Consider the following 126,962-nt stretch of genomic DNA (forward strand, 5'->3'; position numbering starts at 1 on the left):
AAAGTTCTCAGAGCAACGGTCTTGTGAGGGGACGCTGAGTAAGTGCTGCAGGGTGAATAAACGTGTGTGAATGAGCTGCATTCACAGACGAGTGTGCAGAAAGCTATGGGTGGGCACCTCAAAGCTGCAGCCACATGTGTAGGTGCAAACTCTCTCTCTCTCACACACACACACACACACACACACACACACACACACACACACACAGGAGAGCGTGTGGAGCTTTTGAGGTCTCCTTGGGTTACAGAAGCAAGATTCAAAAGTTTGAGAAGCTAAAACAAGGGGAGTAATGCAATAAGTTTAACAAGGGCAGGTGTTGGACTCAGAACATTTGTCCCCAACTACCCCACACAGGGAGGCGATGGTGGAGGAGGCTTAACGGCAACAAAGGCCAGGGAGCAGCGCTGGAGTCAGGCCTGCACCGGCCGCCAAACACGTTAATGAGCGCCTGAGCCTTTAACACAGTGGTTCTCAGCCTTGGCTGCACATGAGAATCAGCTGGGAATCTTGTTAAAATCCTGATTTCTGGGCCTCATCCTCCGGAAATTCTGTTTGTTACTAATGATGAGGCCCAGAAATCGGGATTTTAACAAGATTCCCAGCTGATTCTCATGTGCAGCCAAGGCTGAGAACCACTGCCTTAACATGAGCCGGAGCCGCACAGCGCTCAGCACGGAGACCCGGAGACCTGAGGCGCACATGAGTCAGACCACACCTGGCGCCTGGGGCTCAGCTCTGGGGAGAAACCGGGCAAATGGTGACCAAACCAAACGCCACGTCACGGCAAGGGAAGAGGGGAAAGTAGGGCAGAGAGTGGCCTACAAGAAGCCAGGAGGCTGGGAGCAGCCAGAGGGCCGGGACAGCGGGGGGCCGCGGTTCTGGGAGCAGCCAGAGGGCCGGGACAGTGGGGGGCCGCGGTACTGGGAGCAGCCAGAGGGCCGGGACAGCGGGGGGCCGCGGTTCTGGGAGCAGCCAGAGGGCCCGGACAGCGGGGGGCCGCGGTTCTGGGAGCAGCCAGAGGGCCCGGACAGCGGGGGGCCGCGGTTCTGGGAGCAGCCAGAGGGCCGGGACAGTGGGGGCCACGGTTCTCCCCGCACCCCGGACACAACCAGGTGACTATCTGCTGCATGAACAACATGGAGCATCCCAAATAGGAAGAGCTTTCCCAGAAAGGAGAGGGGCCCCACCCACGGGGGCATTTAAGCAAAATAGCCCCTTGCTGGAAGTTTCTAGTGTTACCGGGAAGGGAAGGGCCGAGCAGGGCTGCCTCGGGCGGCCTGGCCTGTCTGGGCTCTTGACTTCATGCGGGAAAGAGCTCACAGCAGAGTCCAGGTGACGAGGAGGGGTGCTTATGGAAGCTGGGACAGCGAAACAAGGGGGTGGGGGCGCAGACAGAAGCAGCAACAGGGGAGAGCGGGGCGGGCGGCTCTGGCCGCTAGAAACCTTATAGGAAGGAAGTGAGCCCAGGGGGGTGCTGCCAGCTCACGGGGGAGTCAGGGAAAGGGGGCTTGGGGGACAGGTCCAGGGGGTTAGCCCAGGACGATGTACAGCTGCCCAGTGCTCTCCTAGCTCCTTACTCTCCGGCCTCACAAGGAGAGATCCAAGCATCCAACGACGTTTTGGAAATAGGAGTGAAGTTCCACGTCCTGAGACTCTTATTCCGTAAGTCTGGAGAGCAATGCCCTCCCCATGCCTCCTCTCAGACGCTTCTTTTTCATTAGTGATTTCCCACGAGAAGGGAGGGGGGAGAAAGGATCACTGGCCAGTGGGAGGGCCTTGCCTCCCTGAGCAGCTTCCCCTCTCCCCACCCCCAAGGAGGAGGCCCCGCCTGGTGTGCCACCCCATTGGAGTGTCGCCGTGGCCAAGTCCACTGCCTCTGTGTGCCAGCCTCCCCTCCCTGGGGCCTGAGCCATCTGCCTCGGGCCGTTTTGTTCCCAACACTCACACAGTACCTGCTAGAAAACATTTCTCGAATGAGTGAGTGAACAAATGAATGAATCCCGCACTGTTTAAACTCTGTTAGGGACGATGTGTTCTCTACGCTGGTGTGTTTTTCATACAATATGCTGAGGTAGAGTTTGTGTATATGATTCCATTGGAGGAAAAGGCAGGCAGACGGGGTGGGGTGGGGTGGGATGGGGCTGGGGGGGACATTCCGGGGAAGAGAAAAAACGCCCCTTTGTGGGTTTCAGAAACACGCCCGAGGCGGAACATGGGGCTGTATTTACTTTTCCTTTTCTATAAACAGTTATAAGTTTCCTACGAAACCAACAACAAACAGCATAACCTCTTGTTACTTTTCGGAATGAAAACATATGGGCCCGTCTCTGAGATTCTTCGTCTTGATACTCCGCCTGGCTTGGTCTCGAAGGTTTAGAAAAAGTGTGTGTTGTCTTGTACCTTGGGTTTTTCAAAGGCCCCTAAGCGCGTGAAGAAATTTCAGCGAGGGCAGGGCTAGCCTCTTCCCTATACAGTGGGGCCTTGACTTACAAGTGTCCCGACTAACGAGTTTTTCGAGATGCGAGCTGTCTCTCTGCCGATTTTTTGCTTTGAGTTGCGAGCTAAAATTCAGGTTCTGAGCCAGCTTCAGATACCCCACCGCTAGTTGGCGCAGCGAACGTCACAGTGAACGCACATCAGCCCAGCATCACGTGTCTCACTCGTTCACTTTTGATTTGACATACGAGTAATTTGAGTTACGAGCTCCGTCACGGAACGAATTAAACTCGTAAGTCAAGGCCCCACTGTACTAGTTCCTGCAGCTAGAGCTGCCTGACTTACAGTAGGTGCTCAGTACATACTGAGAGGAGGGATAAGGTATCGCTGTCTGCCCGATGCCAGGTGTCACGTAATGAGCATATTACTAACCGTGCCATTCATCTACCAGCACATCAGTGGTTAAGTGTGACTCTGATCTTAAAGACAAAGAAATAAATGAGGACTAGTCAATGGTGGTCAGGATTCAAAACCAGCGGTGCCTGACACCAAACCCAGGGTTCCCCCTTTGTCCTCAGGGGATAGTGAAACTGACCAGGGCTCTCCCTGCTCCCTGCCTGGCCTGCTCCTCCCCTGCTGTGCTTGGGTCCAGATCTCTGGCCTTTGAAAACCAGGTGGAATATCCGTGTTGACAGGCTGGGTGGATAGCGAGTTAGCTGACGGATGGGTGAGGGACGGTGAAATCGATGGGTAGATAGCGAGCTACATGCAGAGGCTCCTCCTCCTGTCTGTACCCACAGGGGCAGCCCTACAATTTCAGTCTGACCGCACGTCCTCGCCAAACAGGCCTGCCCCTCCCTCTTCCCCGCCAGGATGGTAAACGCCCCGAGCCCTGAAGCTTTACCAAGAGGGAGCATACTTCTGTACTCCCGCTTTTGTCCAGACCTCATTCTTTTAGGAAGATGATACTTCAGCCAGTGGGAAGATATCGAATGTGTGCAAACACACCCTGATTACGGTGTCCTTTTGCTATCTGCCCCCCTCCCCCCGTAAGTTTAGAAACTTTCTATGTAAAGCATTTTCTTTGAATGGGGCCGTGGCATTTCCCTGCTCCAGCAGCTGGAGCAGAGGGGGGACGGGGAGAGCAGAGCAGAATGAGAGCTGCCTGGAGAATGCTCCGGCGAGGAGATGGTGCTGCGGCTGCATCTTCACTCTAATCTAAACCAAACTCCTCTGGGGATGCTGTGGGTAGTGTGAGCTTTGGGGAGGCTGATGGGAAAGGGAGCCCGGAGTTTGATGGGCGGGCAACAGAGTAACGGTGAGGCAGAAATCTCCACACCAGGAGTAACGCCAAGGGCAGAGGCTGTATAGGAAGCCTGGAGATGCCTGGGGTGGGGTTGAGTGGTTTGAATGAGGAGGCTGTGTGGGTGGGAGTGAGTGACTGGAGAAAAGGAGAAGAGGTTGATCAGCTGGCAAGGCAGGGGGAGGTCTGGCCAGGCCAGGAGCCTGAGAGAGGGCCCCTGAGCTCTGGTTTGGGGGTCACCTCTAGTCTCAAAGCCAGAGTTGCTACAGCTACTCCCCGTTCCCATCTGGCTGGCCACCAGACACTCCAACGTGACGATGGTCTTCATGGGAGGCCGTTCAGATTTTGCCACCTGGGTTCCACTCCCCTCTGTTACTTACTAGCTGTATAACCTTAGGCAAGGATCTTAACCATTCTGTGCCTTTATTTTTCATAACTATAAAGTGGCAATAAGATTACCTACCGCTTAGGATTGTGTGATTTACTATTCATAAGCATTTAAAATAGTGCTTGTAAGCTATCCATCTCATCATTGTTGTCATCATCTTCGTCGTCATCATCTTCATCACCCTCTACCTCTATTAATGACAACCAATCACCCAAGCACTTTCAGTTTATCTACTTGTAGGGAATGAGATGTTCTACTCCACTCTCATCTGCCATTTTCTAGAACCTATACTCCCCACGGTGAAGACAAGTAGAGGGACTACAACTCAAGGGGAGGAGGAGAAGGAGGAGACGCGGGGTAGAGAAGGAGGCAGCAGAGCTTGCACTGAAAGCTTGGATGGAACCCAATAACTGGCAGGACCCCAGGGCTTCCATAGACCAAGGAGTCAGAGAAGGAGGAAGGGAAGAAAAGAACAAAGGTCTGAGGGCATGCCAGAGGGTGCCATGGGCGCCTCAGGAACGGAGAGCTAGGCCCCGTGCTGGGCCGACGCTGGGCCGAGCAGCTGTCCTGCCTCTCCTCCCTTTGCAACCCCGTGTGGGCAGGAATGTGCCACCAGGACTTGCACACTCTCTGGGCTCTGTGGGAGACTTGCCTGATAAGAGCAAGTCTGTTTGGTGTTGGAGACGTTCACTCCTTCCTTCCACAACCAGGGGCACAGGCCGGGCTGGGCTCACTCGGAACCATGCCCTGTCATGGAGGCATCGAGCCTGTGAAAGCCCTTTGGGTATAATTAGGGATTTCTGTGAACTCAGTTAGTGCATTACTAGAATAAATTAGGCATTTCTAACGAAGTACTTTAAGGTGTATGGGGCATATTTGGTAACTGCTGAATGACCAACACACAGGCTCTTTGTTTAAAACCTCTTCCAGGTTACAGCCACTCAACTTTCAATCTATTTTTAAAACACAAACCTAACCCATCAGAGGCTACTTTTTTTTTGGAGGGGGCAGACAGCAAAAGGACACCGTAATCAGGGCGTGTTTGCACACATTCGATACTTTTTTTTTGGGGGGGGGGGGACTCAAAACTATTCCCACTGATGGTCACAGTGAGATTTTCGTGTTCAATTTTGCACTTCGAGCTGTAAGTTGCCTGCCTTTTTCATGAATAATTATTAAAAGCAGCGGCTGGCTTAAAAGCTTCCTAGAGGAACAAGGAGAAACTTGGCCTTTCTGAGAGGGGACGGGGAGAGCTCCAGCCACAGGCCGATTCCTGGTTATTGACAATGTTTGGAACCCGCTGTGCTGGCCTGCCCCATGCCTACCAAGCCGAGAGGTGGAGACAAGTAATCACGGAGACCTAAAAACACAGCAACCAGGATCAATGTGTTGCGAGGAAATTCCAAGCTTTATTAAATGCACTTTTGGTGAAAGAGGCCCTACAGAGCATTTCTTAATAAATTTCAAGGAGGGGAGGTGTGTGGTCGCTGGAGGAGCTCCATAGCCGTGGTGGCATCTGAGGAATGCCCAACCTGGACACGGCCAGAGGGAACTGCCAGCTGCTATCTGGGGTGGCGGTTTCCTCTGGCGGAGCCTCCTGGCCCTGAGTTGGAGGGTTCTGCCAGGATCACGGGCGCCCCGGTTAGGAAAGAGCTTGCGAGTGTTGCCATCCATGCACGCAGCCAGCGAGTGCTCCTACACGTAAAGACGCGTGGCCGGAAGAGACACTGTCCGCTATTGAACATCTTGGTGACTCATCCCAAAGTCCAACACCACAGCATCCAGGACCTTCTTCTACCGTGTAGCCTTGATCCTCCACGCAACAGTGTAAGCCCGGTTCCTCTCAGCGAGTCCAGAGCAGAACAGGGGACACTGCTCCCCACCCCCTGGTCCACGGGAGGGCCCTATTTCATCCACCTGAGTCTTGTCTCCAGAATCAATCCTCCTACTCCCAGGAACACTCTCGGAGACTGGCCCAAACCACGGCAGCCGATTACTGAGTGCTTCCTGTCATCCTGACACTCACCCAGGCCCTGTCTCCGCCTTCCTCGTGAGCCCCACGTTCCTGGGTGATGTGGGGACCAGAAGTAAAACGAGGCTCCTTCCCGTGTGTGAGGAAGACTCGCCACCGCCTCCAGCTGTGACGGGTAATCTGTTCCCGTCCTCGACACCCTCGGGGCCGTGGTTCCATTTGTAGGACCAGCTCAGCGCCAGAGCTGCTACACCTCTGCAGGTCCTCTCATGAACGCCCACGACAACCCTGCTGGGTGGATGTTTTTATCTTTAGTTCATGGATGAAGAAATACCTTCCAAAGGTCTCCCTCCTAATAAGTGACTGGGATTCCAACGCAGGGCTGTCCGACTTGGAGCCCCCCTGGCCCCCACGCCGGGCTAGGCCCTGGTTCCGCTCCAGCGTCCCGTCAAGGCTGGGGTGGCTGAAAGGGCTGGAAAGGACCACAAGAATCACCTTATTTCTGGGGTCAAGACCCCTTTCTAATTCATGGTCTTTTCCTATCTATGGAGAGTAGGTGGGTGATTCATAAAGTGGTTTTTTAATTTAATTCTTCAGGGACGTCTAAAAACGACAAACTCTGCTTGTGCACCTGTTGTGGTCCATTATAATGGTCTATGAATACATTTGTCTGCCCCGTTAGTCTTTGACCCGTTCCCAGGTGGAGACTTTAGGTCTGTTTTTATATTTTCAGTACCTAACACAGGGCCACGTACTGACAAAACGTGTTTGTAATATGAGTGAATGACTGACAATGGATGGATAGGTGAGTGAATGACTCACAATGGATGAGTGGATGGATGGGAGGAAGGATGGATGGGTGAATGGATGACACATACTCAAGTCCACACTTAATTACCCCAATTCTCAAATTCAAAAGTACTTACAGATTCATACGGATCCCTTTGTATGCATGTCACTCCCCCTACTCCACCCCACCCCCCAAAAAAACCTGGCTTGAGAGTATTGAACAGGTGGGAGATGAAGAATCTATTCTCATTTCCCCCCATGAACTCAAGGTGTGATCCTGGGCCAGCCACTTGCTTCCTCATCCGAAATACAAGGGTGTTGGATGTATGATATTTGAGGCCCTTTCCAATCCTAAATTTCCATAATTCTATGGTGATCCACCCACCTCAATCAGATTTATCTAAATAATCACACAAAAACACCACTTCATGCTGGAGAAACACAGTCATAATAAACTAAGCAAAACCAAATGCCCTTCAATATCCTGTTGTGAACTATAAAATGTCCCCTAAAATCACATTTTCCCCTTGAAACAGGATGTAGGAAAAATATTTTCCTATTAAATCCTTTTAAAGTGCAAAGGAAAGCATTTATTCTGTGATTTGCCATCCAACTCAATAAAAAGTCGCGGACTCGGTAGTCCTAATTCTGGGAGATACTGTCAGCAAGCAAAGGGGATAGGAGTCCAGGCTGGAAACCAAGATGCCAGGCCCTTCCTCCGTCGCCAAAGCCAGCGATGGCTGGACACGTTTCCTGGAGCAAGTGGCCAAGTGCGTCCCGAGCAGTTTATTTCTGCCATTATGTTGGGGAAACCAGTAAATGAGCTTTTACGAGGTGATTTATGAAACTCCTGGGGTGGACGAAGTGAGTGCTGGGAAGAAGTGGCACCACCTTCCAACCCTGTGGGGGTGAAGGGAGAGAGCGGACTTGAACTTTGGAAACTGTTAATTACGTTGTTACAAGCTGTGTCCTTTAAGATGGGCTAAGCAAAGTGGGACCGTTCCTCGGGAGAGGCAGGCAGCGCCAGAAGAGTTCAGAGGGACCCTTGTCCTTCCGGCGTGGGAAAGCCGCCTGTGGGAGAACCCTTTAGGGCAGTGCTCCTGTCTCCTTGATTTCTGTAGCCCCTCGGAGTGTTGCAAGGAGAGGCCCGGGACTGTTGCTAGAGAAATGGAAAAGCGTGGATCTCTTCTCTGTTCATCTGGGCAGACACGCCAGGAGCACAAGCCCAGCTCATGGTCATCCCACCTTTCTGTTGGGGGAGCCCCTGTGGTAGGCAGAAGGCGTTCAAATCCATACACCTGGCATGTGTGAATATGCTAATACATGGCCAGGGCTAATGGGGCGGCAGATGGAATGAAGGTTGGTCATCAGCTGGCCTCCAGAGTGGGAGGTTACCCTGGACCACCTGAGGGCCCCCCCCTCCCCCCCTCCCCCCCCCCCCCCCCCCCGTCATCACAAGGGTCCTTACATGCGGAAGAGAAAGGAGGTGTCAGGCTGATGGGTTGTAAGAAGGACTTGCCCCGCTATCGCTGGCTTTGGAGATGGAGGAAGGGGCCACGAGCCAAGAAAGGTGGACACCTTCTAGGAGCCAGAGAAGGCCAAGTGGATCCTCCCCTACAGTTTTCAGAGAGAGCGCAGCCCTGCCCACACCTTGGCTTCAGCCCAGTGATACCTATTTTGAGATTTTGACTTCAAGAACTAGAAGACAGCAAACTTGCATTGTTTTAAGCTACTATGTTTGTGCTAATTTGTTCCAGGAAACTAGCCCCAACCGTCAGAATATGTCCTGACAGTCTCGTTTGAACCTCATGACTCTGGATGCTGAGCCATAGCTGACTGGACCAGGGGCGGATGTCTGTCCCAAGCTGGGCCAATGTTCTCCTGCACGCTCAGAGTCTGGGCTTGGAACTGCTACAGCTGTGACGAGAAGCATATAAACTCAGGAGCTGACGGTGGCCCGTGTTCGGCCACGTGAACTGAGAACCAGGGAAGGCTGGTTTGCAGAGATAATCAAATTGAGGGAGAGAGAGATGGAGAGAGGTCTGGTAACGTTCTAGTGCCTAGCTCCCTCCCAAGGTGAAGTACAAGTATGCAGAACGGACCCCTTTCCCAATCCCTTCCTCCCGCTGACATGTGCAAAAGAGCCCATGTCCTCAGCTCAGAAACGTTGAGAGATCAGCTCTAACCAACTGAAAAAAATGCAGGCCGCTGGCTGTTGTCCAACAACCAGATGGCTCGCACTGGCTCTGGGGGGAGGTGGAAAGTGTATTTAGGAAGAAATTCCTGCTCATAGAAGCAGAAGTGGTGAATAGGTGTTTCTGTTTCTCAGACATTTTCAGACAAGGCTCGGAGAGGTAAAGTAACTCACTTAAAGTCACACAGCCAGTGAGCAGGGAAGCTGGAGTTCAAACCCAGATCGTTCAGTGTCCAAATCTCAAGTGTTTTTCGTTTGTTTGTTTGCTTTTCCTATTACTCATTCTTGGCTATTTCCTGGGATTCTTCTTCTTCTTTATTTTTTAAACTAGGAATATCTAGTGTCCAGAAGCTACAGGTCCAATTCGGATGAAGGTTAACACAACGGCCTCCCATTCCCTTCTGCAGCCTATTGCTCAGTGGTGTCCACTCTCTGTGGCTCCGGGGGAGTGCACACCAGCAGGCACTTGGTGCTCAGCGGCCCGTGGGCCTGTCTCTGCCTCATGTCCGGGCTTGCAGTTCCCAAGCAGGAATGATGGTGGGAGAAGAAGGCATCCAATCGTCTTGCTTTGGCAGGTATCTGGATATGGGTTTTATCAATCAAGATAGCCTAATTATGCTGCATAACAACCACCACGCATCTCCACGGACATCGAGAACAAAGGGTGCCTTCGCACGGCCAGCACACGTTCTCGGCTGGCTGTGCTCCATAGCATCTTCTCTCAGGGACCAGGCCGAGGAAACACAGGACTATTATGGGTTGTCATGGCAAAAGGTAAAGCCAGCAGTGGAGCACGTGGGATTTCTTAAATTTGCAACACATGCTGCTTTTTATGGCCAAGTCTGTCATCAACAGGTCTAGCAACTATCACCCTCTCCTGGGGAGAGGCCCCGCCGATGAGTGAACACAGAGACCACCGCAGAGGGTCTCCAGTTCCTATGTTATCATGGCACGTTCATGATTCCATGGGTCCAGAAAACTCACCTTTCCTGTGCTACCCCACGAGAATTCCCACTTCCGGGCACTGGGCACCTTCCATGCGGCAAAAGCCTGCCTTTCCCGAGGCAGCAGGGTCATCCAAGCAACCTTTCTAAGGGCTGTGACAGTGACTTCTGGGCAGCTGGCAGCTATTTCTCACCCACAGCACACGCCACTCATGGGTGGCAACAGATGCTCTTTCTGGCCGAGGCTGCACTGAAGGACGTCTATGAAAGTCCCCAAATGAGTCCACGCTGCCTGCATCCATCCCGATGGTGCAGAGGTGGGGCTGGAGGGGAACTCCCATGTGCCTTGCTCTCTTCCAGAGCAGAGCGCCTGGCCTAATGCATGAAATATTCTTACTTATGAAACCTCCGTTAGGTGCTACGTCCAACGGGGCCGTCCGCAGCATCCCTCCACCTGCTCTCCCTTTGCATCCATATCCCCTCAGCTTTACGGGGTTTCAAATAGTTATCAGCCCACTGTCAGCTGAAGGTCCCTGGCCCTCTGAGGTTAAGAGAATAAAATAGAAAGAAGGATGAAAGCGGAATCTCATAGCCCCAGTCTGTGGGGAGACGAATGGCCTCCCCGCTGACTTTTCTAGGGATAGCTTGCACTTCTGGTCACATGGGCCTTGGACAGCCTGATGTTTTGGTCTCACTTGTGTCTCATCTCCACAATCTTCTCTGCTCATGCAGATCCAGAGAAAACAGACCTTTGTTCCACCCTCCTGTTCCCAACCCTCCCCCCACCCCCAAAAAAAAAAAAACAAGCAAAAACTGCACCAAACACATACTCACATTGAAGGTTTGGTGTAGCTCAGCCCCCTCCCACTGAAAACCCTTCCCTATGCCCCGGCCTCCTTCCTGGGTCCTGGTCCCCCTCTTACCCTAGTTCACTCCTGTCCCTACAGTACCCAGAGCTAGTTACCGCTCTTCTGCTCTGCCCCAGCCTTACCTTCGCATAGGCAAAAACTCACTAGTGTCTCCATGACACAAGGGCCATTGATGCAATACAGAATCATTGGCAGGGATTTGTCATTTCTTTCTCACTTTCTCCATAGGCAGAAGGAAGCTGTATGGAGGAGAGAGGGGCGCGGGTGTGCGCATCTCGGGGTTCGGGCAGGCAGAGTGCGGAACCTATTTGCTTGCGTCGCCGTCGGCAGGCGGAGGCCGGAACCTTTGTGCTCGCGTCGCCGTTGGCGGGCGGAGGCGGGCGGTGCCGGACCGGTCCTCCAGCGGCCGGGTTCGCGCAGTGGTCGCCGGCTGCTGACGTGGGCCAGCCGGGTGCCGGGCTGTCAGTGCGGGGCGTGATGGCGGTAGACATCACACTCCTGTTCCGGGCCAGCGTCAAGACCGTGAAGACTCGGAACAAAGCGCTGGGAGTGGCGGTGGGCGGCGGAGTCGATGGCAGCCGCGACGAGTTGTTCCGCCGCAGCCCCCGGCCCAAGGGCGACTTCTCCAGCCGGGCGCGCGAAGTGGTGAGCTGGTTGCTATGGAAACGGCGGGCAGGCGGTGGGCTCGGGCCCGCGACGCGGACCCTAGAACCAGACCAGACCCTGTCCCACGAGCGAGTGTGATAGAAGCGCCTGGAGAACAGTGGTCCGAAGGGGGGACAGGAGGGTTCGCCCCCGGCAGCCGACAGCTGCCTCGGGAAGGGAACAGCCTCGATTCGAAGAATGGGGACGTGCATTGGGGAGCACATTTCCCTGGCGGGGGAGGGGTGGGAGTGGGGACGGGGGGAGACGCTTGGGAAGCTCAGTCCGCCAAGTTCTGGGGCGGCTTTGAGGGAGGGCGAGCTCGCTGTCGCCGCAGCCCTGAGCGCCGCCGGGGAAGCTTCCCCAGGTCCGCGCTTTCCTGTGGCTGCACTGACCACAGTGCCTCTGCCTCCAGGGTTTCCTCGTTTCCTGCTCCTCGCTCCCTCCCCGCCCCCGCGCTGAGGTCAAAGGTCACGTCCGCTGCCCTCTCCCTTCCCCTCGCCTCCCCGGGTAGATGAGAGCGCATCTAGGGATCACTTGGTCCGGAGGCTGGTGTGGGGTCATCTTCCCAAACACTCCACGCTGCAGCCATCGGAGCTGCTTTCTGTTCCCTGGACACGCGGGCGGAGAGCAGGGACCTTCCCCCGCAGGGCGGGGCCGGGCGGGCTTGGCCGAAGGACCCCGGGGTCCCACTCGGCGTGGCTCTGTGTACGGTTAGTATTGAGTGCAGATAGAAAGGAACAGATGGCCCCGGCCGGTTTGGCTCAGGGGGTAGAGCGTCGGCCTGCAGACTGAAGGGTCCCGGGTTCCATTCCGGTCACATGCCTGGGTTGCCGGGCTCAACCCTCAGTGGGGGGCGTGCAGGAGGCAGCCAATCAATGATTCGCTCTCATCATTGATGTCTCTCTCTCCCTCTCCCTTCCGCTCTGAAATCAATTTATATTTATACACACACACACACACACACACACACATATAAAATGAACAAATGGTTGTCGGTCTTCCCCACGAAACTCTGCAGGGGGAGAGGACGCTCTGCAAGGGGTGTCTGCCTTGGTCACCTCTGTATCCTTGGCACCAGGGGGATGTTTTTGGGTGGCCCCCCATATACACGGTTCGGTCTGGACTCTAAGAAATAAAAATGCAAAAAGGGATGTAGGGGCTCGGTGTGCGCTTGCGTCGGGGTCGTGTCTGCGCAGGCCCAGGATGCCCGATGAAACGTGGTTGTTATGGTTTAGAGCTGTCATCTGGAAAATGAATGGACTGTAACAAGAACAAGAAAACTTTCTGGGGTCCAGAGTAGTGATTTGCCATTCAGTGAGACCTAAATGGATCGTGTATTCCACAATCTCTCGTTAGTTTTGGGCCCTGTATAACCAGCCTGCTTCGAGATTGCTGGCGTCATTTCTAACCTATTCTTAAAAAAAATAAATTAATTAATTTTAAAAAAGAAATAAAAATGCAAAATGACAGAAGACGGTTCCGCGCTTTGGGAGGCGCAAGTGAAGCTTCCAATTCACTAATGTCAGGGTAAATCCACTTCTGTTAGGCACAGTCCGATACCTGGTACTCTGCAGACACTCATGTTTTTTAAATGAGTAGATGTGCATGAATGAAGGAGCGGCAGTTCGCAGGGGATAGTCAGGCATTGGCGGGGGCGGGGGTTGGCCAGATGTTTATTGATAGGTTTATAGCACAATTTAAAAGGACTGGTGGGGGAAACAAACGTATTCACCACGCAGTGCCATCAAGCCTAGCGGATGTGTCGGGCACAGAGGAAGTGTGTTCAGTTGTACCTGAGCGCCAGGAACAGCTGTTTAGGGGCGATGGTTCCTGAAACAAACCTTGAAAGAGGAGTAGTTGGTTCCGGGCCGACAGGGTGAAGAAGGGCGCCTCAGGCTGAGGAGAGTTATACACGAAGGTGTGGGGACAGGTGACCTTATGCTGGTTTATATATGCCCCGTGCATGTCTACCCATTATATTACGAACAGATTAGTAATGATATTTCAAATTTTGCTTTATAAGGGAGAAACTTACATCTGAACAACTGCAAACAATGATGAGCTTGGTTAGTTTAACTTACTTGGACTGTGGGACCGATGGGGACCCTGGGAGTGGAGAGAGGACTAGGACTTGGAGTTAGAAGACTTACATTTGAAACTGGGTCCTGCCACTTAGAAGTGGGTGACGTGGACAATCCTGTTACCTGAGCCTCGTTTTCCCTTCCTATAAAATGGGCATGGTAATACTGGAACTGATAATCAAATCTTTAGGCTCTTATGAGATTGCATGTATCATAAAGAACCATATCCAGTGAGACTGCGTGTATCATACAGAACCATATCCAATGAGACTGCGTGTATCATACAGAACCATATCCAATGAGACTGTGTGTATCATACAGAACCATATCCAGTGAGACTGCGTGTATCATAAAGAACCATATCCAGTGAGACTGCGTGTATCATACAGAACCATATCCAATGAGACTGTGTGTATCATACAGAACCATATCCAGTGAGACTGCGTGTATCATAAAGAACCATATCCAGTGAGACTGCGTGTATCATACAGAACCATATCCAGTGAGACTGTGTGTATCATACAGAACCATATCCAATGAGACTGCTTGTATCATACAGAACCATATCCAATGAGACTGTGTGTATCATACAGAACCATATCCAATGAGACTGTGTGTATCATACAGAACCATATCCAATGAGACTGCGTGTATCATAAAGAACCATATCCAATGAGACTGCGTGTATCATACAGAACCATATCCAATGAGACTGCGTGTATCATACAGAACCATATCCAATGAGACTGCGTGTATCATACAGAACCATATCCAATGAGACTGCGTGTATCATAAAGAACCATATCCAATGAGACTGCGTGTATCATAAAGAACCATATCCAATGAGACTGCGTGTATCATAAAGAACCATATCCAGTGAGACTGCGTGTATCATACAGAACCATATCCAATGAGACTGCGTGTATCATAAAGAACCATATCCAGTGAGACTGCGTGTATCATACAGAACCATATCCAGTGAGACTGCGTGTATCATAAAGAACCATATCCAGTGAGACTGCGTGTATCATACAGAACCATATCCAGTGAGACTGCGTGTATCATAAAGAACCATATCCAGTGAGACTGCGTGTATCATAAAGAACCATATCCAGTGAGACTGTGTGTATCATACAGAACCATATCCAATGAGACTGTGTGTATCATACAGAACCATATCCAATGAGACTGTGTGTATCATACAGAACCATATCCAATGATACTGTGTGTATCATACAGAACCATATCCATTGAGACTGTGTGTATCATACAGAACCATATCCAATGAGACTGCGTGTATCATACAGAACCATATCCAATGAGACTGTGTGTATCATAAAGAACCATATCCAGTGAGACTGCGTGTATCATAAAGAACCATATCCAGTGAGACTGCGTGTATCATACAGAACCATATCCAATGAGACTGAGTGTATCATACAGAACCATATCCAATGAGACTGTGTGTATCATACAGAACCATATCCAATGAGACTGCGTGTATCATACAGAACCATATCCAATGAGACTGCGTGTATCATACAGAACCATATCCAATGAGACTGTGTGTATCATACAGAACCATATCCAATGAGACTGTGTGTATCATACAGAACCATATCCAGTGAGACTGCGTGTATCATAAAGAACCATATCCAATGAGACTGTGTGTATCATACAGAACCATATCCAATGAGACTGCGTGTATCATACAGAACCATATCCAATGAGACTGCGTGTATCATACAGAACCATATCCAATGAGACTGTGTGTATCATACAGAACCATATCCAATGAGACTGTGTGTATCATACAGAACCATATCCAATGAGACTGTGTGTATCATACAGAACCATATCCAATGAGACTGTGTGTATCATAAAGAACCATATCCAATGAGACTGTGTGTATCATACAGAACCATATCCAATGAGACTGTGTGTATCATAAAGAACCATATCCAGTGAGACTGCGTGTATCATAAAGAACCATATCCAGTGAGACTGCGTGTATCATACAGAACCATATCCAGTGAGACTGCGTGTATCATACAGATCCATATCCAATGAGACTGCGTGTATCATACAGAACCATATCCAATGAGACTGTGTGTATCATACAGAACCATATCCAATGAGACTGTGTGTATCATACAGAACCATATCCAATGAGACTGTGTGTATCATACAGAACCATATCCAATGAGACTGTGTGTATCATACAGAACCATACCGATTCTTACTGTTCCCCTTCACTCCTCACCTCAGCTCCATGTCGGCCATCTAGACTATTTTCATCTTTGGGGTCAAGCTAGACCCCCTAAGGCACTTAGCGTTCTTGTACTTTCATTCCTATCTCGCAAAGGGGAACCAAGCAAGTTCGTGAAGGAATCAGTGAAACCCGGTGCGGTACTCATAGCATCAGTAGTGGAGACAGCAGCGTTCCTCTGTCAGGGTGAACGCTCGGTCAGTGACCGCAGGCGTGTGGCCAGCATGCAGCTGTCCTCTCTCCCCCTGTGGCCGTGGGAGCCCCGCTGATGTCCCAGCACATCTGTATAGCTCAGAACCCGCACAACGCTGTGCCCCGGACAACCATTGCCAATCCTTGGGCCTGACATTCAAGTTACAATCTGCTTGACATCTTACCTGACACAGAGTAGAAACAACCTGTATACCTAAAGCTGAACCACGTGTACTTCATGTTCTTTGTGTACTAAAGGGTCTTAAGTTCATGTTGTACAGGCTTCTCATTTGACACGTGGGAAAACTAATACCCAGGTAAGTGAAACGACTTGCCCAGAGTCCTAATATCTGCGCTCATGGCACAGGGTCAGAAGTAGAAGCCAGGTGCTTGCATGCTATTTATTATGCCCCCAACCGCCCTCCTCCTACCTTTAATTTCCACTATAATTTTAAACCAAAAATTCATTTTTGGGGCTTTAGAACAGCAGTGAGTCTTCTTCTAAAGTTAATACTGAATTCATAACTGGAGACTGAATGGTATTTAGAGCAGAAAGCCCTGAATTGGATGTCTCTTACTTTATGAATTGGAATGCCCCTTACTGTATGAACTTGGACAAGATCCTTAACCTCTGTTTCCTCACTTCTAAAATAAGGTTGTTATGCATATGGAATGAGAAAAGGTATGCAAGTGCCTGCATGAGTGTGCATTCTTTCGGTTGCAAATGACAATAATCGAATACTATAAATGAACCTGCGCAAATGGAGATGCCTTCGCCCAGACAGCTGGGAAGTGGCTGGAGCTTCTTTTTCTAGCTCTTCTCCATAAAACCCCAGGAAAGGACTCTCGTTGGTTCTGGGCGGATCCTGAGCTCTTATTTTGGCATCAGAGGATTACGATCCTTCAGATGGCCCAGGTCGTGTCTGCTCCAATGGGTGGGTGAATACTATGGTTGTTGCCCTGCCAGAACCTTGGAGGGGAGTGCTCCTTCGAGGAGTATGGAGGGAGGGATGTTGGGCAGGCAAATCCAACAAAAACAGCCTTCACAGTGTCTAGCACGGTGCCTGACTTGCTTCCACCCTGCCCAGTTGTCTTCAGTTCGGGGGGAGGGAATGAAAAACTGGAATATGGGAGTTTGTAGTGACAGGCTGTGGGCGTGGGGGTGTGCCTGGAGGTGCCTCATATGGCAGCTCTTCATTTTCTTCCTGACAAAAAAGTTACAGAGGCCAGGGAATGCATCACACGGGAAACCAGACGCCTCTAAGCAGCCAGACTGTCCAGGGAGCAGGGGCCAATGAAAAGCACAGGAAACCTGTGTTGTAGCTCAAGGCCAGCCACTAAGTGGGCAGGCCACGTAATCTCGTGGAGCCTCAGGTTCCACATTGGTAAGACTGAGAGCTTAGACTGTGTATGGCAGTGAGTTCTGTTAAACAAAGATGTTTTGATTACATATAAGGTAATAGTGGCCCTGAGTTGTTGGGAATTCTATTTTCAGAGTAAGTGTGCTGATAAGGTTCTCTTTATTATGCATTGCTTTCATGAAAGCTAAATGTAGTTTATTTTGTATTTTCTTAGAAATTGCTTATCTTGAATTCTTGGCTGAAATTCAAAGTGATCCACAGCCAGGTGACCTGGTCCCTACTTCTCCGACCTCACCTCCTCTTTCTCTTTTCACTCTACTCCCGCACCCTCACCTCTTGGCCTTTCTCACACCACCGGGCACATTCTACCTCAGGGCCTTTGCATTTGCTGTTCCCTCTACGTGAATACTTTTCTCCCAAATTCAACATGGTTTGATTTTCAGGTTTCTGCTCAAATGTTGCCTGAATGAGACCTTCCTCAACTGCCCTGTATAAAGCAGCTTCCTTTTTCTGTACTTTACTCTGCTTTATTCTTTCCATTACCTAACACATCGGGTATCCATTTATTTATCATTTATCTATAGAATATATGCTTCATGAAAACAAAGACCTTGTGCTTTTTAGCACTGAATCCGTAGGTCCTAAGGACATAGGTACTCAGTAATATTTCTTGAGTTAATGAAGGAGTGTTAATCCAGGGGGTCACTTTGCTTTCAGTTTTGCAGCTAGTTGACCTCTGTCCAGGGCTCCTTCCAGTTCTAGGAAGGAGTGATTCTAACATTCCACAATAGTGCACAGCATACATTTACACTTAGTGCAGCACCTGGAGTAAACATTAGGTAAAAGGTAGCTTTTATTTTATTAAATAAAATGTATTCTATTATGAAGATGGGTTCCTACCACAGTCTAATGGAGAAGCAGACACCTAAATAGTATAACAACTCAGGTATAAACGACAGCCGCAACTCTCAGCATGATTCCACAGGTCCTCCTTGGTTTGCTTCTGAGACGTTTTGTTGACGTATGTGCCAGATTTGGGACCTAAAGGTTGAACCGGGACCACCAGGTAGCTGGAAATAGATTTTATTCAAGGATTGAGCATAGTTCTACTTAAACAGGATTTCAGTCAAGGGAGCAGGGTTTGAAAAAGCCGTATTGGGCAGCAGGTGCCAGGGGTCAGTGAGAAGCCAGAATGACAGGTGATAGGGCCAAGCAGGACAGGAATAGATCAGGAAACCATAGGTCAAGGATGCAGGCTTCAAACAGAACATGAGCATGTTGAATCATATCTTTTTTATTGTTCTATTTAATGCAGAAGCCTTTTCGCAAATGAAATAGGAGCAGCTTTGGTTGAGGCTAGGTTAGGGTGTGGGGAGGGGTTAGGCAGCCTGCTCTCTACCACCCTTCTCCCTTCTTGAGGAGCCCTTATGAAACCAACCAAAGGGCTCAGGGACACAGAGGTTAAAAACCATTGTGTTAACATTCTCCAAGGCCTCTCTTAGCTGCACGATGCTATGTTTTTACGGATCGTAATAACCGAGTGAATATTGTAAGCAGAACTCAGTGCTGGAGACTTTTCGTGATAGTAATAGTGAGCCCTTGCCTGGCCAGTGTGGCTCAGTGGCTGAGCTGTATGGAGATTGGAGGTCTGCCTCATAAGTCCAGCCAGTACTGGGCTGGGCCTCCCTTCACATGGTGAGACATACAAGGCATGTTAGCCTCACCGGACTGCAGATGGGGACAGAGACTCACTGGGCCCTTCTGCATGCCAGTCTCTTAGCAGAGTCTGTCTTCTCAGTGTGCTTTCTTCATCCTGGAAGGAAATGCATCCTGGTGGCAATGATTGCATCACATGTCCTAGCAGCATGATTGTCAGGGATGGTCAGTCCATTTCTCCTTCGTGCCAAGAGAAATCTGCACTGGGTCAAAGAGTTCCCAGTTTCCTCGGTTTCTAGTTGGCAGTCACCAGCAGTTCATCGAGTCGCGTACTTGGGTGGGGCTGCTGAAACGGTCTCCTCGGGGTGATGCTGTGAATTAATTCTTCCTGCCCAGGGTCTGGTTCTGTCTTGCAAGCTGGAGAACCAGATCTGTCAACACGCTGAGGGGAGAATCATCTGTCAGGACAGCTGTCACTGAGCTCACACCGACTTGTGTTAAAGTCAGAATACAAGCGTATTTACTTTGAGCACTATGACTAATAGGAGGATACACATTTTAGAAAATCAGTTTATTTTTGAGCTTCTGCTGTAGGTCAGGAACTCTGTTAAGGACTTTACATACCTGATCTCATTTAATTTTTCTCTTTTGGGGGGTTAGGAAGAGAATGTGTGATTCTCCAGTATTGATTGTATTATGAATACTATTCTAGAATGCATACACACTTGATGTTTGAGGTTTCTTTTTACATGGAAATCCATATGGGCTCCCTCTGGTGGGTGAAGTGTCAGCAGAGTCTACGGTGGTTAATTACGGCATGTATTATGAAAAACCTAATGTGTTTAAGACATATTAGGGTGAGCGTTGACTTAGAAAGAGGCCCCTGGGGAACCTCTAATAGGGAGTAAGTGAACAGAGGAGTGAGGGTCAGGCGTGTTGAATGAACGCATGTCACGCAGATATGAAAAGCTGTGGCTCCGTTGTAACTCTAAACTCAATAGCACGTTTTTCTTCCCAACTTTCAGGCTCTCGAAGTCTGTAAATCCTGGAGTGTGCCAGCTCCTACTTGTCCCAGTGGAACACAGGCTGCTTGTCAGGACTTTGGTCCGGAGCCCTGAGCTGTATGCACGTCACTGTTCAAATGGCTGTGTACTAGTACTTTTAGACAGACGATGTGCAAACCCCGGTAAACGGAACGTTTGCCTTCTAGTCGAAGTAGAAGTGACAGCAGCGTATCTTGACTTAGAGACATTGAGAAAATAATGAAAAAGCATACGTTTTCATTACAAATACTTTTAGAGTTTGCCGTTAAGTAACTGATTTTGGAGACCTCACCTAAGCTCCTATTTGCTTTGGGTTCATTTTTTCATCTTGTTTGTTTAATGAGAGGCTTTGGCTCCATAATCCTTAAGGACCTTTCAATAGGGGCTCTGTGACTCAGTGCTCTTTTTCCAAGTGTTCTCCCCCAAGAATATGTTTTTATTGATTTTTAGAGAGAGAGGAAGGGGGAGGGAGAGAGGGGAAGAGAGAGAGAGAGAGAGAGAGATGTGAGAAACACCAATCAGTTGCTTCCTATACACACCCTGACCAGGAATTGAACTGGCAACCTTTTGGTGTACGGGATGATGCTCCAACCAAGTGAGCTACCCAGGACCAGGGTGCCAGATATATTTTTAAACTAGAGTCCTGGTGCACAAATTCGTGCACTGGTGGGGTCCCAAGGAGAGTGGGGCCGGGATGCAATCAGCCCTCCGGGCGGGCAGTGGGACGCCCTTGCCGGCCTGGGATCTGGATCCATCCCGCTGATGTTCATGCTGGTTGTCGGGAGCCATCTGGCAGCCACTTTTATATTGTTTCTTCCTTGCAGAGCATCTAGGGTGGGGAAGTGGCTGCGGTGCCCGAGGCTGACTTCTAGGAGGCCAGCAGCACTGTCAGGATCGTGCAGGCGGCACTGGTCTCTTGGTTCCTGGCCTGTTCTCCGGAGATTGGACCTGCAGGACTACTGAGGGAGGGAGTGTCTGACCACCCCCAGGGCTGGTGGGCTGCCGGGACCATGTGTGGCCACTTAGACTTTCATATATACAGATGATTTTTGCAATGACAACTACCCAGTCAATGCCTTGTGCTATTCTGCCTTCCTTTCCCACCCCAGGTTCCTATGTACTCAAAATTTTTCACCTAGATGAGAAAAATGAGTTTGTTTTTCAGAGTTCTCATTTGGTATGTTTCCACAAATTATTTGATTTAATAGTGGTTATATCCTATATACTAAAAGCCTAACATGCTAAGTGTCCGACCACTCGTTCGACCATTCGACCAGTCATGACATGCACTGACCACCTGGGGGCAGACACTCCAGCCGGTAGGTTAGCTTGCTCCTGGGGTTTAGCCGATTGGGACTGGGCAAGATGGGCCAGACAGGTGATTGAGCCCTCCCGCGGTCCCTCTGCAGCCCCATCGTGCACCGTTGGGGTCCCTCGGCCTGGCCTGCGCCCTCTTGCAATCTGGGACCCCTCGCGGGATGTCGGAGAGCCAGTTTCAGCCGCATCCCCACAGGCCAGGCCACGGGACCCCACCAGTGCACGAATCAGCACACTGGGTCTCTAAGTATTCTTATAATGGACTTTTATCAGTGGGGCATGTTTTTGAGGTTAACTAATTTAAAATCTGATTATAAAAGTCATAAGAGCTCGGCCCAGCTGAGCGTCCACCCATGAACCAAGAGGTCCGTGGTTCAATTCCCTACCGGCTGGAGTGTCTGCCCCCAGGTGGTCAGTGCATGTCATGACTGGTCGAATGGTCGAACGAATGGTCGGACACTTAGCATGTCAGGCCTGGGTGGTGAGCTCAATCCATAGTAGGGGGTGTGCAGGAGGCAGCCAATCAATGATGTTTCTTTCTCATCAATATTTCTATCTCTGTATTCTTCTCTCCCTTCCTCTCTAAAAATCAATAAAAACACTTTTTTAAAAAAAAGTAGGAAGAGCTCATTAAACAGAATAAAAAAGAAAATAAAGTTCATATATATTATTGACCAGAAATAGTATTGTTATCATTTTTATGTATATCTTCCCAGACATTTTTCCTATTAAATAAAAACAGCATTTTTTTTCTATGATGCTGTTATGTAGTCCCTCTTTTTTTCTTTTCTTGCCTTTTTTACTTACAGTGTAATATGGACATTTTCCACATCTTCATATATTATTCTGTGTCACCAATTTATTTGGCTGCATTACTTTTGGAATGAAAAGCAGAACAGAACGATTAAAACTCTAGAAAGACACAGTTTTTATTGAGATGCTGCGGTAGGAAATGAATTAATATCTTTCGATTAGAAAACTCATGAGTAAGCAATATCTAATTACATATTAAATGCACGATGGAGGGGTCTGTCCTTACAGGAAGATTGCAGTGAAACCTGTAAAGGGAGTAATTTTCCTGTAACTCAGCTGGATTTTTCACTTCAGGTTTTCTTAACTTATCCAAGAAAATCACCTACAAATGTTGCATTGATGTCTTAGCTTTCTGGCTGTCATTCTAAAAAATAACAAATGATAATAATAGCTACCACTTGTTGAACACCTACTCTACCTGGCACTGGCTGACAGCTTTGTAACTGAGTTGACTATCCTTGCAAGTGAGGTCCCTTTACTCACGAAGAAACCAACTTCAGAAGGTGAAGTGACCTGCCCAGGATGAAGTAGCGATGCTGGCCGTGTGTGTACCTCGGGTTGCCTGCGCCCTCCAGGCTCCCTGAGTGCAGGGTGTACACATGGTGAGTGCTGCCCCAGGACCTGGACTGCACTGTATTTGCAGTTCCACAGGGTAGGTCTCTGGCCGGTTCCTCCTTGGTGTGTCGTCAGAGCGTCTGCTCTCTTTAGGAGCATATTTTGAACCATAAGTCATACACATTTTAAAGTGCCTGACTAGTTTCGGGGGGAATACAATTGCTGCGAAACCAAACTTTAAAAAAAAAAATCAACGATTACCTTCTTCTACAGGTTTATTTATTTTTCTGTATTTTAATAGTTAATGTATTTTAATAGTTAATGTATGTTGAGGTATGCTTTGGAGGCAAAAGGGGGGAAAAGTTGTGGTTTTAGTAAAATTATAATAAGGAAGAAGGCCCAACATATAGTCATACAAAAAAGTGTAATTCCTTTTCGTCTTTGGGGCACTGTTTTATTATTTTGTTTACTTGTATATTCAACAGTCATCCTATGGAAAACTTGGGCTGAGATGACTTTCAGAATTGCCCAGAGAGGCATTGGCTGGCCATTGGATGTGGCCTTCCCCTAGGCAGGGCCATGCCGGTGGGCGAGGCAGCTTCCTTCTGCTGTGGGCCATCAGCTGGCAGTTCTGGAAGCGGAGGGAAATGAGGGCCTCACTCCTGAAGGCACAGGTCTGCCACACCACCTTTAGGGTTGTTGTGGGGATTGAATGCCATACTGCATGTAAAGCTGCTAGCATCTGTCTTGCACAATATAGATTCTCATTAAATGGCAACTTCCTTGTTGTCAGCTTATATTTGTTGAGTTCCTCTGTGTAAAGAAGGCACCTAGATTGCTGTTTGGAATAGAAAGATGAGTATGACTTTCACCAGGCCGTTAATATATTATAATCTGGAAAGGGCATTCGTTCATTCATTCATTCAATAAATATCCATTGAGCACCTGCTGTAGACTGTGCACTGTTTTTGCCACTGGGAATAGAGCAAAAATAAGACAGAGAAAAACCTCTGCTTTCATGAAGCTTATGTTCTAATGGGAAATTTACAGTAAATAAGGAAACATACATAAAAATGTGTACATCAGGTAGTGATAAGTAAACTCATAAGTATAAGACATACTCCTAAGTAATTAGAGAATTCATCAGAGGAACTTCAAGAATTCAGAGGACGGAGAGGTTAGTCGGGTGAGGTTGAGAGGAGACTTCCTGGGGAGGTGGCATTGAGGTGGGCCTCATCGATTTCCATGTGGAAACAGGAAGGAGAAGAGGCCAGGAACAGGACAGAGGCTCTGGGTGAGAAAGCTCAGTGTAGCTGGGAGGAGTAGAAGCAGGTAGTGGGTGTGCCCTGTCTTACCCCTTGGCCCTTCCTGATCCACCCCCATCTCTGCTCTCTGCTCTTGTCGGGATAAGTTTACTAGCTGTCCGACTTCTGACTGGGTTTAGCCAACGGGAGGTCCAGCAGGAGATGGGAGGGTTGGAAGAGGTGTCGGTTTGGGAACTGGGTAGAGGCTGTGCATCCACAGTCTGTGGCTCCGGTTAGGTGTCTGCCCAACAGCCCTCCAGTGTTTCCGTGTATGTGAAGCATCCTTGGGTCAGGATGGGTTTAACCAATAGGCTGGTCCCAGCCAGCAGTGGACGCGATTGCCTTGCAGCCCCAACCCTGAGAGTCAGGGCCACAGGGGCCTCCTCCTCACAGGCCGGACTTGGGACCATGCATCTCTGCCTTTATTTAAGGTGTTTGGTAGGCGATATACTTTTCCTTCTCTCCCTTTCTAGCTCAGCATTCCAACAGGCAAAAGTCAAGGATTTAGGCTCAAACAGATTTTCTCTTAGTGATGTGGCAGTTGATGCTTTTCTTCCAAATAAACCCTGAAAGGTGAGAGGTGGTAAATGGCTCCTGTGGCGTTTTTGACTCTCAATCTGAACTGGAATGGAATCTGTAACCCATTATCAGATTCTGAATCAAGCTGCCTTGTCTCTCTCCTGTTTTTGTTTCAGTGGAAATGTGTGTTTTTATTCTGTCAGTGGGCAGTTTACATACCTAATATACCTAATATTAAGAGGGAATTATATAATGAATACTTGATGTGAAGGGACTATTTAAATACTTCAACTCCAAGGGATTCCATTAAAGTAATAAGGAAATTACATTTAATTTTAAATGGTAGAGAGATTTTTTTTAATGTTATTGCTATTAAGCATGTATTACACACACTCAGCCCACTTTTTGCAAATGAATTCCCAGAGTACAATTCAGCTTTCTATAGTTGGAAAGGAAATATTCCTCCAAAATATGTAGCTTGATGTCTTCTTCTTAACTGCGGAGAGAAGCACACTTTTCCAAAGAAAAGAATGTGATGGTTGATTGGAAACTTTTGGAGTTACAGGCTTTTAGTTCTACCTCTTGAAATAAGAAAATATATATAAATGGGTCCCCAGATGAAGGCGTGGTGGGGTGCTTTAGAGTCCTAATTGACTCCAGACATAGAGGCCGTGATTTGTAAGCAAGCAGTGACAAGAGGAAGTTAAATCAAAATTAAATTAAGGGAAGGGAAAAAAAGATATCAAGGAGAGGTGATGAATTTTCTGAAAGCATCTAAATACCTATCTGTGGGCAGGTGGCACATGTGTGACTATATCTCAAAAGATGAAATCTGGAAGCATTTCTGCACTAAAAAAGACCTCGCTCATATCCATCACTCGGTACAGTTCAGTCAGCACAGGCACATTCGCTTCTATACTTTTCCATGACTCAACTGTCAGCAAAAATCAGTATCTCCCACGAGACACAGGAGGTGATGTTGTGGGAGATTGGTTTTTCTGTTTATGTTTTGGCATTCTGTTGTAGTTCCAGCTCATGTAAATAAAATCCTAGGAATCGGAGCCTCCCAGACACCCGGCCACACTGAGCGCCATTTGTGCCGTTTTTGTCTCCCTTTTCCAGACCCATGAGGACAGGGACTGCTCCACACCCCGGCACAGCACAGAGCAGAGTGAGCACACACCGTGAAATGAGTGGAGTGAATAAGCACCCGTGCCTCCTCTTCCTCACCTCCCCCACTGTGACCGTGTGGGTTCAGACCCTCGCCATCTTGAGCCCGAGCTTAACAACCCCGGAGCCACCTCCACAGCCAGGCCAAGCCACTGTGCAGAAATGCGCTTTCCTCCTGGTGCTCAAAAGCAAATGCGTTCAGTACTGCTCATTCCCCACGTGATGGACGTTTGGCTGGTGTTCAAAGGTCTTTATTCTTAGCCGTATAAAGACCTACCCACTTTTCCATTTTCCATCCCACACCTCCCCGATCCTCCCGCCACCTTCAAGCCCCTCTGTCCGGAGCCCCCTCTGCTTCCTTGCCTCCTCCTGTGTCTCCTGCTGTGTCACTTGCTTGGATGCCGGGCTTTCCTATACTTACTCACATTCTACCATCTTTAAAGGTACAGTGTGCCCTATACTGTCTCCTGAATTCTAATCATTTGCTGCTAGCATTACTCATTAAGCAAGGGACTGTGTGCGGCTGTGACGGCCTTCACATTGTGGTTTTGTGTTGCTGTTTAATGATTGCATTGTTGCTTGACTTTCAGAATGCTGTTATGATGTCCCCCAAACTATATTGTTTCCTTTTGAGCATGGGGCTGGGAAAGGAGAGGGTAGGACCCCGGTTTGTTGCTCGTCTGTATTTTCCTCAGTGGCTCTTGGAGCTAGTGTGGCAGCCTTTAGATATACTGTCACCACATCCTGAGCATTTCTGCATTTCCAGTGCCTAGCGCCATGCCCGCCCATAGTAGGCATTCGGTGCATGGTTTGTGAATACATGAATAAAGGACATTCTCAAGCATTTGTTTTCTAGTTTGACTAAAGAATCAACATAGGGGATTTTACGTCTTCTAAAAGCAATAAAAACCCAGGTTTTTCTCTGAGCTTTTTTCCTCCTTAAGAGTTCTCCCTAAAGCACTTCTTCCTTTTGCCTGCCTTCACTTCATACCTAAATGGAAATCAATTTCCTCTAATTGTTTTCCCTGTGAAATTGGAGAACAGCTGTTTAGTCACCTCCTTATTCATAACCTTTCAACAAGTTAAATAGCCTCTAGGACTTGCTTTCTCCAGATTCAATTATCCCCAAACCCTTTTTTTTGTCTTCATAAAGGCTTTTTTTTTTTTAAAAGCATTCATTATTTCTTTTTCTAGTTCTTTATAAAACTTAATTTTTTCATCAGTGTACCACAGGGTACCCCATGAGGGCCTGAAAGTACTGTCTGGATGAAAGGCATCTGAGTCTCGTTCTCAATATTTGTGTTTTGGACTACCCTGTTGACTTTTTGAAAAATTTTCACTGCCTGTCAGATGTAACTTGTCCACTCTCACCTGCTCCTTGTGTGTGTGTGTGTGTATGTGTGTGTGTGTGTGCATTTTAAATGTGTAGCTTGATATTCTTCCCACAAACACTAACATGCTGTATCAGGAGTCTTCTGGTTACAAGTTACAGAGAACCCAGTGTAAATTGCTTCATTGATCAAGGGAATGCATTGCTTTATACATAACACTGCAAAGTCTAGTGCAGGGGTCCTCAAACTTTTTAAATAGGGGGCCAGTTCACTGTCCCTCAGACCGTTGGAGGGCCGGACTATAGTTTTAAAAAAAACTATGAACAAATTCCTATGCACACTGCACATATCTTATTTTGAAGTAAAAAAACAAAATGGGAACAAATACAATATTTGTATGTGGCCCGCGGGCTGTAGTTTGAGGACCCCTGGCTAGTGGTACGACTTAACCTCCGGATGGCTGGATCCTGTGGACTACAAGCGTCTCCAGAGGCCCCTGTTCTGCAGTCTCGTTAGCGGAAGAGCTGCAACTCTGCAGGCCTGCTTTCCCACAAGGCCCCACCCAGAGGGGAGAGGCTCTGCTCTCCGGGTTCCCACCAGAACCTCGGACTCAGTCATTCTCACTGGCTCACACGGCAGCGTGTGCCTGTCCTAAAATCCACCCGTCTCAGCGGGGAAGGGTACCCTGCTTGGCTTACTGAGGACCATACACATGGGGAGACTCGGGGAGCTGCTCCTGGAAGGAGCGAGTGGTGGATGTGGGTGGCCAACAATAGGTATGCATTGCTCTCTAAATCAGCGGTCACCAGCCTTTCAGACCTCGCGGACCACTAGTGGTCCACAGCCCACCAGTTGGCGACCACTGCTCTAAATTGTGCCCTCACTCCGCCTTAGGTTATTAACATCGCTTTGAACTGAGGCGTTTCTGAGAATGAATTTTTCATTCACTTATTCACTCTTTATTGAGCACCCAGCATAGGCCAGGCATGCAACCAGGTGTTGGTGCACAAACACAAGTGCGATGATCCCTGACCAGGAGGAACTCATGGTCCAGTGGAAAGACAGACTAATAGGCACATAATCACAGCAGGATGTAGTAAGTGCTGCTGTAAGTGTCTGGATCCAGAGGGAGAAGTGAAGAACTCAGTGGAGGGGCTTCACAGGAGGGCTTCAGAGGACAGGTGAGTTTTGAGCTGAGCCTTGAAGGGGTGAAAGGGACTTTCTAGAATGGGAGAGAAGGGTCTTCTCCTGAAGGCCATAGTGAACCCTCAGAAGTTTTCAGGAGTCTGGCAGGATCGGGTGTGGGTTTTTGAAAGGCCATTCTGCTGGCCTTTGGTGGGCTCAGTGGAGGTGAGAAGGGCCAGCAAGAGGGAAGGCCAGGTGAGTTATTGCAGTTCTCAAGTCCAGTCAAGACACAGAGAGGCCTGAACTAAACCAGTGGCTACAGGGACAGAGGACAGGTTTCCAGGTGCCTTTGACAGGATTTGGGACTTGTTGGGCGTAGGAGATGAAAATCAACAGTTCTAGCCTTAGCTGGCTTCGCTCAGTGGATAGAGCATCCGCCTATGGACTAAAGGGTCACGGCTTTGATTCCGGTAAAGGGCACATGCCCAGGTTGCGGGCTCGATCCCTAGTAGGGGGGCCTGCAGTAGGCAGCTGATCAGTGAATCTCTCTCATCATTGATGTTTCTATCTCTCTCTCCCTCTCCATTCCTCTCTGAATTCAATTAATATATATATATATATTTACAACGGTTCTAGATTCCTTACCCAGTGTGGGTGACTAGGTGGTCAAGTTGAGTTCAGTTTTATGTTATTTGAGATGCTTGCTGAACACTGTGGACACATGTTTATGAGGCAGTTGTAAATACAGAAATAGACCTCAGGAAAGTTTCTGAGCTGGAGCTGCAGATCAAGAGACATGGAGGTGGAGGGTGAAGGCTTGAGGAAGGAGCGTTGGCCAGTAATTCCTGGGCAACAGCATTTGAGAGGCCGGCAGAGGCTCAGGTGTCGGAGAAAGGGGCTGTGGAGAAGTTAGTTATCTGGGTCCTTCCATATCAGCGACCTCTCTGACCTTGATAAAGGTAATGTCAGCTGGGATGGTTTGTGGTATGGACTCTGGGCTCTTCTACCTACCTGTGTGTGACTTGTGGGAAAATTACTTAACCTCATTTCCTGATCTGTGTAATGGGAATAAAGTAGCACCTAATTTTGGAGGATTCAATGAGTGAAGCACTTTGAAAGTGCTTGGCACATAGGAAGTGCTATAAAGTGTTTGCTAAATAAACCCAGAAACCAAGAAACACATCTGTGTGCCCTGCATCTGTGCATCTGTCTGTGTTTCTGGGTCACTGGCTAGTTAATCTTAAATCCACAGTTAGCTTATTTGACCTCTAATAATCTTCTGAAAACTCAGCTGGTTCCAGTGCAGCAACGCAAGTGCTGACTTCTGGAGGGTTTTCCAGAGTATTGATTGGATTATTTTTTTCTAATGGCTATTAATGGTACCTCTGACTTTGATGTGCTTTTCTTTGTTTCTTATACACTTCACATATTTTTAAATTGTTCATAATACCTCCTAGCATACAGCTTTCCCTTCTTTCTCCTTTTTATTTTTTAAAGTTTCCTTCCCCAGAATCATTCCTAAAGTTCTGGAATGCTATTAGTTGCTCCCCACATTTTGGCCAGTTCCTGGCATGTTACTTTTAATCAGGCTACTTTTCTCATCCATCTGGAGGAATTGGCAGTATTTTCAGCTCCTCCCCATTATGGTCAGGAATATGAACTTGCTGTCTTTTCTTCTTCTTCCATTTTCCCAAGTAACTGTCTTGAACCACTGATTAGATTTATTTGCCCACAATAACATAAGCAGGCACGGAGCTTAAATCTGATTTGAAGGACTATTGTACAGAGTCTGTTACTCCATTAAAGTTTGTTAAAGTCTAGATTACAGAATAACAGTGTGCAGGGTGCGAGTATATGAACTTCTAACATCATTGAACCAGACAGCGTGTGTGTTCATTTTTAAATAACTGGGTGGGTCACTTTTTTATTTATTACGAACACAAACACTGATACTAGCAACTGACATGTGAAAGGAAAACAGGCAATAGTGATGAAAACCATTTAATGATTAGTGAGGAAACAAATATTGTTTAATGAAAATAAAAACCATGTCTAAAAGGCCTAATGCTGACTTTTGGAAATATAACCATGTTGCGGTCTGTTGTGTACCCTCTGTCCTGTACAGTAGATATTGTTTAAAATTGCTTGGGAACTGGAGCTTGCAATTGTGAGCCTGGAATGTCCTGCAGATAATTAAGTTGTGGTCAGGCTTTGGAAAAATAAAAAGTTCTCGAACTATGATTTTATAAACATGCTACAATAACATTTCTTTATATTTAACAGTTTCTTATAGAAAGCTGATACTCTCATGAGGCATTGATTAAAGGTAAAACATCAAGAAAGAAAAAATATTAAATTAAAACTTCACTTAGGATGTTGACAGTTGGCTTGTAATATTAAACAGATGTTGTATGTTCCTGGGGATATTCTTCTTTCTGAACTGGATTGCTAAGTTGTATTTTTTTTTTAATGACAACTACAAATTTTTGATCAGTTAATAATTTTAAGTGCCCTTTCTACAGTCTTCTGTATTCTAACTTCATCTGGAGTCTGAGCTCTTTCAGTGATGTGATGCCTAGTGAAACCTTCGCTGCCTCTTCTAAAAGCCTCTCACTTTCTCTTTCTCCTTTCCCCCCTGATGCTCTTCTGATTTCATGATGCATTCTTGGGGCTTGATTCCTTGAAATAATTTTAGGATCATTGGGTGGAATCCTACCCTTTTAAATTCATGTCTCTAGTTTACCTCCATGTAAGTTTCGCGCTGGCCTGTGAATGCACACGCTGACCTGCATTGTGGTATTGTGTTTGTGTGGTCACTTGTAAAGGCTTCATGAACGTCTGTATCGCCAGCCCTGCAGATGGCCTGCGCCCCCATGCTGTGGGGCCAAAGAAAAGTCAGTGAGGGGACCTAAAGGAAACCAGGCGTGGGGCGAGAAGAGGTTCAGTATATTCTTCTTTTTGCTTATAAGGGTTTTGCCCTCGTAGGCAAATCACACAGAGTCCAGAAAAGGCGCCGGGGTGGGGTGGAAGGCGAATGGATGAGCGGACAGATTTTGGTCATCAGAGTCAGGTTGGATTTTGCAGAATGAGGTGAAGACATTTTGCATCTTCGAAGATTCTTCTAATCTATTTGCAAGAGATAAATTGTTCATTACTGTGTTTGGGCTAATGAAAATTTTTAAATGCTGAAGATCATTTTAATTGTAAGTCTTTGACATATGGACATCCTACATTTTCTGAAAGCTAGATTTCACTAGGAAAGGAGTCTTTGATTAACCTGGGAGAAGTTTCGTTGGTTTGGATAGATTTATTTATCTTGGAACTGTGTGTTGTTTGCACAGTCTTCTTTTTGGAATCAGTGTTTTTTCTCTGCAGATTCCACTTGGGAAGCTCTGATTTGGGGCCTAAGTATATGGAAGGCATTTCCAATAAACACAAACAAAGGCCCGCTAGACTGTCTGAACAAACACAGCGACATATTTTATTATATAAAACTTGAACTATGTGAATAATGAGTTCATTTTTAATAGCACACTATTTAAATGTGATTTATTTGTTCTTTATATCTAATAGTATCAATAGTTTTAAAGTGTCCTGTTTCTTAAAGTTTGTTTTAGAAGCAAAAATCTTTTTTATATGAAAAGTGCATTTTTATTTGAAAGAATTTTACAAGCATACATTCCAAGTGTTCGACGTTTGTTCTCTAGCTTACTGTTTTAGAATTAATCTTCTTTTCTACTGTGTGTGTGAAAGAAGGGAGAGGAAACTTCTGTGCACGATGCCTTAGCAGATTATTTGAATCACTGCCATATTCTCCTAGAAATTTGAGATGCTAATTAACGGTGCCCTTTTGGAAAGACTTGGGAACTTTATATGCAAAAATACTATGTAAGTTTAACATAATTTGTTACTCCAGAAAGAGCTATCCATATTAGTGTAAGAATCTGAAAAGCAGTAAAACATATCTGAGGTTTCCATCAGTTAACTTGTTTTGGGGCTTGCTATTATTTCGTTCCAATTCTCTTCCAGTGTTTTGCTATAAAGGAGGGCTGCAAATATTTTAAATAGTTCTCTCTAACCAGAATTAATAATAGCAGATTTAAGTAGAAAATGCTGTTCCATTTTACCATTATTACTGCATCATAAGATAACTCTCTGTCAATGATATTCTTTTAGAGGTATTTTGGCGTGGCTCACCGATCCTAATTTCAGTATTATGCCTGACTTAGCAATAAGCCACAGCGATCCTCTGCATGAATTGTATTAGGCAGGCTTTATTTTCTCTATCAGTGTGGGATTGCAGCTTCCCCCACCCCGGGTGAGAGAAGCATGGTTTTCATATTGTTTTCAGTTTTAATGTTTAACAACTCTAAGGGGAAGGAAGAAGTAGGAAGATTTTCAGAGCAGTGATGAATAAAGAATTATACCATTTGAACTACTTCATCTTTTAATGTTTTTATTTGATCATTCCTTTTTCTGTGCAATGTTGGAGGGTCTTCTCAGCTCTTTTATAGATAATGGATTTGGTTCTATTAGGGAGAAGGGAGGACGTTGCTAGAGTTTGCCGCATGTTAGTTGTATTAACTATTAAGTCTCTGACTTGGGGATGGAAGACACTTATTGGTCCCTAGTGGTCTGAAGTGGGAAATGCATCTCCTGAAAATGTCATTGGAACTTTCCACAAAGCTTAACATTTGATTAGAAACAAAAATGTTACCAATTTTTAGGTAGGCTGATGAGTTTATTTAAAGTGTTCTGTGAGTAACAGTTGAAGTTACTTATCTTCTTAATCCCTTATTGAAGATAGATAAACTACATATAAAACTTGGGTATAAGATTAGCACCTGGATTTCAAGCCACTTAGGAATGCAGGCAAATTCTGTAAATGCTTGTGTAAGTGCTTGGGAAAGTCTGTGAGGCGTTTTCCCCCTCATCTCTCTGTTAGCTTTATCGTGCTTAATTTTTTTGTGAAAATAATGTGTTTGTTACTGTGGTCACCCCGTGATTTGGCTTTGGCTTATGTATGATATTTTATTGTCCCTGTCCTAGGAAATTATAGCAGTTTTTATGAGGAGTGGTTTGTGGGTTCACACAACCCACTCTGAGTGCCATTTACTATAATTCTCTTCTAAAAGGACCATAAAACATCATGTAAATTGTTTAAACAGGGAGGGGCCTTTTTTGAGAAAGGCTAAGAGGAAATCTCTTCAGGTTTTCTTTTGTTTCTTATATTCATTTTCATGATTTTAAACTCAATTTATTTAAAACATTTATATTAAAAAATAAAGTGTGTGTGTCTGTAAATAAAGATGGTTGTGAGCTATAGCTAGGCAGAAACCGACGTTGATTCAGAATAATAGAGGTCAAATTCATTATAGTCTAATCTTTTAAAATGTGTTTTCTGTGACTTTGGAAATGAAATTAAGGAAGAAAGGAAGAGAGGGAGGGAGGAAGGAAGAACGGAATTAATTGATTGCATGTACATCTTTTTTAAAAAACCTTTCAGTTCTTTTAAGTTATGTGTCTATGAACAATATTAAGGTGAAGTGTTTGGTAACCAGTCTTAAGAAACTCATATTTAGATTCACCAATAATTTTACCTAAAGAAACTTCCCTCGTTGGCAGTTTTATCATTTTGGTTGGCCTGTTGCGCTCAATTGATACACACCCTCATGAAGAAAGCATACCAGTAAAACAGCCCCGTACCGGGCCAGAGCTCTGCCGTGGCTTCCTGCGCATGGTTTTCTTATTCGGATACTCTTTTGGTTTTGTGTATGAGCTCTGAGGAGAGCAAGGATGGAAGTTGTTTATAATTTCCTGTGGCATTTACGTAGTACTCGGAGCTTCTAGTCACTTAATAGAGATCTATCTTATGTTTAACAAAGAAAATCCACATATACGTGAAATATAAAGTAGAAGAAGCAGCTGTTCATTTCGCATAAAGATATAACATATATAATAGACTTAATGTTAAAAACCACTTAGTACATGTGAGATCATTATATTTGCAACATTTTATAGGAACGCTTATAAATGAAATGATTGCTGTGTTCGTGTAAATAGTGATATAAACATTTGTTTCCCCAAAATGTTCTCTTCTTTTCAAATTGGCATGTTTTTAAAAACACAAGAGTATCTGTGGTTTAGGAACTCCTTGGTTTTGTGACAAGAGCTGTAAGTAGATCACATTTCTGCATCTTGTAGAGCGTCAGTGAAACTGCTGTGTTCTTGAACGTGGCTGTCTTTGCGTATAAATACTTGCATGTATAATTGCCTGAAGAACATCAACTTAGGTTTTATATGACTCCAAATTCCCCTTTTCCATATGTGTTAAAACACACACAACCAACTTCCTAGAACATATAAAAAACTTTTCGACACTATTCCCTGTTCTACAGTCCTTTTTATTTTTCTGGTTTGGGGATGTTTCTGGGCCATCAGGATCACAGATTAGCTAACCAAAGTGAATTTGGGGCATAGAAATGAAGCTCTGTTGGGAAAGGAGATTTTTTAAAAATGGGAGAGTCTTGTGCCAGGCTGTGATGTCATGGGAAGTGAGAGTGAGATGGATGGACCGGAGCCTCGCCCGCTGATGCCCAGCAGCCTGGACTTGCCACAGCCTCCTCCGGGCTGTCGCACCCAGTCTGTAGCCTGGGAACCCGCTTTCTGTGGGTAAGGTACTAAGCAAAGAAGGCTTTTCCTGGCATTTTAACCCAAGCTGTTGAGTATGCCACAAGTTTTCATAATTAAAAATTTTGTGTCTAACTCTATTGAATAAATTATTTTAATAGGAGATGTTTGGAAATAGGATAGGCTCTACACTGAAGGGGCCAAATACCCAAATCTCCAAGTTACATATCATTTTCCCCTATAAATTTATAATACGTTGCTATATAATGACATCATTATTATTGTAAGTGATACAGAATGGTATTTTTAGGGATTTTCTTCTTTTAGATTAGAAAATAGTTTTTCTTTTTTGTGTGTCTGAGCACAGACAACATACTTCCTAGTCATTTATAGTAATTAAGCAAAAATGTATAGGATTTGAGTCAAGTATGTTTTATAAATTACTCAGTTGCAAGAATCTAAACTGACTTTACTTACAACTTTCATCCAAAATGTTGTTTTCCTATTTCTATTTTTCACTTGAGTTGGTTAGAAAATATTTTTCATGGACTTTAGATGACACTAAATCGTTTGTTATTAAGTAGCTAAGTTTTTTTCTCTTACCTGAAAATTTTTGTCTGTATGACCAATTCCTGTCATAAAAGGGGCACAGTTTTTTCAGTATTTTCCCCCCAAAACTGCAACTTCAGAAAATATGTAAGAGATGTAGCAATTAACCTACATGCACATTTATAATACTAGAAAATGGGCCGCTAGTTACATTCAAAGACAGGATCTGATAGGCCCAAATTGCTTAAAACATCACAGTTATTGAAGATATACCCCAGGGAATCTGAGAAACCATTTAACAGATGAAAGTACATTTTGAAAAGTCTGACCTTACAGGCAATCATAAAATGAATCAAAACAGTGCTTTTTCCCCCTGAAATGTACAGAGCCCATCTGTGTCTAATCCAGTAATTATAGACTGTGTTCAATTACCTTTTCAAACTTGGAGCAGACTGGAGACTAGGCAGTGAGCAAACATAGGGTTTTGTCTAGACCTCAATTGACCACAGTCTAAAACTTGAATTTATATCTAATTTTGTTTTTTGTTTAGCTCGATAGTTCTTAAAGTATTCATTTTTGCTACTTGGTGTTTTACCTTCTTAGATTTGAGATAGTGACTTTTCTCATCACAAGAGCTTTAGTATCAGCGATAGCTCATGCTGTAATCAGATGTTTGTTTTCTGAATACCTGCTTTTGTCTGCAAATCGATAATTTGCACTGCAGAAAAGACCGCATGGGCTGGGGGAGGGGATTATACCCGGGAGTAGTATTTTTTAGAAGTTGCCTTTAAAATGTTCCTGTTGCTGCTGACTAGAACTCTCGTCTATGTGCTAGGAAAAATAATCTATTTTCCTCTTAAACTCAGAAATTTTCAGTTCCTCTGTACAGTTAAGAATATGTTTTGTAAAATACGTGTAGACTACTAAAACAAATCTTTCTTATTACATATGTCTTACAGTTTTTTCTCTTTATACATTTTTTATTGCATTTGCTCATCAGGATGGTATCCATTAGATATTGTGGATAATATTCATAATCCACTTCAAACCATTTCTCAAAGTGTTTTTATGATTTGATGAGTCTTTGTGAGAATTGGAATGAACAGCCACAGCCAGTTCAAATATTTAAATTTTATCTAGGAATCTTGGCGATTGAAGTTTTTCTTAAAACACAAAACAAACCAAAGATGACCACAGTTTTCTAGAATGCGTATGCCATGGTCGAAGCTCTCCCCCTCCCCATTTTTTAGCATTCAAGTCATTCACATTCCAATTAGCATTGGAAACAAATGTTTTGAGGTATTTATTGGATGTAATCATTGCATATAGAATTTTTCTAGAAATTTTATGACCAGTATGCTATGTTATTTTTTAAAAGTTGTGTTCATTTAGGTCTCACCGTCCTAGGAAAGTTTTAAGGATTTTGTCATGGGGGAGAAAAGTAGATTTATTCAGTTGCATGAGTGTAACTTTCTGAGAAATTATATGGGGAAAATTAGACTTAAAAAGGATTACAAATACCTTATGCTTCATGTTTTCATAAGACTTTTGTTCGAGAACACTAGGGCAATATGATTTCTTTACTATCTTCCTATCCCCCATGCTTCTTAGACTCTTCATACAGAACGTGAAAGATAGTCTTCCTGAGTATGAACTTGAGAGACCCTTTAGGCCAGCGGTTCTCAACCTGTGGGTCGCGACCCCTTTGGCAGTCAAACAACCCTTTCACAGGGGTCGCCTAAGATCATCCTGCATATCAGATATTTACATTACGATTCATAACAATAGCAACATTACAGTTATGAAGTAGCAACGAAAATAATTTTATGGTTGGGTCACAACATGAGGAACTGTATTTAAAGGGCCAGAAGGTTGAGAACCACTGCTTTAGGCCCTGTCTCATTCACGCCCCTAACTAATCCTTTTCACAGACAGCACTCACTCCTAGCTTCTGCTTCTGTTACATTAGTAATCTCTGGCCCCTGAAGCTACTCCTCCTGGCACTTCGCATGGTTTAGATTTTTGTATGTGTTTCTTAACCTGTTTGTGCCACTCCCACAGAACTGTAAGCGCCTTCAGATCAAAGGCTGGCTGTGCGCTCTCCCATTGTGCTCCCGCACCACCACAATGCCTGGCTTGTGGCAGGCACTGACTGAATGATGAATGCCCAACTTTCATCCCAGGCTCCCCGGCTCAGTCACCATGTCTGGACGCTGTTCTCAAATCTCCAAGCCCCTCTTAGCCCAGTGCTGGTCTTCCTCTCCTTTTCCTCTGTACCATGTCATCGTCCACGTCACATTCCCCTCATCATTCTAGCCACGCTGTGCCTGCCCAGAATGCCCTCCACCGCTCTCCTTGGAGCCAGCCAGTTGCTCTTCCTTTAAAAATATGGCCCATTCCTTGCGAACCTTGCTGTTGCAAGCTGCGCCTTCTTTTTTGTAGCTTTTACTTGCCCGGTGTTTGCACTTCATTGGACATAGCCCTGGAGAAGTTGTGTCTTGTATTTGAGGACAGTTTTCTGATCTGTTGATATGGACCAGCATAGTCTATGGGGCTGGGACTCACGTGAGGCCTAAGTATGTAATTAATATCTAGTATCTCTTTAAAGCATTCCAGTGTGCCGTTTTCCCTTATTCTCACCATCCTCTTGGGGAGGCCTCCCTGTTTGAGAGAGATGAGGCAGCTTCGGGGAACCCAAGTTGACTCCACTGAGTCGTAAACCCCAAAGCGTCAGGACAAGAATTCAGATCAGAATTCACTCTAGACCCTGTGTTCTTTCTGGTACATCAAGATTCTTCGTAAATATCTTCTCAGCCTTATTTTTATCTGCATCTGGACACACTGGAGGTTGTGCTGTTTTGTGCAGTGGCTGTTGTGCTGCAGCCGAGAGCGCTGTCTGCTGTGTCTTATGAGCTATGCTGCAGTCGTTGACTGTTTCCCCACTTTCTCGTCTGGAGGGTACTGGCCATGTCCTGTCTGATTATCACTCCACAGAGCATGGTCCTGGTAGTAATGCAAAAAACATTTGTTGAAAGAGTGTAACAAATCAAGTGAAAGAAATAAAAGAAATGCAATCAAAGTAGAAATCCTTACTGGTCTGGATTATATACCCTGTTTTTTTCAGAGCACTCTGCGAGACCCTCGGAAAGCGGTTGGGAGGGAAATGATGCTCGCCTTTATGAGTGTATAATCTAAAAGAAAACAATGGGCAATGTAAAGGCAGTACGCTGTGGTGGCTACGGACAGAGATGCCGGGACTCCGTCAGCCTAGACTTCCAGCCCTGGCTTTGGCACTTTCTGTCGGTGCAATCCAGATAAGTTACTTTACCTCTGTGTGTATCAGTTTTCTCATCTGTGAAATAGGTATTGTAATAGTACCTGCCTCATGGGGTTGTTAACATATAGGGTGGGGCAAAAGTAGGCTTACAGGAGTTTTCTTGTATTATAACTTATTAATTACTGTGTTATTTTCCATGTGAACAGTTCTAAACCTACGTTTGTCCTGCCCTTTATATATTCTTAGAGTAGTGTTTGGCCCATAGTAAGTGCTCAATAAGTATTAACTTTTATTCACATAGAGCATATAAGGTCACTGGCCATAAAGGTAGGCATCCATAAGTAAACATAAATATAAATAATTATGTATAGCTATAAAATAGTAGAAAATACTCAGGAGTTGCTGTAATAATCAGATGGCCAAGGCGAAGTGAGGCGGTGTGAGCATGCCCAGTGGAGGAGTGAACACTGAACCCTGCGTGTGGGAGAAGAGCATTTCTAGGCCACGGTGCATTCACTCAGGAATGCACTCACTCAGCAAAACCTACCCAGCATGTCCTGTGGACTCTCCTCGTGGACCTACATGGATTCTACAGGTCAGGTTTACAGGAGAAAGGTGCTAAGAGGAGCTCTTTAGCCAGGAGCTAAGGACAGTTCCTGGGTGAGCCCTCGGAGATTAAAGACTCCAGGCCAGGATCCCAAGGAAGAGAGAATTTCGGTTAAATAATTGGATATCATGAGGCAGAGGAAAGACCAGGAGGCTTCACCAGGCTCATTGGTTATCACGCGGAGAATACTTTCAGTGAAGAGTTAGGAGAGAAGCCAGGTTGTAAGGGTTTGGGATTAAATAAACCATGTGTTGAACAATAGGGACAAAGTGGATCATTCATTTAGGGTTCTTAGTATTGAAAGGCATGAGAGAAGAATCTTAATAGAAATTATGGTACATCTAAATAAAATTTAAGCTCTCTCTTGCCATATCCAAATGGCTGGAAGATAGAACTTCATTTATTATTATTATTTTAATCCTCACCCAAGAATATGTTTTATTGATTTTTAAGAGAGAGAAACATCAATGTGAGAGAGAAGTATCCATCGGTATGTGTATGTGCCCTGACTGGGGCTCGAACCTGCAACCCTTTGGTGTATGGGATGATGCTCTAACCAACTGAGCCACCCAGCGAGGACAAAAAGAACTTTATTTTTGTTTCTTACAATAAGATCAGTGACAGTGAGTTTTATTCATGAAGCTGTCTATTTTCCATTGAGGCTGCACTATCTATTGCTGTGCTTAACCAGTGGTTGCTTCCTTATAACTGAATTTATGCAGCTGCTTTCCCCATCTGCAGGGAGAAGATCCATTGCTCTGATTTGTACATTTCCATGTCTCCCGAGTCATGGGAAGTCCTGCAAGAATAACCGCTCAATAAACAGCTACGGTGCGCTTCAGGGTGCCGCTTGGTGCTGCGTAGTTGCGGGTGCTCGGCTCAGGGAATTTGCAGTCTGAGGGTTGAAGTCAAGCTGGACTCTCTCCCTCAGTGGAAGGTGACTCCCTGCTCTCCCTCCAGTACTGACTCTTAGATATTTGCATGGTGTCCCCCCAGGCCTCGGGTTGAAATGGAAAGAAATCATGCATTTATAGAAGCAATGACTGAACATCAGTCTCTTATAAGAACAGATAGAAGTTTATGGTTATCTAATTGCAGCCAACTAGCACGTTACTATTGATCAGTAAGGCGACTTGCCCGACCTCTGGCTTTGCAGGGAAGATGTGAATGCTGGGGTGCTTCTTACCCCTCAGAGGATTAATAATCTTGTTGGTTGTTTCTTTTTGTCGGGTGCCTGTTTAAAATGTAGGAACGTGATTTTTACTAACATTGGGATTTTGGACATTTTTCAAGGTGTCACAGTAATCCATTGATGGATTTTGAAAATACTGCTATTCCTGTGTGTTTCTCACTGGGGAATGTAGCCCCTAAAAGCAACTATAACACAGTATACCCCAAGAACAGAACAGAGAGGGCTGTGACCATGAGCCCCGACTCCCAGGAAGCTGACTGAGATGCGCCTGCAGTTGAAATCCCTCACACTTCCCTCTACTGTTGCCAGCCTGTTTCTCTGCCCTCTCTTGGACTGTGGCTGGCTTCTGGCCAAGGAGAGGGGTGCTTCTTCTGAACGCAGGTTGTACTCAGGTGTGTGAGCCAACTTCTCTGGGGGTCACAGAGGAAGTGAAGCCCCTGTGAGCTCTGGCTTGCCTGAGGCAAAGCTGAGGTGGGGGCCCAGGCCAGAGCCCCCCTTCTTTCTGATTGCACTCTCCAGGTACAGGTGCTCCTCTGTGAACACAGACAGTTTCTGCCCTTTGCTAAGGAGAGAAATGGGAGGACTGCCTGTCTCCTCTCCTGTAGTCTTTGGGAAAGTCTAAATTTTTACCTTACACTGCTTCTGTCTTTAAATTCTGAGTTGGATGCTTTTGCGTCCGTTTGATGTGTATATTATCATATTCCTGGATTTTATTCCTGAGCTCAGTTGGAACGTTTCAAGGCAAACATTGGTTTTCTGTTAGCCCACAAATAGGGCAGTGGTTGTTCAATTATGGTCTTCTGTTGACTTAGGCAGGGTCGCATTTTAAAAGCATATTTTGTTAGTAGCCCACAAAGCATACCACTGTCAGCCCTTTGTCATGTCTGACTGTGGGCAGTAATATCACAGCAATAGTAATATTCCCAGATTTCATCTGTGGATACTTAACCGTTTCATCCAGAAATTCACTTTAAAATATATCAGTGGCAAATGGCCAAGCGGAGACACTGTGTGCTGTGCTGCCCAGTTACCCAAAGATTAATAACGGTCTCCCAGTGTTACCCAGATGCTCCCGGAATGCCTGACTCACAAGCATGCCTCACGTGGGGGGAAGTAAGTCTAGTTCACTCATGAAGAGCCATTAATGTCCTGCCTGCTTATGGGTCAGTACTACATGGGTTTGGGGGTTACCTATTATTTTTTTGTCCCAAACCACCCTCTGTCAACAGCAGCGCCTTCCTGCTTTGGGGAACATATCCTGCCTCAGACTAAGAACTTGTCACTTCAGCAGAAGCTGTTCTGTTCCCATGTAACATCCTCCTCCTCCAGGCTACAGAGCTGGGCGGTACAAGACTCAAGTCAGGCCAATCAGAATCCTCCCCTCGGATTGTTTACAAATTGGAATTTAAAAAAAAAAAAAGTCTTTTTTGTTGTTGTTGTTCAGAGGCCTGGATTTTAACAAAACTCAGGAGCTATTGGTGGCCACTTCCCCATTGTGGAGCTGCAATGAGAAAATTAAATGTAAAATGCAGAGGGAAAGGGGATTAGAAACGAAGGGAGCCATAGGGAAGTTATAAACGTCTGCTTCCAGTTGTTTGAGAGGCCCAGCTGTATCCTTGCCTTTCCCACGCTTTTAAAATAAACTTTTTAAAAAATTTATTTTTAGAGAGGAAAGGAGAGAGAGAAAGAGGGAAACTTCGATGTGAGAGTGAAACATCCATTGGCAGCCTCTTGCACACCCCCTACTAGGGATCAAGCCTGAAACCTGGGCATGTGCTCTGACCAGGAATTGAACCAACAACCTTTCGGTGCACAGGACCACGCCCAACCCAACCACACCAGCCAGGACAGCCCTTCCCATGTTTTAGTCCAGCCGTGGGCAAACTACGGCCCGCGGGCCGGATCCGGCCCATTTGAAATGAATAAAACTAAAAAAAAAAAAAGACCGTACCCTTTTATGTAATGATGTTTACTTTGAATTTATATTAGTTCACACAAACACTCCATCCATGCTTTTGTTCCGGCCCTCCGGTCCAGTTTAAGAACGCATTGTGGCCCTCGAGTCAAAAAGTTTGCCCACCCCTGTTTTAGTCACTAAACCAGTGGTTCTTAACTGGAGGCACTTTTGCCTCCAGTGAACATTTGGCAGTTTTTGGTTGTCACAACTAGGGGAAGTGCTGGCATCTAGAAGGTAAGAGGCCAGGGTGTGGCTAAACATCCTACCATGTATAGGACAGCTTCCCCCCAAATAATTTCCCTACAACAGTCATTTTCTGGCTCAAATGGGGGTCTTTTGATTCCAAGTTCAATTCAGTTTTTGTTACAAACCAGCTCCTCCTTGTTGACTTCAGAATAATCCTGACGTTTTGGGACTTCCTTCCCCTGGTCTCCTGAAGTTCTGGGCTCAGTCTTTGCTTCAGAGTGTAAACTTCATACATACAATCTACATGTTTAAACCAGTGTTGCTTTGTGCCTCTCTCTGCAACACAGAAAATCCCTGGATTTTCACTAAATTTGGAAGTTATGTTTGGGATGGTCTCAGGTATAATATTGGCTGCCGAGCATAAATGGGAGGCAAGAAGGGGCAGTCCAGATGATAGGCCATTTCCTTCCAGAGCAGCTTCAATGGGGGAGAATGGCGAGGCCCACATGATAAACTGATTGAGACACCAGGAACAGACAAGACCAAGCCAAAGCCAAAGCACCCACCAGCAGCTTGGGACCTGCGCCCGGAATTGGAAGTCCTAAAAGCAGGTGCTTTCGCAAGGACAATTCTCAGCAGCCCCGGGAGGCCAGCTGCTGTTTACATTTTAAAATACCGTTATTTTGGCTCAGTACCTTTTCCATCCTGTTAGGCTGGCCAGGGTCACTTGCTCTGGCCAGTGACAAACCCCCATCAGTACACATGGAAGGTTTAAGCCAGTCAATGAAAGAAAAATACCACATGATCTCACTCATTTATGGATAATTAAGACCATTATAAACTGATGAACAAAAATAGATATAGAGGCAGAGCAGCCTCGAACAGACTGTCAAACTACAGCGGGAAGGCTGGGGAGGGTTGCCGGGTGGGGGTAAGAGATCAACCGAAGGACTTGTATGCATGCATATAAGCATAACCAATGGACACAAGACACTGGGGGGTATGGGAGGCTAGGGGAAGGTCAAGGGGAGAAAAAAAAAAGGAGACAGACATAATACTCTTTGTAATACTTTAAGCAATAAAACAATTTAAAAAAAGAAAAAAAAAAGGAACGTTTACTTTCAGGCGGAGCACGGGCACCAGGACAGGAATGTGCCTCTTTCCAGGTAGCGTCTTTTTTCTTAACTTTAATTTTATTTCATCATTAACCTACAGCAAAATGGACCTTCTTGCCCTACAGTCCTGTGGATTTTACCTTTTTATTGTGTAACCGTTTCACAGTCAGGATACAGAAGTTGTAATACGCCCAGACTCTCCCTCATGCCACCCCTTCGTAGCCACACCAGGGCCTCCTCCCTCCCCCACACAACCTGTCTTCCTTGTATAGTTTTGTTTTTCCAAGAATGTTATGTCAGTGGAATCATATAGTATGAAGCCCCCCAAACTGACTTCTTTCAGTCAGCACGATGCCCTGGAGCCTGTCACGATGTGTGTCAGTAGCACCTTCCTTCTTCATCGCTGAGTCTAGTTTGTGGATGGGTGCGGTCATCCATTACAGTTGAGGGACATTTGAGTTATTTCCAGTTTGGGGGCAGCTATGAATAGAGTTGCTATAAACATTTGTGCACAGGTTTTTGTGTGAGCTTAAATTTTCATTTCTCTAGGGCCAGTACTCAGGCGTGGGATTGCTGGGACCTATGGTAACTGTATGTTTAATGTTATTAAAAAAGTACTTGTGCACAAGTGTTCACGGCAGCATTATTCATAATGACCAAAAAGTGAAAATCTTCCAAATGTCCATCAGCTGGTGATGGGTACTCCAACGCGATACGTTGATGCTTTGAGGTTATCTGGCAATGAAAAGGAATGAAGTGCTGATATTACAACCTGGAAGGACCCTGCAAACATGCAAAGTGAAAGAAGCCAGATACCAAGGGCCGCATATTGTCTGACGCCATTTATATGAAATGTACAGAACAAGCAAATCCACAGAGACAGGAAGTGGATTGGTTGTCCTGGGCTGGGAGGCTGGGGGAAATAGGGAGCGACAGCTAATGGGTGTGGGGATTGGGGGGTTACAGAAATGTTCTAAAATTGATTGGGGCAATGGTTGTACAACTTGTGAATATACTAGAAACCACCAAAAAGCACACTTTAAATGGGTAAAGGATATGCTACCTAAATTATATTTTAACCAGAGACCCAGTGCACAAAATTCGTGCACAGGTACGATCCCTAGGCCTGGCCGGTGATCGAAGCACGAGTGTCTGGAGTGGAAGGGCAGGTCCCAGTTGAGCTCTGGGCCCCAAGTCCCCATGCGGAGATGCAGTGAGTGCAGCTGTCGCCCGGCTCACCCAAAGGAGGCCATGTGGGTGCGGGGCGGGCTCCTCGCAGGCTCCCGGCACCTGAGCGGGAGCCCTGGCATCCCGGGGAGGGTAGCAGGGGGAGTGAGAGCAAGCTCGGTGGACACCCCACATTTGCACCACACCTCCGTCCCCATTACCCCCGCCCCCAGGTAGCCAGTGAGAGGTCACAGCCCTCCGCCTGGGCTCTGCAGGAGGTCGGTGCTGCCACCCACCCCAAGTTCCCCATCATAGCCTGGGACTGGCCCCGATTGGGCAATCAGAGCATGCTGGCTGCTGGTCACCACCTGCGGGGAGATAGGTCAGGGCCAGGCCCCCTACCCGGCTCCCTCAGTGCCTGGGAGCCGGATGGCGGCCCCCCTCCCCACCCACCACTGTTGCTGGTTGCCATCTGACATCTGCCATGTTCCATGCCACCCCCTGGTGGTCAGCGCACATCATAGCGAGGGGACGAACGACTCACGAGGGGACAGTTTGCGTATTAGGCTTTTATTATATAGGGTAAGGCTGTTACTTTTTTAAACTATGCTTTTATTGATTTCAGAGAGAGAGGGAGAGAAAGAGAGAAACATCAATGATGAGAGAGAATCATTGATTGGCTGCCTCCTGCACACTCCCCACTGGGGATTGAGCCCACAACCCTGGCATGTGCCCTGACTAGAAATCGAACCATGACCTCCTGGTTCATGGGTCAACACTCAACCACTGAGCCACACCTGCCAGGCAAGACTGTTATTTTTTTTAATGAACTGCTAACTTATTTCCCAGAATAGTTGTCCCATTTTGTACTCTCACCAGCAATACTGGTGAGGCTATGAAGCCCCTGAGGGTATTGTCACTGTCTTGTGTTAGCTCTTTTAATGGGTGTGGGGTGATGTTTCATTGTTAATTTGCATCCCTGTTGGCTAATGGTGTAATATCTTTCATATGCCTACATACTCTCCTTCCTAAGTGAGGTGTCTGTGCAAGTCTTCTGCCAGTTTAAAATCAAGTTGTTTCCTTAGTGTTAAGTTGGAGAGTTCTTTATATGTGGGATACAAGTCCTTTGTCAGATGTATGATTTTCAAGTATTTTCTCTCAGTCCCTAATTTAGCTTGTGCTTTAACTCTCTTAAAATAAATACTTCTTGATGGTTTGCAAGATCTGTGAGGGCTTGGTTGTCTGTTTATTCCTGTAGCTTCAGAGCCTAATACAGTATCTGGCACAAAACAGATACTCAGTTCACATTTGATGGATGAATGAATGAGTTCCTGCTTCTTACTGATTAGCAGCAGATTTTTTTTTTCCCTGAGAGATAATAAATATATAAAAGGAAACCTGATTAGGTCACTTCTCTGATTAAAATGTTTTTTTCCAGTTACCGCTTGAGAAAAAAAATCTCTACTATAGATTGTTAAGCATGGCATGATCCAGCTTGATTCCTTGAACATTTCACGTTCTCTCCTTCCTCGTAGCCTTTGCACATACTGTTCCCTCTATCTGAAACACCTTTGCCACCCAACTCCTTACTTTTATTTCCTAGCTGATTTTAGTCATTCATTCTTCACCCTGGGAATGTGAGGGTGAACAAGGCAGACACAGTCCTTATCCTCTTGAGGTTTACCTGTGGTAACAGAAACCCTTTCTGCCCCTCCCCCCAGACTAGGCTGGGCACTTCTATTTTATGCTCATGTAGTGTCCCTGTTTTTGCTTCACAGAACTTTAATTATTTGTAATTATGTATGTTCAGTGATTTTGCCCCACCAGACCATGAGCCAGTGCCCTTTAAGTATTTTTGTTCATTTACTCTCTAAAAGAATTTTGAAAAACACTGGGTAATTGCTCACATATATATTTCAAGCTGACAGCTGTAATTTTTCATCATAAATTTAAATAGTTGCAAAGGATATACTTTCCAGTATACTATAAAACTTGACATTTTAAAGTGAAACTTTTAATCACTTTTTAAAATGTATCCCATGGAATCTTTAATACTGTTTGATAACCATCATTTGTTGGGAAAAATATCCCTGAAAAAATTTTTCTCCTTGAACTTGATTTCTATTTCGCTCCCCCACATAATAGAATCCTCTCTCCGTTTATGCTTGAAAATCCTGTATTGATGGTTCTGTCATACTTCTATGCAACAAAAATAGGTATGAGAATTGAAATTTAATTTTTAAAAAATTTCTGGTGATGACCAAAGGGCTGTAATTGTCCTCTGCTATCATGTTGAGCTGTTCTGTGTTGAACCACCTTTGCAATTATCATTAGTACACTTGGATTAAAACAAAAAATACATTTTTTTATTAGAAAAGCCCCTTAAGGCAATGGATGGGTTTGTTTTCTAACCAGATCATGTGCAAGTGGATGGCTATTACTTTTTTCTAGAACATGACAGGGTTCAATATCAGCTACATTCTTAGTTTTTATTTCTTATGTCATAAGAAACCTTGTTTATATAAATGAGTGGACAAGAATGGACGTTTTGTGATAACACGGCCACTCCACCCAGTTCTTTGAACTTTTCGGAGTTACATGCCAAACTGTCATCAAAACGTTTTCCTAATGACCTGTCAGACGGGTAAGTCCCCTCAGGTTTTGTTGAAACAATTGGGACCCCCTCCCCAGCCCTGTGACAGGGTTTGTTGTCCGGTCTTGAGAGTCACCACTTCCTCGGTGTCCCTGCGTGAAGAGGGCGTGTGGCCAGGCCAGTGCCCCTCGGCAAATGCAGGTTTGGTGAGGGCTACGTCTGCTTGGTGTGATGTGGGGGAGGGTGCCCGTGGAGGGCATGCGGGAGAGAAAGTGACCAGACGGGTCACAGAGTCTCAGCTGGCCTGCTCCGGGAGGAGCGGACATGGGAGTCGAGGGTCCAGAGATGGCTTTCCCCATCGGCATCGTGGGGACAGACCAGGGCTGCAAGCACCGCGCGGCAAGGGCTGTGTACTGCTTCTTTCCCAATTAGTTTCCTCGGCTCAAGGCATCCAGTTAGAGCTCAGCAAATATATTGCACTGGTATTGAATCGAAGGAAAAACTTTTCATGTACAGTTTGGCTCCAAATCTATTAACCTTTTCAATTTCCTTTGAAAATATATGAAAGGGATACTTTTTAAATTCCTGAATAGTATTGTAGGCTATGAAGTTAATCTTTTATTTTCAAGAATAAAAATGTTATTTTATTTTACAAGTAAACTGTCTGACTCAGTAGCTTTCCCTAAATTCTTCTTCTCTGTTTTGCCAATTACATTGTTTTAGGTAACTTACTGTTTTTCAAGTAACAAAGTTCTGCTTGAATTCTCCACTGAAATAATGTTTAAAATATTTTTGGTCCCTTTTATACTGATTTAATCTTCAAAGATTAAAAAAAAAGTAGTGTCATTTGTTTCTTTTTTGTCCAGTGGTGTTGAGGAATCTGGTGGCTACTTTTCCGCACGTTTCACCTCTAGGGCGCTAGAGGTCTGTGTGCACGCATCAGATAAATGTGTTCTATCGCTGTTAAGAAATATGAAGCAGATTGGCAGCCTTATCTTCCTGTTAGTGTGTGGATTCTTAACGCTCAGTAGCGTCCTGGAGGTTCCTGCAGAAAATCTAATACAGATTTTCGATGGCCTCTTAAAATGCTACACTTCTCCAGGAAACCTTATCTTGGATACAGCGTCTGGCTTTCTGTGAAGTCATAATTTTGAATCAGAATTTCCAGCTGCGGCATCTAGTTTTATGGAGCCTGAATTGAGAATCAAAAACTAGGTTATGTGTTTAAGTACCAGAAGTGAATGTTATCTTTCTTTTTATAAAACAGTATGGCAATTGTATTTAAGTATTTCCAATTTGCAGAGTTATTGTTCATGATTTGCTCCAAGAGAAACCAGATTGAGCAACAGCTGAACGGCTCTAAGTGAGTTGGTTCCATTTTACCCTCCTGTCAGTGCCTTGTGAACCAGCACGCACCGTGTGTGTGTCTGCGCGGTGACAGATAAGAACCATAAAATGTTAGACTCGAAAGTTCCAGAGGCCCTTTAGCCTGCCTCTCCTCACTTTCCAGACGAGGAAACTGCAGTCTTCTTCTTGGCCCTGTATTTTGCCATGAAAATGCTCACCTACTTGAGGCAGGAGGCATTGGATTGAATGGTATTAGGATAACTGTGTTGTTGGCTGTTTTAAAATGCAGCAGTCTGAGCAGGCAACCGAAGGGAGGGTCCAGGCAGCACTGTCAGCGACGGCTGCCCTGCCTGCGCCGGGACAATGGCCCTGTCCTGTGCGGGACAGTGTTTGGACATCTGTGTCAAGATTTTGAAATGTGTGTAACTTGTTACCTTGTAATTCCTCTGTTAAGACTGCATCTAAGGAATGGCAAAATCAGATAAAGGCTTCGTATATAAAAATACTCTGGAATGGTTTCGCAGAAAGATGTTCATTACAGCATACTTTATTCACATGAAAAATGAGAAGAAACAGCCTAGGTGTCTAACAGTACAGAAATGGTCAAATTATGGTAAGTTTCAACAATGAACTGTTACGTAGACATTAAAATAATTTTCAGAAGAATTTTAATTACATGGGGAAATGCTTGTTATGATGTTAATTAAAATAAGCAGAAAATAGAATGTACATCTAATATGGTCTCAATTATATAACGGATACATATATATATATATGTATATATACACATAAAATGGACAATAATATATCAAAATAGTAAAAGAGTTTATTTCTAGGTGAGGATATTATAGGTTGAATTTATTTTCTTTTTTATATTGTGCAGTTTCACAAACTCTCCACTCTAAGCAGAAAATAAGGTTGTAAAAAATTTTAAATGTAGTTGAAGAGGCCATTTTTTTTGTAATGCCAAGTGATGGAAAAACCACTTTAAAATCCCACTGAGGCAAGGATATCGTCTGCTGCTTGCGCCGCCCCAGCTCCACCCCAGCTCCACCCCCGAGGCTTGGCTCCTAGCCATGGGGGACAGGGACCAGGCTGGACTGCGGGCAGTGGGGCGAGATCCGGAGGAACTGCAGTCACTGCTCAGGGAAAAGTAAACTTGAAAAGCCTTTCCCCCTGTTGAACGAACGTCCCTTTATTCTTTCCTTTAGCAAATGAGGCCCACAAGTTAGCTCTGACCTGAAGGGAATGTTCTGCAGCCATGATTTTTGGCCCAGTGATTGCTGACCTTTTCCCAGACCTGCTCGCCAGTGTTCTGTCACAGAGGCAGCTCGACACAGGTCCTGTTCCCACCTGGTTCAGGTTTAATCATTAAATCGGGTTAACTATTAAATACGGAATGCCTGTGTGGAAGCCAGTCGGTGTGCTACCTCTGAACCCGAGAATACAGCTGTAATCAGTGTGGGGCTTGGTTGCTGCGCGCGGCGAGGCCCAGCAGCCGCGCAGATGAAGCGCCGCTTTGCTGGAAGGTCAGCTTTTCCAGAACAGGGACGGTTTTCTTTGCTTTCAAAATTCTTTGGAAAATCTATGAGTATTTTGAAGTCCTCAATTCCACTTTCTAATTTCAAATTAATAACTTCTTACTACTGTAATTTCATACGTTTTATACTACCCCCTAGGAAAAAAAAGTATTTGCTTACTTCAAATTTCTTATATTGATTTCAGTTGGTCTCGTTCCACATTACAATTACGGCTTTCCATTCCACAAGGTATGGCTTAGAGTTGTGTTTCAAATTTGAAATGGGTTGTGCGTTAATAAAGCTACTGTTTCTAATTTAAAAGAAAAGATCTTTCAAGGAGAGTTTGTTAGGCACCAGGATACATTTCTGAAAGGCTTGTTTTATGTAAATTCTCGGTAGCCTCAAATCATTATCCCTCTGCTGAGAAGTGCCACCTCTTTGCTTCCTTTGCCTGTTTGGCCTAGTTGTGTATTTTCTTCAAATGCTCTGACCAAGGCTAGGGGAAGGCTGGCGAGGCGAGCCTTCCGTCCTCATGCAGCAGTAACCCCGGGCCCTGGGAACCAGGCGATGTCTGTGTCGTTAAAGGCCTTCGGAGAAGGACACCCACAGTCTGCCCAGTGTCTACTTCTCTCATTGACCACATCTGTTTCCTCTTTTTCTTTTACCTGTGAAAGCTAGAATTTTTTCTTAACACTTACACTGCTTTGCTAGTTGCTTAGTACTTTGGATTATTAGTTTATACCCTATGGATATAAACTAATCGTTCTTATACTCCTAGAAGCCCTGACTGCCGGTATTGTATTAGCTGATGGTTTTGTCCTAACAGTGAATGGTGTTAAGTTCCGGTGAACAAGTAGCACAGAGCTGTTTTCATTGGAAGGATTATGAAGTCTTTGGTTTTGCATTGGACCAATGGTGTAAGTAGTCCAAACACGGGTACCTTCTTTTACTTATTAATTCAGTAAGTATTTTTGGACTCATGGGACTCTGTGCCAGTCACTGTGCTGAGGATTGGAGGCTCAAAAAATGGTGAGATTAAGTGGCTCAGAGACCAGCAAGTCTAGTAGGGAGACCTTCCTGACATATTGGCAGTAATATTGTTATTTGGGGTTTATTATCACAATTGGGCTTATTATATTTTGCAAACAAGTAGAAGAGTCACTTCAAATATATTTGCTTCTTTTACTGGGACTGGTTCCCTCCAGAGAAAAATTATCCTGAAAAGAAGAAAAAGATCTTCCAAAGTTAAGAAAGGCTTATCTAAACGAGCTGTAAGTTTGTGGTGACCAGCAGTAGGCACTCAGGTTCTGTGGAGCAAGAATTACATTTGATGATCTTAGTTAATACTGTATTAAAGTTCATGTGACTTCTCTGGTAGGTAGAAAAGCACCTGGGTTTGCTGCAGTAATCAGCAATCATACCCATTTCGGACACACCCGGTACCTTCGGGTGTGAGCACCTCACAGTACACCAAGCATGTCAGACTCAAAGGCTAACACGGGCCAAAGAAACGAGGCATGGGACCATGGGCCGCGAGTTTGACATGCTTGCAGTACACTATGCACATACAGCATGTCTCCTTACATGCTTGTGTGTTAGAAGATAAAGTTGATCTTAGTTTAACTCAGCAGGCATCATCAGATTTCACTGTGGGCATCATAGTTGTATCAGCGTGGTAGAACCAGGTGGCTTTCCATTGGCAGATCTTGGAGGTCTAGCAGGACAGGCAGTGTAGACAGCAGAGAAGAGCAGCGGCTGGAGCCAGATGAACTGGGTTTTCATCCAGGTATGCTGCCTGTTAGCTGAGTGGTGTTGCACTCAGTATTTAACCTTCTGTGCCTCAGCGTCCTCGTGTATAAAATACAGATAATAAAGCTGCCTCGTAAAGTTGTTATGGAGAACTGAGTTAACATCTGTAGGACAGTCTAACACCATGCCTGTTGCAGGGGTGGATAGGTGTGTGGTTTCTGCTGACGTGTTTGGTGTTAGTCACAGAATAACAGCACGGCAGTTCGTCAGCGTGGGAAGGGGTGCAGGAGAAGCGCCGGGCTTTCTCCCCGCAGTCGGGTAGGGCAGCAGCATCCTGATGTGTGAGGCTGCGAATGGCTGGCACGGCTCCTGACTGCGAACAGCACACATATCCCCGCCTCAGCTCCTCCTCCCTGGCATGCAGGCTGGGGCCAGCGGGTGGGAGGCGCACGAGGGTGGACGTGGGGCTGGAAAGGGGACAACTTGCCAAGCAGGGACAGCCATGAGGAATCCGCCCTCACGGCTGAGGGCTGAGCAGAAGGGGCAGGATTCAGGCGCCATTGCAGAGATGGAGTCCGTGGGATTGCTGGCGGATTGGCTGGTTAGCAGTGGGCAGCAGGGACCAGCCGTGGGGCATGGGGCCAAGGCCCAAGAAGACAGTGGTGGTCTCAAGCTCACAGCAGCGAACACAGGAATTGCGGCCACAGGGTCCAGGGGGCTATTCTGATGGCGGGGCGGGGCAGGGTAGAGGTGTCAGCGTGAGAGGGTCCTCCACAGTTTGTGGACACTGTTTTACTGCCCAGGCTTCTGCTTTTCCCCCAGCCTCTCCCCTGGGGTTGCTTTTTAAGGAATCATGTTCATCTCACTTAACGGTGGCCTTGGGCAGTCCCTCGGACTCAGTTTCTTCATTCTTAAATTGAGGACCTTTCTCTTGGGAATGTAAAGAGTACATGGGGAAAAAGGGAGGAAATCTTGTCTTGGAAAGTGTATATGACAGAGATCCTGATGAAGTTCCACTTATTTGAGGAAGTGAATTCAACAATAGGATGAAGACTCCCATGCGCTCATCACGGGCTTCCATTTCCCGCCCCTGTTTTGGGCGTGCACATGCGCAGAGCCTGGTGGGTGCTCACGGTGGCATCACTGTGCCTGTCGTTTATTTCCAGCTCTCAGACCATTTACCTTGTTCCATGTCTCCACACCAGGACCCTATGAGAATCTCCGTTAACAAACCTGGTTCCAGTTCACTCCACAGATTACTTTACCTGAACGGGAATTTTATCATGTTTTTCTTCTTGTTTAAAAATGTAGACGCAGGGTGGGGAGAGCTGGAGCTGATCCTGCTTTGGCGTAAAGTTAGCATTTATTTTTTGCATTAAACACACGACTTGCATATGAAAGAGGAGGAGGAGGAGGAAGCTGCCACCCTCTGTGGGGACATTTGGCACCACCAGCTCGCAGGGACCCCTTCCCTGGGTGCCAGGGCCTCCAGCCTTCGCCAGTACTTGTACGCAGGCCCTTTGCTGAGCCCTTCGCAGAAGACGGCTCGTTTCATCCTCATATACCATAGGAGGTATGCACTGCCATCTTCCCACTTTACAAATGAAGAAACTGAGGCACAGGTAGGTTAAGTCATTCGGCGATGGCCACACAGCTGGTGGCTGTCAGAGCTCCATTGGATCCAGGCAGTCCGCCTCCACAGTCCGCTTTCCTGTGCCCGCGCAGCGGTTCTCAGCTCTGCTTGTCCAGTGGAATCACCCAGAGACAGAAATAAATGCACCTGGCCCCGCCTGAGACCGTCTTCCCTCTGCTGCCGTCCCCACGGGCCCACGTCACTCCCTCCGTGTTATCTGGTCCGTCAGACCTTTTCCGTCCGCCGATTTCCTGGCACATGTAGGTTTTTAATGGCCTTTTGCAGTCAAGGGCGTAGAGCCGCATGGTTTGGCCCTGTAAGGTAGGGCCCGCGGAGAGCGGGACATGCCTCCTGCTTGTGTGTACCCCGCACAGCACTTTACATGCACGCCGCACTGCACTGGTCATTTCCCCGCGGAGTCAGGACATGGTTGGCATTCTGCATCCGGCAGATCCACGATGTGTGGAAGACTGTGGAGAGTTCATGGGACAGATCTGATTTTATCAGCGTTAGCAGATCTAAGCCTCAGTTTTCGTACCTATAAAACGGGAAAGGTGATAATATCAGAGGATTGTTATGAAGATTAAATGAGATATGTGAAAATATGGAACATGCTTTGTCATGTAGTAGGTAATCAGAAATAAATGCTAAATTTTTCCCTTGTAACTTAAGCACAGTTACACATAGAACTTGGATATGAAAAATCACTTTAAAAAAATAAAAATTAAAAAAATCACTTTAAAATATACTACTCATGGGCATGCAGAATGGTGCAGCAACTGTGGAAAACAGTATGGAGTTTCCTCACAAAATTAAAAATGGAACTGCCTTTTGACCCAGTGATCCCACTTCTAGGAATATATCCTAAGAAACCCGAAATACTAATTTGAAAGAATGTATGCACCCCTATGCTCATTGCAGCGTATGTACAATAGCCAAGATCTGGAAACAGCTCAAGTGGCCATCACAGATGAGCGGATACAAAGCTGTGGGACATCTACACCCTGGAACACTACCCGGCTGTAAAAAAGAAGGAACTCTTACCCTTTGCGACAGCATGGATGGGCCTGGAGAGCACTGTGCTGAGTGAAATAAGCCCGTCAGAGAAAGACAAGTCCTGTACGACCTCACTCATATGTGGAAGCTAATGAGCAAAATAAGCTAACGAACAAAATGGAAACAGAGGCATGGACACATGGGACAGACTGACAGCTGTCAGAGGGGAGGGAGTTGGGGGAACTGGATGAAAGAAGGTGAAGGGATTAACCAAAAAACAAACATGTATAATCCATAGACACAGACAACGGTGTGGTGATGGCCAGAGGGAAAAGGGGAGGGGGGAATGGGGATGGAAAGCGGCTTTGCTTGGGGCAATGGGCGCACGGCGCAGTGTGCAGGCGATGTTTTATTGAGTTGTACACTTGAAACTGTATGGTTTTGAGAACCAATGTCACCCCAATAAATTCAATTTAAAAAATAAAATATACAGTTCAGTTTTCAGTCAAATGCAAGAAGTCATGGAATTTCTGGGCTCAAATAGACTGTAGGGACCAGAGAATGCAGTCCCTTCATTTTCCAAGCAAGGAAATTGGAGCCTGAGGAAGGGACTTGACCAAGGGCACACTGTGGGCCATTGTGTATCGTGTGCACATAGGTGGTTAGTACAGACTTCCTCATTGCTGTGCTTCGCATTACCTTTGACCTCACAGCATTTGCATTAGCTCCTCCATAAGCTTGCGGATGTTACAGAGCCCTCGACAACTCTGCAGGCCCGGGTGTCTGACCCGTGTAAGGCTTTGCTTGTTAGATGAAATCCCACAGGAGACGGCCCTGGGGGGCGGGGCTCAGGAGGCACAAGAAGAGCCTGCATGTACCTTGTTGGTTATTCTCGCACGAGGGGGAGAGGAGGGAAAGGCATGCACACAGCGCATGAAGTTCTTGTGTTTTCCGTGAATAGGGGTGCTTGTATCTTTCGGAGGTTCTGGCATGTGTAAGGTCAGCAGAGGGCAAGCGCAGGGATTCCAGCGATACTGTTAAAAGAACGTTGATGTTGCTTTTATCACACATCATACTGTAAAGTTTCAAAACAGCATTATCCTTTGAACTTATTTTTAAGCTATTATAAACATTTTCTATTGATGCTTTAGAATATATTTCTAGATTTCTATCCTCGTTTATTTAATTTGAATTAAAAGTGAAAAGTGATTCATTGACACACATGGTGTTTACTGCGGCGACTAATTGCTAGAGAAGCACGCAGCCTGGAATGAAAGGCAAGATGCGTCATTTTCTAATATCTGAGTCTAAATTCTTGGTTCCTGTTTTGTTTTGTGTGTTTGTTTTTGGTATTGTTTTCCATAGAGGAATCGTTTTAGACCCACTGGGGTCAGGCACAGGGGAAGCCACCCATTCTCATTTATGATTCCTCAGCGTTTTCTCTCCCACTTTGCAGCTCATTCCATAGGCCAAGATGTCTTGATTCTCTTAAATGCTTAGGAACTGCTTCCTTTGTAGGACTGTAAAATCAGCCACGGGCAGTGTGGGGAGGAAATGCCGTCTTTTCCAGAAACTGGGGTTGCTTACCGAAGAGCATGGGAAATGTGTAGGCTCCTCGCAGCACCTAACCCCCGTGGAGAAACGCCTCTTCCTGGCCTCTTTAAAGACTGGGCGTCCGAGAGCAGAAACATTGCTGCTGGGTTGGCTTGGTGCTTACAGTGCACTCACTGTGAGCGCCTTACAGATAAAGTGTTTTTTACATGATCGTCAGTATCTTTGATTCCTGGTGGTACGACACTAAGCTTTTTTGTGTTTATCTCTCTCTCTCTTTTTTTTTTTTTTTTTTCAGAAATGTCTGGGTTTTTGTTGTTTTTTTTAATATAATGGAAACAGAATGTGGCTTAGCTTTTAAAATTATTCACTGTAGAGAAGAACTTGAAGCTATAAAAGTTAATCAAATTTGGTAGTACACAAATTTCATCAAAACCTGAATTTTACAAGCTTTGAAACTTTGACTTTTTAAAAACGTTTGAAGGGTTTGTCTTTACCACCCTTCAGACGCACGCATTCCTTCAGTCCCGGGAGGGAGTGGTGCAGAGGGCCTTGCCGTTCCCCCAGCGTGCCCCCCCCCCCTCTCCGAAATGAACTTCTGAGTCATGGGTGATAAGCAGAATTCGGGACCGTCTGTTTGAGTACCTGTGAAACAGAAAGTGAGGGTCATCGCCAGCATGCTCTGAGTTACGACGTGTTGATGGATCTTCGTGTTAAGGCCGGCGAATGGTATTTTTAGTTTCCTAATGAAAACAAAGTGACTTCCGCTGTGAGCACTCTCCTCGTTATTATTAAAGTCTTTTCTTCACTCTTGCCTTTTCTGCTCACACAGTCTACACGCCCTGTTTGGATGCGGGGTGTTTCACTTTCTTTTCTTACTCAGAGTTTTCAGTGGATGGATTCCTTGAGCAAAACCTTTCCACAAAGTATTGAACTTTCTGTGCAGAAAAATTCAAGTCAGTTAAACGTGTTTGATTAATTTATCACAAAGAGTGCCACCTTGAGTTAAAACAATCCTACTCTGTGGAAAGTTCTTTCTCTTCAAAGGAGGGTCCTTATTTCTAAGGGCAGAACTCTGATTTTAATTAAATAAAGGGCATTTTATGCAATTTTTCCCCCTACAGCTTAAGATTAATTTCTATGGTTACTAGGGATATAAATCTCTAGATTGCTTTAAAACAAAGATTTTTCTTCAGGAGAGAGCTGACAGCTCCCTTTAAGAGAAGCTATTACTTAATTTTACTTTCCTAAGTTTAAACACATAAAAATATTTGTAATGATACCCCAAAGGCATCATAAAAATGTAAAATAATTGTACTCTAAAATATCGAAAATTACAGGAAATAGACCTCATTTTAAAAAATGAACTGGGATTCGTGGCTGGGGAACTGGGGTGTGACATACTTCAAAACTAGAATCTCTTGTCAGGAGACATTTTTTTAAAGGATAAAAAATTTTTTCTGTTGCCAGTCATACAAACTTTAAAATATGTCCATTCTGTTAGAGTATTTCTTTATAGTTTTATGAACTTTAACATGAATTACTGTATGGATGGCTTAGGTCCCCTCTGAGAGACAAATTTCTGTCTCAGGAGTGAAGTGGCCTCTCTTGGCTTGTGGATTAGCTGTGTCACAGTCACCCTTTAAACTGGTTTTTCATGATTATTTTTAAAGTGCACACAGAGCCATTTTCTCAGCAGCTTTGAGCAAGGGCAGCATAAATAGTTTCTAAGGTTTTACTTACCCACAGTATACTTCCTCTTTCAGAGATAATGCTAACTGGTAAATTGTTCCCACATTACCATAAAATATTTGTCATATTTTAATAAATATAGTGCAGAGTCTATTGTAGAAACACTTAAAGGGAAAAAAAACCCAAATTTTTAACTAAATGAGTTAATACTCATCCTCCTTCCCACTTTTAGTTTTGTCATATCAGTTCTTTTGTTATTTTCATTTACTAAAATTTAATTGTGTCTTTATAGTCAAACACCTTCATTTTATTAGGAAACGTGAAATTAGATTCATAAACTCTTCCGACCCCGGTCTTGAAGGAAATCATTTCGTCCGCAGCCTGAGCACTGGGGAGACGGCTTGCTTGCAGTTGAAGACACGCCTGCTGCCAGTGCTCTGCATTAAGTGAGTTTATATTTTGAGAGCAAAGTGGGGGGAATAAAACTACTTTCCCGCCTTCTTTCTAAGAGACAAGAAAATTAAGTTGAGTGCAGATATTGAAAGTGCTGTAAGCTGAAAGTAAACACTGATTATTGCAAATGTACATTTGGACCAATTTACTTTTATCTCTCAAGCGAAACATTTCCCACAGTTTTTGTGGGTTTTTATTTAAGTTTGGAAAACTTTGGAAGTTTGTGTGAAAGTATAAATAAGTTTGGGAAAGTCGTGATTAGACTTTGATAATAAACATGCAAAAGCAAATTGGGAGACTCTATTAAAGTCAGATGTAACATTTAATAATGTTTTCTCCAAAACTCATTTCCAGAGAGAAGAGTGGTGATTTATGTGGGTCTGAAACAAAGACTTGGGCTGTACTTGAAAATAAGGGTTCCATGTGAATTTTCAGCGTGGGTGTTTGCTTTTCTAAAAGAACTTTCGTGATTGTCCTAGAAGTCCCCAACATGCCCCTTTCCAATGATGGGCACAGACAGTACATATACGTTTATAGATTCCATTTGAAAAACAAAATACTTAGCTGCCAGGAAAATTTAAACTATTTTTTTTATAAAATAAGCATTCCATTTTAGCATATGAAGAAATTACTAATTTTGTAAAGAGGAAAAATGTTTTAGTTGGTTTAATTACTGAAATACACCACAATATAGAAAGTACAAATAAAATTTAAAAACCTTAATTAAAATGTGGTTTAAATCTCATTGTTATAGCATTAACCTCACAATCGCACGTTGGCATTAGTGTGGGAAGGTATTTGCCAGTTGTTACACATGGCACTTTTGCAGTAGCAGTCATGCCGGCGTTGGGTCAGATACTGACAAGTGCCACCGCGCTTCTGAGGAGCTCTTGAGCACGGTCAGGTTTGAGTCTCCTTCCCTCAGTGATGCTGCTGCATTGTCCCTTAAAAGTGTGTGTGTGTTTGGGGTACAGTCAGTGTTACATTCTGGTGACACTTTTATGGCTTACCAATTGATATGTGATGTTAACCTGAAATTTGTTGCTGTGATAAGAATGGAAATTTTTGTGTGTGTCATGTTTTAAAGGCTTTACCTAATGATCTGAAAAACTGTTAAAGGGATTTAAATTGTATATGCTGGTTTACCTTTTAAGGCTTTAAGAATGAGTTCTGAATATAAAATTCAAATATAGGAGTTAAACATTTTTTTTGTTTCTTAGTAAAACAGTATATCTTAAAAGTAGGAGGAAAAGATAACTTTGATTCTCAGAGTGAAGATCTGTAATATACAGCTCAGGATCTAACTATTATTTTTCTGGTTATTTCACACACAGATTTTTCTCTGGCAAGTGTTATAATTAGGGACTACTTATTTTATGCTATTTTGAACACTTAACTAAAAATCAATTTTCATCAGACTAGTCTGTTTCCATTTTATTAAACTTAGCAGCTAGTAGTTTGCTACAGTTTCTTTAAATTTCAGAAACAACTAAATTTTATTTTCTTTTTTTTTTCAAGCAGAGAAGCTGTTAGACTTTTTTGTGATTTATTTCTTGGAATAATATTTTCTGCCTCTTTTTTTGGCATGTGTACGGAAGTACTTTAAGTTTCATGCCTATTTACTCCCAAGAACACCATAATGAGGGAAAGGAATCTGAGTTTTGGAAGACGAGGAATGATGAAACAAGGCCCTGGGTTTTGCTTGGAATTTGAGCAGTTGTACAATTGGTCGAGGCCGGCATGCTCTGCATTTTATTCCCATTCACTCGGAAAGATGGCTTTGGAGGCAAGGCTCTGTCTCTTGTTACCCAGCCCGCTTCCTCAGAGCTTCATGGGAAAACACACATTGGTTCCTTGGCTTTTGTTTTTACTAACAGAGAAAAAGGATGTTTTAGTAGAGCAAAGCACGTAAACTTCGAGGGTTCAAATGTTATCACGTGGTGTTTTCTGTTGAGTGTAAATTATTGGCATCTATCAAGAAGTATGGAAGCTGAGTGCATGTTCTCCCTTTGTACCACCCGCAGTTCATTTCACTCTTCTCTTTGCTGATGTGAAGCAGAAACTGGACAAGGTAACAGTTTTGATGATGAGATTAGAGGTAGCCAGGCTGACTGTCTCCTGGCTTTTAGAGACCCTTGTGAGCTCAGGGCTTCCCCCTCCCCTTGTTTAGATATCACTTGCTCTTTTGAGTTTCAGATTACAGGAGCAATTGATCTGCATGACCTATCTTAAGAACTTGAACTCTGCAGTGGAAACTTAAACCAAATGTATATCCTCAGGAGACAAATCATCTTAAAACCAGGCTGTCGTCATTTTGATGTACTGTACTGTTCCCCCAGGAACCATGTGGTGGAGAGCACCACCTAGTGGACAGGAACTGCATGTGCTGCGGGGGTAAATTGAGGGAACCAGTCTAGTTGACTAACTCTTGTCCTTCGTTTGCAATAGTGAGGTTTTCTGTTGTTTCAAGCTCAGTTTCTACCCAGTGCTAGGCTCCTAGGAGAATGAGGTTGTGAGCAGTTGTGCTATGGCAGTTTTGTTTGTGGTTTTCTCGCTTCTGTAGGTGTAAGTGCTGGTCCTGGCCTTCTTCACAAACATTTTCTCCTTATAGATGATCTTATACTTCAAATGAAAAGATCATTTTTTAAAAATGCCGTCCGAGCTGGTTTGGCTCAGTGGATAGAGTGTTGGCCTGTGGACCAAAGGGTCCTGTGTTTGATTCCAGTCAAGGGCACATGCCTGGGTTGCAGGCTCGATCCCCAGTGGGGGGTGTGCAGGAGGCAGCCGATTAGTGATTCTCTCTCATCATTGATGTTTCTAATATATATATATATGACTACCTTTGGGTAGAACTTGTTTGTTGCCACAAACTTTATACTCTGTTGCTAAGCTGTTCATCTATGAGAGGAGAGGTTGGTGCTAAGTATTAACCGTGGACCATAGCTTGTTGGCTGCTTGTTATAGAGAGTGTGTGTCTTTCGTATATACTGAAACATTTGTAAAAATGGCATGAGAAAATTCTACACTTTAAAAAAACCTTTAATACATCATCACCACTGGTTTCAGGTATAGCTGTTCCTTAATGTTTATTTTATAATGATAGATTCTTGGTAAAACGTACCACTCATTCACAGCCATTTGTTGAGCTAGGAAGCTTGCCGGGCTTTGGCAATCCAAAATGAACATGATCTAGTTCTTTCTGGACATACAAGTTTTCAAAGCCTTTTAACTCTTCAGCACAATGAGGGCAAACACATTCCTAGGAGATGATGACATGTTCGGTGGTGGAGTGTAGGGATGTTTGTTTGCTGTATTTACTGCCTCGGATTGGGAGAATTCAGACGACATTTCACACGTGCTCTTGGAGAAGCTGATGGACGGAACGGATGGCTTTGTTTTAATGCGTTGGGGTGTGGGAAGTCGTAGGAGGCTGCGTGGTGACTCCTCTTGGGTTTGGTTCCCAGCTCAGGTTTCAGCTCGTGAGCCCAGGCTTGGGGCACAGAGTGGAAAGTTAAGAGCACAGGCTCTGGGGTCTGTTTGGGGCACCGGCCGTGGCTTTTCAACCTGCTAACTATGACCCTAAGGGGCAAGCCTGTGCCTCAGTTGCCTGAACTGTTTTCTCGTTTGTTAGGAAAATAAACGAGATCATCTATCCAATGGGCTTGATGCAGTGCCCGGCACACAGCAAGCGCTACATGTTGACGCGGGTAAGGGTGGCTCTGCATGCCGCAAGGCGGGTGTGGTTGTCACCGTGCACCGGTCTTTCCCCCACACCTTTGCCCCCTCCACCCAGCCGTGGTGGGACTGGCTAGTGTCACTGTGCAGACAGACTCCCCGGACGGATGGCCAGCAGCTCTCTCCCATGCTGGGCCGGCAGCGCTTCCTCCCACGTGTGACGTTTACAGAAGGGGCCACCCTCTGCATTTGTGTGCTTGCTTGTTGCATCACATCTGTGATCAGAGGTTCCTACCCTGGGCCCCAGACAGGCCAGAGCCTCCAGTCCATAGTGGTAGGCGGGAGGTTTCTGTATCTGTGGGAAATTCATTTTCTTGAGGAAAGAGCTCAGATACGTAGCTTTTGTCAGAGTTTCAAAGGCCTCTGGCCCCCCCAAAAGGTCACCTGAACTTCAGATGGTCATGATTCTTTCTGGAAGGCCACTCAAGAGGTTAGAAATATAACCCCTCCTAGAAAATGAAGCGCAGATTTGCATCTTACACGCTGTTTTATATGAGACATAAATCATTTTGAGGATATAGTTGAGATTTTAATTTCAAGGACTCAAATATAAATGGACTGTTTTTCCCTCCTCCTCCTCTTGTCCACGTTCTGAAGAATCATGAGAGCAAGGAAAGGAGAGGCGTGTAGGCTCTGGAGTAGACCGTTCCCGTTCAGCTCTCCCTTACCAGTGAGCCCGCGCCCGTAACTGAGCCTCCTGTGAGGAGACTGTGACCGTGCCTGCCCCACAGGGTCGTAAGGACGCGACATGGAGCCATCGCACAAAGGCTTCTCATTCTTCCTGGCGTGTAGTACGTGCTGTGTGAATGCTGCTCTCACTTTTGTTGCCTGTGTACCCCACGGCATTTGTACGTACAAGTGAGCCGCCTGTTATCACTTGTGTTTTATTGATTAGTTCACCTACACCTTATTGACGTGTGAACAGTTATAAGCATTTCTAATTTTTTATGACCAGACTTACTAAGGTTCTACACCTGAGTTGTCGTAAGTCAGAAAACCTTAATCAGTGAGGATCCCAGGCACATGGATCTTACTCACGCTGGGGACTTTGGGAAGCATCTGAGGAGGGGACAGACACCGGTGAGTGCGGTGTGGTCCCAGGAACTGTTAAGTTACTGGAGCAGAGCCAGTTATGCTGGCATTTTAGGCCCTCTTATCCACCCTCTGCAGCGCAGGTGAGGGTGAGGCCAGAGCAGTGCTCTGAGCTCCTGGAACTGACACGCGACCGTGGGCAGCGTGTTTGGCTTCTCTCTGGACCTCAGCTTCCTTCCCTCTCATAGGGGGATAAGAATAGTACCAACCGCATAAGGTTGTTGTGAGGGTTCAGTGAGATGTATGTAAAGCTCCTAGAACAGTGCCTGGCACAGAGTAAGTGCCCAATAAATGGTACGCCCTGGCCGTGTGCTCAGTTGGGTGGGCTTTGCCCCAGGCACCGAGAGGTGTCTTCAGTGGCAGAGGATCAGAGTGGCAGTGACAAGAAACCAGGGGGAAGTGAACTACTGAGCACATAGTTTACCAGCAGCAGCTGAAGAAATACGTTGAGTTGATGTTAAGTCACCTTGACTCAGTGACATCCAGTGGGCGTGCTCGTAGGCGACATTCCCGGAGGCCGAGGCCAGAACCAGGGAGGCCACAGTCCTGCGTGCCTCGGCACCTCCTCCTGGAGCCCAGGACAGAGTCCCCTCTTGGGCTGTATTTGATTTTCCAGGCCCGGAATGGCTGTCTTCAGAGGAGAATGAAGGACTTGTGAGGGGACTGAGGATGTTTGGTTGAGAGGAGAGAAGATTCAGGTCGGGGACAGCAGCTGGTCTCCGCGCAGAGGAAGAGAAAGCTCTGTGCTGTGAGTGGACGGCTGACGTGGGAGAGGCGGGCCCTCCCTGTGGGCACAGCAGGTAGCAAGGTGCCGGGAGCCAGGAGTGGCCGCGCCTGGAAATGTGCTCAGGAGACGCAGTGTCCGGAGCTGGAAGTACAGGGATACAGCGTTTGATTGGAGTCAAGTGTGAGCGTGGCCGCAGTGAGATGTACAGAGAGAGGGGCCAGGAGTGAGGCGGACGGGCTGAGAACATGACAGACTTGCTGTTTGAGGTGCAAGGGCCTAGACCTGTTTAAAACGGAAGCGGCCTGATCACGGGTCATTAGCACCGTAGGGCGTGGTTCAGCTTTTAAAAGTAAGACGTGAGCTCTTTTCATTGTGTCTCCAACATGAAGGACTTAAGATTCTACTTTTCTCCATTTTCTGAATTCCTTAAAGGGATGGGGCTTAACAGTAGGAAGGGCAGCCTTTTCAGGTTGTTAGAAAGCTGGTTGCTCATGTGAGAAATTAGGCCTCCGAGTTCACCCAGCTGGAGTTAGCCCTGTCCCCTCGGTCCACCGTCCCTGCAGGGGCAGGGCTCTGAAGCTGGCGCAGAAGAAAGAGGGGCTAGAAAAGCCGCCTCCTGTGCACGTTTCCCTGTCTCTCTCCTCAAAGCACAGGCTCAGTTCTGGAAGCTGCAGTCCAGGAGCTGACATGTTCTCAGCGGGTTCTCAGAACAGGTTATTCAGCTACTAGTTAGTTATGTTTCTTAGATCCAGATCGCCTGTCTTTTTTCTAATGAAGTTTCCAGCCTGATGGGATAGAACATATGTTCAGCTAACACATGTAACACTGTGTACACACATACACATGCGACGTATATGACACGCATACACTCAGCCAGTAGGCACAGCGTGCTTCAAGAAAGCTCTGCAGAGAAAGTGGGAAGTGACCCCAGAAGGTCAGGTTTAAAACCTTCTTGGGCTAAACACATTGGAGTAGAGGTTTGGCCGACGAGAAAGACCTTCCGGGCAGAGAAGGGCGGGTGCCCTGGTGCAGAGGCAGAAAGAGGCGGCTTTGCGGTGGCGTGTGGGAGGGTGGGGTGAGGAGCGGATGTTTAGCAAGGTGAGTGGACAGGCCCAGCCGACCATTTAAACTTGGGGGGTGAGAGGAGGGAAAGACGGGTCTAAAACAGGATATTTTCTAATGTGGGGAACAGAGAGAGCGCTCTTCCTCGCTTGGGGGATGGGACCGGGGGGGTGGGGGGGGCTGCTAGGAAGCCAGGAGGGATGGAGAGGGAGCGGTTGGATCATTAGCACCTCTGGACTGGTTGCTTTTGAGCCCCAGTGGGACCTGCAGGGGATGGGGGGACCCACTCACCTGGACCATGGAGTGAGGCAGGGCTGGGTGGGCGTTTTCTGCAGACAGCAGGCAGAGCTGTGGAGGGGAGAGAGTTGTTCAGCAGGAATGTGTGAGGGCTGAACGTAAGTCTCAGAGGCTGGGGAAGCAGGGCGGGGGGGGGGGTGAGTGAAGGTGAAGGAAAGTTGTCAGGGTTTGAGAAGAGGACCTGGACAGAAGGGGTCCTGGGAGCCCAGGGAGGACAGGGGTGGAGCTTGCACGAGGACTGTCACCCTCCAGTGCTCGAACCATTGAAGGCTGGCATCGTGCAGGGGGAACGGGGAGCACTGAGCACAGAACCAGGGCTGGAGTGAAGGCGAGCCAGGCAGGAGCAGTTCGCCTGTGTGACCCCCGGGCAGGCTGGCTGCTGTGAGCCCAGCACCGGTGGAATGTCTGTGGCTGTGCCAGCCCCTTTTGTGGGGTGACTAGCCGCTGGGAGCTTCTCTAACAGGGACAGGACTCCGACACCCCGCTGTGACTTCAGCAGGTCGCCGCGCCCCAAGAGGTCCTCTGGTTCTGGACTTCTAGCTGGAATTGGTCTTGATGCATTTTTCAATGATGACTGAAGGGGGTGGGTTCGGGATTTAGTTAGGGGGCCTCCCAATTAAGCTGGGGAACATGATCCTTGTGAAAAGTCATTTCAGCTTATCAGTAGTTGGCAAACATTTCTACAGCAGTGGTGGTTCTGGCTGAGCCTTTGGCTGCTTACTCAACTGAACAGCAAGCTGTGTCCACTGATGGAATGAAAAAAAATAATGATGTTGTGTTACAGGAACTTTTTACAATATGCCAGAGGGACCCACTGGAGTCTCTTTAATCTTGAACAATGGCTGTTTCTTGCAGAGGCGAATTATGCAAATCGGTACTTAGTGTTTCACAATCAATCGGGTCTTTGTTGGGAGAGCAGCGAGGGCCAGTGGGCAGAGCGCCTCCTCCTGGTGTGGGCGCTGCAGCCAGAGGGACGCTGGTGAAGGCCGTGAGCTCTGCGGCTGAAATGCCCGTGTCCTTTGGGAAGAGCCCGGCCGCTTTGTACCAGGGATTTTGTTTTACAGTTTATCTTCCTTTTGGTGATTTACAAAACACCCACGGAGGAGCCGCTAGCAGGACTGTTCTGTGGGTGACATAAAGCCGGCCGCACCCGCCGGGGACAGATGGAGCCGCGCTCCCTCCCCCGGTGCCAGCCCTCTCCAGCTCTCCAAGTGCACACGTGCATGTATTCTAAACAGTGTCATTTCGGCTCCGGCCTGGCCCAGCAGTTAACCTTTCACGGTCCCTTGAGTCTAGATAGGAACAAAGAACCAGAGGACTTTAAAAGCCCTTGGGGAAAAACGGTGATATGTTTGAGTGCCCGTTATCGCTGCAGCTGTCATGCTTGTGCTGCCATCTAGTGGTCAAGGGGGTCACTCTGCCCTACTAGTAACTCCTTCCCTGCTAGGAAGCCATGCAGAGCAGCTCAGTTCACAGGTTAAATCATTGAGGGACCGCTTCAGGCTACACTGTGAGCAGCTTCTGTCACATCTCAGAACCAGGCGGTGATGGGCAGGGGGTCCGTGCCCTGGCCTGGAAGAGGCAGAGGAGGCCTTCTGGAGGCTGTCGCCAAGCAGCCTGGCCAACAGGGGTCAGAGGACTGGGAATGGGGGAGGAGGCTCTGAGTCTGGGGAAGGCCGTGGGGAGACAGAGGCGGAGCCTGGGGCTTAAGGAATTGGACTCGATCCTGTGGGTCCATGTAACTTGGGGAAGTCCTTGGAAGACTTACCTTTTTGTTTGAGACAGTTTTCTGTCTGATGGCAAAGATGGAACACACGAGTCATAGAAAAATTTTGAAGCACAAAGAGGTATTAAGAATAAAGCAAAGTCTCCAAATCTTGCCGCCCAGAAACCATCCGTGTTTTGATGAGCAGCCTGAGGTTCCTCTCTGCGTGTAAACCGCGTGGGCGCGCATTTCCTGTATTTTCTGTCCATGGCCTTCGGGCAGCCGTGCTTTCCCCCACTCGACAGCGTGCTCGTGGAGCCCCTCCCTGTCAGCAGCCCTGGGTGAGTCCCGCCAGCGCAGGTTGGGCTGTTTTGGTTTTGTTTGGCCTCTCCTCAAAAGCCTTGATGTGTACGGACAGGGAAGGCGAGGCTTTTCCCTCAAGTGCATCGACTGTGGGACCACACGGCTACTTGTTTCATAATCAGCTTGCTTTTATGGTGGGTGGATCGCATGGAGAGTTGCCGTGTCTTGCTGATTTGGGGACTTGGCTTTACTAAAAACAGTCACTTGGAAGTGAACTCCGTTTATCTTCAGAGAAGGAGAGGGCGGGTCCGCTGAATAGCTGGAGTTTTAGGACGGAGTTTAGACAAGCCGGTGGGTTAGCAGCAGCTTCCGGAAGAGGCGGGCGGGCAGACCCTGAGCGTGGCTGTCGCTCTGTGCTGTCCCGCAGCTGTAGCAGCCTTTCCGTGGGCAGAGCACCTCAGCGCAGGGACCTCTGCCCTCAGAGGGTGCTGGCCACCCTCCTGGCAAAGCAGACCTCGGAGAACTGCCTGGCTGGGGGGGGCGGGGGGGGGGGCACCTTCGTGGGTAGCCGTGTCTCCTGCTTGTTTTGAGCCATTTATACGAACTGTGTTACCTCGGTGCCTTCCCATCTGTAATGTGGGTCATAATGGACTCTGTCTCCTTCGATCGTTTCAGGAAGTGAATGAGGTCAGGTATGCAGAGCATTTAGCTCGGTGCCCGCGCATAGTATGCGCTCAATAAAAGTTGCCTTTTAACTTGTGCTACTGCTGTTTGTAAGAAATGGTTTTTACAGCTCTCCCTTTGTAGTGGAGCCCAAGGATATTAAGCAACTTGCTCAGAATTTCAGCTGGCAAAGCCTGAGAGTTAGAAGAGCTATAAACACACCCCTTTCTTCCCAGCCCAACTTTGGAACCACCTGAAAGAGAAATACAGGAGTCAGAACACAAAAAGCCAAGTTCTATTTGTGGCCAGATGTGGATGGAGCTTGGACCTGAAGAGCCCCCTCTGCCGCTGGCCGCCGAGCACGCCCACCTTCTCCACGTCATAAGCCAGAGAGCTTTCGCCTCCGCCCTCTGAGAGGCCGGGAGCAGCTGTCAGCGACGTCCTCCCACACGAAGCCTGAGGACAGCAGAAGGCGGCCCAACGAGATGAGAGCCAAAGGACCCAGCCAGCTCCCCGTGTTCCTGCCAACGCCCCGCCTGCCCTGCTCCTCACCAGCCCTACACACCACCTTTCGCCCCGGCCTGCTCTGCCCGCGCCCCGGCCTGAGACGCGTGGAGATGAGCTCAGGTTGGGGAGCAGCACCCCTCCTGGAAGTTGCCTTCGTGGCACCTTGCAGCCCTGAGGGCGGTGTTTGCTGATTGACACGCAGGGAGCACTGGTCATATTGGCCAGTCTCTCCAACCACCCGTGTCCTTGCTCAGACTCTCAACATCCCCATGGCCGTCAGCTCCAAGCCTCCTGGGTAGCACCCCACAGGGGCCAGCAGCCGCCTCGGAGCAGTGGCCTCCGCTGGGGTCACGTTCCTTCTGGCAGGCACATCTCACTGGGCACGTGTGTGGGGACACAAGAGCCTCCCGCAGTCTTCTGCCCGCTCCGACACATTTTAAGCCCATGCACACAGTCGTCTCACCTGAAACCCTGCTCATACTTCCCTGAAGAAAGACCTCAAACTCAAGCTGAACATGAGTAGTTTTCTTAGTCGTGGCGGTATAATATGGAATAAGTAACTTGGCCCTTGAGGTGTAGGCCTGCCATCCACCCCACTTCGCCACCACTGGCCTTGTGACCTTGCATGGGCCTCAGTTTCCATGCTTCTTAGAAGGGGATGGGGTGATGTGGATTCATCCGGTTGTTATGGGGAGTAACTGACAGAGCGAATGCCGAGCAGTTCATGCCTGGCACACGTGGCTGGTGCTCTGTGACAGCCACGCCCGGGACATCCCGAGGGCAGTGCACTGTTGATCCAGATGTGAGAGGAGAAAAGCAGCTGATGTGCTCACTCACTCACTGCTGTTCCCAGTCCCCGGTCGTCCCCTGTGAGCCCTCTGCCGAAAATTAGTCGTGACCTATCAGGAACCTGTGTTTCCATTTGTGCCTGACACCCGGGTGCCTGGGTTCCATCCGGGCTTCCCCCCTCGGCCGACGCACTTTCTCACCTGTAAACGGGTGTGATGATGTGGCTGCCTCGTGGGGCTGCTGGAAGGATTGGATGAGCTGGTGCACGCAGAGCTCTTGGAAGCTGCCTGGTTCATAGCAGACTCTCAAAGAAGATGGTGCCGATTTGCCGACGTGGCAGTGAGACTGCTCAGTGGAGCTTAGAAATAAAGCAGCTGAGATTGCAATGGATTTAGGTGTTGGTTCAGGTGTGGGTTACTGCTGTTTTGGCAGCAGAAAATCTGCACTTCAAAATGACTAAAAATGTTAAGAGAAGAAAGTGCTTAAGTCGGAGATTTTTCAAAATAATATTCTACTCAGGAAAATGTTAAATGCCCTGCAGGGGACGGAGTGGATAGGGACCCATGCACCCAGCACCCACCTTCAGCGGCGGTGAACTCAGGGCTGACCCTGTTTCATCCGCTTCCCTCCCCACTCCCGTATTATTCTGAAGCAACCCCAGGGATGTCATTTTATTTGTAAATTTTTCAGCACATATCCTTAAAAGATAAGGATTTTAAAAACAAAAATATTAAAAACAATCATACATAATGCTGTTATCATACCTGAATAAAAATTCATTGTCATTACTTAGCACCATTAGATGTTAAGTGGGAGGTTTTCAAACCAGTTGAATAATAGTACACAGCAGGCACTGAAGTGACTTCAGGGTCAAATGACACGACACAGCAGCGTGTCTGTCACCGGTGGTATAGGGAGCCCGCGGAGCTCAGTGTCAGGAGGGTCCCACTCCTGCTCTCGCTGATTCCGCCTCTCGGGCCTTTGGGTCCTTCCCGCTGAGGAAGGACCATTTCCACGGGGTTGTCAGAGTCGGATGAAGTAACCCCTGCAGTGACGGGTGGAGGAGGCAGTAGCTAGCACTGCCTTCCCTTCTCTTTTAGCTACAGCTCGGTTCTCGCTTTAAATCACGGTGTATGTTGGAAATGAAGGATTCCGTCTTCATCCATCTGTCCTGTCCGATAGACAGTACAGTGTGGCGTGTGGTCCGGGCGCGGCCCCGCTGTAGAACCTTCCCGGGAAGGTGCTCAGCTGGGGAACAGAGCCTCTCTCTGCAGCTCGTCAGCTCCCACCTTGTCAGCGATTGTACCGCGATGCTCACCTGCCTGCCCCTCACTGACAGGCGAGGAGGATGATTTGCACAGAGCCGGTGTGTTCTTCTTCGTGTTTGTTCACAGTATCCAGCTGCCCCCTCGTGATAGCTTTGCTACTTCTTGATTCAACTCGTAAGTCAGGAGTAATCAGATCTTGAAGCCCTTTCTTCTCCTTTCCCCCATCCAACATGTAGGTCCTGGGGACACAGCAGTGAGTGGGACCTCAGAGAACTTAATGGAAGTTTGATGGGGTCGTAGATAAAACTTCTATCACATGGAAAGTGCTGGCAGGGGTCTATAAAACACTGCGGGAGGTGTTAGGGAAGGCCTCATGGAGGAGGTGGCATTTGAGCGGAACTTGAAGGATGTGCTGGGGTTCTTTGGGTGGCATGGGATTGCATCAAGGGAGAAGGCTGTTCCAGGCAGAGAAAGAGCGGTCACAAAGGCACAGAGCTGTGGGAACGGCCTGCCCACACTGCCCGTCTATGAAATGCCCCACTCGTGGCTCAGCCCCCAAAGCGCTCCTGACGTTAGCCCTTGCGTCTTATCACCTCCCTGGCCCCGCAGGCACTTGCCCAGTGACCCCTTCCTTCCTCCCAGGAACCCTCTCCCTGTCATTGAATGATATTAAGACCAAGAGGCTGACACTGGTTTTAGATTTTAATGGGGCAAATGTGCTTCCATTTTACTCTGATTTTCTTGTCAAACTTGAAATGAGGGTCTTTCTCCTTTAAAAGTAAGAGTTATTCTCTGTAGGTACACACATATAATAACTCTTTTCAGAATTAACACTATATGTGGAAGTAGTCACTATCCAAAGCGTACAACTCTGTAACCTCTCTAAAACTTTGAAAACGCCAGGGGCATATCACAGTTGTGTGAAATATAATATGCTTTTTTTGGCAGTTTATTCTCTCAAAATAGGGCTTAAGCACAACAGTAAACAGATGAGAGGTTGGCCAAGAGTTTTCATAGAGATGGTGGTGGTCACGTGGTTAAACTGTCAGATCAATCCTCATGGCAATGACCCTATCCTGGGATGCTATTCGGGGGCTTATGCTGTCTATTTAGGTAAATCAGAGGCCTGTTGGGATTTTTTCCTTGTTATTGATCTGTTGCGATTTGTGCGTGTGTTTATTTTAGGAAGCTGATAAAATTTCAGGGTTGTCAAATACCTATAGAAATCTCAATGCTCATTTATTTCTTTGTATCCTTGGCATTTGAAATATTACCTATACATTGTGCTCATGTTAAGTTATTGAGTTCTATTGATGATATTGTAATTATTTAACACCTCTTAAGTTACCAAGAATTCCATTTAATCCTGAATAAGCTTCACTCCATTTTAATACATTCATTTTATAGAAATTTGCCATTACAGAGCGTAAGACATTGGGATCACATATGTTATACTTTCAGTGAAGCCTCTTGCAGTTATGTTTTTGAGATGCCCCTGGGGCCTTCTTGTTCCTGGCACACACACCGACGAACCATTCCCCCTAGACTAGACCTAGCTAAAGAGGGCGGTGGCAGCTGGATCTAGCTTATGGAGTAGATTCCTTTAAAACTTTCCTTGGACCTTTTAAAGCTTTTTATGGAAAACTTTTTGACTCCTAAAAATCCTGTTTTGGATAATTAGGCCCTAAGTAGGTGTGCTATGGACAGAATGTGTGTGTCCCCAAAATTCATATGTTGGAGTCCGAACCCCCAATGTGATGGTATTTGAAGATGGGGTCTTTGGGGGTGATTAGTTCACGGGGTGGAGCCCCACGAATGGGATTGGTGCCCTTTCAGAAGAGCCGTGAGAGAGGGGGTCTCTCTCTTCACCGTGTCAGGGTTCAGCAAGAAGGCAGCGTGCGCAAACCACACTATGATGGTCTCTGGAGCAGACACCGAATCCACCAGCACCTTGATCGTGGCCTTCCAGCCCCCAGAGCCGTGAGAAATAAATGTCCGTTGTTTAGGGCCCCGGCCTATAGTATTTTGTTACAGCAGCCCAGACTGGCTTAGACAAGGCGTATTAGAGTCTCACTGCTGCCATAACAAAGCCACCAACTCTGGTTTAGAGCAGCACACTTTTATTACCTTCCTTCCTCGGTTTACTGTGTGTTTTCATTCAGAGCTCCGTGCCCAGCACGTGGCACATGGTAGATGCTGTAGAGTTGGTTTTTAAGATGCTGAAACCGGCCGTCCCAAACGGAATCCTTCGCACTGTGTGTTCTCTGTTCATCCTGGCACGGCCGTGGGGGGCCGGGTCCGGCTGTGCAGGGATAAACCGTGGCCCTGAACCATGTCACTGCTGCTTGGCGAGGGCCCTTTTCTAAACGGAAGAGCTCTGCCTTACGGTCCGTTTAGATAAAGAGAGAAAAGGGGATTGGCCCTCGTTGGCATATGCTGTGCAGATACCAGACATGCATTATCCCGTGTCACCTCAGAGTTCCTCAGAGACCATTTCTCCAAAATGCCATAGGCCACAACAGTGACAGGAAGAAAGAGCCATTAAAAAGAGATCAAGGCCAGCAATGTCAGTGGTTATACACACGTCTAAAACCAAAGTTGTCCAGTTTGTAGTTTCAGAATCTTTCTACAACTTGCATTCCATTCTCTGTTAATATTACATGTGAGTATAACACCCATCTAGCTATATAAACATTTTGTTTTGTTTTATTTTAGATTTCACACATCGGCAAACTGAGAGATTTTCTTCTGGAACACAGGAAAGACTACATCAATGCTCACAGGTAAGTGCATACTTCTTACTGTGGCTTTGCTGACTGTTCTTGTCCATCCTGACATCCTGACCTTTTACTGGGGGACTCCGAGGCGTAATGGGGAAGATCAGTTTGGCAGGGCGCCTTCCGAGCACAGGGCTGCTCAGAGTCCCGATACCCCCACAGCAACATGTCCTGTTCTCATAGCCCAGGTGGTGGCGTCTCTGTGTGCACCTCACTGCTGGGAACTCAGGTGAGGGGACAGAGCGTCTCACTCAGGAAGAATGTGGAAATGCTGTGGAGATGAGCGCTTGCGGGGCGGGGGGGGGGGGGGGCGGGGGCCGGGGGGGGCTGTGGTTAGGTTGATGTTCTTAAAAGATAAAGCATTTCGACAGAGCCTCCAGATCAGCGGTTCTCAACCTGTGGGTCGCGACCCCCTTGGGGGTCGAACGACCCTTTCACGGGGGTCGCCTAAGACCATCGGAAAACACATATATAATTACATATTGTTTTGTGATTAATCACTATGCTTTAATTATGTTCAATTTGTAACAATGAAATTGGGGGTCACCACAACATGAGGAACTGTATTAAAGGGTCGCGGCATTAGGAAGGTTGAGAACCACTGCTCTAGATGGTCTCTGGAGCAGGTGGCAGCTCTTGCAGACAGAGCGCAGGCGGGATGCAGGTCCTGGGGGCGGGGTGCAGGTCCTCACGGCGGGGTGCAGGTCCTCACGGCGGGGTGCAGGTCCTGGCTCCTGCCCTCCGCCCTCCGTGTGCCCGGGTGTGTACACCAGGCAGTTGTGTGGGTAATGGACGTTGGATTGGACCTGGGAGATGACAGAATCAGGAGCATCTCGGGAGGATTTTATCTCCGTGAGACGAGGGGATTGGCCCCAGAACCCGTCCTCTCACGGGGCCGGAGAATGGAAAAGAAACCCTCTTGTCAATATACACAGGGGGGATGTTTTGTATAAACGCTTTACCAGAGAAAAAATTAACCTCGGGTGGATTTTAAATAACCCTTGACACTTTGTCACTGAACATAGACAACTTTGTACATTTAAGTGTATTTCATTTGAATAACTAAAAATATACTAAAGTTATTACCCTATGCCTAGGACCAAGAAGGCGGTATTTTTAAGTTCTTAGTTCAAATAGTTGGTGAACACTAGATGGCAGTGTAAGCTGTTTCTAAAGGTGTGTTTGTATAGCAAGTACTAATCTTATGGTCCATAAAATGGAAGCTGCAGTTATCTTGGGAAACTTAACCGCACGATGTAAACCTTCAGCGTCCAGCTCTTCCGTGGGCATCCATTGTTAACTTCCCTCGGCCGCAAAAAGGCCTCCGGCTGCGTGAAGGCTGTAAAGCGATGGTTTAGTTCAAGCCACCACCTCATCAGCCTACAGACCAGTGGTTCTCAACCTTGGCTGCACATTAGAATCACCTGGGAATCTTTTTAAAATCCTGATTTCTGGGCCTCATCCTCCAGAAATTCTTTTTCTTTGTTATGGGGTGGGGCCCCAACATTAGTAACAAAGAAACAGAATTTCCGGAGGATGAGGCCCAGAAATCAGGATTTTAAAAAGATTCCCAGGTGATTCTAATGTGCAGCCAAGGTTGAGAACCACCACCATAGACCCAGTGTTTCGCTCTCAGCCAGGCTCAGCCTCTGCCCCTGTGGCCACGTCCAGCCCACTTCCTGTGTTTGAACAGCCATGAGCTAAGAATAGTTTTCACGTTTTTAAATGGCTGGGGAAGAACAATAAACTTCTCCACATATGAAAATTCTGTGAAATTCTGATTTCAGGGCCCGTTAATAACATGTACCAGAGCAGCACCGTGCCCACTCGTGTGTGCATTTCTGTGACGGCTGAGTGGAGCGCTGGGGCAGGCACACGGCCCTCAGTGTAATGTGTTTATGTCGGACCCTTTCAGAAAACGTCTGCGGAGCCCCGCTCGAAATACTCAGGGTGATGCTCCCTCAGCAGCTTAGTGAGGAGACTCAAATAAGACAATGCCGTTGAAATTTGGTGCAGGAAGGAAAAAGCAGCGGTTCAATAAAGGATTGCTGTGTCAGGGCGCTGCTCTGATTATAGCGGTGCCACCGAGGCAGTTCTCTCGCACAGCTCAGCCCCCCACGCGTGCCAGTGTTCCCAGACCGCCGGGCCAGGCCACGCCAAGGCCTTTCCTCGGACGCCCTCAGGAGAGCGGGCACTGCCTGAGCCGTCCCCGGGCCAGCCTCAGTGGCAGCGCACGCTGGGCCTTCCTGCCTGTGCGTGAGGGTCAGGCAGAGCTGTGGCTCCTGAGGCTTTCCTAGTCTTGACCAGCCCATCACCCGTTTCCTGGTCACAACCAGTCATTGCCAGCTAATGTGCTCTGAGTTCCATTCCTGACCTGTTTCAGTCCTTTTGAAAGAGCGAGGGCTTCGGGCCAGGCACACCTAGGAGCTGGCGTCAGCTCGCCGAGTGTTAACCATGTGTGTGCGTGCAGCTCACTTCACGGCTGTTTGCTTCTTTGTAAAACCTGGACAGAGTTTTTCACAAGGATTGACTGCGAGTGTTCTTGGCACACGTCAGTCCCTTGGTGGATAGAAATGGAGTTGGAACCCCATTTGACCTGTGATGCAGTTGGGGTGATCACTGAAAAAAGAAAGCGCCGCGTCTCCTGCCAGACACGGGGAGGGAGGGGGGCGAAAGGTGGGAGGCAGGAGGCAGGCCAGCATGACGCCGTGGGTGCGGTACTGGTTTATCGCTAGTGAAATCCAGGGTGGCAGGCAGGGCTGGGTCAGCGGGCGGTGGCCTTGATGCGGGCTCCTGAGTTAAACACTCACAGCCGGGGATGCCACTGAGCAGCCACGGCTCCTGGAGCGCAGAGAGCGGACAGGTCCCTTTAGAGCCCGTGAGAGGAACAGAGCCGCGCCTCTGCTGTCCAAGCAGCAGGTCCCACGGGGGGGGGGGGGGGCTGTGGATGGACGTGGGGCCACATTCCTGCCAGCCCCTCTGCCAGGTGGTCAGAGGGAGGGCGGGAGGGAGGAGGCTGAGGGGGAGGCTGGGAGTCCTGGGCAACTCCTGCCCCAGAGCACGAGGACTAGGAAGGAAGCGTGGCCTCAATGCCCTAGATTCTCTCCAGACGGAGAGAGGCCACCCTCCCTCCTCCCAGTCGGCGCTCCCGCCCAGAGCCTGACTGGGAGGCCTTTCTCTCTCCCTCCTGCCTGTGCCATGCGGCCACGGCGCTCCAGCAGCATTTGGATGGAGTATGATGGTGGAATTGAAAGAACATGTTTAGAAATATTGCGTTCAGACCCATAAGGCTCTGTTAGTTGGACATAATTAGGAAGCTGTAATTTTTTCCATAATGTAGAGCTCAGACTTTATTGACCCATTTAATTTTTTTAATAATGACATTTTACTAGAGCAGAACAGCATGCAACCTAGGTCGCCTCTGGCTGGGTCTCTTGAATGATTTCATTTAAAAATAAGTTCCCACTTCTGGTAGATGGACCATTTCTGCAATATCCTGGCAACAAGACAACACCACAGGGGCAGGGGGGTGGGAGGGGTCTCTTGGTTTCTGCTGTTGTTACTAATAGAATAACCATACTGCTAATTTCCTATTTAAAAGGTTAACATAAAATGTGCCCTAAAGAAACATAACCTTTTAATTGAGTCATCAGTTTTATCGAATTAACCTTTAGGACTTTTCCATTTCACTGAGCTGAGGTTCCATTAAGTCAAAATATAGCAAAGGCGGATGTTAATCTAATGTTCTCAGAGTTAGTCATTTAGAGGTCTGCTCTGACCCCGGGGCGAGGAAGTGAGCAGCTCTCTTTGTCCTTGTCCCTGACCCCGCTACCCCAACCGGGAGCAGGGAGCAAGCCTGAACCCGTACATGCCTTTGACTGGGAACTGAACCTGTGACCCTTAGTGTGCGGCCGATGCCCTAACCGCTGAGTACACCGGCAGGGCCAAAGCCACATTTTTAATGAGGGCTGCATGCTCCAGCCGGACAGCTCCCAGGCCTGCGTCCCTCTCTCTGCGCGGCTGCTCCAGCTTAGCCTCTGCAGGCGCTTTTTCTGTCTGATGCCTTCCAAGTGCGGGTTCCCCGCCCTGACCGTCCTCTCACCTCTGAGCCTGGCCGGTCCCTCCCCTCCTTCAGTCTCAGCGTGGCTGTCACTTGGGCAGGGAAGCTTATTTCCCTCACGCCCACTGGGCTGCGTGATGTGCCCATTTGCTGCTGCCCTTTAATTTTGCCCCCATGCCCACTCTCTCTCTCTCTCTTTTTAGCCATATCCTGTCTGAATATGGGAGGATGACAGATGCAGAGCGAGACCAGATAGACCAGGATGCGCAGACGTTCATGAGGACCTGCTCAGAAGCCATTCAGCAGCTGAGGAATCAAGGTGAGGTGTTCTGGGGCTCAGACACAGCCGCGACCATCCTGGAATCCTCACGGCATCACCAGTTACAGCTCCCTCTGGGCACCTGTGTAGATTCAGGTTTTAAAGCTTCCAAATCCTTCTTTTTCTGATCAGTGTTTTAACGTAAGCAGATAAAAGTAATGAAAAGGCCGTAATCTAAGTTAAATAAACAGGACCTCTCCAAACAACTAAAAGCTGTCTAAGGGGCCAGGGTCAGAGAAGATGCGTGTGTGTGTGTGTGTGTGTGTGTGTGTCAGCCCTTAGCAATCACATAAGTCATGCTCCGTGCCCGTAAGGGTCTATGCTAGCCGTGGGCAAACTACGGCCCTCGGGCTGGATCCAGCCCGTTTGAAATGAATAAAACTAAAAAAAAAAAAAAGACCGTACCCTTTTATGTAATGATGTTTACTTTGAATTTATATTAGTTCACACAAACAATCCATCCATGCTTTTGTTCCGGCCCTCCGGTCCAGTTTAAGAACCCATTGTGGCCCTCGAGTAAAAAAGTTTGCCCACCCCTGGTATGCTGACATAACCTACAACAGTGGTTCTCAACCTTGGCTGCACATTAGAATCACCTGGGAATCTTTTTAAAATCCTGATTTCTGGGCCTCGGATTCCCAGGTGATTCTAATGTGCAGCCAAGGTTGAGAACCACTGACCTAGAACATACACGGGAACCTAATAAAACCAGGAGCTAAGTGCTGGACCTTGTGACGGGCCCATTGACTCGGCCTTAGTCTCCTTATGTGTAAAGTAAGCACAGCCATGGCTGCCTGTAGATGGCAATGTCGGTGACTAGCAGTGATGGGTGTCACGTGCGAGCAGGTGCTCAGCTCTCAGTGCCTGGGGCTGACCTGCCGGGGTCCAGGGCTCGGGCCTCGGAGATGCAAGTTTGCAGGAGAAAGGCATCTAGTGGCCAGGAGTCCAGGGAAGGTTGACTCTAAGTCGACGGGACCCGGTGAGTGGTAGTGGGGGGGCGGGGGGGCGGCAGGACACACCGTCCCAGGCACTGGGAGTGTGTGGTCCGCTCTCAAGAAGTGGGCGCACCAAACACCATTCTTACGCGCTGCCAGATGGTCAGCTGTGTGACTGGTTTTTCTGCAGGCTCATCTCTCATCTCGTAAAGCCTGACGCTCTTACTCTTTTAAAAAGGCAGCTGCTCACGCCGCTCTTGTCCTGTAGCTGGGTGTTAAATGCTTTGAGTGGAGACACTCTGAGGAGGCGGGACGCCTGGCTCTTCAGCAGAGGTGCGTGCCGAGACCTGAGCCTTGCTTTCTGTTGCAGCCCACAAGGAGACCCACTCCCAGCAAGTGAGGGAGCACAGGAGCGCCATCCTGGACTTCACCCAGGACTACCTGAGAAGTAAGTCCTTGTCCTAGCGTCATGGGGCGTTTCCGTGGATGAGATGTGCGCTCAGCTTTGCTGGCGGAAGACCACAGCGTCTCGTTGTATTTGATGAGCCCTTTGCCCGAGAAGCCCTTTTAATCGGTCTGTGTTCTGGTGCTTCCCCTGCAACAGGAGTTTGCAAACTGTACTCAGAACAAAGAGCCATCCGCGTGAAACGAGTGGTGGATAAGAAGAGGCTGTGAGTATTGCTGGTGGGCCCTTCGTTACTTCGTTAGCAGCCGTGATGGTGATGGCGTGGCGCTCGGGCTCGGCGTGGGCCGTGCGGAGTGCCTGCAGATGCGGGGCGGGCGCTCGGGCTCTGCGTGGGCCGTGCGGAGTGCCTGCAGATGCGGGGCGGGCGCTCGGGCTCTGCCTGGGCCGTGCGGAGTGCCTGCAGATGCGGGGCGGGCGCTCGGGCTCGGCCTGGGCCGTGCGGAGTGCCTGCAGATGCGGGGCGGGCGCTCGGGCTCTGCCTGGGCCGGGCGGAGTGCCTGCAGATGCGGGGCGGGCGCTCGGGCTCGGCGTGGGCCGTGCGGAGTGCCTGCAGATGCGGGGCGGGCGCTCGGGCTCGGCCTGGGCCGTGCGGAGTGCCTGCAGATGCGGGGCGGGCGCTCGGGCTCTGCCTGGGCCGTGCGGAGTGCCTGCAGATGCGGGGCGGGCGCTCGGGCTCGGCGTGGGCCGTGCGGAGTGCCTGCAGATGCGGGGCGGGCGCTCGGGCTCTGCGTGGGCCGTGCGGAGTGCCTGCAGATGCGGGGCGGGCGCTCGGGCTCTGCGTGGGCCGTGCGGAGTGCCTGCAGATGCGGGGCGGGCGCTCGGGCTCGGCCTGGGCCGTGCGGAGTGCCTGCAGATGCGGGGCGGGCGCTCGGGCTCGGCGTGGGCCGTGCGGAGTGCCTGCAGATGCGGGGCGGGCGCTCACTGAGCCTCGCTCGCTCACAGCAACCCCGGGAGGTGGGGCTGTTGTCTTGATATTACGGGTGGGGAGGCTGCAGCTCAGGAAGTTAGGTACCTCACCCTGAGGGTGCAGCCAGGCGGAGCAGAGGCCGTTGGTCCACAGTTTGTGCCTCTACCCATCTTGTTGTCTTAGTTCCTGAGGGAAGAGCCGAGCACTGCGAGCAGTGTCCCCGCCAGGCCTCCTCAGGCGTCTGCGCCATGCCCTGCACCCCCTCCCCCCCATGTACCCTGCTCCAGCACGGACCCCGCTTAGGTGAGCACACAGAAGCTCCAGCAGGTATCCTCACAGCCAGGATGCAGGCAGGCCCGATCCCAGTCTCCCGTGGTACCTGTCTGTCCCCCGTCTGTCCTCCCTGGGGGCTGGGGGCCCGCCCCTAGAGCCCAGGCTTGCATCCTGACGCACGTGGAGAGCTGGGTCCAGGCCCGACTCCTGGTCACGTCTAACTTGGGGGAGGTTTTAGGACATTCTTTCAGAAGATACAGTACATAGTGTTTGGGGACAAATTTTCCTATCGTGTCGGGGTCCCGGCTCCACCCTCAGGCTTGGTGGCTCCTGGAAGGACTTACAGGACTTGGCGTGCAGCCTGCCTGGGGCTGAGTCATCACAGTGCGACGGTGCAGAGCCAGCTGCGAGGGGCAGGGGCACGCTCCGGAGTCCTCTCCAGGGGCCAGCAGGCGTGGCTGTGACCGCTCGTGTGAAGAGTGGACGCCAGGGGGCTCAGTAGAGACTCACTGCTCGGGGATTGTCGTGGAGGCTGGCAGGTGAAGTGCGGCGGGGTGAGGGGTGTCCTGCGAAGGGGGCTCCCAGAGCAGGTCAGAGTGGGCGCAAGCTGAGGAGCCAAGGGGAGGGCCTGCGCACCTGCGTGGGGAGGGTGGCGGTGGAGGTGCGGCCGGGTGTGCTCAGAGGACTGACCAGGTGTGAGCACTGTATGAGGACCATGGAAGTCAGGTTTCTCACTCCCGGAGACCTGAAAGGTGCAAAGCCAGCAGGAACCCTGTGGTGTTGGGTTAGAATGGAGGACTGGTGTGGGCTCACGGCTTGCAGTGTACATAGGTAGATATAGAAATGAATATGGCTGTACGTGTGTGTGCACAGGTATGCAGGTGCGTGCGTATGCTCCTAGCGCTGCCGCTGGGGGCCGGGACAGTGACGCCAGTGGCGGTAGCATGGGCAGCGCTCAGATCCTGGCTGTTCCATAGCTCTCAGCTTCCAGAACCCGGGCCCGGGAGAGATGACTGACTCAGGCAGGCTGAGTGTAAGATGAGCCAGAGAGCAAGGGAGGGCTCAGAGAAGGGGCGTGCGAGGGCACCAGCCATTTGAAGAGGCTTCTCCTGGCCACACTGGGGACACTTAGAGCATCCGCATCCATGGTGGCAGCCGATTGTCAGCCACTGAGTTACGTAGGACCCCGGGCGCCCACCCCGACAGGAAGGAGTGAATGGACAGAGCGAAAGTTTGAAGTTGATAATGACCTGGAGTCCTCTTCATTGCAAAGGGGAAAGGGTGGCCTTACGTGGGGAAGCCTGGCAGGCACCCCCGTCGCCAGGCGATCACAGTGGAATCAGCACAGCCTGGCAGGATGCGAGGGGAAGAGTGTGGATAGAATAGCACTTACGTTCATGCCGGAGATGCAGAGCCTGCACCCAGCCACAGGGAAGGCCCGGCTCCCTCACAGCGAGGCTGTCCTACTGAGTGCCTGTCCTACTGAGTGCCTGGCCCGTCGCTGTTTCCGGTCCTGAAGCAGAGAGGGCTGAAGACGGTCCCAACCCCGGTGTTGGTGGGAGTCCCCGGTTGAGTGCCGAGAGCGCTCTTGTGTTAGGAAGCACCAGGACACTCACAGGTGAAGGGCGTTGGGGCCTGTCGCTTCCGATGGCCCTTGACCTGCAGCAGCCTTTCTGTGACTTTCACAGCAAAACGAATAAAACCACCTCACATGTGTTAGAGCGGTTCAGTAGTAAGACTTTGTAAAGCACTTACATTTGACATGGGACCTTTTTTATCTACTATTTTGTACAGTCTTTGCAACAGCTCTGAGTGATATATGATTGGCAGCCAGTTTTTCGTGCACAGAGCGGTGGGCGGGGGAAGCCGGTTCTCTTCCCTGACACCCTGGTGTGCACAGCGTGAGCCGAGGTCCGTGTTTGTGCTCAGGGCTCCTAACCCTCCGGCTGCTCCAATAGGCTCCTCACGGCCTTCTCTGCCCGCAGGGGATCGCAGTGCGTCTGCAGCTCAGGGAGAGCCGGCATCTTTATGGTGTTTCCTTTTTCTACCCAAGAACATCTGTTTTCTCATTTGTTGCAGTATATTTTGTGTCTCTTAAGAACATCTTTTAGTTTTTCACATATGGGTTTTAAATTTTTTTGTTAAGTAGTTAGTTTATGCTGCAGGGTTTTTGGGGTTTTTAAATCTCTTATTGCTAGTTTTTTATTGTTTGTTTTGGCATTGCAAATGGAGAGTCTCTTTTTTTATATCTCCTAACTGTAAACCAGGCACTTTTCCACGGACATCTAAGTCATTTCTTTTGTGACTATAAGCAGTGCTGTGATGAATATCCTGTAACTATATCTCTGTGCGTGTTTGTGATGCTTAGAATAGCCGATTGCATTTCCCAGAGGCCACTGCACCCAAACCTGCCCATCCCACACGCTCTTCTTAAGATGTGATGTTGTCGCTGCTTCCGAGGGAGGACAGGTGAGGGGCACAGCCTCCTCCGGGGCCAGCTTCCCGGGGTTACCTCCCAGCCCAGCACTTGCTCCCTGTGGCCGGGACAGGTCTCCTAACTTCCTCAGACCTCTGTTTCCCCCGCAAAAAGGTCATTAACACTAGTGCCTGCCTCCTGGGGGCGGGTGGTATCACACTTACCCGGCGAAGGGCTCAGAGAATGCTCAGTACACAGTAAGCCTCAGTAAACAGCTGGCACTGCGCCGTCCTCGGTGTAGTTACAGGCTGTTTCCGTGCAGTCTCTGCCTGCTGCTGTGGGCTGGATCCCAGCTCTGCTTAGCGCTCTGCCTCTGATTTCCATGGCGCCGTGTGGTTCCAGTACAGCTACTAAGGCTCGGTGTCTCACAAGCAAAATTGTTTCTGTTCCTGGCCCTTTACTGACAGGTATAAAGTGCCCACTCATCCAACATGTATTTCTTAAACGCTGAATGCCAGGCCCTCATCCGGGAACTAGATACACAGCAACAGGACTTAGAGCCCCACTTCTCTCAGAGCACGCGTGCTGGAGCGGGGCAGGCCGTGAGCAGGAGCCGTGAGCAGGGGCGGGTGCCGGGGAGTGGGCAGAGGCCTGTGGGTAGGAAAGTGGGAGAAGGCTCAGTACACAGTAAGCCTCAGCCTCAGCGGGTGAGATGGAGCCGGCCCGGCAGGCGGAACACAGCACAGCCGTGGAGGAGCCGGGGCAGTGCCGGTGCGGCTCCTGAGGCAGGTTGGGCCATCCAGCGGTTCAAAGATGGCCTTGTTTAAGCTACTATGCGACGTTGCTCGTGTGTGTCATGTAACAGACGTGCGTGCGTGGTGCATTCGGCGACACTGCATTGCTGCGCTTGTTGAACCGGAGGGGGCAGCCTCGCTGCCGCGTGTGGTGTATTCGGCGACACTGCATTGCTGCGCTTGTTGAACCGGAGGGGGCAGCCTCGCTGCCGCGTGTGGTGCATTCGGCGACACTGCATTGCTGCGCTTGTTGAACCGGAGGGGGCAGCCTCGCTGCCGCGTGTGGTGCATTCGGCGACACTGCATTGCTGCGCTTGTTGAACCGGAGGGGGCAGCCTCGCTGCCGCGTGTGGTGTATTCGGCGACACTGCATTGCTGCGCTTGTTGAACCGGAGGGGGCAGCCTCGCTGCCGCGTGTTGCGTGTGGTGTCAGTATGGGGGGCGGGTTCCTGCGTTCTTTGCTCCAGCACATGCTGACCGCCCCTCCCCTGCCCTCACCCTGCAGACCGTGAGCAGGGCCTTGGAATATGGAATAAGTTCCCCCTGTTCCCCCTAGAGGGCGTCAGGGTGGTCCTTGGGCCAGAGGTGCAGCTCTGCTCTCAGGGGGCGCAGAACAAGCATGTCGGGCCCGTGTGGCTCCCTCCTGTGGTCGAGGTGGAATGCTGTTGCCTAAGTGAATGCCATGACGGCAATTCCTTTCAGAGCCAAGCTGGAGCCAGAAGCAACCGCAAAGACAAGGGAACCCGGTTCTCCTGAGGAAGTTTCCCTGGACCCTTCGCAGGACTCTGGAGAGAAGCCGGTCGCCGAGGAACATGCAGGTAACAGTCCGATTCACAGTCGTGCTTGCGTCCCTTCCAGGGACCTGTTGGCAAAAACACCAAGTGGGAGAGCAGGCGCGCAGCCGACAGGCGTGCTGTCCGCGTCCCGTAGAGCAGGGGGAACCGGAAGCGGCAGCCTTTCCCTGTCACAGGGGACCGTACGGCCACTCGGGGGACAGGTGGGAGGACCCCATCCCCCGGAGCTGGCGGGGCCCAGGAGGAAGGCTGACACTGCTGTGCCCCAGGGGGTGGGCCTGGGCTCCCTGAGGAGGAGATCTCTGCTCAAGGGGCTGGCGTGTCAGTCACAGGAAGGGGGTGCTGTGCGCTGCTCCCGTGACCTGGGGCACAGTCAGCAGTGGCCTGCGTGGAGCTGACCTCCAGCCTCGGGGTGGAGCAGCGCGAGGGGTGGGGGAAGCCCCGATTTTGAGGCGCCGCCCTGTTTGCTGGGGCAGAGGGAGCGCATGACTAATATCAGAGTGAAGAAAGCACGGGGGCCGGCGAGGCACACGACGGCGGAGGGTGGGATTAGGCCGGGAAGGGGTGGGGCCGGGGCCTGGCCTGTCTGCTGTTGTTGGGCCACCGGGTCTGGCAGGCACTGGCTGACGCCCACGGCAGGCGGGCAGCATGGCCCGGGGCGCAGGGGAGCCAGCTGTCTGAGCGGGAGCTCCCTGAACACGCTGGCCGGTCCCGCTCAGAGCTGGCTCTCGCTGGCTTCCGTGTTCCTCATTTTGTGTCTTATCCTTAAAAGTATAGAAGTAAAAGCTCGACATGGATACTGTAATGAGGTCAAGCAGGGGACCGCGGGCCCTGGGGACAGGTGGGATGAGGGAAATCACAGGTGTTCTTACCTGAAGATGTCATCTCAGAAAACACATCCGCTTCCAAAGCTGCTTTCAGCCTGGCTTCTATAAACGTATCTTATATGTAAATTGTGTAGGTATTTTACTTGTATATTATATACAATTATCTATATGTGTGTCTTACCAATATGATAACAGTTCTGGCAGAAACAGCCATGCAGCCATTATGTTAAACTGCGCACGAAGTCGCAGGCGGCGTGGGCTTCTGTGACGATGTAGCCCGAATACCCGCCTGTGCGCATGGCCGGCCCTGTCGCTTCTCTGCTCTGTGCTGTCACGGTGCTCCGCTGCCTGATCGGTCTGAGCAGAAGCTCTCCTTCGTCCATCTTGAGGGCTGAGATCAGCCTTCGGGTACTTGGCAGCCCCCAGAGGCACCACTGACACCAGACAGAGTCACCTCTGGAAGGAGAGACCCCATCGTGGTCTCCACCAAGGAGGCTTGGTCCCTTCCGTCCTCTCCCCCTCCCCCTCTCTCGTCCGCCGTGTAAAGTGCACGGGCCTCGGACCGGCCCTAGGCAGGCAGCCCTGCTAGGAGCCTGTGCTCGGTGCTTCATGGAGGACACAGTTCTCCAGCACCCACACCCAGGTCCGTGCTGAGCCCTCCAGCCTGTGTGTGGGCCGGCACACGGTGTGAGAAACAGCAGTGAGTGGTCAGGGAGGGGAGCTGTGGTGACGTGGGAGCGGGTCCTTGCAGTGGAACCCTGTGCAGCGATTTAAAGGCTGCGGCAGATCTGGGTGGACCTGCACAGGATGGTCTGCGAGGTACATGGTAAGTCATGGAAAGCGCGTTTTAGAGCAGTGTGTGACCACTGTGATCTTTTAGTAAAACAGACCACCTCACGCAAAAGCATACCCTCGTTCTGGGGTGGGGAGGGGCAGGGAGTTGGTACCTGTTTGTGGATGTGCCTCGATAAAGTTTATGGGGCTGCATCAAAGCATAAGAGGGTCCTTCCGGGAGAGGAATGGGAGGAGGGGTGGTTTGTTCCTGTACTCTGTGTTCAGATGATTCTTTTACAAGAAAATGCCCATACATTCCGCAATCTTCAGAAAGCATAGGGAGCGGGTGTGTTTTGAAGTAAAATAGCATGGGAAGGCCGGTCCGGAAGAATGGTCATTGGTTCACAACCATCACTGAAATCAGTGCAGTACGCATAGGTGCCCTCCACACACACGCGCGCGCACGCACACACACACACACACGCACGCACGCACGCACACGCCCACACACACGCACACGCCCACACACACGCACACACGGGTCTAAACACCGTCCAGGAGCCAGGCTGCCGGGCCTGACTGTTGGCCGGCAGGTGACTGAAGATGGACGCCCGTGAGCTCCCTCTCTGGTTTCCATGTCTGTCTGCATCCTGCAGCCCGTTCGTTCTAAAATGAACATTTGTCTTCTGTTTATTTTTAACAGAAAAGATTCCAGCTGAAGTGCAGCCCGAGTTGGGAAGCTGGGGAGACGGCAGAGGCGAAGACGAGCTCTCCCCAGAGGAAATACAGATGGTAACGCTGCTCTTTGCCTGGGCGCTCGGTTTCAGCCCGTTCGCAAGACTTACTCAGTAGGAAGTCGTCCGGCACGCCCTTGCCCTGTACACCGAGTTTTAAAAGTTATAACTATTTTAGATACAGCTTATCCACTAGATTTCCTAATTCTTGGTATGCTTTTTATGTATTTTAAATTTGCAGTCGCATACTTAAAGGAGAAATTGCCTTGGAATAATGTTAGATATCTTTTCAGCAGCAGTAAAATGTCTTCGAGACTAAATGGTGTTTTGTAGTTGGTGCCCTGGCGCCTCTTACTTGTGTGAATCGTTGGTGCTGTGGTAACGTGAAGAAAGCATATAATGACTGAACGATGCCAAGAGTAACATCTTTTAGTTCCCTGCCCTCTAGCTGCCAGTTTGCCAGCTGGGCGAGTTCCCAGAGAAAGTGCCGGAAGCCTTCCTGAGACCTGGTGTCAGTGGGTGCTGTTGGCAGCGCGGCCTTTCCCCGCTCGCCTGAGCCCACCAGGCCTCACTGAGGGGCTGCCCTGTGCTCGGCTGGGGAGGCAGGTTTGGTTTTCAACCACAGCCTGACTGTGGCCGCCCTAGAGTGCAGGCCGCTGCCCAGACAGGCGCTGGCCCCTGGCAGACCTCTCCAGTCCTGTCCCCTGCACCCGGGGGACGCTGCTCCCAGGTGGCCTCAGGAACCCAGGCTTCTGTGCAGGCCCTGCTGGGCACGTGTCCTTGGCTGCAGCGCTTTTGAGACCTGAGTGTGATCTCATGTTTAACGTGTTTGTTTCCTTGCAGTTTGAACAAGAAAATCAGCGCCTCATCGGTGAAATGAACAGCCTGTTCGATGAAGTGAGGTATGTGTGCAGTTCCTGCCGGCTCTGGCCTCATTACAACTCCAGAACCCGGGACCTTCTCCACTCCCTGTGGGCCTCCTAGTCCTTCCTCCCAGACAGCTCCACCGGCTGCCCTGCTCTTCCCCCAAGCCCCCTCCTGCCCCTCAGCTGGTCTGGGAGGAGCCAGGAGCATCTCCGCTTCGCCTGGGCTGGAGCCCCGCTTCTGCCCACAGCCTCTCGCCTCTTCCCTTGTCACTGCTTGTGCTGGGACAGCGTTACCTCCAGTGCCCTGACCGCCCAGCCCACCCCTGCTGCCCTGACATGGGGAAGGCGCCACCCCGGTAGGGTGCTCTCAGACAGGCCAGAGGGGGCTCCCTTCCCGCAGGGAGTGGCCAACATAAATACACCCTCCCCTGACCCCCGGATCAGTAAGGGGCTCTCAACATCTTCTCACGTTTTCTCCGACTCCCTCCATGTCACTGGGCACAGCTAGGTGCAGGCCTGACAGGCTTTGCTTTTCGTAACTGGGCGCAGCCACAGGCTCCTGGCCCTACCCTCTGGCCAGAGGCAGGGCACACGGATCCGCTTACACGGGAGGGCGATTTCCCACAGTCTGACGCACCCCACTGGGCTGCAGACATTCAGGGGACTTCCCACCCCTTCCCCAGCCCGGCATGGTGACCCCTCCCCTCTCACCGGTGACAGAGTGTCCCCCTCCTCTCACACATCTTCACCCAGAAGAGATTTCTTTGGAACTGTGTGACCTCCCTGTGAAGATGGCCAAGCACTAAGAGTGAATCTGTGATCTCTTTTTTTAATGAAGGCAAATTGAAGGGAAAGTGGTTGAAATTTCCAGACTCCAAGAGATCTTCACAGAGAAGGTTTTACAGCAGGTAAGAAAGAGGACAGCTGTTTCAGGGGAGAGAGGAAGGTCCTAGGCGCTCGGGGCACCGCCGAAGGGGTCTGTCTGGGGCTGTGCCCGCGGCCAGGTGCTGCTGAGGGTGCATTCGCCGCAGAGCTCCCAGCCACGGCCTCTCGGTCTCCGGGCAGCTCTCCACGTGGACCCGGCCGGCCAGGCCCGGGCCACGGGGCCGGGAGGGAGGAGCGTGGGTCTCGGCTCCGCAGGCCCTCAGCCGGCAGGGCCGCGCCTCCAAGTATGGCTTTCCCATCTAGAAAATGGGTGGCCGCGCTGCCAGGTCAGTGATCACCTGCAGAAAGCGTCCAGCCGGCACCGGCCGATGGGTAGCGGCCTTTTAACCAGCCGTGAGCGGCCGACCCCGCCCTCCAGGTGCCGCCCCGGCCGCCTCAGCTGCGCGGCCCTCCGGGAGCTGGGGTTCTCATCCGTGGTGTCGGGGCCGCGTGTGCCTGCAGCTCTGACAGCCTCCAGCCAGCAGCTGGCCACACCTTCCGACCGACCTGCTGCACTTGCCCTGGTTGGAGCCTCCACAGCCCGTGCAGGGTCTGAAAGGCGGTGCCTCCCTGGCTTCGCGAGTCTCCAGGCCTGAGAGTCAGGTCTGCCTGGGGGTTGTCACCTGTGTGGCCGTTGCTCACGTTGATTCTCTCAAGCTCCCACTTCCTGACTCTCTAAGAGGTGACAGCAGCGGGCAGTGCCCAGTGTCACACTCACTGCTGGGTCAGGTGGCTGGAGGCTGCGTCCCCCACAGCACGGTGCCCATCAGGCTGCCCCAAACCCACGCTCTGAACAGCCCTTCCCTTCCTCCCTCCCACTTCACACTCACACTGTACACACTCACACACTGTACACACACACACTTCACACAGGCACTTTACACGTAAACTCTCAGACACACACCATACACACACAGTGTACACACACACACTTCACACAGGCACTTTACACGTAAACTCTCAGACACACACCATACACACACAGTGTACACACACACACTTCACACAGGCACTTTACACGTAAACACTCACACATACACCGTACACACTCACACACTGTACACACACACACTTCACACAGGCACTTTACACGTAAACTCTCACACATACACCGTACACACTCACACACTGTACACACACACACTTCACACAGGCACTTTACACGTAAACTCTCACACACACACCGTACACACTCACACACTGTACACACACACACTTCACACAGGCACTTTACACGTAAACTCTCAGACACACACCATACACACACAGTGTACACACACACACTTCACACAGGCACTTTACACGTAAACTCTCACACATACACCGTACACACACAGTGTACACACACACACTTCACACAGGCACTTTACACGTAAACTCTCACACATACACCGTACACACTCACACACCGTACACACACACACTTCACACAGGCACTTTACACGTAAACTCTCACACATACACCGTACACACTCACACACGTACACACACACACTTCACACAGGCACTTTACACGTAAACTCTCACACATACACCGTACACACTCACACACTGTACACACACACACTTCACACAGGCACTTACACGTAAACTCTCACCAATACACCGTACACACTCACACACTGTACACACACACACTTCACACATGCACTTTACACGTAAACTCTCACACATACACCGTACACACTCACACACTGTACACACACACACTTCACACAGGCACTTTACACGTAAACTCACACACACACACCGTACCACTCACACACTGTACACACACACACTTCACACAGGCACTTTACACGTAAACTCTCACACACACACCGTACACACTCACACACTGTACACACACACACTTCACACAGGCACTTTACACGTAAACTCTCACACATACACTGTGCACACTCACACACATGCACACTGTACACATACGCTCACACACACTCTCCCCCTCCCCTAAAGGAAGGCGGCCCCAAGCCCCCAGCCGTGCTGCCTGTGCCGGGCTGGGGGCTGCTTGGACAGGGGCTCCACGGGAAGCCCAGGACCTGCCTTTCTGAAGCATCCCAAGTGCTGGGGGTAGATGTTTTGCAGACACCCTGCGTCCTACTGTGATATTTAAGTTTGAGCCTTAGCCACGGGTGAGGCGGCGTACGTGCGAAGCCAGCGCGCGTCTAAGGGCACGTGCATCTGAAGCTGCTTCTCTGCACTTCCCAGGAGTGAGACCAGGGCGCCCGGCGTGGGGGCCGCCGTGATCCCCGCTCTTACCTGTTCCCGGCCGTGGGCAGGAGAGGAGGCAGGCAGAGGTTGGGCGGGGTGCAAGCACTGGGGGCCCAATCCTGTCCTGCACTGGCTGGCTGTGTGACTTTGGGCAACTTACTAAACTTCTCTGAGCCTTAAGTTCCCTTCTGTAATGTGAGGGTGCTATGGGGGTACACGGGTTCATGTGTAAACCGGCCCTTCGTGAGCGGCCACTGCGGTCCGTACTGACGTCGGGGGTGGGGAGGGGAGGTGGGGGAGTGCTCACCTGCCCTGTCCTCCAGGAAGCAGAGATTGACAGCATCCACCAGCTGGTCGTGGGCGCCACTGAGAACATCAAGGAGGGCAACGAGGACATCAGAGAGGTGGGTGCTCCAGGCCCAGTCTGATAGGCACATGGTCGGCAGTAGCATCAGCCTCCGGCAGGGCTGCTGACCTCGCCGCCCAGGGCCCCCTGCCGCCCAGAGGAGCGTGGGTGCTCCCACAAGGGTCTGACCCGCTCCCTGAACCAGAGGTGGTGCTCCTGGAGTCACGTGTCAGACCCGCACGAGAGGCAGAGCTGGCGCTGTGCATGGAGGCCCCAGGCCGATGTGGAGGGACCTTGTCAGGAGTGTGGCTGGGGTTTGAGCTGGCCTGGGACTGCTCCGAGGCCACGCCCTCCCATTGCTGGGACCCCAGCCAGGAGCGGGAGCCCTGAGTCTGAGCCTTCGGTCTCAACCCTGGCACAGGGGCCATCTCCGGGGGCGGGTCCCCAGGAGGTTGTGCAGGACCTGGGTGATGGTGACCAGGGAGGGAGGGGCCGCCCTGTCTTCTCGTGGGTTCAAACCGACCTCTTGGTTTTGCTTCATCATTAGCCGCCCATTCAGGGTAAGCACAGGCTGGACAGACATGGGGTGGGGAGGAGGGATGCGGTCCGTGAGCCCCGGGCCCTGCGCCCGGAACCCAGGAAATGCCCGTCTCTGTCCCCAGGCCATCAAGAACAACGCGGGCTTCCGCGTGTGGGTGCTCTTCTTCCTGGTGATGTGCTCCTTCTCCCTGCTCTTCCTCGACTGGTACGACAGCTAGTCCCGCTCCGGCAGCGCGCAGGCCTGGCCTCCACGTAGGCCTGTGGTCAGTCCTGACCAGGTTTGACCACAGCAGGTGGCGCTGAGAGACACATACTCCACTAAAGGGACACAAACCAACCTGGAGTTTTAAGCCCATTTAGTAGCTGAACGAGACAACAATGAACACGAGGCAGATGGGGAAATGGGAGGGGTTGTTATCCTGTCTAGCAGGAGGCAGCTATGGAGGGGCTGCGCCCGGAGGGCACCGCAGGTCTCGCTCCACCAGCGTCTCGGGGCTCAGAGGAGGCACAGCCTGACTTCCTGCCGCTGGGGCCTGAGGAGCTTTTGTTCAGAGAAGGGACGGCCCCAGAGCCCGGGCCTGCTGCTCCCGCTGTGCATCGACGCCCTAGGAGATGTGATGGGACCGTCCGTAATGGCAGCACGGGCTGGAGCCGCATCTGCACACAGCGTCCTGGGGCCCTGGGCCTGTGAAATGCGTGCTGTGCAGACAGTCTGCTGGGCAGTCTCAGGGACCCTCGTGTTCTCTGTGTAAATGAACGACAACCAATAAAGTCCGTCTACTCAAAACTGCAACTGGGCTGCCTCGGCCCGTGAACTTGCCTACAGATAGCAGGTGTGGGAACCCTTTGCCCCCGTGGTCATCACTGTGTGCAAGCGTGGGCACCCCACAGCTCCGCAGCACGCGAGGCAGCAGGCCCACTGCCCTGCGGGTGCGGGCCCTTTCCAGGCACGGTTTTTCCGGACACGCTTGGTGAGAAAGCGTCTGCGTCAGCGCGCACCTCAGGAAGCCATGTGCTCGCAGCAGGTCTCACGGTCATTTATTTCTGATCCACTAAAAACGGCACCTGTGACACGTCCACCAGAAACGACACGTTCAAGTAACACGGAAGGAATGGCTGGATGTCTTAGTTCTATTTAATCGTCTTACACACTTACTTATCTAACTGGCAGTTTATAAACATATACTTTAATGTCAAGATTCGGTTGAAACAACATTCTTACAAAGGTTGTGAGTTGAAATGTCATAACTGGACTTGCGAGGTGCCGCCCAGCCCCGCCCCAGCCTTTCCTGCCTGCTTCTGACGTCGAATGAGTTACATCTGTTTCACAAAATTAAGTTAAAGTGCCCTGGCCTCCAGCATTGACACTTTCACTTTTCCCACCCAACTATCTGTTTAAAAACTAACTTGCCAATAGGGCCGTTGTGCGCGAGTATTCACGACAGAAGTGATCAGGGGCCAGTGGGCTGCGTTCCTGTTCAACCAACACATCACGAGCAGGACGACTACAGGGACAGGGCGCTCTGCAGCCCGGGCCCAGGCCACCCCTTCCTGAGGCCCCTCCCCACCCACTGACTCAACGACATGCACTCGAGCAACACTCGGCCTGACAGTAACCTGGTGGCACACGTCCTCTGCACGGCTCGGCACTGGTGCCGTCTGGCGGGAGCGGGAGCACCGCCTGCTCTGAGTGGCTGGGGCATTAGGTCCCAAACAGCCAGGTGTTAAAAGAAGAAATGCCAGCCCTGGCCAGGTGGCTCAGTGGGTTGGAGCGTCAGCCCGCACACCAGCAGGCTGCAGGTTTGATCCCGTCCAGGGCGAGCACTAGAGGACACTGATCCATGTTTCTGCCTCACATCGATGCTTCTCTCTCTCTAAAAATCAATTTTAAAAAGTGTATCCTCAGGTGAGGATTAAAAAAAAAATTCCACAAACGCATTGTCTGAAATCCAAACCCCTCGCATGTCCAGTGTAAGTTTGTTTTTTGGCCACATCCAATAAATTGCAGCGCAGCAGCTACGTGGAGGCTCCTCCCGCGGAAAGTGGCGCCAGCCCTCCAGGCAGCGCGGCACACGCCGGGGATGCCCGGGGTGGGCTGCAAGTTATATTTGCAAAGCAGCATTAGCAGACGGAAGCGGTTGCACCATAATGAGTAACCTCTAAATTACCGGTAATTATATTTAATGAAATGTCCCTCTGAGTCCCTCTGTCGCCTGCAGGTGGCCCCCCGTCAGGAACTGCCCACCCGCTAGGCTGCCTTCTCCGCGGCCTCGGTCTCCTGCTCCGACAGCTTCTCCTCCGACAGCACAGACATCCAGGGCGACACGGAGCGGGTGATGCTCTGCTTGGCCAGGTTGTAGTGGTTCACGACCGCGTAGAACTTGTCCGGGGAGTGCGGGTCCTGCTCCGCGTAGTAGGCCGCCAGGCCGTTGGGGATGCACTGGGTGTTCTGCAAGACAAGAGGCGCTGAGCCGCGTGGACGCGGAGGGGCCAGGGCGTGCAGCCCCGCGTCGCCTATGACAGCTGACTTCACAGGCAGGACCGAGGTGCGTGGGCCCCCGGGGCGTGTGTCACTGGGAGCCGGGCCCTCCCACTCCATGAAAGATCTTACACTAGTTGTCCTGTATCTTAAAAACAACAAACCTTTGACACATCCACCAGGAATAGCATTCAAACAGCTGGGCTCTCAGCAGCCGGGGCGGGGGGCGGGGAGGTGGTTGACAAGCAAAGGAGACCTCGGGCAGGAAGGTGGGGAAGGGGAGGGGGAGGTGTGGCGAGAGCGAGAGGAGGAAAGGGACGGGAGGGAAAGCACTGGGAGCCCAGGTGAGGGCCAAGGTGAGGCCACACCTGCAGGGCCCGCTGGGCAGTGGGAGTGTGACCTGCCGTCCACAGCACAGCAGGAAGTCGCCCGGACCTCGAGGGGACACGGGCGGAGGAGGGCTGTCCCGGAAACTCCCGACGGGGATGAGGCTCTGTCCCGACAGAGCAGGTCACGTGGGAAATGTTGCTCCCCGGACATTCTGCGGGAGATCGGGCTCCTCCGTGAGCAGCTACTTCCCGGGGGAACAAGGAACCGGCAAAGGCAGTGTGTGCACCGCCCAGCGGGCAGGGCTGGGAGCCGGGAGACGCCAGCTCTGGAGACAGGCCTGCGCGTTTCCAGGTCACATTCTGAGCCTCTGCTCCCTCCCTTGAACACGGGCTATGAGTCACGCCTCCCAGGCACTGCGAGGACTCAGGTCAGCTCGGGGAGGAAGCCAGGCATGGCCACGGGCCACGGTGGACAGGACAGATAAAGAGCCGCAAGGCGCACCTCGGAGTGAAGCCCTTTCACCGTCCGTGCGTCCTGACCCCGGCCACGCGGGGCTCCGGGAAGTGCAGCACGCCGCCCCAGGGGGCTCTGGTGGTGCCCAGCCTGCACTGCCACCTCCCTCACTGTCCTCCACCTGCCGCTCCCTGCACAAGGGCCCACAAGACCACCTGAGGTGGGCAATACCCGCTGAGCAGCGAGCGGGGCCGCCAAGCGCCCAGGGTGGGACCAGCAGCCACTCAGGGTGCGGCCCACACCGGAGCTGCAGGAAGAAAGTGCTGGAGGCAGCCTGGGCCTGGACCAGTGAGGTCACCCAAGGGGGCGTGTTCCCAGCAGCCCGCACACATGCGTCCCCACTATCAAGTCTTCCGCACACGCGAGTTCCACCAAGAGAAAGCCGTGTGGCCATGGACAGAGCCAACAGGCATGCCCAGAAGAAGTAAATGTGTGGGGCTGGGCCATGTCCCTATTGTCTGACGCCGGCCTGTGCAACTCGGATCAAAGGGAACCGCGGAAACCTGCCCCCCACACCCCCGGCCACACCCCCGTACATCTCCTCAGACACGTGGCTGGGGTCACCCGGAGAGGCCTGCTCAGCAGGACCTTCCTCCCCAGGCCCGGAGCACGGCGCCTGCCCGGGATCCCCCCCCAGCTCTGCTGTGCCACCCTGGGGCTGGGGGTCGGCAGGCTCAGCCCAGAGCGTCAAAGGGGCTCCTCATCAGGTCCCAGCCCTTAGCCCTGTGGTCCCCCACAGGGAAGAGGGGGCCCAGGCTCGGGGTCACCTGGTTTCTCTGCGTCCTAACACCTGGTAGTTTCCAAGCTGTCGGTATTGGCTGCTGCTGTGAGGTGAGCCCAGGCTGACCCGCCCACACGGTACTCCCAGCACCTCAGGAGACCACACTCAGGAAATAGATGCTGAACAGGGCGTGGCCGGGGCCCCGCGACCTCTGCCAGCGTCCTCCTGTGGTAAGTGTCTGGCAGCCCTCGGAGATCTGGGGCAAAGGCCCTGGGAAGCCTGCGCTCAAACATGCAGGAAGGGGCGGAAGGGCCTTTCTCCAGCACTCACCCCTCCCCTTCTCCAGCCTTACCAAGGGCACGGGGCTCGACCAGCAGCTCCTAGCTCCCCCCCCCCCCACCCCGGCCGCGTTCTCCAGGAAGGCACCTCCCCATGAGATGCCAGTGGAAAATGCCAGTCCCGAGACAGCTGCAGAGCAATCCCTCGGGGCTGCCGCCACGCGCCCAGGGCTGGCCGTGCGCCAGCATCACCAGGCGGCACCCAGCAGACAGGGCCATGCAGGGGTCTGCCCCTCCTCCGGCAGGGAGAACCCAGCCCCAGGGAGAATGAGCAGAAAGGAGACCCAGACGCCATGGTGGGCTGCTGTCCTATCTGTGAGCCATCTGTCTGGTTGGGGACTGGCCGTCCTCTGTGCACGGGGTTCCCTAGGCCATGGCTCCTGTGGGATCTCTGCCCTCCATGACATCGGCCCTCTGAGTCGCCAGCTCTGACCAGGTGCCACCTCCTGGCCTCCCCTGCCCCCCAGATTCCATCCAGTCCCATGTGACGCGAGTCTCCCCTCTGTGCCCAGCACACGACCAGTCCAGACCCTCATCTCCTGGTCCACAGCAGCAGCCCCCCAGATCACCTCACTGCCTCCTGTCACCGAGGGACCACCCGTCACATCCCCTCCTCCAGGGACCTCTACCTGGCACCCCAGTCTGGCCCCAGCACACCCTGCCGTCACCTGTTTGGGCTGCTCCCCGCCAACCACCGGTTTGGCCTGCAAGGTCTGCTCAGCTGCTCGTGGGTCAGGCCAGCCTTCCTCCTCACAACTGCCTTTAAACCAGGGGGGGAACCTTTTTCTGTCGAGGGCCGTTTGGATATTTATAACATCATCCTCAGGCCATACACAATCATCAACTTAAAAAGCAGCCTGCTGTAGTTGGTCAAACATTTAATTAACTGGCCCTAATGCCTTGGCAGGGCCAGACCAAACAATTTTTCGGGCCTTACATGGCCTGTGAGTCGATGTTCCCCACCCCTGCTTTTTTTTAAAAAAATATATATTTTTATTAATTTCAGAGAGGAAGGGAGGGGAGAGAGAGACAGAAACATCAGTGAGAGTCATGGTTCGGCTGCCTCCTGCACGCCCCACACCGAGGATCGAGCCCACACCCGGGCATGTGCCCTTGACTGGAACCGAAACTGGGACCCTTCAGTCACTAGGCCGACGCTCTAGCCACTGGGCCAAACCGGCTCCGGCCCCCACCCCTGCTTTAAACCAGGGAGGCTTCTGAGCCCCCAGACAGACTAGAAACTCAGCCCCGGCCCAGGGCGTGGACAGGGCTCCCTCCCACCCCATGTTCAGCCCTGCCTGGAGGCGCTTCCCCGGGTCCCTGCACGGCTCCCTCCCGAGCCTCCTGCAAGCCTTGCTCAAAGGTGACCCGTTCTAGAAGCGCCCCATCCTGCTTTGCTTGCGTTTTCCAGTGCTGACAACCCTGTCACTCGGTGTACAACTGCCTTCACGGTTCTTGGGAGAGTCAGGGAGCCTCAGGCAGGCTCCTTCCCCTTGGGCGCCCACTGTGTTCAGCACCTGGGACAGCAGCCCCCAGGCAGGCAGGCAGGCAGGCAGGCAGGGACCAGGGCCGGTGGGGGAAGGGCGCGTGTGGCCCTATGGAGTCCATAGTATGGGCAGCACAGCGCACAGCGCCGGAGGAGGAAGGGTGCGTGTGGCCCTATGGAGTCCATAGTATGGGCAGCACAGCGCCGGGGGAGGAAGGGTGCGTGTGGCCCTATGGAGTCCATAGTATGGGCAGCACAGCGCACAGCGCCGGAGGAGGAAGGGCGCGTGTGGCCCTATGGAGTCCATAGTATGGGCAGCACAGCGCACAGCGCCGGAGGAGGAAGGGTGCGTGTGGCCCTATGGAGTCCATAGTATGGGCAGCACAGCGCACAGCGCCGGAGGAGGAAGGGCGCGTGTGGCCCTATGGAGTCCATAGTATGGGCAGCACAGCGCACAGCGCCGGAGGAGGAAGGGCGCGTGTGGCCCTATGGAGTCCATAGTATGGGCAGTGCAGCACAGCGCCGGAGGAGGAAGGGTGCGTGTGGCCCTATGGAGTCCATAGTATGGGCAGCACAGCGCACAGCGCCGGGGGAGGAAGGGCGCGTGTGGCCCTATGGAGTCCATAGTATGGGCAGCACAGCGCACAGCGCCGGAGGAGGAAGGGTGCGTGTGGCCCTATGGAGTCCATAGTATGGGCAGTGCAGCGCACAGCGCCGGAGGAGGAAGGGTGCGTGTGGCCCTATGGAGTCCATAGTATGGGCAGTGCAGCACACAGCGCCGGAGGAGGAAGGGTGCGTGTGGCCCTATGGAGTCCATAGTATGGGCAGCACAGCGCACAGCGCCGGAGGAGGAAGGGTGCGTGTGGCCCTATGGAGTCCATAGTATGGGCAGCACAGCGCACAGCGCCGGAGGAGGAAGGGTGCGTGTGGCCCTATGGAGTCCATAGTATGGGCAGCACAGCGCACAGCGCCGGAGGAGGAAGGGCGCGTGTGGCCCTATGGAGTCCATAGTATGGGCAGCACAGCGCACAGCGCCGGAGGAGGAAGGGTGCGTGTGGCCCTATGGAGTCCATAGTATGGGCAGCACAGCGCACAGCGCCGGAGGAGGAAGGGCGCGTGTGGCCCTATGGAGTCCATAGTATGGGCAGTGCAGCACACAGCGCCGGAGGAGGAAGGGCGCGGGGCCAGGAACCTGGTCCAGCCTGGCCTGCTACCTGGGCAAGGGCCCTGCATCCCTCACGTCAGCGACACCCAGACCCAAGTGACCCTGTATGTGTGTGTGTGTGTGTGTGTGTGTGTGTGTGCGCGCGCGCGCTGGGCTCTCCTACTGTCATGTCGGCATGCTGGGTGCCACGCTTCGGCGTCGTGGAAGGAGGCACCACACCAGCACCGTGAGCACCCAGAGCGTGGGCCACGACGCAGCAGGCAGACAGGACGCAGCCGGAGCCCTTCTGTGCCAGCCCCGCTCCCACATCCCCGTGGCCGTGGGCAGCCTCCCTCTAGGGGCCTCAGCTTCCCCACACCCTCAGGTGCCCTCCCTTTCTGAGGCCTCCCAGGAGTCTCCTCCCCCGGGTCCCGCCCGCCCTGCCCCCACCCCGGGGCCTCCCCCAGGCCTTTCCCAGGGACCTGAGTGAGACAGGGGCGGGGTCCCCAGGGGCCGCGGCTTTACCTTGAGGATGAACCCGTCGGGGCAGAGGCGCTCGTACTTGTACACCTTGTAGACGACCAGGAAGACGACGCAGGTGAGGAAGGCCAGGGCGATGAAGACCAGCACGGAGACCTGCGGGCAGGCAGACAGATGCACACACGGGTGTCTCTCATACACACACACACACACACACACACACACACGCAGGCCCAGAGACAGTCACAATCACACACGCACGCACACACGAAGGCACAGAGACAGTCACAGTCACACACACACATGCACGCACAGAGACAGTCACAGTCTCACACACACGCACACACACGCAGGCACACACACACACACGCAGGCACAGAGACAGTCACAGTCTCACACACACGCAGGCACACACACACACACACACACACACACACGCAGGCCCAGAGACAGTCACAATCACACACGCACGCACACACACACACACACACACGCAGGCACAGAGACAGTCACAGTCACACACACACATGCACGCACACGCAGGCACACACACACACACACGCAGGCACAGAGACAGTCACAGTCACACACACACACACACACACACGCACGCAGGCACAGAGACAGTCACAGTCACACACACACACACACAGTCTCACGCACCCAGACACTCACACCAGCGTGTGCAGAGCTGTCTCGGAAGGAGGTCAGCAGAATCACTTTTCACTGGACAACTTTCCATACCACTTTCATATCCACCAGACCCATGTGTCACCTTCATTTTGTAAATTAGCTATTTTTAGCATTCCAGGCCCTTCCTTGAGAGCTGCAGGCACAAATATGATTAAGCCTCATGGACACTCAGACACGTGATGGATGGTTGCCCGTCTGACTGCCGCCATCACCAGGTGACGCAGCAGCCACCCGCTCATCAGCTGTCCTCAAACGTCTCCTGAGGCCTGGCCGCCGCCCGTGCCCTTGAGCAGGACCAGTGAGCAGGAGCAGCCCCGGGCCCCACCCCTCTGCCCGCCACAGTGTCCCTGCCTGCTCGGTCAGTGTCTGTCCCCATCACAGAGGCCAGTCTCCAGAGCAAAGACACGGCTTCCTTCCCTGCTGCAGGCCGAGTGCCCAGCCCAGCACATAGTATATGCTCAGCTAACGTTTGCAGATAAATGTACACAGCGTGTGGGAAGAGCACAGAGGTGGAAGGTCCTGCCCCAGCTGGGGGACCTGGGGCCTGGAAGACAACATGACCCTGACCCTGTGCCTGGCACTGGGAGACTGACAGGATGGAGCTGGGGCTGGGTCAGGGGAAGTGCCATCCAGTTCCCGGGGCAGGGATACAGCCACCTTGTCCCGGGCAGCCCAGGGAGACTGCAGAGGGAGCTAAGCGTGAGGCTGGGTGACAAAGGAGGTCAAGTTGTCCAGAAATGGGAGGGGCAGTGGCCCCGGGGGCATGTAGCCCCAGAGGGAGCAGCAAGCAGGTTCAGGTCTTTCCAACAAGAGCAGGAACCCTGCAGGCCAGGAGCTCAGAGGGGCAAGGTAGAAACTCAGCCCCTGCAGCCAGGCTCCCGTCGCTCAGCGCCTCTGGGCTGGGGCTCCTGCCTGCCAATGGCTGGGAGAGGACCCAGCTCCCAGACTGGCGGGAGGGCCGAGGGCCCAGTGCACACCGCTGAGGCCAGCACCTGGGCCGGTGGGCCCTGCGAAGGAGGACTGAGGAGGGGGAAGAAGGAAAGAGGAAGGAGCAGGGGGAAGGGGGAGGGGGGAGGAGGAAGGAGGCGTTTGCTCTTGCACTGCAGCTGTCACCTGTCTTTCCCGCTCACTCTGGGAAGTGCAGAGCTGGGCTCAGTGCCGGCCACACAGCCTCCCCCAAGCCTGCCACCCACCCCACCCGAGCCCCCTCCCACACTCACTCCCTGCAGCTGCTCACCCGAATCTGCCCTGCCGGGGACCCAGCCCCTGCTGCAGCCCTCGGGGCCATTAGGCAGCTTCAGGGGGTCCCCACAGACTAGAGCAGCAGGGCTGCCTCACCCGGGTCTGTCGCCAGAGCTGTACTATAAGCATCTCCTTCGTAACCTTTATGTTTTGGGTGTTAGTGAGCACCATTACAAAAAGGCCCGTGGCACGCGACAGGTTAAGCCCCATGAGAATACAATCTCAACAAAATCTTAGCAAAGTGAATTCAGCAGCACATTCCACCAATCGTGCACCACGGTGCCAGTGACGTAGGATGCCCTCCAGGAATGCAAGGATGGCTCAACACCCACAAGCCAGCCACTGTGACAGAGCCCGGTGACAAAACGGAGGATAAAACAAATGGTCATCTCAACAGATGCAGAGAAAACATCTGACAAAAGCCAACAAAGGGGGTACAGAGGACACACACCTCAAGATAATAATAACGGTCGTCTAGGTCGTGCCCACAGCTGACATCATACTCAACAGTGAAAAGCTAAGAGCTTTTCCTCTGAGAGCAGGACCAAGACAAGATGCCCCCTCTTGCCCTCTTACTCAACACAGTATTGCAAGTCCCAGCCAGAGCAACTGGGCAAGAAGAAGAAGTAAAGGCCTCCAAATTGGAAAGGAGGAGGTACAGCTATTTGCAGATGGCATGACATCATACACAGAACACCCTAAAGACTCCACCAAAGCACTGTCAGAATCCCTCAACCATCCAGCTAAGTCGCAGAACACAAACTTCCGGTTACAGGTGTCTCGCACTTTCTGAGAGTCCGCGTTACACTGCTTGGCTTTTACAAAAGACCTGCATCTGTGCCTGTGCTCGCGAACGGAAAGCGATCGGAAGAGGATTCACTTTCATGAGCAGAGGGGAAAAGCAGAAAAAGCGCTGCATCCATTTTGCAGCGAGCCAGGACGCAGGCCCCCCCCTCCCCCTGCGCAGCAAGAGGGCCCGCGAGCTCCTTCCCCAGAACCACGCCAGCGCCTCAGCATCCAGCCCTGGAGCTGGAGCTGACTGAGCAGCTGGGCGTCAGCTCCACGTGCTCTGTGCGTCTGCCAGCAGGCTGCGGCTAAGCTATCAGAAAGCCCACGCTCGCCGGGGTGTTACGCTCAGCATAAAACTGAATGTGATCAGGCACTGCAAGCGCCATGAACGAATAAAGACACTGCGTGTGCCTTGGATTTGGGGTCTTGGAAACGCTCACGAGTTGTCCATGTAAGTTAACAGTAATCGCCTCTTTGCTTTAGGCCGCTCCAGCTCAGACGGCTCCACAGGAACCTGTGCTTTCAGATCGTGGGGGACACTGGCGCGCGTCCCGGGGAGGTGACGTGCAGATGGGGACATAGTGACAACACTGCACTGTGTGTCTGCAAGTCGCTGAGAGAGTAGATCTTAAAAGTTCTCGTCACAAGAAAAAAGAAAAGTGAGGTGACGGATGTTCACTAGACTTACCGTGGTGACCACTGCAGTGTGTGCGATACTGAACCCTGTGGGCACTTCTGAGCTGATAGAATGCTTCATGTCAATTCCATCTCAACCTCAAACCACACAGATCCCATCTCCAGTCCCGGAGGGGCATCCTCAAACCTGACCGGGACCTTGGGAGCCTCATCAGAGTTTGGTTCGGGCACCCCATCTGTTTAGGTTTAAAAATAGCTGGAGCTTGCCCAGCCGGTGTGGCTCAGTGGTTGACCATCGACCTATGAACCAGGTCACAGTTCGATTCCCGGTCAGGGCACATGCCTGGGTTGCAGGCTCGGTCCCCAGTGTGGGGTGTGCAGGAGGCAGCCCATCAATGATTCTTTCTCATCACTGATGTTCCTCTCTCTCTCTTTCTCTCTCTCTCTTTCTCCTTCTCCCTCTAAAAGCAATAAAAATATTTTTAAAATAATAAAAATAGCCCTAACCGGTTTGGCTCAGTGGCTGGAGCGTCGGCCTGCGGACTGAAGGGTCCCGGGTTCGATTCCCGTCAGGGGCATGTACCTTGGTTGTGGGCACATCCCCAGTGGGGAGTGTGCAGGAGGCAGCTGATCGATGTTTCTCTCTCATCGATGTTTCTACCTCTCTATCCCTCTTTTTATCCTTTCCTCTCTGTAAAAAAATCAATAAAATATAAAACAAACTAATAATAATAATAATAATAATAATAATAATAATAATAATAATAATAAAAATACCCCAGCTCTCCCTGCGGGCTGTCAGGAACCACTTCCTGGGCTGCTCCTCCTGGAGCCCGGCCTGAGCCTTCCGTCCGGGATCCCAGGCCTCAGGGCCAGGAGCTCACGGAGCTGAGCAGTGAGAGTGGGACAGTCCCCAGAACAGGCAAGGGAGAAGGGCAAGGAAATAAATCCCGGAGGCAGCAGGAGGCAGCGGCGGGCACAGCCCTTCCCTGCAGCCGGTGCCCTCGCTCCCCCTCACTCTGCAAGCCCCGGGACCTAGGAAGCTCGCGGTGGGAAGAGGGCGTGGAGTCCCCATGTGGCTACCTTGGCCGGAGGAGAGGGCCACAGGCCTCCCGGGAGCCCCAGGGCTCAGCACTGGCTCCTGAATCTGCCACCCACCACCTGCCAGGCGAGTGACAGCAGGTGGCCCGCACACCTCACCTCTACGAGGGAGCGCCTCTCCCTCTTACACGTGTATCAGGAGAATGACAGGGGTGGACAGCATGTATCGGGAGAGCTGTGTTCCCCCCGAATCACAGAAGTCCTACCCAGGCACCTGTGACTGACTTTATTTGGAATTGGGGTCTTTGCAGCTGTGATGAAGTTGAGGTTATCAGGGTGGGCCTAACCCACAGCTTTAAACAGCCCGCAGTGCAGGGCCCGGGGAGGCTCCCCCGTGCGTGTGCCAGGCGCATCCTTGCCTGAGGCACTACACATGGGACTGTACACGCAAAGGAAACCAGCCGTCCTGAGCCCCTCCTCACCCTCCACAAAGCCAGTCCCCGGGTAAGGATTCGAAACACGCACGTGTCCTCGGTCAAATAACCTTCCGTTCGGGGGCCCAGCCCGCCCGATGGGGCTGAGCAGCCTCCTCCACAGATGGCGTGGGGACAACTGGGTATCTTCATGCAGAAGAATGACACTGGCCCCTCCCCTCCCACCACACACGGAATAAAGCCCTGAATCTGAAAGCTAAAGCCATGAAACTCATAGGAAAAAAACGTAAGAATTAAATCTTCACGACCTTGGATTTGGTGCCTCAGACATGACACCCAAAGCACACGCAACAACAAACATAAGTCAATGTGCTCCCCCCGGATTAAGCAGCTGTGTGCATGGATGAACCGTGGCAAGCGAGGGAGAGGACACCACCGACGGCAGAGGACGTGCCACGGGGTGCGGGTCCGTGTCCAGACCTACGAGGAGCGCCCACAGCTCAACCCGCAGACAACCGGCCCGTGAAAACGGAAAGGACGTAAAGCGGACACCTCTCCAAAGAAGGGAGCGCGTGGCCACGGAAAACAACTCGCCGTCATCGGCCGGTAGGGACCGTGGCCACAGCACGGAGTCAGCACGGAACGGCTGTGACAAACCCACAGGGAAGGGACCGGCCAGGCGAGGCGTGGGGGACGCGCCCCCGCCTCGGGGTGAGCAGGTGGAAGGGGCCGCTGCCGCGGAGCCCGCCCCTCCACCTGTTAACGGGAAACCCCCACGTGAGGGACAATCCCACTCCCGGAAATAACCCGAAACCGCTGGAAACAGGCGTCCAAACAGAAACCTGAACACGCACGCCCACTGCCCCGCGGGCACACGGCCAGAGGCGGAAACAACTCACGCGTCCACCGCGGACCAGGGACACACAGGGCGGCCGCCCGTGCGGTGGAACGCGCCTCGGCGTGAAAAGGCAGCGGCTGACCCCGATCCACACGGACGGGCCTTGGAGACACGACGCTGTGGCTCCGTTTCCATGAAGTGTCCGGAGCAGGGACCCGGAGGCGGAGAGGTGGGCGCTGCCTGGGGCTGGGGACAGCGCTGAGGGCAGACACCCTGCAGACGCAGCAGCCGTCACCGAGAGGGACACCGTAAAGGCACACCGAGTGCCATGTATGTTTTACCACAATTTCTGACAACGGGGAGGAGGCCAGTGGCAGGGCTGAGAGGTCAGGACCAGACGGTGAGCCCAGCCAGAGCGGCCCTGCCGGGGGCAAGAGCGGGCTCAGTGTTTTCTGGAAAGAACAGCCAGAAACGGGTCGCAAACAGGACGTGGGCCATGGGTGCCCGGGACAGGGAGTCTGTGAGGAGGGAATGTGTCCCAGGTGCTCAGCAGTCCCGGCTGACGGCTCCTGCCCGGGCACCCCCAGGGCCTGTGCCCACGGTCACCCAGCCTGCCCGTCTGGGCCCCGCAGCTCACGAGAAGGGCCTGGCCTGGAACAGCCCTGCGTGTCCACGAGCTGGGAGGAGGAGGCTCCCGTCCTACAGAGGAGGGACTCGGGCGGCAATGACCTGGCTGTGTTCCCGTCGATCTTTCTAGCCGGCGTCTCCCCTCCTCCTGGGGGCCTGCCGTGGTGACTGCCCAGGGGGTGGGAGCCCTGATGTCTGCAGCTGTGGGTGCAGGGGCCAGAGCTGGTGGGCTCGGTGTCGGAGGGACTGGGTCCCAGTCTACTTCCACCCTGGCTGCTCCTTAACCACTCGGACCATAAACCCCTACAACAGTGGTTCTCAACCTTCTGGCCCTTTAAATACAGTTCCTCATGTGGTGACCCAACCATAACATTATTTTCGTTGCTACTTCATCACTGTCATGTTGCTACTGTGATGAATCGTCATGTAAATATCTGATATGCAGGATGGTCTTAGGCGACCCCTGTGAAAGGGTCGTTCAACCACCAAAGGGGTCGCGACCCACCGGTTGAGAACTGCTGCCCTAAAACATCAGGACAGCAAGCTCGACCCTGGAGAAGCTGGGCCTGAGGGACGCTGTGGGGATGGCGGCTGGGCTGTCCTCACTCGGGGGAGGGGAAGGAAACGTGCCTGTCCGCTGAGCAACGCAGTAAAAAAAACCTGAGAAAATAAGACGGAGCCTGACCCCGTCCAGGGTTTGCAGCGGTTTACCTACAAGTTTTAGGTAACCCGCCCAAAGGCGAGCACAGACCACCCCACTCCTTTTCCCTCCTGGATGGAGCCCCACTCGACCGCTGGGCCAGGACACGTGGGCTCTGCACCCTCCAGCCGGCACCGAGTCCCACGGCAGCTCGCGGAGGTTGGGGTGTCCAGCCGCAACCTGAGGGGCTCCGGGGCACCGCTGACTGCTGTTCCTGAATATTTAACAGATGCGGCTTGAACACGCCCGGGGCTACCTGAGAGGGGGCTCAGGGTCATTAAGGATGCGAGGGGAAGATGCCAACCACCCCGACAACGCCTTTGTGAAGGTGCACAGGGCCCCCCACTGCAGCATCGAGTGCCAGCAACGGCTTTGGCTGGTTTGGCTGAGTGGATAGAGCATCCACCTGTGGACTGAAGGGTCCCAGGTTCAATTCCGGGCAAGGGCATATGCTCAATCCCCAGTAGGGGGTGTGCAGGAGGCAGCCGATCAATGATTCTCTCTCATCACTGATGTTTCTCTCTCTCTCTCCCTCTCCCTTCCTCTCTGAAATCAATAAAATATATTTTTTAAAAAAGAAGTGCCAACAATGGGGACCATACACACCAACATGGTCTCTCCTTCTAGAACATTCTCCCCCTCTGGGCGGACAGACATTCACGCAAGGCAAGGCCGACCTTGGAATCTCATCACAGCCCGAAGGCAACATAGCAGGGGTGGGCGGGGAGGGGTGTGGTTTGCTCACCCAGAACCACAGCTCACAGAGAGGGGGCGTGCGCCCCGAGAGGCAGCCGCAAAGCACAAAGGGGCTGGCGAGCCCTGCGACCTGCCTTTGACCCGCCCAGTCATGGCCCCAGCATCATCCGAGGCGGGAGGGCATCCCGGGAGGGCATCGGCCGAGGCGGGAGGGCGGGGAGCAGCAGCCCCCAGCAGCACCGACAGGCCGCCCCGCGGGGGCGAGTGCAGATGCGCAATTAAAAAAGGTTTATTCTCGGCACAAACACACCTCCAGCTAAAGAAACGCGGCTTTTCTGGTTGACGCTGACATCCTCGGGAGCCTAGACATCTGGCCGCCGCGGGGGGACGCGTCCTGCAAGCCCAGAGTGGCCGAGCCTTAGGAAGCCCTGTCCCCAGCCAGCAGTTACCTAGCAACCAGCCTAGCAACCTGGTGGCCAAGGGATCCATCCCCGAGTGATCACCCTGCAGTAACGTCAGGACTCAGGTCTCGAGGATGCCAACCGGAGGCACAAAAGACCAGGCTCAAGCCACGGTTTAAGGACAAAGGGGACGCGATTGACTTGTTGCTTTGCAGCTGAGAGGCAGTTTCTCTCTCTCTCTCTCTCTCTCTCTCTCTCTCACACACACACACACACACACACACACACGCACACACATGCACACACGGGCGGAGAGTGAGGTGACAGCGGGGCTGGCGACACACACCGGGGGCCAGCACCAAGAGGATGAGGAAGAGGGGCGCCGGCCTCAGAAAGGGCCTCCCCCTCCCCGCCCTGGCCGGTTTGGCTCAGTGGATAGAGCATTGGCCCTGGGACTGAAGGATCTCGGGTTCGATTCCGGTCAAGGGCATGTACCTCAGTTGCAGGCTCAACCCTGGCCCTGGTAGAAGCACGTGTGGGAGGCACCAATCGATGAGTCTCTCTCACATCGATGTTCCCCCCCACCTTTCCAGTCTCTCTAAAAATCAATGGGAAAATATCCTGGGGTGATGATTAACAACAAGAAAAAAAGGAGCACCCCCGAGGGGAGTGCCTTCAGAGAGGCCAGAAACAGAACGGCTGTAAAAGATGGAGAGAATGTTCCGGAAGGGCGAGCACCCAGCCCTCAGAGCATGCCATAACCTGGGGCTAGGACACACCCCCGTCCACAGGGATCACCTAGAGAGCGGGTGGCAGGGCACCCTCCCGGGGCGGGCCCCTGTGCTTGTCCCCCACCCCCCCAAGCAGGTGCGCAGGGAGCAGCCAGGTAGCCCCTTTGGAGCAAAGGCAAGCGGTGCCCCTGTGAGCCCCGCCCGTGGGCCTCCTGGTCCGACTGGCCGCTCGCTGACCCTGTGGCCCCGGGCGGGTCACGGCCCCACTGGGTGAGGAGCGATACCGCCTGTGAGGGGCTCACACGCACTCGAGGCCCAGGGGCGCTCTACGGGGCCCACTCGCCTCGCCTCCCTGAGCACTGCGCCAGGCGGCCTGAGAGTCACCAGCAAGGGTCCCGCTGGGACTGGGGATTCGGCGCCGAGGGGAAGGCGTCGGGCAGGGGATGCGCCCCCACCAGGATCCGGCACCTTCGTTTCTGGCTGATGTGGCCACGGGGGCCGAAATGCCGATTCCACTCCCAGGGGCCTTCACTTCAAAGGCTCCCACGGACCTCACCAGCACCCTGTCACAGGCCTCCCACCAGGAGAGCCGGGGCGAGGACAGCCCCTCAGAGGAAGGGCCAGGACCGTGACGGGGCAGGAAGGTACAGGAAGGCCCAGGGTCCCGGGGAGGCCACCCGCCTGGAGGCGCACAGGACGGTGACCTGGTTCTGTGGGGCTCACCGTCGGTGTTAAGTCAGCAAAGGGGAGGGTCCCTAGAGCAGAACGGTCACCCCAAGGGGGCCTGGTGAGAGCTCCCCGGCAAACGGGGCTCCAGGAGGCACGTGACCTCGGGTGTCCCAGCCAGGGGCAGGCTGCCTGGGGGGGGGGGGGGGGTTTAATCAAGGTCTGCCTCAGTTTCCCCTCCACTGTACAACGGAGACATCACAGGCACACGTCACCAGGTGTTTGGGGCGGAATGAGATAATCCGTGTAACAGGCTGGACCCGGCGCGTGGCTCACGAGCACCCCTCAAGGTTAGATCTGTGGCGGCCTCACCTCGGGCAGTGGGAACACCAGGGCGAGTCGATCCCCGGGGCTTCCGGGGGCGGTGATGCCTGAGCTGGAAGGGGAGGCCGGGGGGTGCGTGTGGCAGGAGGTTGGTGGCTAGGCCCTGGGCCCACAGGCAGGGAGTCGTGGGGAGCACCCCAGCCCCCCGCTGGGCACCACCTGGGACTCAACAGCTTCATCTGTAAAAGGGGCTCGTGACACCCCCTTGGGGTGGCTGTGGATCGGTGCTGGGCGCCTGAACACGCGTGGCCTGCTCGCTAGGAGGCGGGGGGATGGGCTCCCTGCTGCACAGGTGCTGAGCTCCGACGGCACGCATCGCCTCCTTCACGTTGGGAGCAGAGAAAAGGCAGGTTCTGGCACCGCGGCTGGTCCCCTGGACGGGCACAGGCCTCTGAGGTCCTCTGCGCCCAGGCTCTGGGCAACCGGAGCCAGGTAACCACCCGGAGGCCCATGTGGCTGCCAAGCGCCTGGTGCCGAGGTGCGTCACCCATGCCCTCAAGGGGCCTGGGGACCCGCACCAGCTGAACGTGTGGGAAAGGCACCCGTGAGGGACCCGGCGCTGGGGGACCGCCTGGCACCGGGGACACTCGGCAGATGAAGGGACAGCCATTCAGTGCCCGCCCCGCCCCGTGGACCTAACATGCCGGCGCTGGGAGAGGCGGCCAACCGGGGGTGGGAAACCCAGACAGACTCAGTCCCGCCGGGGGCTGATGGCCGTGGTGACCTTCAAATCCAGGTCACGTCTGCCTCAACCGGGAGACAGTCCCAGGGCACAGCAGGGGCAGCAGGTGAGGCCAAGCTGCTGGCCAGGGAGACAGAGCAGTGCTGACCCCGGCTCAGCAACCTGGTCCCGTAATGAACCTCACAGCCAGCCAGCAGCTGTCGGAGCACCAGCCACAGGCCCTCCTTAGACCAGCAGGGGCCACGGCCGCAGACCGCTCGGGGCCCCAGCTTCCCCACCTGCAGGGTGGGCCTCCTCGAAGCACTTACCTCGGGGAGGGCTGTGGGAGGAGACGAGTTTACACGGAAACACCCCGTCCCCCAGCAACTCTGATGGGACCCCTGGACCGGGCAGGCCTCTGAAGGGCTTTTCTCCACCCAGGGAGCAGTGTGGAGGGGCGGGAGGGGGAGGGATTTCAGATCACCGGCCAAGCCCCCTCACCTCCTCTGCTTTCCATCTCAACTATTAACCAACCCCCAGGGCTGCCCGGAGCTGGGACAGGGCTCCACGTGCAGACACTCAGCACAGAGCTCACGAGTCCAGGAGAGCGCGAGGAGGCCACCCTGCAGGGCCAGGCGACGCCTTTCAATCCAGTGAGGGCCACCCTTTCACCATCTGTGTTTCCCAAAGAGCAGGTTTCCAGATCAGCACCCGAACTTGTCCCCCAAGCAGCACAGCAGTGTGCACGCTCAGAGCACCCCAGGCCTGGGGGGGACCCACGGTTCAGCAGCTGGCCTCCCTGGGAAACCGCCCAGAGCAACGCTTCCCTCCCCAAGTGAGCACGTCCGGAGGGCTGCCCAGCCTCACCCTCTACACCGTGTAAGCGAGGCGGGCGGCAAGGAGAGGCTGGCACAGAGCTCTGGGCCCCGGCCCTGCCACACGGAGCTGTGGCTGCTCTGTGCCTCGATCTCCCCATCTGCAAAATGGGTCATCCCGACAGTACCGCCCTCGGGGGGCCATGTGGATGAGCTGGCACAAGTGAGGGCGCGGTCCGTGTCGGGCAGGGAATACGGGCAACAGTCACCCTCCTGCTACTCCTCCTTCCGGACTGTGGGGTCAGTGTTCCTGCTTGCTGAGTGGTTTTCACGTTTATGACCTTTGTCTAAAGGAGGGTTTAGGGGTGGGTTTCCCCCATTATTAAACTAAGTCACACGTGACCATTTGGGAAGATGAAGTTTTTTAAACCACCAGTGGTTTGGTGCAGCTGGGTCAGCCCAGATCCGTCCTGTCCGGTGCCTGCCCAGGTCATCGCTGCGGCTCGGGACCCTCCCCAGGCCCAGCAGCGCCTCGCCGCCGCCCCCCGCCCCCCCCCCCCCCCGCCACTCACCTTGAACCTCTCGGACATGCTCTCGGTGACGCTGACCGTGAACTCGGCGATCTTGTGGACGCGCCCTTTGCCTTTCTTGCGGTCGGGCTCATAGTCAGTCTTAGTTTTCACGACCACCTTGTCCAGGAAAGAAGCAAACGTGCGGTCGGGGGGCAGCCAGGGGCCTTCAGACACACCTGCCCCAAGAGGGTGCTCGCGCCCAAGGTCCCCACTTCACCAGGAAGCGCCTCCCGGGCAGAACCAGAACCGCCACCAACTCCAGGCCATCCCTCGGTGGCAGGCCTTGCAGAGAAGTGACCAGTCAGTGATCCTGACAGCAGCCCCGGAGGACAGTGGGAACTGAGGGGCAAGGGGTTAGGCTCATGGGCCGAGGCCACACGGCCAGCAGGTGCCGGCTGGCAGGCCTCGGCCGGACTCCCGACTCCAGGCACAGGGCCTGTCCACCGCCCAGTGACCTTGGGCACATCCTGTATGTAACTGAGACTCAGTTTCCTCATCTGTGACCTCAAGAATCTTTGAGACCAGCACTCAGTCCCTGCTCGAGCCCTATCTCTGGGCGTCCCTGCCAGGTGCCCCCTTTGTCTGAACAGGCCCGGAGATGGGCGTCATTACCGGCCCAGGCCACTCCATTGGTTGTCAGGGACGTCCTAACCTATATGACCTCCTCCTGATAGAGCCAACTGTTTACCACACGGTTCTGGAATGGAACAGACTGAGGGAGAAAGAGGAGGGCCCGGCTGAGGGGAGGGGGCCGCCTGACAGGCTGCCTCGGGCACGGCGGTCCTGGCACAGGCCGCTGCTCGGGGTGAGGCAGGAGGGCGAGGTGGGGGCAGCGGGGCCAGGCTGTGCTAACCGGGCAGGCATGATGCCTGGACAGGGTTGGGGAGCTCGGAGGCCGAGGCCTCAGGCAGCCCAGCCCCTCCGGCCAGGCCTCTCCTAGACCATCAGGGCCCCAGTGGCACCCCGTGGCCAGGTGCACGGGTGTGGCCTTCCTCCCCTTAAACACCTGTGCCGCCCTCGCTCCTGCCCGCCCCAACCTGACAGACAATACAGCTGGGGACCGGCCCCTGCGGGAGGGCTGAGCGACCCCAAAGAGGACCCACTGGCAGTAAAGGGGTGGTCTGGAAGCAAGGACCCCCCCCCAAGGAACCCCCATCCCCACGGCCGCCAACAACATGCCCAGGAAATAGCCAAGCCCCAGCCAGAACCTCCTCCCCAGGGACTCAATGACACAATAAATGCAAATGTTCTTCACTGGGAACGGAGTGTGCTCACTCCTGGCCGTGGCAGTGCTGTGCCCATGGCCGTGCTGTGCCCCATGGTCGTGCTGTGCCGGGTGGTCTGAAGCAGCAGCAAGGGGGTGAGAATGGATATTGGTTTATTGTTTCAGGTGCGAGTTTTACAATTGTGTTGACTTTTAAACATCCTATTTACCCGTTTAAGTGTTAATTCCTGAAAACATTGTCCCTAATGAACACAAATCACTTGACTGGATGCTGCATGCAACAAAAGACAGGATTCTTTAAATTCAGGGGAAAGCCACCTCTCGCTGCACTAACACTGAGGGGCGTGTGCTCGAGATTTCACAAAGGAACAAAGGAGGAGGTGGAAGCCGGAGCACAGCCCGCAGCATCCTCAGCGCCCCGAGGGGTGGGGGGTAGGGGGTGGGGGAGACTCAGCCCCTGGGAGCCCCCCCACCCCACCCGGCCTCCCCTCCGCGAAGGCGCAAGCAAAGGGGCAAATCCGGCTGAAACCGAACCTCCTAGGGAGGCACAAGCGGCAGCGGCGCCGCGCTCACCCCAGACCCAGAGCCCCGGGCACCGCGGGGCAAGGGCAGGGGCAGGGCTGGGTGGCAGCCTTGGGGCCAGGGCACCTCGGACAAGACGCCCACGGAAACCAGGAAAGGGCCTTTCCGGGCGCTCGGCTCTCCTCAGGGCCCGGACCCCCGACCCGGAACCCCCATCCTGGGGGTGGGGTCCTCCCGCCCCACTTCGCGTTCCGAGCGCACGCGGCGGGTTTCCTTTGTTGCAGCCGCCGCCCGAGATTTGGGGTTCGCACCCGGCAGCGCGGGGTGCGGGGCCTCTCACCTTATCCGGGGGCGGGAACTGCAGCTGATTGACATCGAGGGGCGTCATCAGGGGGATGGTGTCGAAGCCATCCTCCAGCAACGCCTGCTTGGCGCCCTTCTCCGCGAAATTGTTCCCCAACTTCACCATGGTTCCGGGGCCCCGAGGCTGCGCCTGCGGAGGGGCGGGCGGGAGTCACCGCGAGGGGCGCGCGCCGCTGTCCCCCGCTCGCCAGCTCCCCCCTTCCCCGGGGAGGGGTGCGGGGCGCGGCGGTCGCGGCCCGGGCGGGGGTGCAGTCTTTACAGATTCAGGCCCCGCGGGAGGGTGAGGGGCGCTGCCTCTGCCGGCGAGTCTACGCGTCCCCGGTCCTGGCGCCGCAGCGCCTGGAGACCCCCTCCCGCCTGGGGAGACCCGCAACCCCCGAGCCCGCCCCGACGGGAAGGGCCCGCTTGGGCCCCGCCGCCCCACTCACCGCGCCGGCTCCCGCAGGTCAGGCTCCCGCAGGTCTGGGCTCCGACCCGCTCCGCGCTCCGCGTCCCGGCTCTGCTCGCAGCAATGGCGGAGGCGGCGCGCGCGGCCGTGCGGGAGCGAGCGATTGGGCTCGGCGGCCCCCTCCCCTCCCCTCCCCTCCCCTCCCCTCGCTCCCGCCTCCCTTCCTGCCGCTCCCGGGGGTGCGGTGCGCGGGTGAGTGTTCGCGTGTGGCCGGGCGCCCCCCGCCTTGACGCAGCGCGCGCCCGACGCACAAAGGAGCTCGGGGCGGGCGGGGATGGGGCGCTCCCGGGGGACCCCACGCTGCAAACTGGAGGGGAGGGGAGGGGCCAGCAGGGGGAAGGGAGCGCTTCCCGCTGGGGAGTCGCCGCGGCGAAGGGCACCCCGGAGCTGGGGGCCGGGGATGCGGGACGTGGCAAGAGGGCTGCGCAACCCTGGGGCGGTGCCCGGGGCGCAAGGCGAGTCGTAGCGGAAAATGGGGGGGATATCCTAGGGATGGAGTGACCCCCGAAAGTGGGGGAGGGTGCCCCGTCTGCAGCCGCTCCGACGGGGAGGGAGGGGTCTTGAAGGATGTGAAAGGTTTGGGGCGATTACAGGAGGCGGAGGGAGGCGGCAGGACCCGAGCGTTCCCTTGGTGCGCAGCTGGGTGGGGAGGAGGCAACAAAGAGGGCGCGTCCCTGTGTAGAGGGGGCACCGATGGAAGAGGAGTGGGCCGGGTTAGGTGGTGCAGGGTGGGGGGCGCTCTTCGGAGCTTGGGACGGTCGCCCCGGGTAGAGAGACGGAGGGTGTTCAGGGCAAAGAGCGCGCGCGCCGCGCTGGAGGCGGAGGGAGAGGTTTCTCTGGTCCGGTCCCCTCCCCGCAGCCTCAGCCTCTCGCATCCCTGCGCCTCTGGAGGAGGCACGGCCTGGAAGGAAGGAGGGGCTCTAGCCGGCCCTGCTTGCCCCCCACCCACCCACCAGCGAGGGGCGCCACGGTCGCAGCTGCCCACAGAAGGCCCCATTTTGCAGACTTCCAGCCAGCCCGCCTGAGGGAGCCCCACCAGGATCGGGGAGGAAGGCGGCTGCCGGAGAAATGCTGTCCCCGAAGTCTTTTGTTCCCCACCTTGCCCGGGTCCCCCTGGCCTGGCCGTGACCCCAGGCTTCCCACCAGCCGCCTGCGGACCGGGAGAGAACACACACACACACACACACACACACACACACACTCTGAACCCAGAGAGCCTGGTTCTGCCCACTGTGCCCTGAGCCAGAACCATGACAGTCAGCAGTCGCTTGGCCTGGGTGCCCTGATTTCAAAACCCCCAGGAGGGCCCCACCCCTTTCACAGATGAGGGCACTGATTCCTCTTCACCACTCAGGTCCCCAACAGCCGCAAGGGGGCCTTTGATACAGAGCAGCCTGCAGGGCCAGGCTCTGGGCCCACTGCCCCTGGCCACCTGGGAGGTGGTGTCCTCGCCGCCAGCCCTGCCACCAGCCTCAGCGCCTGGCCTCGGCATCCTTTTCTCAAAGGCCCTTTGAAACAGGACTCGCACTGATGAGGCAGCTCTGTGTGCAGGTATCCACGTGGGCCCAGGCAGCCTGCTTCCTGACCCTTGACCCTTCCCGCAGCGGGCAAGGACGAGCAGTTAGCAGCTGCCCAGGGCCCGGCTGGGTGATGTCCTGGCACACTAAGGTCAGGGGTCAGGAGGAACCTGAGGGCTTCAGGGAGGGAGTGGCCTTGTCCCCATCGTAGGTGCCAGTGTTTCACAGGCGCCCGCGCGCTGTGGTCAGAATCCCACCGGGGTCGCTGCAGGGCGGGCTGGCCTAACCCCGGTGCACCCCCCTCCCCCTCATAGTCTCTGCCAACTGCGGACATACAGACAAGAAGGGCCCGTGGTGGTTGTGCCAAGACAGCTGTGGACGGTCATGGTGCTGTCCCGGTTCTGACTGGCGCTGCTCATTGGGACTTTGCTCATGTGGGTTTGGGGGGTGCCCAAACTGTGCCACGCCCGTGACAGTGACACACAGGCAATGCCAAGGCGTGGCACACAGCCCGCCCGCCGGGAGCTTACGAGGAGGGAGATGCAACCGCTGGCCAGTCTCTGAGGAAAGCAGTGAGCCCGGGGGGGGGCGGCTGGTCACCTCCACACAGGGGGCTGCAGATAAAGGATGAAGTCCCCTGGGGAGGCCTGAGGGACAGCAGAGCAGACTTCGTGCGCAGGGAAGGCATTCCAGGTGGGGAACAGAATGTGCGAGGCATCGCCACAAACCTGGAGGTTTAAAACAACAGAAAGGTGTTGTCTCAAGGTTCTGGAGGCCAGAGATCCGAAATGCAGGTGTCAGCAGGCCACACTGCCTGTAGAGAGAGCCTGTCCCTGCCTCTCTCAGCTCGGGTGCCCCAAGCATCCCTTGGCTTGTGGCCGCATCACTGCAGCCTCTGCCTCCGGGTCTCGCGCCTCCTTAGTCAGGGTCTCATAAAGGCACTCGTTGGGCTTCCGGCCACTCAGATCACCCAGAATAGGGTTCTCTTCTCGGAGTCCTTCATCGAATCACATCTTACCAATTAGGTGTGGCCCCAGGTCCCGGGAGCACACATGGGCATCCTGGTGTTGGGGGCACCATGGGCTCATTGCGGGCACAGCCTGCGTGGGCCCAGGGACTGGGGGGACTCAGGGTTGCAGATGGCTCTGAGAGGGGCAGGGTCTCAGCCAGAGGCCAGGCTGGAGAGACCACAGACACAGAAACGGAGACAGTGGTGGCTGCGGAGCAGGCAGACGTAGGTAGCTGCGGCACACAGCGCGAGGTCGGCAGGACCTGGGCTCCCGCTAGACCCTGGTTTGGGCCGAGCACCCACAGCCTGTAACCCCGAGAACCTCGCCGGGCTTTTGGCATGCGTTGGGTTTTTCTGAATGACTCTTCGAGGCTCTTCTAGGCTCTCCGATCCTGGGGACAGGCCCATCACTGCTGGAGCAATAGCAACAACCCCGGCCCCCAGCCACCCTCCCCTGGGCAGCCGGCTGCTGCTCCCTCAGCCTCAGGACAAGGCGGCTTCCAAGCCCCAGCCTGTCGCCGGCTTCCCTTGTCCCCCGGTTGGAGTGCTGACTGCTACAGCAGGAGGCAGAGTGACTCAGTCTAATTTCCAGTCCTGTCTCTCCCCCTTCCTTGCTGTGTGACTTTAGACAAGTTGCTTAACTTCTCTGTGCCCCAGTTTCCCCATCTATAAAATGGAGATGATAATACCTCCATCATAGTGTGTTATGAGAATCAAATGAGTTATTATATCATTAAAAAAACAACAGCACAGTGCCTGCTTGGGCTGTGGTTATGGCTTTGACCTCTAATTCCATACCCTGTGGAGGGCCAGAGCCGGGACGAGGTGGTGGGCGCATGTCCTGGGCAAGATTAGTGCCCCGAGTGACGGAGGAGTCTGCGGTGCTGGTACCCCTTGCGCCCTCCAGACCACTCCCCATGCCACCCTCTCCCCAGGGGCGGGAGCTGCCCTGCAGAAACCTGTGCTCACCTCAATGGCCGTTCCTGTCCCTCAAAGAAGGTCACAGCTCCTCTGTGGCAGCTTCAGGTCCTCCGGGGTCTGCCACCTCCCCCTGCCCTCCTGTGGCCCAGTCAGGCGGCCGACCGCCCCTTCGGGCCCACATCTGGCCACACCCCTGCAGCCCATCCCTGACATAGAGCTCCTCGAAGGCCCAGGCTAGCTGCCCCTCTGAGGTCACATGGCGACGGGACAGACAGGGGGGGAAATGTTGGGCCCGGCCTGGACCCTCTGCAGCCTCCAGGAAGACATGCTCCTCCCACCCTCCTGCAGGGAGCAGACTTAGGTGATGACGATGATGGAGAAATACCTTCTCTGCCGTTACCTTTTTTCTTTCTAGCTTCGCACGAAGTCTAAAGAGGAAAGAGAGGTGTGATTACACCCATTTCACAGAGAGCGGAGCCATAGAACCGGCTGCAGCCACTGTATTAATCACAGCGAACATGTGTGAGTGCTGACGAGAGCTCAGGCCTCCTTCTGGGGAGGGTCCCATTATGGTTCCATCTCACAGATGAGACCACCGAGGCTGGGATGGGTGACACCTGGTCCTTAAGACGGTGGTCGGAAGATACGCTGGCAGAAAAAGGGAGAAACCCAGACACTTGGAGAGCTAGTCACAGGATGGACTCCCAACCCCAAATGCAGCCCCTCCCCTCTGCTTCAGGCCCAGCCCTGCGCCCACACGCACACCCTGTGATGGGGAACCCAGCTGGACCCCTGATTCCCCTCTGGACTCCAAGTTCACAGCCGGCCCCCAAATGGAGGAGGGACGATACACTAAACCTGACGGCCCCTCCACCCCCCACCCCCAGGCCCTGAGTTCATTCGGGCCTTTCTCATTAGTGGGTGAGTCATACCAGCAGAGTGGCCTTGGGCAAAGCCCCGCCTCTCTGGGCCTCGGTTTCCCCTCCCATAAAATGAGGGGTTGGGTTGCAATAACTTAATTCCCCTCCAACTGAGAAAAAACCCCTGACTTGGGTCACTGTCTCCACGACAAGAACGACCCGATGGATCAGAACCGAGGACAGAGGGCATGTGGGGGTCCGCGAGGTGCTGCCCGGGACCAGGGGAGGAACCGAGGCCTTTGTGTCATTTATCCAGCTCTCCCCGCCTGGCTCGCAGCTTTCCAATATCGCCCCGCGCCAACTAAACACCGGTTTCCGCGCAGCAATAGCTCCTGTTAAATTATTTAGCTGGTAAATGATGAAAAGCACTTTGCCAAAGTAAAGAACCACAGAAAGGCCAAATCCTAATACAGCAATATCACTGTACGCTTGAATTAATTATTGGATTTTTTAAAAGCCCACAGATGGGCGAAGGCAATTCATTCACGCTTAGTGGAGCCAGGGTCCCTGGGAGAGTGGCTAAAATTCACGGGGCCCCCTGGGGCGGGGGCGTGCTGGAGTCAGTTCTGTGCAGGGCTGAGCTGCACTGGCGGGTGGGGGTGGCAGCTGGGCGTGACCTAATGGGCCTTTTCTGTCTGTACTGTCTCTGTCCCTCGGCTGGGGCTGGGGTTTGGGGAGACAGGGAGGGAGATCTGAACTGAGCTCCGGCTGCTGGCAGGGGCGGGATTCTTTTTCAGGCGCCCGCAGTGTGTGTCCTTTCCTCTGGGGGCAGTCCCCTGGTTTCTCGGGTCCAACTGGGGGATGAGGGAGGGTTCCTCATGATCAGATTTTCCAAAAGATTGAATTTTTACCCCTCGAGGTCTAGTTTTCCTAATTTTGGACCAGTCACTCTGTAATGCAAGGCACGTCGCCCTGCCTTCCAACACAGAGGACTTGGAAAGAGTGGGGTCGCTTGAAACACAGCTGGATCGGACAAAGGGCTGGGGGCCTCGCACCCGAGCCCCCAGGCTCCAGGCTTGGCTAGGGCCTTGCAGTCCCTGGTGTCTCTGTGATCTCTGACCTGGTTAGGGTCACTGCCACCGTCCTTGCCACTCATCCCATCGGCTCCTTCCAGTTTGCTGTGAGCAGAGAATCTAATTGCCAAATGTATTAGAATGATATTTAAAAAAAGAGGAAGGCCCTAGCTGGTTTGGCTCAGTGGATAGAGCATCAGCCTGCAGACTGAAAGATCCTGGGTTCAATTCCGTTCAGGGCACATGCCCAGGTTGCCGGCTTGATCCCCAATGGGCATGCACGAGGCAGCTGATGAATGATTCTCTCTCATCATTGATGTTTGTATCTCTCGCTCCCTCTCCCTTCCTCTCTGAACTCAATAAAATATCTATATATATAAAAGCCTAAGTGACCATTGTGATGGAGAGACTAGAACAGCCGGGATGACTGGTACTATGATGCACACTGACCACCAGGGGGCAGACGCTCAACAGAGCTGCCCCCAGCCCACAGGCCCCAATCACCGATGGGGTCTGCGGCCAACCTCCCAGTTCCCCCCACCTCCCCACCCCGCCGGCAGGTCCCAATCACCGGATCAGGGTCAGGCCCCAGGCTGGGACGGGGAACTGGGGGTGGGTGGCGGTGCAAGGGCAGCGAGGGAAGGAGGAGGCGGGGAGGTGGGGAACCTGATCGGCCCTGATCACAGGCCAGGCCTAGGGACCCCACTCGTGCACGAATTTCGTGCCCTGGGCCTCTAGTATTTTTAAAAAGAGTAAGGAGGCTGTGATTGTGTCCCCTAAAAATTCACGTCCACCTGGAACCTCAGGGTGTAACTTTGGAAATTGGGTCTTTGAAGATGTAATTTGTTGAGGATCTTGAGATGAAATCACCCTGGATTTAGGATGAGCCCTAAGTCCAATGACTGGTCCAACGTCTCCTTATGAGACAACGAGAGGACATGGAGGCACAGAGAAGGCAGGTGTGGACGGAGCCGAGTGCACAGCCCAGCTGAGGGACCAGGGCTGCCGCCGGCCGGCCCTGCTGACACCTGGGCTTTGGACTCCAGCCCCCAGAACCCGGGGAGAATGCGCTCCTGTGGTTTCAAGCCCCCCAGTTTGAGGTCCTTGGTGATGAAAGCCCAAGGAAACCATTACAGAAATTCCACAGCCCTCATCGCGCACTTAATGCTTTTACACTTCAGAGCGTAATCCATTACATATTTCAGCATCAGATACATTTTTTAAATCGCTCTCTAGAGTTTGCCAAGCAACTCCCAAGCGTGCATGTCCACGCTTAAAGCTGGTAGCTGGAGGTGCGTGCACCCGCTGGGAGCCGCTGTCCTTGCCCCGGGCTGTCCCAGGGCTCCTGGACCCAGCCTGACCCGGGCGGCGGCTCCCGCCCCTCCAGGCCTGCATCTCAGAGCCGGGGTGGGACTCAGAGGGCATGCGTCCAGGGCCGTGATTCTCAAACTGGGGTCCCGGGACCAGTGGCATCGGCTTCACCTGGAACGTAGACCTGCAGATGCTCAGGCCCCGCCCGGACCCAATGGACCGGAGATTCGGTCCGACAAGCCCTCGGGTGGCTCCTGCACTCGGGGTTCCGAAGCCCAGGGTCCCGTTTGCAAACTGGAATTCTGCACACAGGCTGCACTGGATACGCAGATGTTTCGTTTCTTTGCATCTTTTCATTGCTCTTAGTTATGGGGAATGTTTAGGAACCAGAGAGCTCACAGCACACCCACATTTCCCACTTTCTGTGGTCCATCTTTTTTATCCCCACTGGAAGATATGTTCACTGATTTTAGAGAGAGAGGAAGGCAGAGAGAGAGAAACATCGGTGTAAGAGAGAAGCATGGCTCAGTGGCCTCCTGTACGTGCCTGGACCAGGGGTGGAACCCACCACCCAGGTATGTGCCCTGACCAGGAATCGAACCTGCAACCTTTTGGTGTGCAGGTCGGCCAAACCGAGCCACCCAGCCAGGGCACCTGCTTTCTTGTGAGGAGTGGCATTAGCTGACAACCAAGGCATTCCCTGTGGCAACCATTGGCAGCTACGGCACAATGGCTGGCCGCCTCGGCCCGCCTCGCCCCGGCCTTGGATGGGTCTGTGCGCCATGCGCCTGGGCCACCTGCCCTGCTTGGCCCCCGTAGCCTTGAGCGTGAGACCCTAATCGCACCCAACACCTCACTTTACAGGTGGGGAAACTGAGGCCCAGACCAGGCTCCTGGGCCACAACGGTATCAGCATGCTTGTACCCGACCCCCACCCCGCCCCCTGCAGCCCAGGAGCCTTTGCAGGTGTTAGAGGGAAAGGGGAGGGGCTCACCGGGTGAGGTCAGGGACCGGCGGGCCCAAGGGAGAAGGTGAGTGTGGGGGGCACGGAGAAGGAGAGGACGCAGACACGGGAGGGCAGAGAGGGTCCTAACACCAGGACAGTGAGCATGGCGATCACAAAGCTGGGAGGTGCAAACAGCCCAAATGTCCCTCAGCTGACGAGGGGATGAGCACACGCAGGTAGAAGAACGACACACGACACCTGCAACAACGCAGCCGGACCGCAGGCGTGTGCCGAGTGAGACCACGCTTCCTGCGGGGAAGGACCCGGGACAGGGGACCCATGGAGACAGACAGGAGGTCGGGGTGGCGGGCGGGGCGGGCCGAGAGGTGCCGCCGAGATAGTCTACACTGGGACAGGGCGAGAGTCGCAGGCCCGGGATATAAAGACCGGGGACTCGTGTGCGGTAAGATGTGAGCGCTATGGTGTGTGAGTCATAGCTCAGAAAAAGGGGGCGTAGTCAGCTCGAGAAATGGTTGCTGTCGGCAGTTGGTGGAGGTGGGGAGGGTGGCAGGCGGGGGCAGGATGACGCTGAGGCACGCGATGCTCATGGCTGACACTCAGTGGCATTCACGTGACATGCTCCGTGTTAAGACTTTACGGGGATTAACGTCCTCGAGCTGGATGTGTGCAGTCAGGCCATTGTCAGAGCCCTTCCGCACCTGTGGCAGGGCCGAGACTCAAACCCGGAGCCCCTGCTCTGCCACTGTGGCAGCCAGCTTGGGGGACGCTGGGGCTGTGTGTGCATGTGGGTGTGCACATGTGTGTGCATATATGTGTGCATGTGTTTATTGTGTGTATACTTATGTGTGTACGTGTGTGAATTTGCATTGTGCATGTGTTGTGTATGTATGTATATGCATGTGTGTACTGTGTGCACATGCCCGTGAGTGCATGTGTGTCTGTGTGTACGTGTGTGGTGTGTGTGTGCACATGCCATGTGTGCCTGTGTGTGCGTGTCTTGCACACCCTCGAGAGGAGCCTGGCGCCTGCGAGGGAGGCTCTGCCTGCTGGCTGCGCCGGGCTCCAGGAGGGCGGAGCTGGGCTGAGGGGACAGCTTCCCAGGAAGCCCGCCTCACCTCAGGCCAGACGCCGGGAGGCCGGGAGGGACCAGAGAGCCCCGCGCGGCGGCCTCCACGAGCTTCCCCACCAGCCGAGGCACAGCCCGCTCCGCTCAGAAATCTCCGCAGCTCAGGCTGGCTCTCTCCCACCCCAGGCTCCCCAAGTCCTCCGCTCAGGCGCAGTAACAACCCTGCAGGCTGGAGGCTGAGGCAGGTGAGGCAGGCTGGTTCCCTCCCCGCCCCCACCCCAGGCTGGAGGCTGAGGCAGGTGAGGCAGGCTGGTCCCCTCCCCCCTCAGGCTGGAGGCTGAGGCAGGTGAGGCAGGCTGGTTCCCCACCCCCGCCCCCCAGGCTGGAGGCTGAGGCAGGTGAGGCAGGCTGCCCCCTCCCCCCTCAGGCTGGAGGCTGAGGCAGGTGAGGCAGGCTGGTCCCCTCCCCGCCCCCACCCCAGGCTCCCCAAGTCCTCCGCTCAGGCGCTCAGGCGCAGTAACAACCCTGCAGGCTGGAGGCTGAGGCAGGTGAGGCAGGCTGGTCCCCTCCCCCCTCAGGCTGGAGGCTGAGGCAGGTGAGGCAGGCTGGTTCCCCACCCCCGCCCCCCAGGCTGGAGGCTGAGACAGGTGAGGCAGGCTGCCCCCCAGGCCTCTCTCCTTGGCGTGTGGATGGCCGTCTTCTCGGTGTCCTCACATGGCCGTCCCTCCGGGTGTGTATGTCCCAATTTCATCGTATGAGGACACCCGTCGCATTGGATCAGGGCCACCCTAGTGACCTCATTTTAACTGAATCACCTCGTATCCCCAAATGCAGTCGCCCTCTGTGGTCCGGGGTTAGGACGGGAACATGTGAGGCTGGGGGTGGGGTACATGACTCGGCCGTGACCCGCGAGAGCACAGTTTCAGGTCACACCTGGCCTGGTCCCTTCCCTGCTGTGGGTCCCTCCTCTGAACCATCAGTCACACGAGAACCCAGAAGGGTGCCCTCGGGTTTTCTGCACCGACAGCGCCCGCTGCACAGCACGCGCTGCATAAAGAACACGCCTGTGGGTGCTGGGCCCGCTCCCAGCTGCCGAGGCTGCTTGGGGCCAATCCTGGGCAGGGGCCTCTTCAGATTCCTCTCTAACCTCTGCACCCCCCGCCCGGCCGTGGGAGTGAGGGAGGCACCCTTATTAGCTGCACACTAACTACCTGCAAGGAAACAGAGGCTTACCAAGGTCAAGTCCTTGCTCAAGGTCGCCTAGCCGGGAGGAGGTGCTCTGTGTCATCCTGGCCTCCAGAGATTGTTTCTGAACCTCCGACAACGACCCTTGAGCGTGAAATGAAAACGCTTTCCCAGCCAAAGAAGCGACCGTTCGAGTGAGACGGGAGGCGGGGCTGGGAGGGCTGCTCCGCTTCGGACACCCTGTTTTCCCACCAGATGGATCGTGCTGTCCGGTTATCTGCTCCCGAAGCCCCTGGCGGTGGATACATCTCGGCTTTCCTCCCAGGAGCTTTTGCTCAGGATGAGATCACCTTTCAGCCAGGAGCCCGGGATGGCTGGCCTGGGAGACAGCCAGCAGGACGGGACCCTCAGCGAGTCCCAGAGTCCCCACTGCTAACTGCAGGGCCCCTTGGGGTCTGGAAAGCGAGCTTTCTCCGATGTCCGGTGTCGGGAGGGGGACCACGTCTGCCTGGGGTTCACCAGGTCGCAGGCGCCGTTCCCAGGGCACTTCTTCTCGCCCAGCCTCGCCAAGGGGGGGGGGGAACGGGACGGGGGGGAGGGGGTCAGGGGGAGGGGGCAGGGGGGGAGGGGGGCAGCACTGTTGCCCCTCTTACAGCAGCAGGAAGTCATCAAACACAGATCTGAACCAAGCACAGCGCACCCCTAACCACGCTGTCCCCCCTGCCTTGTCCCATGGGCCCGACTCCCCCACCAGAGTTCAGAGAGCTGGAGGATCTGTTCACTCTCCCCAGACCTAAAAGACAGCCTCCGGGAACCTTTCTAACAGGTGCAGCCGCAGGGCGCAGGCTGGCTCTCCATTCTTGTGGTTGGTGGTGGCGGGGCAGGGAGTGGGAGGTGGTGGCGGGGCAGGGAGCGGGAGGTGGTGGTGGCGGGGCAGGGAGCGGGAGGTGGTGGCGGGGCAGGGAGCGGGAGGTGGTGGCGGGGCAGGGAGCGGGAGGTGGTGGCGGCAGGGCAGGGAGTGGGAGGTGGTGGTGGCGGGGCAGGGGGCGGGAGGTCGGGGTCACACAGGTTACTTGGGCCCCAGGCTAGCTGTGGGCGGGACAGGCTCCGTCTGCTCTCTGCTCCTTGTCCCATCCTAGGAGGTATTTCCTCCTGTTCTCCCACGGAAGCGCCACAGGTGCCGAGGCCAGACATTGCAGGGCCGGCCGTGTGGCCCCTGGTGTGCGGCCCCTGCCCGCACCTTCGAAGGGCACCCTCCAGTCTCCGCTGCCGTCAGTCACTCTGCCCTCTCCTCGGGCCCCACCCTCCTGTCACCCTCGCAGGGGAGCCAGGCCACAGGGACAGCCCAGGACCTTCCACGTAACCCCATCTGCGAAGCCCTTTCTCACAGAAGGTGGCGAGCGTGGGTCCCGGACTGGGACCTGGTCCCGCGGGGGAGCTGTCACTCAGCTGTCACCCTGTGACGGGCTGCCTGGCGTGTCCCCTGGCAAATCCCTGTGCTGAAACCCTGGCCCCCGATGCTCTGCCCCCCTGCAGGCTCCCCTGCCCATTTCATGCTCAGGTTGAGCTGACATGTATGTGGGTCCTCGCCACCCAGCGCCGGCTCCCGGCATCGACCTCTCGCCTCACTCCAGCCCTGGTCCTATGGGGTGGGCGTGTGCCATCCTGTCCCACCGCCCGGCAGCACCTGTCGGTTCTCTGGACACCCCTGGCTACGTGTCTCCTCCCCGTGCCATGGAACCTCCGGGAGTGGGTGTCTGCGTCACAGGGCTGGGCCTGCCACGGCGCAGCCTCGTCTCTGCTCCCCAAAGCACGTTCTCACCTCTCCCTCTCCTTCCCCTGTGATGCTACTGGGCCCGGCAGGTTCCCTGCCACAACCCAGACCCCTCATTAGTCACACTGCAAGGTCCCCCTGCTGTGCAAGGTGGCAAAACAGCGTCCCGGGACCAGGCCAGGCTCTCGGTGCCCGGCTGGCTGATGACAGGGCCTCTCCCAGGCAGCTGTGCAGGTGACCTGACGGGGCTCGGTGGCAGCTCTGCTGGTGGGTGGGGCAGGCCCCCGGGACCCACACAGGTGCCCACAAATGAGCGCAGGCGTGGGCTGTCTGCCATGGCCAGGGCACCCACGGCGAGAACAGAAGTCAGCTCCACCAGTTTCAAAGACAGGCCCGCCCCCCATTCAGCACCCACCCCACTCTGGGCAGGGGCCGGGAGCAGCCGGGTGCCCCGAGGCCTGCAGGGCTGGCAGGAACGTGGGACCTTGGCCCACACCCTGCACACGGGAACTGGGCCGGGGGCCCTTCACATCAGATGTCAGATTGCAGCCTTGATCGCCGGCTGGACCTTCAACAGCCAGGAAAGGGTGCCTGCTGTGTTGTCCCCGAGGGACTGGGGAAGCCACAGGACCTGCTGGGGTCACTGGGCCGGGTTAAAGGGCAGACTCGAGAAAGTGTGGACTTGCCCTTCTCCCTCCTGGGGGTCAGGCACCTTGCTTTAGGGAACCTGGTACCCCCAACCCCCAGAGCTCATAAACGTGATAGAGAACTTCCTACACAGGGGGTCCCCCTGGGCCCCAGGACGGAGACTGCTTCCCACAGTCGGGCCTCATGGCGAACTCTTCCCCTCGGCCCTACCCCGGCCTCTGCCCGCCATGACCGTGCCCGGCTGTGCTAGTGCATTCATTCTTGTCTCGTGAAGGGGGCGGACTGAGGCAGGGCTGTGGGTGCAGGCAGCCCCACTCGTAGGTGTCTCGCGTCCAGTGGTGAGACAGGTCCGAAACCAGGGAGGGTGGGTCCGTGGCCGCCTGCGCATGGTGTTCCCTCATGCTTCCCTGGGACATCGCGTGGGCACCGGAGGCCGGGATGTGGTCAGCACTCGGGAGGGAAATGAATGAGCAAGGGACGCCCTTCCTTAGGCCCGTCCTCCGCTGGGAAGGCGAGTGCTACCTGGCCAGCTTCCTGGGGAGCGTGAGGGGCTCAGGCGGGGAAGGAGCTTTGAAAATGCAGGTGCTGGGCTCCGGCTCTGCTCCTGTGAGGGCTGTGCCGCCACCTGGTGGCTGGACGGAAACCCCACACCAAGCAGCCCGCGGGGCCAGGTCTCCCGGTCCGGAAGGTCGCGGAGAAGAGGGCATGTTTGTGGAGCCCCGCTGGCCGCAATCCCTGACCTGTGCGGGGCGGGGCCTCCACGAACACCCCGGCTGAAGGCGCGACGGACTGTACGCAGGGACTCAGAGCGTTGATGGTAACACACTTTTTTTTAACAAGGAAAGACGTTGATGAGAATTTGCTACCTGAAAAGGCAAAGAAGTGCATAGGGTACGGGCTGCCTGACAAATGTTTCAGTGCGGCACTGATTTGTTCTGATTGGAGAGGCAACGCCTGGAAGGAAATACCAAGATGTAACAGAGCACCACCTCCCTGGGTGTGGAAGGGGGTCGGTAAATGAGGACGCACAGGATGCATCCGACAGTTTGCTG

General features: G+C 52.2%; 2 protein-coding genes across 3 annotated transcripts; one reads left to right on the plus strand and one right to left on the minus strand.

Moving 5' to 3' along the window:
- The first annotated feature begins 11,286 nt into the window (after positions 1 to 11,286).
- On the plus strand, positions 11,287 to 93,619 carry STX18 (syntaxin 18). Of its 2 annotated transcripts, none has more exons than XM_036328670.1 (11): positions 11,287 to 11,540; positions 73,354 to 73,421; positions 77,679 to 77,794; positions 79,100 to 79,177; positions 79,334 to 79,400; positions 84,288 to 84,403; positions 86,684 to 86,772; positions 87,558 to 87,616; positions 88,419 to 88,488; positions 91,042 to 91,122; positions 91,727 to 93,619. In XM_036328670.1, the coding sequence occupies exons 1-11, from the start codon at positions 11,373 to 11,375 to the stop codon at positions 91,820 to 91,822; spliced, it is 1,008 nt and encodes a 335-aa protein (XP_036184563.1). In that variant the 5' UTR covers positions 11,287 to 11,372; the 3' UTR covers positions 91,823 to 93,619. The 2 variants fall into 2 exon arrangements, with proteins under 2 accessions (XP_036184563.1, XP_036184565.1); XM_036328672.1 differs by lacking the exon at positions 11,287 to 11,540 and adding an exon at positions 51,286 to 51,333.
- Positions 92,722 to 113,700, minus strand: NSG1 (neuronal vesicle trafficking associated 1). Its single transcript, XM_036328684.1, has 5 exons — positions 113,560 to 113,700; positions 113,109 to 113,261; positions 111,022 to 111,138; positions 99,141 to 99,251; positions 92,722 to 94,053 (listed from the first exon to the last, which is right to left on the minus strand). The coding sequence occupies exons 2-5, from the start codon at positions 113,235 to 113,237 to the stop codon at positions 93,853 to 93,855; spliced, it is 558 nt and encodes a 185-aa protein (XP_036184577.1). The 5' UTR covers positions 113,238 to 113,261; positions 113,560 to 113,700; the 3' UTR covers positions 92,722 to 93,852.
- Between the last annotated feature and the right edge of the window lie 13,262 nt (positions 113,701 to 126,962).

This window comes from Myotis myotis, unplaced genomic scaffold, assembly GCF_014108235.1.
Source record: "Myotis myotis isolate mMyoMyo1 unplaced genomic scaffold, mMyoMyo1.p scaffold_m19_p_1, whole genome shotgun sequence".
NCBI lineage: Eukaryota > Metazoa > Chordata > Mammalia > Chiroptera > Vespertilionidae > Myotis > Myotis myotis.

Coding starts and splice junctions, on each gene's coding strand:
- STX18 (XM_036328670.1), top strand. CDS start 11,373: ATGGCGGTAGACATCACACTCCTGTTCCGGGCCAGCGTCAAGACCGTG. Junction 11,541..73,353: donor CCAGCCGGGCGCGCGAAGTG/GTGAGCTGGTTG, acceptor GTTTTATTTTAG/ATTTCACACATCGGCAAACT. Junction 87,617..88,418: donor AGCCTGTTCGATGAAGTGAG/GTATGTGTGCAG, acceptor TTTTTAATGAAG/GCAAATTGAAGGGAAAGTGG.
- NSG1 (XM_036328684.1), bottom strand. CDS start 113,237: ATGGTGAAGTTGGGGAACAATTTCGCGGAGAAGGGCGCCAAGCAGGCG. Junction 99,252..111,021: donor GCATGTCCGAGAGGTTCAAG/GTGAGTGGCGGG, acceptor GCCTGCCCGCAG/GTCTCCGTGCTGGTCTTCAT. Junction 94,054..99,140: donor CCGACGGGTTCATCCTCAAG/GTAAAGCCGCGG, acceptor CTTGTCTTGCAG/AACACCCAGTGCATCCCCAA.